The sequence below is a fragment of the Lycorma delicatula genome, chromosome 10 (genome assembly GCF_047948215.1).
Source record: "Lycorma delicatula isolate Av1 chromosome 10, ASM4794821v1, whole genome shotgun sequence".
Taxonomy (NCBI): domain Eukaryota; kingdom Metazoa; phylum Arthropoda; class Insecta; order Hemiptera; family Fulgoridae; genus Lycorma; species Lycorma delicatula.
This window is the reverse complement of record NC_134464.1, coordinates 110,972,565-111,116,743: the sequence shown is the minus strand read 5'-3', so window position 1 is coordinate 111,116,743 and position 144,179 is coordinate 110,972,565. Positions and strand designations below refer to the sequence as shown.

The following is a 144,179-nucleotide window of genomic DNA, read 5'->3' as shown; positions in this document are numbered from 1 at the left end:
ACTGCGATGACGTGGATATGGTGAAGTGCGCCTTCTTTGTGTGCTCCAGAGGGAGGCAGGAGATACCGCGTGGCGATTGAACACGCCGGAGGGGAGTATGCGGTTGATGTTCTCTCCCGGTGAGGGACTGACTGCATGTGCTTGGTATTTTATGAGGGTGATACAGCAGAAACTAATGGAAGAGGACCATGAGAAGGACAAATCGGGGGGGGGGGGCCTCGGCATTATCGTTACCAATGGCTCCCGCGGGACGCGTTCCTTTTGTCTGAGGCCGGAATAGCTTTAGTGTAAATTCTGAGCTGTATATATTATTAATTGTAAACATTGAGTGTAAATCGTGTCTGAATTTGTTATGTAAATATTGGTGTGTATGAGAAGTGTGCCTATGACATGGGTGGTGCTGATGTTATGCCTTTATGTCAATTTCAGCACCACCCTGCGTGAGGGAGTGGGTTTTTAGTGGGTCTCACCGCATAGGCGGTGAACCCCACACACCTAGTATGTGCAGGCTGCTGGGCGTTTGGTTCAGGCAAATTTTCCCACTTCCTACGAAAACAAAAAAAAAAAAAGATCAACATAGCAAGCTCACTAAAACGTAAGAAAAATTGAGCTGCATATTTGACATTTTTACCCTAATATTGTAATAGTTATCTTGTATGTTTTGGGATGACACAGATTGTTCGTGGTTGCCTTGCATGCAGAAGGTTTAAGGTTCGAAACCGGGTGTACTTTTACATAACACCTCCTCGGAACTATCTTTGATCTTTATTCTATTGTTAATTTATAATTAGCTAGACACCCTGTTCTAATAATTAACATTTATAACAAGCTATAGTTATACTCTTTTTACGACTAACTTTGCAGCTGCCTATGGGTCCCGACTTAACATAGGTATAAAAATATCCAGCAAGATATAATTTTTACAAAATCAGCTCAAACTTTTTTTCTTGCACGTCAGATATACCTTTATATATGTGGCAGCTATTAATGTTATCATAAAACATAAAAGGATAGTTGTTCAAAGCAATAAGTTAACGAACTCATCTCTGTTGTTACAATGTCCAGTCGTAGGAGGGGCATAAAGTTTATGTTACCTACAAGGATTGCCATAAAGTTACATTTTTATATAACATTCTGTTCGGACAACCAGATATTTTTTTCATCAAACGTCAACAGTTTCGATGTAATTGTCTCAAAAACTCAACAATAAAAGCCACGTATAAGTTTAATTTTACCTTTCAAAAAATTAAAGGATTTTTCGAAAGATTTTAGATAATTCTTAAAAAAATAAATTTTATTAAATAATTTTCTAAAACGTGCAGCAAAAATATTTCGAAAAATAGTTAACAAATAAATTGAAATGTTTCATTTTTATTAATTTCTGTCCTTAAGACACATATACAAATATGTGTGTGTACGTGTGCGCGCGCGTTGTTGTTGTCGTCTGAAAGCTCATTAGTAAACAGTAATAATTAGGTAATTAGATAAAATGTTAATAATTAATACGAAATAAATGTAGCAGACACAATCTAAGAAGTGCAAGAATGACCTTGGCATGTGTAACATTATGTGTGAGGGAGGACCTGAATTACAGAGTACGGGGGAAGCGTTCATGGGGATATTTAAGGGGGAATAGAGTCTATGTCAGTTAGATAGTGGGGGAGGAGTGGTGGGAGGAGGGCTGTGCTGTGCTGTAGTTTAAAAATAAACTTTTACTGCTGCCAGAAAACACACACATACATATGCATTAAATAACATACTGATAGTCGGTACTGTGTTCATATACATTTTTCTTTTTTTTTTATTTATCTTTCTTCTTATACTTGTTTTTATTTATTTATTTTTTTTTATTACGGAATTACGCTGTAACGCAAGCAACCAGAGTAGTTAATAAAAATTTTTGTACATCTAATTTTGGTATTAACAAAAATACCGAAGTACGTACATTCTACAGCCATAAGTTTATAAACAAAATTCGGTTTTCAGTCAAAACGAATTCAACTCAACCGTAGTATTGGATTTACTCTCATCATCGAATATCATTCACTCATGGTGACATCATTATAATGATATCATAGATCTTTTGTGTTGTTGCCAATCAGATCCATATTGACGACTAATTTTAATTAAGTTCATATGTTTTGTGTGTTTTTATACGTTGCTTAAGAAATATACTTTGATCTAATTTACATAATTATTCTCTGAGCAATTGTTTGGTGTATTTAAACATCCTATGGACAGGAAATAAAGAGTTCTTAGATGTATTTATTAGCAGAACTCCGTACAGGTAACACAAATACGAGTACTAAGTATGGAATCCACCATAAGTCTCCCAAAACATAAACGTGGATTCACTTGGCATCTCGTGAAATTTCATAGAATACTAACAGGGAAGAAGGAATGGACGATAAGGGAAAGAAATAAGATAATGAAAAAAGAAAGATAACTCACATGGGAACTGCAGCACTAAATAAACAACCCCACAGATGTTAATTCTCTTTGCAGGCATGACTATACCGTCTATGATTCGTAAAGAAATCGGTATATCTTTAACCAGGATGGCATGTATACTTTATTGATAAAAAAATCTTTCCTTAAATATCTAAACCATATGCTACAATTAATTCCTTTTCCTTTAGTTATCAGATTCTATTTAAATTCCAAGGGGAACTTAATGTTCTGAAGTACATACGATTTCTTAAAACTACACTTTTTGGTATTGTTTTATATAAAGATTTTTGAGAAAATTTATTTTTGATGATGCCATATTTATAACAATTCCTTACCAAATAATATAAAAGTAATAATAATAATTCAATTTTTTTAAATATAAAAGTAAAAATTTGATGTGGACACGACTTCCTTGTACGCCTATTAAATTACATATACACAATTTTTGCTGCACTTCCTTTAAACTTATTTCATTTGAAAGTGAGATACATCCTCCAATTCTTTAATAAACTGGACAGTTACACAATTGCATTGTGGTGGACACCACACCGCATCGTATTTATTGTTGTGTCCGTATCAGCATTTTATATTAGTTTATATATTAATTTTGTTTCACGTCGCTCAAGTAGTAGTTACGTGATGTAAGTGAGAACGTTTTGGATCCGTAACTATGCACATATCGGTTCGAATCTGACTTCATATACATAGATTTTTTTTAAATTTAAATATATCAATTTATTAATAATTAACCTCTGTAAACAATTTTTGAATTTAAATGAAAAGTACGTAGAATTTTTTTTCACTAATAATTTTTCATTTTTTTTCAATCAGAGGTTAATAACTATTAATAAATCAATATATTTAAATTAAAAAAGAGTTACAAAAAAAAGGAAATGAAGTCGGATTCAAACCGATGTCCCTTTCTCTTGTAAGATCCAAATAATTCATTATTTAAAAATTTATTTGGCTACTGCGGAACTAATGGAAATAAGTACAACTTATGATATATCTTTGAAAAGCTATTAATGAGAGCTTATTGCTTCATAGAAGAAGACATCTAAAATCCAATTTTTTTTTATTTTGGACTTTTTTGGACACTTTTAGTTCAGTCGATTGCATTCAAAAGAGGAGGTGCACAACTATGTTACAGCAATCTTAAGTCCAAAATTTCAACATTCTACGTCTAGTCGTTTTTTAGATATGCAAGATACATACGTAAATACTACAGACGTCACGCCAAAATGAGTCAAACAGAATTCAGGGATGATGAAAATAGATATTTACGTTGAATCTAAAAACCGAAATTTTTTTCGATTACAATACTTCCTTTACTTCGTACAAGGAAATAAAAATGAAGCACTAAAACTAAATAATAAAACCGACTTCTTAAAATTGTATTAAAATGTAAAAAATAATAATTTTTAAAAATTTCAAATTGTAAAAAATGCTGGTGTCATTTGACACTACCGTTCATGCAATGTATATGCTGGTGTCAGATAAATTTAAATTTAAGACTTTTAAATTTAGTGTTTTTCTCCTTTATAAAGTAGAAAAATACATTATTTTTTAGATATGCAATTTTTAATTCGATTTTGCTATTTGAACTGTAAAGTTATTCTTTGCTCTTTTAATTAATTTTTTAATTTAAAATAAGGATTGATAGAAAAAAATGTGAAATATGAAAAAAACCTCTCACAAGAAACAGAAAGCGAGGTGGGTAGTAGTAGTAGTAATAGGTATTATCTTATTATATACATAATAATCTTCATTAAATTATAAATACGTTCATGTGGTAATTCAAATTCATTACTATTGTTATAAAAATACATATATATATATACTAGAAGATACAGTTTTATCTTCTATAACTATTATCTGTACCTGCAAAGAGCTACTTGACCTGACTGACTGATTCATCAACGCCCAGCAAAAACTGCTGAAGATAAATTGATGAAAATTTGTATACATATTCTTCTTATGATATAATTGCACACTAAGAAAGGAGTTTTTGTAATTCCAAATTAAACGGTTAAAATGGACTAACAAAAAAATTTATTTTTTATTTTTTTAATTCTCGGTAAAACATGAAGATATCAAAGTGATTTTTGGTGTGAGTAATCTTCAACTAAATATATAAAAATTGATTTTCAGTTTTTGTGAAATTCCGAGGTTAAAATGGATTTTGATTTTTTTTTTTAAATCGGCCATTTTTGTTTTTAATTTATCAGTAAAATATGATGATATCAATTTGATCTTTTCTGTGTGTAATTTTCATGTAAATAACAAAAAAAAGCAATTCTAGATTTTTCGAAATTCGAACTTAAAAAAGGTAAAGAGAGATAAAAGAAACTTGAACAATGATTGTAAATGTAACTTGTGTGGTTGCAGTGATTGCAAATGATTGTAAATGTATGTGATGATTGCATTTCCGACTATAGTATACGAGATATTCACTAAAATTAGACTTGCGAATACTCTTCAGATAAATATCTAAACACCATTTTTGTTTTTTTTTTAATTTAGATTTTTTAAGGGATGTGTGACGGTGTACGGCGCAGCGGATCAAACAGAACAGCCACTGTTACTGTATGTGTAACGCGACTGACTGCACCTGTCTCCGGTTACTTGACTTAAAACAAGAAATAAAAGTAATTAAGAAATTTAACAAAAAAAATGAGAAACGAAATGCGGTTACATCCTAGTAGTATCTATCGGGTAACGCTAAGAACCGGGAAAATACAATTTTAACCGTACGAAGTACGGGTAACCAGTTGTAACTAATATCTTTAAGATGGAGGCCGACTGTTTTGAAACCCACATTCTTAGATTACCCAAAGTTTCGGGTCCTGTACTGAACAAGCTGTTAATTTGAAGAAATTACAATACACTGATATTTTTTTATAAATTGAACATGCTTTAATTTTTATTTATTATTATTTTTCTCACAAGCATGATTTTCATCAAAATAGGTTGATCCAAGGGACAGAAGCCCCTGGCTAGATGCGAAAGGCTCACTTCACTCGCCCTGACCTGCTAAATGTCCGCTGTTCGCGACGGGAAACGCAAGTAACCATACAGCGCGAGCGAAGCCGCGATGGTGGGTGTTAACATTCATAATTTTAAATAGATAATTTTTCTATTAAAAGAAGTATTGTGGGTGAAGCCGTGACGGGGAACGCGAGTATCTTATATATAAATCCGAAAGTTTGTCTGTTTGCAACGACTCATGCGATAACCAACCGACCGATTGCTTTCAAATTTTCTGGATAAGTTTGTGTTACCTCAGGGAAGATTTTAAGCCATAGTTTGAGGCTCTAGCTCCCTTAGGGGTAAAAATATTAAAGATATTCATTAAGGAAACAAATATTAATTCTTTTACATCGTTATATTTGTGTCACCAAGGCAGCAGAAATATAATGAAGTAAAATGACTTTTATGACTTTCTTTTGTCTTTAATGAATATCTGTAAAATATTTTATATTTTGACAACCATGAAAGTAACGAATTCTGCTAGGGTGCAGGAAGCTCCACTTCCTGGTTAGGCTGTCGGGCGAGCGAAGCGAGCCCTGACCGGCTAGTATATATATATATATTTTTTTTTCACACTTTCTATTAATAAATTATACATCCATAAATGTACGAGTATGTTTTATTTTTACAGTTAGACGTGATTGGAACTTTCTCCTGCCTCATGTTATGTCATAATAGTTTGATTTCTGCTTAATTATTGCTTAATATAAGTTTGAATCAAACTGTTATCAGGAGGTTTTAATTTTTGTTAAACTAGCAAGATTATAAAACTTATAAAACGGATTCCTTTCTATGTACGAACATATTTAAAAGCGTTCTATTAGGACGGCGTAGAATAATCTATTTCAGTAGAAGTTTATTGTGCGTATCATATTTTATACATATTTATGCATATTTCTTTGACTGTATTGTCTGTTCATTACTTACACGTATGCTTACACGCGCGCACAGAGATATGAATCACACACACACACACACACACACACACACACAGAGAGAGAGAGAGAGAGAGAGAGAGAGAGAAAACACATGTTCACACACTCATATAAATAAATAAATATGTATATATATAAAACTGTATTTTATAAATGTATATATTTTAATATGTAAGCTGTAATACTACAGATCGGTTATTCAGTATATTATAAATACTAAAGCTGTCCAATTTGGCATGTAGCCCACCAACAGCACATGGCTTGTAAAAGATTTTTTTTTTTTTTAATAAATATATAAGAATTTTTAAATCTCACTTCAGTGTATGGTTTTTCCCTCACTTGGTAAAAAATTACTATTTTTAGAATTTTTTTATTAAAATAACTGTATTTGTTAATTAGATAATTCTGGTTATATAGGTACTTAAGCTTTCAGCTTATTTTCTTTATATTTTTGTAATTTTTCTTTTTTCTTTTCCAAGAATAATATGGTAGAATTAATTTCTGATAACCTTAGTTAATTAATATGTATATATATACACAATTTTCTGATACTTTTACCGAAAAGGGTCAGTAAAAGCTTGAAAAGCTTGGTCGGTAAAAGGTTGAAGATAATTGAATTAATTTTAGAACTGTAAAACTTTAGAAATAATTCCTATTGTTTTAAAGGAATCTTTAATAAACCTTTGTCGAAATTTTTATGAACTTTATACGGACTGAAAGGAGTAAAATATGCGCTGTTCTTATAATCACTTATCTTTACAAAAACTTTCCTTTTTTTGCTACATCCTAGTATTTTTCTTTATTTCTTTTTCATTTTGGGTTATCGATTTGCAAATTATGAGATCTCTGACTTTTCAATACGAAGAATAAATAGGATGCATTTTATTAAATTGCAGTACTATTCTGAAATATATATTTTTTTTTTAAATAATAAATAAATAAGGGAATCGACTACAATATATTTTGTTATTTGTACTTATTCTAACGTTGGCCTGTTTCAACTCCTTCAGCTGACATTAAATTTACTTGTTTATGTTCATGTATTTATGTTCTGTGTATACTCGAATAAAAATATAAACAAAATTTAACGAAATTTCTGTTTCAAGTAGATTCCTGTTTTGTGTAGGGCGTTGTTATTTGGAAAGCTAAACACTAAGAATTTTTCATTTGATCCAGCTGAAAAAGAACAATATAGAATAAATAGTTAAAATCTTCAAATATAAAATACTTAAAATAAACTTATATTTAAAAGAAACATTATTGTCATTATTGACAAAAAATAATCGACATTCACTTTTTACAAACCATAAAATAGAATTATTTTCGTTGTATATATTAATTTATTTTCCTGTTTAGCCTCCGGGAATCGTCATCAAGTATTACTTCAGAGGATGAATGAGGATAATATGTATGAGTATTAGTGAAGTGTAGTCTTATACGGTCTAAGGTCGACCATTTTTGAGATACATAAATAATTTATATATTAATTTGGCCTATAAAGCCTGCACTTCCGTTGATTAAAAGTAATAATTTTAAAAGTACAATATTGTTTAGAATTAAAAAAAATAATATTATTCAATATAGAAACCTCAATATAAATACGGTACTAAATATCAATATATGATACTACGTTTATCATCTTTATTGTTTAATATTACTTTTCCATCTAGATAGCGCTACAGCAGAGTTATAGCTCTAGAAGAGAAGTTATTGTAATCGGTACAATTCGGTCATATGCGGTTTTCAATGGAACTTGACGTTTTGACACTTAAGGAACCCAAAAAACCGGATGGAAATTTTCTTCTATCCGTGTACCTCCACGTGTACTCCATTCCATTTTCCTCCATGTATATTCGTTCGGTGTTGGTCTCTAAATCAGCTTATATATCCAGAACTACTGGACCAATCTTGACCAAACTTGGTCAAGATTGGTCCATAGACTGGCGAATGCCAATAGGAGTATTCTCGCTCACGACTTAATTAGTCGTGTTGTTGCAGACAAGCACGTAGACCTCCTTGTGGTCACCGAACCCAATAAATATGAAGCTGCCAAACTTGGATGGACTGTTGATATGTCGGGAGATGTTGCCATTATGGACGTAAGTCATAGTATACAATGGAATTTCAAGTTTAGAGGTAGTGGCGTGGTGTCTGTTGAGACCGAAACAACTCTATTCGTGGGTGTGTACATTTCGCCCAACATTGCGATCGCGGACTTTACTAACTTCATCGACACTTTACAAGGTGTGATTACCAATTCAACCAAGAGGATCGTAATGCTGGGTGATTTTAACAGCCAAATGGTGGCGGCTGGCAGTCGACACACTAACAGGAGGGGATAGATCCTTGCCGATCTCCTAAAAACTGCCGGCTGCATCTGCATTAATGACGATACGCCCACGTACGTAGCGAGAGGTCATCGGTCGGTGCTTGACCTCACCATCCTGGACTGTAGGTGGAGGAGGAATCAGTACCGGTGGATGGTTCTCTCAGAAGATATAGCGAGCGATCACCGCGCCTCTATCTTGGATCTGAAAGACGTAGATTTCAGGCGTGAAGTGCACTCCCCCCCACCGAGATTCTCATCAGTACAAATAGAGCAAATCGTCAGCTGGACTGCAAGTAGACTGTCTGATAGACATCAACAATCACCTGAGGCTTTATCTAATATAATAAAGCAGGAAATGGACAGAATGGCAGCTAACAATACAAGGAGACGCTCCGTATATTGGTGGACTGCTGAAATTGAAGCAATGAGACAAGAGTTCCAGTCCCTTAGGAGAAGGGAACAACGTATTCTTAGAAATAACAGAGAAGGGTACCAGGAAATAGCCAATAGATACCTCGAGGCAAGAAGAACGCTCAATAAGGCTATTAAGAGACGTAAAAAGGATTGCTGGATCAGGCTCTGCGAAGAGCTTGACAGCAATCCCTGGAGCCAGGCATATCGTATTGTGACCAAAACGTTCGAGAGACGTATGCCTATCCTCAATAAGACCCGTGTTGCAAGGGAGGTAGCCAGGTTGTTCCCGCATACAGTGCCTGATATCGTGAGATCCACACCTTGCGACAATAGAAGATTCACCATGGAAGAGCTACAACTTGCGGCGAGGAGCTTGGCAACCAAAAAGAGCCCTGGCCCGGACAAGATTCCCGCGGCAGTGATCAAGGGGCTGGTTCAGAAGGCTCCCTGGGAGATGCTCGAGATTGCCAGCCACGGCATGGAGAACGGAGACTTCCCCGACTGCTGGAAGGAGGCCAGAGTGGTATTCCTACCTAAAGGCACCTCTTCGGAGGAAGATATAACCTATAGATCCCTGAGCCTCCTTAACATGATGGGGAAGCAAGTAGAAAAGATGCTGGCTGGCCGCATCATCAAAGAACTAGAAGAGGGAGCCGGAATCAGTCCTAACCAGTACGGGTTTATGCGGGGGCGATCCACCGTGCAGGCTATCTGCCGAATTTCGGGATGGGCCGAAGAGGTGAAGAGAGGCACTTGGCGAACCAGGAGAATTCCACTGATGCTGTCACTAGACATAAAAAACGCGTTCGGGGCTATCGGTTGGGGTCACATTAATGACGCAATTGCGGCTAGGGGCCTCAGGCCGTACCTACGTAGGCAAATTGAATGTTACCTATCCAACAGAGGATGTCTGGTAGAAGCACAGGAAGAAACAGTACATTTTCAAATGCACGGTGGAGTTCCGCAGGGCTCTGTTCTGGGGCCGTTGTTGTGGCTGGTGATTATAGATGAACTCCTTCAGAAGGAGTTTCCTGTCGGCGTCCAGGTCCTGGCTTATGCAGATGACCTTGCAGCCCTTGTAGAGGGAAGGACGGTCTTGGAGGTGCGGGAGAGGGTGTATGCGGCCATCGACATTATACAGGAATGGTTGAGGTCCAGGGGTCTGCAACTGTCTACGGAAAAATGCCGGTGTATTGCCTTTACGGGTAGAAGAGTGCTAGAACCGTTCAATATTTCCATCAACGGTCATGCTATAGAAGAAGCGAATAACATCAAGTACTTAAGAGTTATCCTCCAGAAAAATGGTAGATACACCGACCACATAGTCAATGTATGCAACAAGGCAGAAAAGATGATAAAAAGCCTAAACATCATTATGTCATCGCAGAATGCCCCTCGGGCCTCAAAGCGCCGTTTACTGGCGACCACCGTCGTGTCTTCGCTTATGTATGCCGTTCCGGCCTGGTGGCGCTCTATCGCCATCAGGCGCAACAAAGAGAGACTGGCGAGGACGCACAGGTGTGTGCTCCTAGGTGTTGTGTCCGCATACAGGACAGTGTCCTATGCCGCCCTGTGCGTGTTATCGGGTACATCTCCTATTGACCTAATCGCAAAAAAGAGGGTGGAGAGGGCACAAGGCAAGCCAGTAAAAGAGGTCAGGGATGCTGTTTATAATATCTGACAGGAAACATGGTCGCAGGAAGCTGTGGGTCGATGGACGAGAACCCTCATCCCCAACATCAAGCCATGGTTGTCGAGAAGATTTGGTGAGGTTGATCATCACCTATCGCAGTTTTTTACAGGAAATGGTTCCTTCAATAACTACCTGCACAAAATAGGCAAGAGAGAAGAGCCAATTTGCAACTACTGCAACGAGATAGATGATGCTGAGCACACCTTTTTTGAGTGCAATAGGTGGGACACACTTAGACATAGTAAGGCACTCACAGATATAACTCCAGAGACAACAATAGACTACATGCTAAGAAGCGAGTCAAACTGGAACAATTTTGCTAGCTTTGTTAGACAAGTTGTTGTACAGAAATTCTCCGATGAGAGAAGACAAGGTGTTGGCTAGAATAGGAGACTGGGTGGACAGCCTTGCTGGTGAGGTCCAGCATGCTGCGGTGTGTTGGCACTGATGAGCCACCAAGGACTCCACGGGTAACAGTCAAGTAATAGCACACTGAATACTAAAGGGACCCGGCGCCGCGTCGCGGCGAACTGGGTCTGGCGTGGTGTCCAAAAGGGCAATATTAATAAAGAACTCTCAAAAAGAGCTAACCGGTAGGCCGACCTGCCATGCCGGTATATAGCCGGTAGGTGGAGAGGCCTATTTGAGTTTAAAGACACTCCCCTGGGCGGCGTAATACCAAGTCGGTCCGGCCCAGGGGAGCTGAGAGAGAAGAAAAAAAAGGTTAAAGAGTCGTACACGGACTTGAATACTAGATCGTGGATACCGGTGTTCTTTGGTGGTTGGGTTTCAATTAACCACACATCTCAGGTATGGTTGAACTGAGAATGTACAAGACTACACTTCATTCACACTCATACATATCATCCTCATTCATCCTCTGAAGTATTATCTAAACGGTAGTTGCCGGAGGCTAAACAGGAAAAAAAAAAGGTTAAGAGTCGGCCTAAAACAGTAGAACAGTGTGAGCTAAGACTTTCTGGAATAGCAGAATATATATTTAAGTTTTATATACATTTTCTGACTAATTATATTGATTTTTTCCCCAAGTGCTTTGAGTTCAAAATTACATCAAAGAATTATAACAACCGAATATTTAATTACAAAAAAAATTTAGTGATGATAATAATGTAAAACATGAAAGATATCCTTAAATCATCAATGTGAACAGTGAAATTTATCGTTAAATAAAACTTTCCATTTAAAGTATCAAGTAACTTGAAAGATTACCATTAGAGAAACATCCTGTAAAACAAAAATACAAATTTCATGAAATCGATCAATTTTATAAAGAGTAAGGTTTAAACACTCAAAAGAAAAACTCATGACAATTTTGAAAATTTAGATATCAAAAATCTTTTAAACATCGAGTTAATTAAAAGGATTACGAGAGGTGTCAAATGTAACGCACAATCACTCATAACTAGCAAATGAAAACAGAAAATTAAATGAATGAAAATAGTATGAAAGTATACTTTATTTTCTTCAGAAACTTACCATTTACCATTACGAAAGTATACTTTATTTTCTTCGGAAACTTACCATTTACCATTACAGTTGTACATTTCTCCCAACGGTGAACTAGTTTTCTCATTCTGTCAATGAAGAATACTGGTGGTCTTTTTTTACACCACAACCTGACTGCTTCCTTCAGTTCATTATCCGTGGTGAAATGAATACCCTTAATATCCCTGTTTAATTGTGAAAAGTGAAAATCGCAGGACATCAAATTTGGTCAGTATAGAAGGTGAGAAATGCGTTAAAATTTCCAAATCACAAGAATCTCGGCGGATGCACGTATGCACGTATGTGCGTAGTCGAACATAACGTGTTGCAGAATTATTGGCTCGGTGAATTTTTGAATACGATATATACGTCGCCTAAGGTGTTTTAGCATGTGTTTTAGAAGCACCAAAAGAAGATGTGTCTCATCAATTTTAGAAACCGGTCGACTACGGCAAAGTTCTTCCTTAGTATTCGCTTTGCCAGCTTCTTTTGCAGTTTTATTGTTCACCTACTCGCAGTACTTCGATTAACGGTTTTATCACCAAATACCTTTTAGACAACGAAAAATGACACTAGTGTTCACTTTTTCCTCTGTTAAAAATTTAATCACTTCACATAGTAGAGATGCTCATTCCATCAAAATGGTGATTGACAGAAAATGGGAAGGCGTGGATCAATGAATTTTGGAATTTTAGTAGTAGGGGAATGCAATAATAACATGTCGCTTTGTACAAATCCACCATTACGATCCAGTATAAATTACATTTCAGCTGCCCCTTGAAATGATAAAAAATGGTTTTCTTTAGGTTTTTTAAAGATGCATTTCAGTATTGAAATAAAATTATTTAAGTAAAAAAAAAAAAAATATATATATAATAAGATAATTTGTGAATTTTTACTATTATTATAAAACAAGTTATTACACTTCAAACTCATCAGAAAATATACAAAGTATCTAACAGGTACAGAACAATTAGATGAGGTCGTGAAGGCGGGAAAGAGAGAAACATTTCTCTTTCCCGCCTTCTTTCATTCTTTTGAAAGACTTGCTCATGCCTCCCGAGTATATGGTGAGTTGTTGTGTGTACTTTTATCTAACGATTTCATATTTAGGACGATAACAATTCCTACTTAATTCTTACCTAATTTAAACTCAATAAAATTAAAAACATTTTAAAAAATCAAGTTTTGAAAAATAGCTACGTTTTAAAAAAAAAAAATTTGATATTAAATACAGAATATTTAGTTGAAAAGTTAATATGAAATATTAAGGTATTTATGAGAACATCGGAAATATAACGTAATAGTTGTGTAAATAAATTTTAATATATTATATTTTTGTGGTAGGATTTTCTATTTGTTATTTCTAAATATATAATTAACAAACAAAAAAGAGAAGAAAAGAAAGAAGTAATGTGTGACAGAATCGGAACAGTAAAAAACAAATCTAGGCTACATATAATTTAAGATTGTTTTAGTTAAAAACTAAATTAGAACAAGATATTAAAAATAAAATAATAAAACAAACATATATTATTTTGTATTTAGGGTAATATGAAATACAAAATATTCTTAATTTATTTTTAAATTAGAAAGAATTTCACCTAATTACAATTTATTAATAAACGAATCGATTATCGAATCCTTTTTTTGTTAATTTTAAATTTGTTATTGAATTATTTTTTTCATTGATAGATTTTTCAGTATATGATTTTCGTTCGTCTGACATTCTATTAATTTTAAAATAGTGCTTTGGCGGAGTGGGATTTGTTCATTAAATCCTTACACTGGCGCTAACATACTATTAGATAACACAACACTGCGTAAATAACTCATTAATCAGTATGTTACTGTACAATTTTATTTTTGTAATATTTGATGCTAATTTTATAGTTCATGTGGGAAAAGCATAGTATAATTTGTATGTGGAAATTATATATATATATATAAAGGATTAAAGATATTAAAATAAAAAAGGATATAATACGAGTATATTGTTGCCGAATGGCTTCGACGGCACGTGGCACTTAATAATCAGCCCTGAGAAGGGCTGTTGTTATCGTCGATTGACTTCAACGGCTCCTTGTAACTAATAACCTTGTGGTAGCCCTGAAAAGGGCCGTTTTTTGCGTTAGCTCTGAGAAGAACTGTTGGGTCCGGAAGCTGGTCTTCGGTGAAGTCGGGGAGCTGCAGAAATCAGACCGGGCTTCCCCTCAGCGGCAGTTGGGTCCCCACTACAACATGCAGTGGTAGCCCCCCAGTGGTGGTCTCTTCTCTTTATCAATTTAGAGGTAACTGAAAAAAAAAAAATTTTTTGCTGTAGTTTATTACCTAAGAGGAACATGACCTCTTAGGTAATGGCCTTCCAATAGAATTAGCATGAGAGAGCGACTTCATGAAAACATTCCATGTTAAACTAAGTTCTCATTGAAATACGTTCTGGCTGCTAAGTCCTCCCACGGCCTTACACTGCATCCGGGAAAACGTGTTCGGGAAACCTTTTATTCCATGTAACAGAAGGGACCAAGTCATCCTAACTCGGCTGAAGATTGGACACACTACTCTTACCCAAGCCCATCTATTTGGCTCTCCTCAGCAGAACTGTGAGACATGCAATGTAAAGTGGTCCGTACACCATTTGCTCATAGATTGCTCAATCTTCGAAACTATTCGATAAAAATTAAGCCTGGGTTTAGATGTGAAGTCTTTACTACACCGGAATGAATACACAAAAAGACTCTTACGGTTTGTTTCTGATAGTAGGATGAAGAACGTAATTTAGCGGTTTTGCCTAGTTTGTGTAATTTAGTTTGTCTTACAGGACATTAAAGCTGCAGTTACTAAATCTCCTCATAAATTTTTGCGGAGACTAAAATTCGGGAAAAGAACGTTTCACTCGGTTCAGCTCACACTGCAACGAGGAGAATGTTTAAATGTTATCCGTTTCCAATGCACGGTTCCCATTAGCTGGCTAATACTGATTATGCTAAAAGGGTTCACCACTGACAATGGTTCAAAAACTTAGATCCAACACTGGTATTTTAGATCAAGAGTTTTTCAGTTTAAGGGTGGTTTCACCTTGGTATATATGTTAATAATAAGAACTAACGGATCTGTGGTACTGAAAACCCGCACATTTTATTTGAAGCTCACCTACACCCACAATAAATAGACGTACGGTGCGCAGTTTAAGGTGCCGAATAATAAGACCCCGTTTTTTTTTTTTAAAAACTACGGATGTGGCCGTCTACCAAGAAATTATCCGACAGTTCATAGCCTTACTACAAGAAAATGAGCGTGACCCTGGTTGCAAAAAGACAGCGCTACTTGTCATATATTTCGCTCTATTATGGAGATTCTACAGAATTTTTTTCGGTGGAAGAATCACTTGTAAAGGATTGCGGCCGACAAGATCCCCTGATCTGACTAGTCCAGATTTCTCTCTGTGCGGGTTACTTAAAAGGAATTGTATGTAGGATCAACCCACAGACCCTGCAGGAATTGAAGATTAACATTACCAATGCCATCCAGAAAATAGATAAGGTACAGTTAACTTCCCAGGAATGTGATCAAACGTGTTGGCAAATGCATAGAAGTAGATGGACATCACTTTCAACACCTTCTGTAAATTATTATATAAGTGTTTGCTAATCAACTATAATTGGTAGTCTAAACTAAGTGAGCAGATCTTCTAATCTAAGTGATGTGATGGGATATCTACAAGTTGAACACAATGTAGTGTTAAGTTTTGTCATTACGAGGGAGCGGTAAAATATTAAACTCTATATAAATGCTGGGAAACTACAAAAACATAGTTTCCAGTTTTTATAAAATGAGGTAATATCTTTGTAATGAAGCCTTATTTTTATATAATTTTTATTTTTGTATTTCGATATTCATCTTGAGATTTAGTTTTTTTAATTATTTTACTCCATTATGAATTAAAACTTGTTTCGTTTAATCATTATTCTGTTTAAAATTCTAGAGCAGTAATCTATAAATAAGAATGTCTAGGATCGTTGAAAACAAAATTAAAATAAAAAGCAGATTTGTTTGGACTAATGTTATTGTATGTAATACAGATGCTTTGCCATTTTTTTCTCTATTGCTTATATAATAGTATTTTTGCAATAGCAACATCTTCTTCAAGTCAGCTCAATTTCAAACAATTAGAAGTTGTAAACATGTAATTCACAATCGATTTATTTATACTAGTCGTGTTATAACTTTGTTAAATTTGAAGCTTAATAAATCGATTTATATTAATAATAGTGATAAATAATTCAGGGTGGTCTTGTTCAATTACATTTTTTTTTAAATTAAACAAACCTGTCGTCTTCAGACTACTTTAATTCCAAATTCGAATTTTGAATTTGTTACTAGAACAAAACTTACTTTTTACTTTTTTTTTACCTCCGGGATCACCGTTAGGTATTGCTTCAGAGGATGAGGTGAATGATTTGTAGCGTGTGAAAATGCCATGCCTGACCAGAATTCAAACCCGGGACCTCCGGATGAAAGATCAAGACACTACCTTTCGCGCCACAGAGGCCAACAAGTGTTATTAGAACATGTAATGTGCAAAAAATTATACCGTAGTATCTTCCCGAATAACAATTTTTTCAATGAATTTCCAGTTATCGCCAACTTTTTCAGGCAAATAGCTATTTTAGTCAGGAATAGTTTTCAAAATTAATAAGAAAGAATTGTATTCATATTGAAACACTGAATTATAGAATGCGGTATGAAGTACAACCATTGTTACGTTGCGAATGAAATTATATATTTATATATGAGAAAATATTTCACCTAATACAAGTGGATGTACGCAACTTTTTCAAGGAAATGACAACCAATGCCTTGCTTTATAACAATCATACAGTCTATATACAAAATCATTTAATATTGATAGGGTTTTAGTGGCTCAAATCAAAACATTAGAAACATTTTGAGAAATTATGTTGGTAGCACTGAAAGCATCTACAAGAAAAATTTGTGTAACTATATTAATCATTATAATCAATCTCTTTACTCTTGCTGAGATGTGTTTCTTTTTTTACTATATTTTCTCTTCAAGACAAAGTATAATGAGTTTTCTGGCAGTCAATTTTTGTTTCAACATGCATTTTGACGTACATATATTAGAAAAATTCCGTATGAAAGCAATATCCAGTACTGGTTCAAAGAAATAGGACGTGTTCTCAAATAAAATTTTCCGAGAAAGTCTATATCAGAAGAAATCAGAAATCCTAATAAATCCATGATTCGTCAAAGCCGGAAGTTACAAATTCTAAAAAATGGATCATAAAGTTCTACATAAAATATTGCACTTGTATGCATACAAAAAATTCAGTTACGTCAAGTAATAAAACCATTTGATACAGAAAAAGTACGATCCTTAACAAAGTTACAAGAAATAACTGGAATGTGTTATTAAATTTTCTATGTTAAAAATGTTAAATATTATCAATGTAACATTGTAGTAGCTTGAGATGAAATGGGCTATCAGAAAATAAGATTATAAACGGCAAAAAAAATTATTAAAGCTATAATAAATACAAATTATATTAATAAGAAAGAAAAGAATTAAAGATAAGCGAAAAAGCAAAAGTGAAGTCTGAAGTGCAACCTCAGAGATGAAACATATGTTGTTTGGATCAGTAACCTAATGGAAAGCACTACGAGTTCTAAAAATGACTATGCAGCAGAATAAAGTCTTTTAACTGCAAAAAAAAAAAATAAGAATCAAATATTTTTTCAAGAAAATAAACGGAAATTTACTGATATAAGTTGAATTAATTTACCTTTAATATTGTAACAAGACCATTATAACGTACCTGAACAATGGATTCTTGCCAATTAAGAAGAAAGTAGTAGAAAATATAATAATGGGAGGAATCCTAAAAGAAACCTTATAGTAAAGCAAAAAGGTCGTTTAACAATCGTCCTTTGTAATACTTCCCGCTGACACACCTAAACAGATATTGTTCAGTGAAAAGGGGTTACCGGACCAAAGTAGGAATCTCATGGGAAAATGTGAGGGCATTCTCACGTTTCGAGTTGGATCCGGTCCTGCAGGTAAAGAGGAGGACACACCGGGGAAGACCAATTTGCACTCGGTCTGCGAGCGAATCTAAGCGGGATGTTAAGATGAGACTTCTGCAAAAGAGTTCTAAGTGAGGAGTTCGATGCGATTAAGGTAAGATCATAAGTAATTCTAGTGTGGACAGTAGATGAAAACAAGAAATGGTTCGGTGAGTACTAAATTTCATTCGTAAATTGTTAGGGTAGTTTTATGCAACTACTATCAGTGCTGTTTCAACCATCAGCGTGCGTAAATCGAGTTTTTTTCATCCTCCGTGATCAAACGCGTTTTTTTTTTCGGTGGAAAATATATTTTCAGACCATAAAGCCAACTTCCCAGTTTCAAAGTGGCTTCAAGAGGCAGCAAAAATTCTGTAGATTCTGTTTTTTACATTTGTGAGTTAATGGTGGAAAGGCAAGAAAGAAATATAACAAGTTTTGTTCGACAGGTGTACCTCGCGTATTTCGGAGTGAAAATAGGAGATCAAGACAAAACTTGGGTACCCCACGTGTGTTGAAGAACTTAGACGGTGGTCAAAGGGTTAACAAGAAGCGTTCAGATTTGGAGTTCCAACGGTGTGGTAAGAGCCACGAAATCACACCAACGATTGTTACTTTTGTTTGACTGGTTTTCACGGTTTCAGTTTGAAGAATAAAAAAAGAATCGTCTATCCAAATATTCCATCCGCTTTATGCCCGGTTCTTCATAGTCCAGATCATTGTCGATTCCATCAGAAAACGTACCTGAAATAGACGGTTCCGCAAGTGATTAAATGAAGATAACATCGAGAAGTAAGAACTCAGAGATAACTGTGCACCAGAGATTTATTCACAGCCTGAACTAAACGATTTGGTTCAATACTGTCATCTGACCAAAGAAAATTCAGCATCGAGCTTACAGCTGGCACCTCATTTTCCTGGTTCAGATACAGAGAAAAGAATTTTCTTCCATATTTTTCGAAAAAAGGAGAATTAGTCTTTTGCAGTGATATACGGAGACTTTTGACTGGATTTAAAATTCCATACGAAAGTATCGGTTGGAGATTGTTCATAGACTCGTCCAAAAGAAGCGTCAAAGTTGCCCTTCTTCACAATGGCAATACGTATCCGTCAATACCTGTCGAACATTCTGTTCATTTAAAAGAGGGTTACGATAATTTGGAATTCGTTCTTGATAAAATTAATTACTACAATCGTAAGTGGATTACGTGCGGCGATCTCAAAATAATATCGATACTCCTAGGACAGCAAGGAGGATAAACAAAAGTTTTCTTGTTTTTTGTGTGAATGGGATAGTAGAGACAGAGAAATCACTGGATAAGGAAAGACAAGGGTAGGTGAAGAGTAGTTTCCAAAGGCATGTCGTACCTCATAAAAATTAATTAAATATAAGTAAAAATAAATTAATTTAAAAATACACTATAATAGACATTAGCCTATTTTATGGCAATTTTCATTAGAAATTAAGAGGTCAATGACCCTCCACGTCCTCCTCTTCAGACCACTCAGCTGTTTAGCGATAAAAATGCATATTATAAGCCGAAAAAGTGACTATTTGTATTAATTTGTTATAAAGAAAAAACGTTTTGTATCTATTTTATTGTATCATATATTCGCAATTTTTCAACTTTTTACAAATTTTGGAATTTGCGATTTGCGAAAAATCCTGACGTAATGGAAAAAAAGTAAAGGTTATTTTAGGATTTAGCGCTATAAAATATATAAGAATCAATTAACAAAAACTAAAAAACACAACCATCACAGGCTTGTGTTGTTAATGCAGGTTATGCAATAGGATAGAAATACCGTGTTTAAGTTTGGGATAGTAATAATGAATGAGGCCATTGCCATTTATCTATAAAAGACTATATTACAAAAAATGCACTAAAAATACAAAGTTCGTTTGTATACAAGTGGAAATAGTTACGAAATAGTTATTTTATCTTACAAAATGTATGTAATAATATTCCAAATTCAAAACTAAAAATATTAAACATATAAAAGAAATGTTTATTTATATTTAGTTTATCTAAACCCGGTTCTATTTTCGTAAAAAAAAAAAAATAATAATTTAACAAATAACAGTGTTTTAAGAAAAACATGGAATTCATGATTAGTCCTTTCTCCTCGTTTTAAATATTTGCTTAGTTATATGTTTCAAAAACAATGTATTAATTAATTTAAATAGCTGCAGTAAAATATTCGCGTGTATTTAATTCGTTTAAAAAAAAAATAAATAAAAAAATACGTAATTGATAAACAATGTAATATGTTGATAGTAATGATTAAACGATGACGATGATAATAATAACAACAAATAATTTAAATAATTATTTTTTGATAGCCGTTAAAACTGTTTTTAATTTTATTATCGACCTTACCTTGATCTATTTTAAACTTATGTGACACAGCTCACTATTCTCTCTTTTGTTGAACACCCCCTATTGTTGCAATAAAAAAAAAAAAGTAAATAGATGCTTTAATAATACTCTGTTCAGTCAGATGATGACACCTACATAAGTCCGTATAGTTCACATTATACCAAAATGTTTATGAAAATTTCATCTCCCTGAAACAAAATAATAATAATAGAAAGAGAAAAAAGCACGAGAGGTAGTGGAAAAGTGTATCGTTAACACACGAAAGAGATAGAAATATTTAATAATGTTCTTTCATGTGGATTCATAAGTACTTATGTTTATGTGCGAGCGTGTTAATGACGTTAATTTAATTTTATGAATCATTTATGCATAAATACCTACGCATTTATTCATATCTACTTCTAGATGAGTGACAAATCTACAAGGCATTTCATGTTTGTACTAAATTTATTGTAAAAAGTATATTTATACAACATTTGTTATAAATATAATTAATACTCACATGTATATATATATATATATATATATATATATATATGTATTGTGTGTGTGTGTGTGTGTGTGTGTGTGTGTGTGTGTGTGTGTGTGCGCGCGCGCGCGCGCACGAGAGGGTTTATATTCATGAGTGAGAGTTTATGTGTTCTATGACATAAATTTTCGGAGAAAATAAAATACATGCATAAATAAATAATTCAATGTTTTTTTCTGTATAAATTCGTATATATATATATTTTGACCGTTTTATATTATATATATATATATATATATATAAAACGGTCAAAATTTCAACCTTTCTGAGAGTTTTTCGACCACTGCGGACATTGACCAAGTTATTAATATGTAAGATCCAAAAAAAGAATTTATATAAAATTATTTAAATCTAATCGGCTTCCTAGCCATGAAAAATGAATCTTTATACAAGTATTTTTCTTCCAGTATCCAACTTGAGAAGACAGATATAGAATAACAGTTTATGATATAAAATAAATACTTTATTTAGATAATTTAGAGAGGAATATCTGAACCTCTCCCGATAAAGACCGGATTGAGACAACGTGATGGACTTTCCCCACTGGTATTCAATATTATACTGGACTTCATAATTAAAATTTGGCAAAAGGAAAATCCCGTTAAAAAAATAATAGGAACAGATAAAAATTCAATAAAGACTAATATATTAGGATTTGCTGATGATTTGGCCTTACTAGCACTAAATATGGAAGAGGTTAAAAATAAATCACCAGCCTAGAAAAAATTCCCAAAGGATTGACCTGAAAATTTCTTATGAAAAGACAAAAATAATGGATTTCCTCTGTATAAGCAAAATCAAAGTTATCATTTTAAATCATTCACTGCAGATTGAAGAAAAAACAAACATGGCAAAACAGAATAACTAAAATTAAAAGGAGCACGAAGTCTAACTTGGCAAATATACAATCAAAATGTCTCAATAAAATCCAAAATTTATCATTGTAACACAGTAGTTCTACCGGTGGCGCTTTTTGCTTGTGAGACTATCTTTCAGATTAAGAATGGAAGTAAAACGGACCAATTACTTAAAACAGAAAGCCGAATTATCAGAACTTGTTTAAATAAAAGTTATCAAAAGGATAGATTCTGGCGAATTGCCACAAATTAAACAATCTGCAAAAAAGTTTCAGTACAATGAAAAAACGAAGGATTTTCCATTTTTTCCACGTATTAAGAATGCCTGAGAACCGAATTCTAAAACAACTGGTCACAAGGAATATTAACAAAAAACCTGTGGAAAATATGTTGGAAGAATCCAAAGAGATCTTCAGGAAATTGGCTTGAGGGTTGAGGACGCCTGTGATAAAATGAAAATTAAACTACGCACTTCAAAACAATAGATTCAACGTTAAAAAATTAGAAAGGCATAACAAAGTGGAGGTTACAGACGAGTTTAGGAGGCAACGATCCGATAGAATGAAGAAATAATGGAAAAATCGAAAGGCCGGACTAATACTGAAATTTAAGAGGAACTGAAATATGGATGACTAAAATGGTCCAATGTGTCCTCAAAAAAAAAAAAAATAAATAAATAAAAACGAAAAATAATTTAAAGTTTCGAAATAAGGAAATTATTTGATATTTTAAGGAATGCAATTTTATCTAAAATAATTGGACTTCATTAATTAATTAATTAACGACGAATTTTTAATTATTTATTTATAATTTTTAAAAAAAACTCATTTTTCATTCCATATCACAGTTATAGAAAAATAATGGGAAAACCGGCTTTTAAATTTTATTTTATTTTATGATTGAAACCTAAACTTAATTCACCAATTTCAATAATTTTTTATTTATTCATTTTTCTATTCATTTGTTAATCCATCATATGCTCGAGTCTTAAGCGTGAGAATATAATACCGGGTGAATAAAAAAAGACTTCACAGCTTTAAAAGAACATAAAAATTTGTTTATAAAACTTATAGATTTGGTTGAGTTCTCATTTCATAGAAAAACATATCAAGTTGTCACTCGACATTCACTTTGGATCGATATGACTTCCATTTTTAATGCGACATACATCCCTCATGAAGTCGATTTCATTCCAGATTGTAGCCAGCAAGTCCAGGTGTTACTTCTGCACCTGCGGTGATAATTCGAAGTCTTAATTCAACAAGATTATCGGGCATGAACGCGATATTTAATGAAACCTCACAAAAAAAAAATCTAGCGGGCTCAAGTGAAGGGAGCAAGGTGGACATGCATGACTGGACATTCACATGCAATCCACCGACTTGGGAATCGATTATCAAGAAAATCTAGGACTTCTAGACGGTAGTGAGATGTTTCCCCATCTTCCTGATAGTAATGGCATCCATCTTGGTTATCATCATCTAACTGTGGAATTAGAAAATTTAGAATCATGTCCAGCTAAACGATACCATTTACGGTTGCCTCCTGGAAGAAGAACGAGCCATACAGTCTTTGTTTCCTTAGGGCGCATTGACCTTACGGCTGTCACAAATGTGCTGCAAGGTTTCATTAGCTACCACTGATGTGAAAAGTTAACTCATCACTAAAAATTACATTTCATGAGTGACGAACACGGAGAAAGATTCCATCAGGATATTTCTATAATGGAACAAAGATATCAGGGCCGTTGGAAAGAATCGATGCTTGCGAATTGCTGAGGTCTATGTTAGGGATGCTCCGGAACTCACAAGAGGAAAGCCAAAAGACAACGATCTCATGAAGCCACCACGTGAATCTCTTCAGATCCAATTAACTGCCAGGTATTCTTCCATCAATTAAGAACTCTTAGAATGTAACTGTCATTAAAAAAATGTCAGATGGTCTTTCTATGTTTTTGTTATATGTAATTAAAATGTATCGTTTTCTCTTAATCCGTTAAAATAAAATACTTCCACCTATTTTATATCACAGAAACTGGAGCTAATAAATATTTTTCTTTGTCATATTTGTTTTTCTCAACCCAAAATTAGTAAGATTTGACTCGTGAAATGAAGAAAACATTCAAAAAAACGTTTTTGGTTGGGCAGTGTTTATTTTTTATAAATTTTTATTTAAAAGGCAGTTTTAACCAATACTAATGTGATATCCGTGACTAATTAGAGATTAGACTTTTATATATATAGTGTACACATATTCGTACACAAGCACATTACTACATATTATGCAGGCTGATTGATTGCTCTTTATTTACCCCAAGGTTCTAAGTAAGTAATCTATGCCAAAATTTAAAATACATAGCGTATATAAAAATAAACTCCCTATGCTATACTTATACAGTGGTACTTAACTAGTAGTTGTAATAAGAGTTTTCGTTCGTTTAATTCTGAATTTTAATTGGCTCACTCAATAATAGAGGCTAAATAGTAAATAAAATTGTAAGTATATCTATTATGGTATTTTGGATAACGTTAATTTTTTTTTTAAATTTGGAGTAAGGTTGTAATTTCATAAATTTCATTTTGATTTATTTTAATAATAGTTCGGCAAATTCATGTAAAAGAAAAATGTATTATTTAATCATGTTTATCACTTACCGGTTGTTTATTTTTTTTTAATTTAAAGGTCCAGGTTGCTACTCCATGACATGTGTCATTTGTTACGAAAACATCCGATTTCAAGGTCAATGGTTTAGTTTTTAAAAAGTTTTTTTTATTTGAATGACTTATATATTAAAATTCAGTTCTACAATTTTAAACATCTTAAATATGTTTTTCATTCATTTATTTATTAATTTTTTTTAATTCGTTCTGAAGAAGTAAAGATCTGCGAAAGTTCTGAACAGAGATAAAAAAAGAAAAATAAAAAAATTTATTTTTAAATTTATTTTTTAATACAACCAGAACAATGTCGCAATTTTTTTAAAGTGTTATTGATTTCTACGGTCATTATTACTATCTATCTACCAGAAAATTACCAAAAATACTCATTAAGATAGCATGAAATGTTCATTAACTTCGATATCTATTCTATGGTAACCAGTTTATTAAACGTTTGACATGGAGTTAAAATTTATCCATATTTCACATTTTCCAAGTACCAGGATTCTACTCTAAACTCACCGGGTTGTTCTAGTGGTGAACTCGTCATTGCAAATCAGCTGATTTCGAAGTCGAGAGTTCTAGGTTCTAATTCTTGTAAAGGCAGTAAATTTTATACGGATTTGAATAATAGATCGTAGATACCGGTGTCCTTTGGTGGATTTTTTTTTTTGTATGCATCATTTCTTATCCCTCCTCTGGAGCTGGACACACAACTAAGCCTTAACACAGCTCCAGGGGGCGCTTTCGCCTCAAACTGTCTCGTCGAGAACTAATGTTCCCCTCAAGCAGCCGGAATTCGGTCTTTTGGTGATATGCCATGCCTATAATGAGGAGACCCCAAAGGGTTCTCCAACCGGGAGAACCCATTGAGAGCTTATCAACGATATACCATAAGTGGTACTTATTTTCATTGGTTCCAGAGTTATAACCAAATGAAATTTTAATTAATGAAATATTTGGATCTTATAAGGGGAAGGGCACATCGGTTCGAATCAGACTTCATCTCCTTTTTTTTAACTTTTTTTTTTTTAATTTAAATATACTGATTTATTAATAATTATTAACCTCTGAGTGTAAAAAAATTGTTACGATAAATAATAATTCAATAATACCAATAAAAAAAAATATGAAAAAATATCAGAAGTTATTAATGAAATAGAATTTTATGTACTTTACATTTTAGAAGAATGTGTATATGCAGTTTAATAGGCGTACAAAGAAGTCATGTATTGTCCGCATCAGATTTTTTATTTATGTTGAAAGACTAAAATTATGTTAAAAAGTTGGAACCAGCCTAATCTTGATTTTTTATAATGAGTTACTTTATCGACCTATTTCCTAATCGTGTCATATCTATAACAAAGTTTTTAAAAAATCCCTGTTTTAAATTCAGTTTGTAAAGAGAATTTTGTTTTAATATTTTCTGTAAAAGTTAATCGCATTATCAATTTTAGCTAGAATTGTTTATATACTCCAATTTTAATGTAATAAAATAAATACAAGATTTATAATTATTTTTTAAGTTGGTCTTAAGATTATATAAAAATTTTTATTACTTATTCATTAAGATTCATTCAGGTATTGTTATGACAAATAAACCTATAGTAAAAGCTAATATAGTAAAAGCTCTTCAATGGCGTTTTACGTGAAAATTAATGGAAACGAAACGAATTTACGGTTTTACATATTTTTCACTGATGACAATTCGTAATAATTTTAAAGGTCAAACTGTTACAGTCGTAATTGTGAATATTTATTAAAGGATAAGGAATAAATTTCGCTCATTAAGGTAATTTATATGTATTCATATTACTCTAACGAAATTTGTTACATCTTTTTGTTGAAAAATATAAATTTAGAGTAATAGATACAATTAATGTATCTATTATTTTACTAGAATTATCTGGAAATTTAATCTGCTTTCGGATTCAACCGAAACAGACTCTTTTTTTGAAGTTGTGAGCAAAGAAACCTTATCAAGGGACTCCCATGTAATCCAATAATGTTGTTCTTATTATTGTCTGACTATTTAAAAGAGATTAGTTTTATTCAAGAATAAATATAATTGAAGTTGGGAACAGTTCTTGATTTTTATTACTCCAGAACGGTGTACTCTCTAATTCTTTTAAAGCGTGACAATTAGATATTAAGTCTACTTTTTCCATTTTATCATTTTATCGCCAAACTAGCTAAAATAGAAAAACTTAGTACAGTTCAAAAGGATTGAACAAGTATTACCCTTATTAAGATATTTGAAATATATCACTTCAAATTAATTATGAATTCAGTCGTACATTTTCACTTATGACGAAGATTCTCTCATAATTTCCAACACACATCCAAAACATGGGCTTAGTTGTACGCTCTATTTCAGTCCAGGATTGGATATAATTACAAATTTGAAGATAAATTTATCCATTCTTCAAGCACAATTAAAATAATTAGATTACTGAAATATGTTAAGTAGGTATCAGAATTATACAAAAGAAATCATATTCTCTGCTTAGTAAAAGCAGTGAATGAAATGCATCTTTTAACAATAGAAGCAGTGTACAATAAATTGTTGCGTTTTCAGTATTTGTTCCAGTCTTTCTTACAAAAGTGATACTTGTAAAACACCTAAAATACGACTCATAGATTTTCCTGAAAGTAATGATGTCTACCATACAATCAGCCTTGATTTTGAAAAGAGAGACAGTCTCACTTTCAGCAATGCATATTATGTGCTTGTGGCGTATAATTTGTTTCTGCTCAGTTAAAATGATAATGGAAAACCACTTCACTTTTCATTTTTTCTTCTAAGTTTGGCACATTGTGCTTAATATTATTAAAAAAAAAACTACTTAATTTTCCGAAATGATTTATGGAATAAAAAATTTAATTTTTCCTGATTATAAATTTATTTAAATCGTTGCTATCTACTTCAGCTACTTACAGCGTAACCGTACTTACAAACACCATTTTCTCGAAATTAAAATTTGAAAATAAATAGCTGTCGTTATTAATGATGTTAAAAGATAAATGTTCATAAAATAAATAATGATTATTTAGTCACCCAGTTCAAGAATTTTTTTTATCCATGTCATTAATCATTTTTTAAACAACAGACAGACATCTAGTAAACTCACAAACTATCGCTTGTTTTAATTGTACGTATAAATACCTACATTTTGTCAATGGAATTTGATCGTTTAGCTTCACTCAACGCAATTTTTTTCAGGATTGGTTAGTTTGTATCTAGATAAGAATAGATCTGAATATTTACCATATATGTCATCTCTTTTCATCCTAGAGTATTTAAAATACTGATTATTTTGATCTGATATATTTATAAAATGTAGAAAAAAATTATTTTGCTATAAAAAGTATTAAAGAAAATTCAGAATAAACGATTGTTAAATTTACCACTGTTTTGTTTACTAATTTTCAGGAAAAATCAAGTACTAACAAATTAGGATTATTATCCTAAGGGTATTCAAAATAAGTTTTATTTCCTACATGATTATTTTTTTTTAGTTTTCCTTTTTTCGGGTTGTTTATTCTAATTTTATTATTCATAATCAAATTTATCATATTTTAATTTAGATAATTAGTTATAATTATATTTATGTATAAATATTAAATATATATGATATATGAAAAGTGGTATGTGAAGTGGCGCTCCTAGCGGACGTTTATCAGTCGGTCCATATAAGGAGCCACGGCTCGTGTTGCCAGTTCTGTGACGTAACACGCAAATTCTCTAACAGCGCAGTCCCTCTGTGCGTCGGTTCGGCCCACGGCCTTGCCTCACTTCACCGCACGATAATACCCCAGGACCCCCTGTATGCCCCTACCACATTAAATTTTTACAACAGCTTCTTCATTTCTCTGCTTACAAGTACGCGTCTGTGTGAACTGGATTATTTATTTATGTATTAGTGATTTTTTATGGTATTTATATATATTTGTTTTCGACTACTAATGTACGCACGGATGTTTTTACTGCTACATCAGTTTTCCACCTCCATAACTTCTTTTTTCTCCATTCAGATTTGCACTGACACTGCACTACTTAAAATATATACGTAAACACATACGTACACTCACAAACCACATAAATATATGTACATATAAACACAAAAATTGGAATTTAAATTTTACTTTTCTTGACTAAATAAATAACGTATATCTGACCTTCATTCAGATTTCTGTGTGAATTGAAAAATGACACATTTCAAACAAGAAATTCTTGCTTAGATGAACTTTATGTTTTTATCTTTTATTATTTTTAAAAGGTAAAAACTTGTTATAATAATAAGAACTTTGTTTTTTAAATTAAAATATTTCATGTATTTATTACGTACGTTATTTATCTCTGTGTGTATAATTTAAATTCTTTGTTCCCATTTAAATAACTTTAAAATCCTTGTATTTGCATTCTTTTATAAAAATAAAAACTGTTAAATTTTGTTACTAAAATTATTAAAATATTCGGTACTTATGTATTAACGCCACCGCAGCTACAGGTTTATTTAAAAACAAAGTAGTCAATCGGATTTCGGTGGAAAATGGACCGAAACAGAATATAAATGGTTATTTATATTTATTTATTTTATAAATATAATTTAACCAAACTTAACCTACGCTCGCTTCGCTCGCCATCCTTGACTAATTAATACTGTAATTTTTTGAGTATTTATTTAATAAATTCAGTAATTACAATTGTTTATTATTTAAATAATGAAATTGCATTAAATTCAGTAATTACAATTGTTTATTATTTAAATAATCAGATTGCAATAATTACTGAATTTATTAAATAAATACTCAAAAAATTACGATGTTAATTAGTCAAGGTTAGCGAGCGAAGCCAGCGTAGGTTAAGTTTGGTTAAATTATATTTATAAAATAAATACTTATTTATTTATGTTAAACTCTATATCGGCCCATTTTCCACCGAAATCCGATTGACTACTTTGTTTTTAAATAAACCTGTAGCTGCGGTGGCGTTAATACGTAAGTACCAAATATTCTTTTTTATTCGTTAGCGTAAAATTTTAAGAAATCTTTGTTACAAAATCTTACTGGTTTTCATATTTTTTTATTTTTTATTTGTTTTGTAGTCCTATTATCGTTTTAATATATATAATATAACCACATTGTACAATTTTAAATCTTTCTCTCCTAATAGACCGATCGAAAAAACTCATTTAGAGGGAAAAAAATTGTTACTTGAACTTTTACAAGTTTAAATGGTAAAGGGGCTTATAATAAACATTAAAATAATAAATGCGTGAGCGGGGATAGTGGAGGGTTGATTTAGGGAGTGTAAAAGGGGTGAAAAATGATATTATTGCGATTTCCGGCGAAAATTGATGTCAAAAAAATTTGTGGTTATTTAAGACACAGAAAGGTATACTTTCACCAAGTTTCGTCAAAATTAAATTATTTTTGCGGAAATTAAAAATAAAAAACGAAAAAAAATTTTCGCATTTTTCTCGGAAATTTTGAGGTTATGTTAAAAAGTGACCTCTACAAAAGTGTAGATTTTTGTATGATCTACAACTTTTGTAATAAAAAATTTTTTTTTCAACCCTCCACCATCTCCGGTCACGCATTTTTTTTTTTACGTTTATTATAAGCCTCTTTACCATTTCCATTTATAAAGGTTCAGGTAACATTTTTTTTTTTTAAGTGAAATTTTGTTGGACTATAAAAAAAAATCTTATAAAATAAAAAATATGTTACAACAACAAAATAAAAAAAGAAAATCCTCATTATTTAAATTCTACAAAGAAAAAGCAATTATTATCAAAGTTGCTATTTTAAAACAGAACTCACCCGTACGTAATGGAATTTTTTAAGTAAATTTCAACCAATTAATATGCTTCAATGATTTTTTTATATTAAAATAATTTTATAGACATAATTTTTGTTTAATTAATAGAGTCCGAGAATGCAAATTAATCGAATTATTTAAACTCGCGTATTAAAGGTAGCTTTAGACTATAGTTTTAATCGTTGATAAATTACTCTTTAAACTGATATTCTCTTTTAGTTTTTAATATCTTTTTTAATACTCTTAAATACCATCAAGCATTTTTTAATTTATTTTTACATAGATTACTTTATAAACTACTACTTCTTTGCAATGATAATTTTTTTTTTTTAAATTCATGATATTGACAATAAATAAATCAGTCAATGGAAAGAGTATAAAAACCAAATCTGTAGCCTCGAGTTGATATTCTTCTTAATTATTTATTTTATTGATATCTTTTTAATTATAACAAAAAAAAATCCTTGTGCAGTTCGGCGCAAGAACTTCGACTTCGATTCCGATGCCCTCACTATTTCGTTGTCAAACACGCACTGATTTTCAGAGTACAACACATTACATGCGTTTGATTAACGAGTAGACCTTAAACACACAAGCACAAAGTTTCAATTACCACTGTGTGACTCTAATGCATAAGCGCGTATGAAAAATACACCTCTACACGGTCAACGTAACCTCAATTGAGGTTATATTTTCTTTTGTTGAACTTAAATTGAGTGTAACTCAAGAATGATTCCCCAATCTTCATCAAATTTCCACATGCACAACTTTACATAGACAACTGTAGTATATCTAAATTTAAATGAGATTGATGTTATAATTTTGGAGAGTTTTGACCCCCAAAATTTTATACGTGAATGATATTTTCGTAATCCTAATACCTCGAAACGTAAAGAGTTTTCAGTTTCACCCCCCAATCACAGTGAAATTAATACCGTACTTTTCTTCCAAAAGTGATAAAAACTATCGATTATTAAGTAAAACTAGTTAATATGCAAGAAAAATCTAATTTTTCCGTTTTGTTCTTCATTTTCTCCATAGACCTCCATAGCGGGATATAAGCACTTTTCTCGTTCATACAGAAATTTTTGGGTTCCATTCCCATCCATCTTGGCATTTTTCATACGATATAAATATTTCATGTTTTCTCATATAACTTGAGCTTATATGATAAATTTATCACGTATCAAAAACAAAAAAAAAATTATAAAATAATTTCTAGCCTACAATACACCTAAAATTGAATAGAGAAAAGTGGAATTTGTTGATCAAATTTACTTAAAGTTGTTTTTATTCAAATTATTACTATTTTTTTCTCTTCGTATATCAGAAGGGTACGTACAAGAATAAAAGTGCACAAGGAGATTATAAAATATTCATTAGTTATTATAGGACGGAGCTACAAATAGTAGCACCTTACCTGAGCCAATCTATCGTATGTACGTAGAACAAGCTGGCCGATAGAATTCTCTTAAATTAATCTTATCATATTATACGATCTAGAATAATAAATAAATAATTATAACATTTTAAATTTACCGTTTATTAACTAAATTATGTGAATACAATAATTATAAAAAAATATGTATCACAGCATCGTATGTTTTTGAGTTTCTTAACTAAAATTAAAATTAATAAATTGGGTAAAATTAATTCATTCAATAATCAGATTAGTTAAAGTTAATTAATAAATTAAGTTAAAAAGAGCAGTTAAGGGATAAAAAGAAATTTTAATTAAAAAAAAAATTGATTAGTAGAAAAAAATAGATAACAAAAAAAATATATTAAAAGTGATGGATGAGCGTAGAAAGTATAAAAATTTATAAATGAAGGTAGAAAACTGTATTATGGGTTCTTTAATAATAGAAATCAGTATAAGGTGAAAAAATGAGAATGTTTTGATCCTTAAATACCGGGTGTACAAAAACGAATATTGGGGTTTTAACTTTTATTAATAAAAATATCAATCTTTATCTAAAAATATTTTTTGATAAGGTGTTCAATGTAAGTGATAAGGCAAGAATCAAATAGCCAATAAGACAGTTTTAATTGCGCCAAAGATCGTAGAATGATTCCCTATCTTTCCGCTTGACAGCGCCACTACCAAATATTGCGACTCCTGAATGTAAATCATTCTGCGTTTTGCAGTTTGCAAATATGACACTGTAATTACAATTCGATGTGCGTTCCGTAAAATATTTAATTGTAATCCTCCGAGTCACAGTAACATTCGTCGATGGTATAATCAGCTTGAAACGTCTAGATAGATGCCTGTCTAAAGGGGAGGGTACGAGACGACCGACGATTCTAAAGGAAATGTTGATGTCAGGTAGTCTTTCCAAAGTAATCTTAAAAATTTGTTAGGAAGGCCGACTGCGAACTAGCAATGCCAGTAGCGGCAATGTGGAATGTTTTAAGGAATCGCCTACAGAGCTCCATTATGTTTACAGCTGTTACAGACTTTGAATCATAACGACTACGCTTTACGTAGTGACTTCACAATGGAAATGTTACAGCTTGAAAACGATGACTTTTTTTATCGTATTGTGTTTAGTGGTGAGTCAACATTTCAGTGCAAAAGTTATCACATATAATGTCAGTATCTGGATGTCAGAAAATCCCAATGAACTTCTACAATGTAAAATGGAATCTCCAAAATTAAATGTTTTCTATGCGATATCCCGACAGCAAGTTTACTTGACGTTCTTTTTCGCCGAAGCAAGCATAACAGGGGTATTATTTGGATATCCTGCTTACATGGCTGTTTCCTCAACTACAAGACGAACCAGAAGATTTTATTTGACAACAATATGACGCGCCTCCTCACTTGCATATCTCTGTACGGGATTAGGTAGGATGACGTTTTCCCCGAACGCTGGATTGGTCGGTATGGACCTGAACACAGAGCTTGTTTGCGGTGGTCTGCAAGGTCACCCGATCTAACCCTATGAGGGATTTTCCTTTGGGGTTTAATAAAGGATCTTGTATGCGCCTCTGCTTTTATTTATCTACCTAATTTGAGTCACAGGATTTAAACGGCTGTCGCGTCCATTATTCCAGATATGCTGATTAAAGTATGGATGAACTATCGGCTCAACTATGTGTTCCACGTAAGGAAAGGCATTAACATTCAACAATTGTAGGGACAAAATTTAAAAGTTACTTTATTATTTTATTTTAATTCATTATTATAAATAAAATTTAAGAGATATTAAATAGTTTAAAACCCCGATATTGTATTTTATACACGCTGTATAGTGAATAAGAGAAAAATATTGTTACTTTGAAGATAGGATACCAAAAAATTGAGCATAATATGTGGTATAGAATAGTAGGAAATTATTCATTAGAAAATTAGATCAAAATCGGAAGTGAATGGAAAACCATTGTTGTTAGGCAAGCAGTAAAGAATAGCAGATTACAGGATTTTATTATGGTGGGAGTATACAAAGGGGGGAATATCAAATAAGGCTTCAGAGCAGAAAAATGAAATTGATAACGATATTAGAAGAGGCTCTGCTTTAAGGTCAGGATTTGATAGATCTCTTAAAGAATTAAAAAGAAATAAGGTACTAGGGGTTGATGTCTCATTCAGGAGAAGCAGATCGAAATGAAAAAGATTTTGAGACGAACATAATATGTCCTAATCATTTTATAAAGAAACGAACTAGGTCGATGGGTCAAATATTAAGGCACTTTTTTCTTCTTTTTTTTAGCCTCCGAGACCACCGTTAGGTATTACTTCGGAGAATGAGATGAAATGGCAATTTTTTAGCTTGTAAAAATACCATGTCTAACCGGGATTCGAACCCGGGACCTCCGGATCAAAGGACGAAACGCTATCACTTGAGCTAAGGAGGCCGGCTAATATTAAGATACCTGGGTTTAATTAATCTGATAGAGAGATGTGTAGAGAGGGTAATAACTATAGAGGAGACAAACATTGGTATTTCTAAAATAAATACATAAGTACTTTGGATAGAGTAAATATATAATCAGATAAAATATTACCACAGAGCAGAAAGGAATGGAAAATAACATCAAACCAATCAAATGACTTATAATTTAAAAAAATAAATAAAAATTTGAAAACTTATAAAAGTGTATAAGATTTGAAGACTATAACACTTTGATTTCTGCTTTCACTAAAATGAGTACGATCATAATTAACGCATTTAATTCTGTGTCAATCCGTAGATTATAGCACGATTTATTCCAGAAAATGGCATAGTTTTCCTCAAGAATAATGAAAAGCATCCCATGCCAGGAAAAATCCCATTACCAATATGCCAAATTTACCAAAATACAGGTGATATTCATCGCTACAAGTGATTCCTTTACTGTAATCAGTACAGGATGTGGTTGTATAGTGAATAGGAAGAAACTTCTCATAGAAGGAAACTCCAACAGGTGTCTCTTACATCTCAGTTGCTTTAAATGTTTTACAATCATAAAAAAAACTGGGACGGTAGAGTAAAGTCAAAAAGTAGTAGCTTATATCATTTCCATATCGTTCCAATTTAATATTAAGTTTATTTGGCTAATGAAAAATTATAATTGAACAAGAAGTTGTTAAAAATCCTTATATTAATTGAAAGAAAACATTATCATGGATGAACTGCTGATAAGTCTTATTTTCTTCCCTCTTTTTAAAGTTCTATATTTTTTCACTAGGATTTTAAAAATTAAAATTTAATGTACTCGGTTAGGATGATGCATGTACCCAAATTTTAGGTAGATTTCATAAGAAAGTTACTGTAATGGGTAACATGTTTCGACTTCCGGAAAATTTCGACATATCTTCACGTTTCACATCCCCCAGACACCAAAACCAGTTCATAAGTCTATATATACATTTATATATATATATTTCACATTCTTGTAGACACGATAACTGCCGTAATTTTGCACCAATCACTTTCAAATTGATACACAAAATATAACGACCCAAAATCTCGGTCGAGTTTGTTAACGGGCAAAATCGGTTCATGGAGGTGGAAATGGAGGGCTTTTTTAAAAAAAAAACAGAATGTCGCTATAACTTTTTTTTAAGTAAAAAATCGAATCCGTTCAGTTTCTACTATTCTTTGGATAAGGACCTAAAACTTACCTAAGTAATGTTTTTTGGTATCACCGACGATTGGCTCAGGAGGTGGAAAAAATGGAATATCGAAGACAAAAAATCATATTACCCTTAATAGGCACAGTACCTAATTGGTTTAAAGTGGTCGTTAGAACTCTAAACATTACCTAAAACTTTTGTCGGAAACAATTTTTGATATGGCAAGGGATGACCAAAATGTTGCTGGAATTGTAAGAAGATGGGGGATTGTCGTGTGCTAAACACGTGAAACTTTTTTTCACATGCAACCATTGTCGTATTGAGTAAATTTGAAGTTTTTCTTAATTTTAAGGTGGAAATCTTTTTTATCCCCTACTTAGCACGGGTGAAATCTACCTCCGCCTTCCGACGTGCCGAACGGGGTGTTTTTAATATTCATGAATCAATCCATACCAGTTTTTTCAAACGATTTTACAAAGTAAAGACGTAAATCCTAATTTTCTAGATTGATTCTTCAGTGCCATTATGATTGCTTCCTTACTGGTTACTCCAGGAAAAGGATTTATTGGAATGAGTTTTTATTTTGTTTTTTTTTTAAATAGTATTTTTCCGCTTTTTTCCTTTTATTTCTTCTTTTCCCTTTTCACTTTTTGTAGTCCTTTCTTGACTGAAGATCATTAAATATATCAAACGTTTTATTTTTTTAATTTTCTTTTATTATTTTTATCTGGATCTACCTTTTTAAATGTTTAATTTTTCAGCTCTTTTGAACGACAGTAAATCTCTTCGAAGAAAATATTCAAGGACAATAGTTAGTTCTCTTCACAAAATATTTTTAAGGACCGTTAGACAAAAGGATAAATCATAGTAGGAAAGTTTTTTATTATGTTTTACTGGTAAAATAACCACTTTTATAATGATCTCTTCTGCAAAACACTATCTGTTTGTTTTTATTAGATGATGATACAACTAAAAATGAAAAAATATGTCACTAATGCATTTAAAATAAAGTTAGAATAATAAAAGCTGATTAAATTGCTATTATATTTTTATTTTTTTAAAGAAAAAAAAGAAAAATATTTATTTTACACAAATATTTGTAACACCTTCTTTTCATTGTATGAGAAGAAGGTGTTAGTAGTGGATACGATAGAATTTTAAATTATTTATTTTTAAATTGTTTTAAATTACCAACCTTCCTCGGTCTCACCAAATCAGTAAAAATATCAAACGTATTAAAGTTTATTATATTATTAATGATTTTTACCTACTTTTCTTTAACTTAAAATGGTTCAACCGTGTCATCAAATATTAATCAAACTCATTTCCCGACGTCATTCAGTGGTGAAATTTTACACAGCGACATAAATCGGGGGATAATATAATATTTTACTATAGTTAATTTCTATATTTTATTTATAGAATATTTATATCTAAGATACAAGGGGAATATTTTGAGAAAAAAATCTGAATCGATACGATGTATCGATCCGATTGATTTTTACTATCGATTCAGTATGAGTAGACAGGTGGATGTTGAAGCGGATTTTAATATAACTAGTATAAATTTATGTACGCTAATCATTTGATTTAATGGTAAATAACTGATATAATTTATAATAATGGAAACTAATTATCCAGGTTATAACATAGAATAAAACTTGATATAAACATTTTTTGGTTGTTGAAGAATTAAAAAACTTAAAGTAAAAAAATTAAAGAAAGTGAAACGCTTTCTAAATGTTACAATTAATATTTATATAATTAAAATTTAATTGTAACGAGACTAATTTCATATAATTATGACTAAAAAGAAGAAAATTAAAAAGAATTAACATTTTAAAAATATGCTTTTCTTCAAAAAAAAAAAAAGAATAAATAAATAAAAACAATCCATACTGAAAAGTAAAAAATTTTGTTTTCAAGAAAATTACTTTTAAAAAATGTTCTACTTATGCATGGCTAAAAAAAAAGCGGGAACGCGCTCTAATTATAAAGTTGTGTATGAGAGCGCCCCACACTTTTATTTTTAGTCATGCATAAATTAAATTTTTTTTAAAGTAATTTTCTTGAAAACAAAATTGTTTTACTTTGTAGTTCGAATTGTTTTTTGTTTCTATATTTTTTTTTTTTTTGAAGAAAAGAACGTTTTAAATTTGTTTATGTATTCTAAGATAGTTTTTTAAATAGTATTTCAGGTAATCTATATTATTCTAATAAATTTGTTAGGAGTCATAACTGCCACAATATTTAGAAGCTATTAAAGTACAGATGTTCCAAAATTAGCTGACATTTTAATTTTTTAATAAAACACATTTTTTATTTGATTATTGATAATTTTTTTTGCTTTATTAGAAATTAGTGACATGGAGGTTATGTGTGATACAGAACATTTCACAAATAAGCGCCCCGGCCTTGGGGCTACACATGTTCACTCTTTTGGCAAAATTCTCCAAAACATGTTTATATAATTACTGGGAAATGTCGACAATGTGTCGAATTTCTTCTTTGAGGTCGTCAATTTTTTGTGGTTTGTTGATGTTCACTTTATCCTTAAAACAATCCCGAAGATAAAAGTCCAACGGTGTCAAGTTACATGATCTTAACGGCTAATTTACATCACCTCGCTACGAGATAATACAACCGTTAAATTTTTCTAGCAATAACTGCATAGTTTCATCGGTAGTTTATTGAAAGCACATGTTGCGTACAACTATATCATTAATTTTAGGTTATTAGAAGTTTGAAATTTTTAGGCCGTAAAAACTTTGAAATCATCTCACAGTATCGAATTCTGTTGACGGTAACGGCATTTTCATTTTCATTTTTGAAGACGTAAGCAATAAAAGGATTGATTGCACCAATCAATCCTCCAGCCCAAAATTCGTACCTAACCGTGACTCGTCGAGCATATATACGAAGTTCTTCAATTTTTTTGAATTTTTTTTATTAGAGATCTTTCAATAATTTCCTGTATAATAAAACGGTTTACTAGTTTTTTTTATAACATAATCTAGTAAAATTTTAAAAAAAATTTATTTTAATAGAAGTATGTATAAACTGAAATCCACAACTTAATTTTCAATTCAAATACAACATCGTACTTGAAAAATCTTGAAAAAATTGTCCAAATTCGATAATTTTTTTTAGTGACAAAGCCGGTAAGAAGAAAATACGCCTCATTGCTAAAGATGATTTTCTTTTTCGAAAACTCGTCATCAACTTGTTGATTTTCAAAAACCCAATTTTCTATGCGAAATTAAAGTGTGTATTTTTTCATAATTTAAAATTTAATTTTTACCGATAAGAGCATATAATAATCTCTACTCTGAGGTATTCTCAGCATATAAAAAAACGATGGCAAATTTAAAATATCACTTCATTTTGGGACATCCTTACATCACAGTTCAAAAAAAAAAGCTGGGCAAATACCACAAATTAATGTTTTAAAATAATACAGCAAATAAAATGCATCAAATCAAAAGCAAATTTATTCAAGTATATAAATAACAATGGTTTTCTTGTGAGTATTTTCCTTAATAGCTTATATATAGCTTTTGTAGTTTTTTTGTTTGTTCTTTTTTTACCGTAAGACGTGCATCAAAGGTTAAAATTTGCGTCAGTAAAGTAGTTAAATCTCTATAAAAAAATCTATTTTTTAAAAGAAAATAATAAAATTAAATTAAATACGTCATAAAATCCCATTCATTTCCCCCCTTTTTCTAAACCTAGAGAAGGAATTTGATAAGATTTTTATACCTGTTTATCCATCCATTGCCGGACTACTAGAAGATGCCAAAAACGTGATGTCGATAAACAATAACCATTATTTACTCATCACACCTAATGTTATTAGACACGTTCTAATAATGCAACTTAATTTTTTTTATATAATACTAAATCTGATAAATTATTTAATAAATAAATAAAAATTATAAAAAATTAAATTCCAACTAAATTTTTTAATACTCATATTATTATTTATTATAGAAGCTGAATTGTGCATTTAAGGACTTTGTACTTTAAAATATTTAACATTGCATAAAATAGAAAACATATCTATTTATATTTTTAATATTTTTATTTTAAATTTAGTTTCTGTAAAACAAAATATTTTAAAGAAAAATACATATGACGAATGGGGATTTGTTTAGTGACGTTGTTACTGAAATATCATAGCGTATCTAACCAGTAAATTACAACGCGAGTGGTTACTGTATTAAAATACACACAACAACGCCTACTAAAATAAAATGTAAATATCCGTTGTGACGTAGGCTTATTTATTCTTGTTACATTCGTAATTTACTTGAAAATTTCAATGGAGTTTAATTATAATCCTATTTTTCTTAACCTATTCATAGAAAATTAATACGCATTATATTATTTCATAATATACTTATTTTTATTGATTTTATTTTTTTTAACTTCTAGTAAACGTTTTTTGGTTTATGAAAAAAAATAAATATTAGTTATTCATTTATCTAAATTATTAGAAGTGTTTCAATAATTTAGCCTGTATAAATAAAACTGATTATTGGTTTTTTTTAAAATACATAATCTAGTAAACCTTTATTAAAAAAATGATTTAAAGAATATATACAAACTGATATCCATAACGTAATTGTAATTGTTTGTTTTTCTTAAAAATAACCTCTCTTGACCAATCTATTGAAAGAAAGATGTTTTAATTTTTTTAAATATAAGTTATCGGTTCAGTCCGTTTTGTTATTTTTGTCTGCTCATAATATAAGAATTGTTCGAGAGACTGGAAAAAAATTAATTTTTTAGGAGTTGTGAGGGGAGTTCCGAAAATTTTGAACTTTGAACACGCTGTACCTATTTATATCAAGTTGTTGTTTACCCCAATTCCATCTGAATCAATAATTTGTTATATAGTTGTGCAAATTATCCATTTTTAACCAGTGAAAAGTAATTAAATAAAATTAATTATATAAAAAAAATTCCCTAAAAAAACTTAAATATTATTTTTATACTCTTTTTAAAAGTATGAATACTCTAAAATGATTTTTTTTTTTTAACAAAGAAATTTAATCGGAATAAAATTGATAAGAACATCCTACAGGCTTTTCAACCGCATGTAAGGTACACAAAAGGAAGACCGTAGTAAGTCATATTTCGTTCTCAAAGCCCTGATTGCGAACTGTAATGATAGTAACCGTTAGTCTTAGAACGATACCAACACAACTGTCTACAGGGATTGATAAACCAAGTGGGATGCATCCACGAAAGGGAGATAGACCCATCGTTTGATACGCACGTTGATCCATGAGCCGGGAGGAAGTTTGGCGAACTGGGATTCTGGTTGGCATAATTTCTAATCGGCCATGGGATCTTTCGTTCATACCTGTGTGGACGAAGAAGAGCTGAAGATCCCTTCTGCCCCTACTGTCGGGAGTTAGACACGCCGGAACACGTGGTATTCCGGTGCCCGCGGTGGGACGAGGAACGCAGCGACTGTACTGCCGTAACTGGGCATCTCGAGGTGGGGACCATGTTACGCAGTTCGGTGGACGTCGACACTGTGACGGGTTTTGTGTCGGAAATACTGCAAATGAAATATCGAGAAGCGAGGTGGTGAGGGACAGATCCGTATACAGTTGCCGTTCGCCCGTGCTTGCACCGAGTCCCGGCAGGGCTGTCCCTTCGGGGTTATCACCGTTAGAGCCGAAGCACAAAAGACCGAGTCCCGGTTGCTGGGTGATGGAGGCCAGTAACGACGTAGCCGGGCCTGGCGTTCCCCTCATTTGGTGGCTAGAGGCAACGGTACCTCCCGGAACCGTGTTCATGCTTAATTGGGGGTCTGGTCCCAGGCGGTAGGGATAAAAAAAAGGGACACGTCACCTAATTAACGTTGAGTGCAACCATCTATATCCTCCGAACCAACCGGGTTGGTCTAGTGGTGAACGCGTTATCGCAAATCAGCTGATTTGGAAGTCGAGAGTTCCAGCGTTCAAGTCCTAGTAAAGGCAGTTACTTTTATACGGATTTGAATACTAGATCGCGGATACCGGTATTCTTTGGTGGTTGGGTTTCAATTAACCACATATCTCAAAAATAATCGATCTGAAATTGTACAAGACTACACTTCATTTACACTCATACGTATCATCCTCTGACGTAATACCTGACGGTGATTCCCGGAGGCTAAACAGGAAAAGGATCAACATCCGCCGATGACATTAAATTAATTCTCCCTATCACAAATAAAAATTCACATGTATTCAGTAATCTCGTTCGAGGAACGTGTAAATCAACTCTCCTACTATTCAGTGGATCTTCGCAAAGATCAACAAATTTTTGACGGAGATAGATTCTGTTTGAATCTAATCGTAGTTTAGGCGAGGTCTACCTTTAACTGGTGTGATTGACCGGGTCCTGCCGACTCAATACATCGTATAACACCTGACTTGCAACAAGCCAGTAGACCTGATCTAACCTAGAATCACGAAATAATGAGAGCAGAGCAGAATCCACCTTGGATTTAAGTGTACAATCTTCTAACTTGAACGATAAGCTTTTTTCCACTACCCTTAGGAGACCAAACCACAATCGACTGATACTATGGACATTTTATTTTTATTTCTATGGCACTAAGAGCTAACAAATTGTAGTATCAAAAATTCTGGTCGGTGTTTTCACGACCGGATTAAGTTCTGATTGTATATTGCAGCGGTATTTTACTCCAATTTACTCTCCTGCTCTGGATTGGTAGATACTGGGCTGGCCTGACGAACCAAGTAACTGAGTTTATTGGTGTATTATTATCTAAAAAACACAATAAGGAAAATAAATTTTATTAAAATGAAATTTTTAAAATTTATTACCTAATAAAAAAGTAACTGAAACATACAAATAAAATAAATAAGGAGGAATAGGAGTTCTTAAATACATAAACAGTTGATTATTCATTTTAAATTTAACATCTCTTTTGATAGTTGTTAGTTATTGGGAGAGACTATTCTGCTCAATTCTAGTCATCAAATTACTATAATTATTATTAAAACAAATACCCAAGATTTTCATAGAATCAGCAGACTCCTATCTTCCACAGGTCAAGTGTATTAAATATTATTATGGATAAATTTTTTTTTTATCAGGCATTTTAAAAATAAAAAAGATGAACTATGAAACTCGTAACACACCCTATTTTATACACCGGTCTCATAATAAATATGGCTGTCGTACGTTGTCAAATATTGTCCCAAAGATTTTCTCAGATTTGTCACAGGGTACATAAAATTTCATTTCTATGAAGAAGTTGAAGGATGATAATTTTAATTTTTATTCAAGTAATTAATTAGTTTAAAGTAATATGAAGGAGAACAGAATATTAATGTTTACGAGGATAATGAGGTTTTTTGTTTGTTTTATTTATGTTAATTAATTGTAGGTTATGAGTTTTGTTTTTACGTTTTATTTTTCAATGTAATTATTTCTGTTTTTTGTTTTAACTCTGTATTTACTATTTATATGGAAACCCCTGTCAAACTGTTGTGTCAGTTTAGACGATCATCACTGAATGAAATAAATAAATAAAAAGAACATCACCATGATCTCTTTTGTTAATCTATATTTTGACAGGTTTCAACTGAACGTCTTCTATATTTTTCACGACAAAAGGAACATCTTCCTTTATTTCCTTATAGCTTCTTCCTTTCTTAATGTCTGTAAAAAAAAAGTCCAAATCCTTCTTCAAAGTTAGCCTGTATAAGGGGTGCACCCGAAAATATTTACATGAATTCGTCTTAAGACTGAGTAATTTTCTGCCAACTGATGTCGGTGGTTTTTTACGTTTCGTGAAAGTGCAAGACTTTCACGAAACGTAATTAACCCAGGCCGTACGTGCCTGACGATTTCTTTCGCTATCTAATACTCTAACTCGTTAAGTTCATATGAATAGTATCCTTCTATAATATTTTTATTCTTATCTACTCTCCTGTGCAGAGGCGGATTTACAAATAAATCCGCCTCTGCACCTATAGGCTGAACGATTGGCCGGTGCTGCCGCCTTGCGGCCCATTAACGTCTTCGAAAATTTGCTACCGTAGGCTATAGCCTAATTAGCCAATTTAGAATTCCACCACTGCTCTTGTGCCCGTTTCCTGGATTTCTGATTTTATTTATTTATTTCGTGCATATCGCGACATTCTAAAAAAAAAAACAAAACGTACAGTTTACAAAACTCTATATAAATCTCACAAAAAGTTAAGTTTTTTTTTGTTTTTTAATATCTCCAAGTGTTTTTCAATCGTTTGAAAGTAACTTTATTGCAATCTGACAACGCATTCGTTTACAATGTTTTCAATGCAAAAGTTTTGAGTTTGATTAAATCCAAATTTAATTAAGACACGTTCGGATTCTTTGGTGCTTCAAGAGCTTGAGGATCAGTGCTAAAGAAGTGGGAGGTAAAAAACCGATTTTGTATGTCTTACGTAATTTTCTTTAAAACAATGTACAATTTTTTTATTTATTAAACTTTAATCTTCATTTTTAGATTTGTGATTATTAGCTTATAATGATTTCGTATGTTGAAATTCCATCTCTACCTTTATGCCAGTTCATAAGCTGTATTCACATAAAAACCATGTTGATTTTTTTTTCCATGTCGTTCTATCTTATCTATTATATATATATATATATATATTTTTTTTTTTTTAAATTTATTTTAAATTTAACTGTATTGATGTTTATTTGATTTATTAAGGTATTTATATATTCCTAAACTGAATTTTACTTGTCTAAAATACAATCTAAGCTTTATTTTAAATTATCAACAACCCAAAACTCTCTGATTTTTTTAATTTATTGATACGACCAAACGTTTGCTAATATTTTTTGTATGAAAAAAAAAGTGTGTGACACACATTTTAATAAATTTTGTTTTGGGTTTTTGATAATTTAAAATTAAGCTTAGATTGTATTTTAGACAAAAAAAAATCAGTTTAGGAATATATAAATACCTTAATAAATCAAATAAACATTAAAGTTAAAACACTTTTTTTTCTTTCACCTATTTCAAGGACAATACTGATGCCAAATTTAACCTTTTTTATTCGAAAGATGCATTTTTTGGCGCAGAGATTTGACATATGATAACAATTATTCTTTGATGGTTGTACAAAAAAAAACTTTAAGACGCTGACATATAAATCACTAGTCTACATCAGTAGTTGTAACAGTTATAACAATAAAAGAATGGAAAGGTTTTGTCGAGAACTCATTCTGTAAAGATTCTATTTTGCTTCTGAGAAGATTATTTTTGTGTTTTTTTAAATCGAAAACATTTTCATTTTTATCAATGTAATATTTTTTTTTTTTTAATTTCTTTAACAACTGAAATTATTTAACCTCAAAATTTTGTACATGAATATAAAATGGTGAAATTTACTGTTAATTCTGACGAGAAAAGTATAGTTACGGTGCTTTAAAATTTTGTACCTTTTAAAAATGAAGATGTAGTTTTAAAATGAAATGTAAAGGTCATTCATGTTCCAAATTAAGACAGCTTGATAGTATGTTTAGTTACAGCGTTACTATTACTAGCGTATGTTACTATAACGAGTACTTAGCAAATGTCACTGCACTACTATGAATACTGGACTTTCTACTTTTTATTGACAATAAATTACGGAAATAGCTGTTCCTTGCTATTATAAAAATCTGAAATTTCAGTATTATTTCGTATTACATAAAATTTATTTTAAAAAAGAGTTTGAACAAAGGATTTTTTATAAATAAACTTATAAATTATTGAAACCCATTACACGAAAAATTACAATGGGCTCTCGAAAACGTTTTTTTGAATTTTTTTTATTAAAATACAAAATTCGGAGAAAAATTTCTTCCGAATGATAATCCTCCATCTCACTCCAACTTATATACGAGACGAGTTAACCGCAAGACCAGTCCGATGGGCATATATATCTATATATATTATTATTATTTCTTGACATACCGTTGATTTCACCTTCTGATGTATCTAGTGCTATAAACAACCTTAACGTTAAATCAGCGATCGGCTTGGATCGGATTCCTGCGTTCGTTATTAAGAGTTTGAATGAGATTATTTTCCTATCCTGGCTTCCCTGTTTAATTAGAGCTTATCGTCCTCTTCTTTTCCTTTCTTATGGAAGCACGCAGTTGCTACTCCCGTACCTAAGCCTGTGTTCCTTCTCTCAATAATTTTAGACCTATTTCTGTCCTCGGTACTTTTTTCAAAATCTTCGAGAGGATTGTGTTTGAACATGTTTATAACCATATTCTTCGGATATTATCGTCATTTCAACATGGTTTTAAAATAAAGGTCGCTTACCAGCTTCCAATTTGGCCTCATTTTTACAGGATTCTGTTAATGCAGTTGAACGTAGGAGTCATGTAGATGTGATTTGATTTTTCCAAAGCTTTTGACAAGATGCTTCATCACTTGTTATCGAAGACCAAAAACGGCTTCAGCGATCTTGCTTGGCTGTCCTCTTATCTTTATAACAGACGTTTCTGGCGGACAGATATTTGAGGAATCATTCTTGGCTGTATCTGGAGTGCCTCAGGCTCTATTTTGGGTCCTCTCCTCATTGTTATTTTTATAGATGATATCAAGGATCATCTGACATGTCAGTTTCACATGTTTGCAGATTACATCAAGAGGGTCCACGGTCCACGATCAAAGACGGAGATTTTTCGAAAACTAATCCTTTCATGATTGCTCGTGGCATTACGGAATCTGCTGCAGGACAGGTAAAAGAGACACGGAAAACTGCATTTGGACGTTTTGTAGAAACTGTCAACGACGTTCAATCTTTGCGATTATTAAAAGCTTAGAAGATCGGAGTAATGGACATTGAGGTATCTTCCCATGGTAGTTTAACTCTTCAAAGGGCGTTATAGTGTGCAGCGATTTGTTAAACTGCACTGAAGAGGAGATTGCAGATGAGCATGCGCCGGAACGGAGAAGTTCAACCTTGTGCATCACATGTGTTAACTTTCAATAAACCAAATTCTGGAGATGATTAAAGCTGGTTTTCACAGGTTGGATGTGCGTCCGTTTATCACGATACCTTTGTGTTGCTTTGGGTGTCAAAGATTCGGACATGCGGCAGGAAGCAAATATGTGGTGAACCATTACACCCAGATGACCCGTGCAAGGATCCTCCTGATTGTGTCAACTGTCATGGACACCATTCTGCAAGGTCTAGGAATTGTCCTATTTATAAAAAGGAAGTAGCTATCCAAGAGATTAAGACAACACAGAAAGTCAGTTACTTTGACGTAAGGAAAATTGTGCTTGGCAGAACGCCAAAGACAGCTTCATACAAGTAAGCTGCGGCTGCTTTTGCAGCTTCTATAAAGTAATGTGCTGTCAGAATTGACACCAGCTTTAGTTAAGATTCTCGGACGTATCATCAAGGATAAAATGAAGACTCGACCATCAAGAGGAAACAGTCTGAAGCTATTGAAGAAAAAAGTAGAAAGATCTATTGAAAACAACTACGTAAAGCCCAAAATTGAGCCTACAATTAAAGCAGTAACTGAGAGGAAGATTGAACCAGCTTAAGTAAAAGTGCAGGAGGTAAAAATCCCCACCGACGGATCTGCAAAATCAGAAGTGATGACTCTGGAAAAGGAAGGCTTTAAAAAACCAGCAGTGGAGCCTCCGAAATCACAGAGACCTTTATCGGAGAGGGCGAGACAATAGACCGTCCCACATATTCTAGCGGTGAGCACATCCAGTCTGGACTGCGATGTACTTTTGAGTGCGCCAGCGGAGCCCGTGTCATCCGACGCCGGCAACAGAAGATCCTCTGAGACTTACGGCGGAGGAACTGAAGACGGGGAAGATGGAGAAAAAAAATGGCTAGATCCCTTTAAAGGGTTGGACCCTTTAAACTCTTGTCATTGTGTGTTTGACAGTATATTTTTATATTAGTGTTTTCTAATATTTTGTAATGATAATTTTCACGGTTTGTACTACATGTAAATTTGATTGTCTGACAACGTTGGTAAGAAATAGTTTTGTTTTTAAGTGGCAAAGACCATTTAAACCCTTGCCATTTTTGTGTTACATTTGGGGTTTTAATCCCATGACAAGTCTGTTAATTAGATGATCTTTATTGACAAGTTTATTGACTATGTCGCTTGTATTTTTTTTACCTGGAGGAAATAGTATGTTTTTCTTTTTTTTTGTTGTGGAAGGGGTTAATGACCATAGTAGTAGATGCCCCAAAGCTTCAAAAAATAATAATAATTGAAATTGTAACTTAATTATTAAGATAATTAATTTCAATTTCTCAAATTAAAAACAAAATTAATTAATAATAGGATAAACACAACACTTAAATCTAGAGCATATAAATTCCGCATACACATTAATCTTTTTTACTTGTATTTATTTTTTATAATTTCATAACAAAGTATCTTATAGAAAAACTTAATAGCTTAAATATATATAATGTTTATCATATAATAATTAAGATTGGTCATGGTTAAACATGGTTAGCTGAAAAGTGGTAGGGGGAAGATTGTTGGGACGCTTCTATAAGTTATTAGAGGGATAAGGGTGGGAGTAATGTGGGAGAAGAGTGGAGTGTGACGTGTATGGTTGTTAAGCTCGTATTGGTTGGACTAAACACAGTGGTGTTAGGACTGGGGCTGCGAAAACACTTCGACGACAAGGTACGTGTTGGGACGCTTCTGCATATATTTATATATACTAATCGTTTTTTAATTTAATTATTTAAAAAAATTAAAAATCTAAGTGTTACAATTTTTTTTATAAGGTAGATAAAAATATTTAAAAAATAAATATGTTGTGAAATAATATTTCTGTTAAATTATTGTTAAAAGCTGTATATTTTTGTATTTATTAATCAGTTGTTTTTATATGTGATAGGGAAATTAAGTTTTCTATTATCCAATTCCAGATATCTGATTATATCAGTGAATAGTGTGATAAATAAAAAATAAAAGATTATTTTATTTTAACGACTTCGCTAAAATATTTAATTCTTATCATTAAATTAATTAATTTTTTGCCATTAAAAAAGTTAATATAGAAATTGAATTATATAAAAGTAATTTTTTAAATGGCGTGTTTATAGGTATAACTATGTAGAAGAGAAATTATTATTTTTTATTATCTGTAAATTATGTTTAAGTTTTAAATGTACAAATATAATAAGTTTACTTTAATTAAGCTGTCATCGGATCTCATATAAATCCTTAGAAACTCTAATGAAGGGTATTAAGTATAGATTTATAAAATAATGGCCAATTCCTTTCTCTTGTAGAAGAATAAACAACCTAATAACAATTGTTCAACTACCAGAAAAATGTACCAACGAAAACTGATTTAGCATGAAAATTATGAATTTGAAGTAGTGGCACTGCTTGAAGAGGTCTAGTTAATAATTCTTGGATAAGTTAAGTTCCGGTATTAATTTACCATTTCCTTTAAGGCACTGTCTGTAATAATCATCAGCCAAAAATTTCAATGGTATGTAATTATCGAGCCAAATAGAAACTGTATCCGATGTTATTTAACTGTGATGATCTATAGAAGCTGTTCCAAACAAGGGTTTAACCGTTGGCATTAATTCATACTTAACGTTCTTGTATCATCAAGATATTTCTTTTTTTTTTAATTATAATTTTATTAATTTCTTATTAAAACATGTATCTTTGAAATCGTAGTTGCGTGGATATATTATATTAAATTCTCAAAAAATATATATATTTTTTTTTTGGGGAGGGGGGTAATCATCATCATTGTGGTTTAATAAAAATCCAAAAATAAAATTTATATTGTTTAATTATAATATTAATTATATGTGAAAATTGCTCATCAGCTATTTTACAATTATGCTGAATGAAGATTAAAATGCAAATTAATACATAATTATTTATTATTTCTCTTGGAATAATTTTTAATTTTATTTATTTTTCTCGTTGGAAATGGGTAAAATTTTCTCAGGATTGATGGCCCGAGTAAAAAAAAAAAAAAATATTCTATTGGTTAATATTTACGGAAAAACTTGTATGAAAGTGGTCAATTGACATATATTTAGACATAAATATAAAGTAACCTATAATTAAAATAACAATTAGGGCGCTTTCGGCATTACGACATCATCTTTAGAATAATATATAAAACAGTTTCTTTATAATGTTTGATAACTTGATGAAAATTAATTGATACAGTTAACTATTAATAAATAAACGTAAGTTATTTTTTTGTTGTGCTGATGTAATGCTCAAAGAGAACATATTATATTTTTTTATAAATTTTATTTCATTTTATTAATTTTGATATTATGCAATATTTAAAGCATACAGATTTACATTCAAAAGATTATCTTTAATGGTGATAAAGATAATAAAAAAGGAGACCAAAGTCAGAATCGATCCCAATAATTTTATTATATCGATCGGTAATTTTAGCAGTTCAGTTATTTATTTTATATTATAAACCAAGAAAAATCATTAAATAAATATGAAAATTCGATTTTTTTCTACATTAACGAACTATATATTTTTTTAAACTAATTTTTTACATATTTTAATACTTTTATCGGTATACACGTTAAAACAAAATTGCTAATTTCAACTATCATAGTGTGTCTGAGTTCTCACTTAATTATTTTAAAATAAGAATAAAATCATTTATTTTTAAAAATAAAATTATTAAATTAAATCGCTAAATAAAGGGGATCGAAAGGTTACACCCCTTTTAAAAAAAAAATTGTTTTTAATCGTTTTACTAATTCGTGCTGCTAATTTTAAATCTTCCTTCTTTTGCTGTTGTTATTCGTGATAAAGTTTTTAAATATTTTATCTTCATCGATTTTTTTTATCATATTTCACAATTTCATGAAAATTATTAATTTAAAAACTACTTATTTTGTATAAATAATAATAACAAATTATACTTGTTTTTGTACGTGTTAGTTTTTTATATGATGAAAATTTAATATTGCTACATTTTATTTATATAATTTTTTTTTACGTCTTGAATACAGTAACCCTTAAGTTTCCATACAAAGGAAAAATGGTGTATCAGGAAAAAATAAAAAAACATAAATCATTTCAATGAACGTATCATCAAAGCCATTATTTCACTTGTGTTTTTCCTGATACATGTCCTTCATAAAAAATGTTTATTTTTTCTACGTATGGAAACGTATGGGGTTATGTGTTCTTCAGCAGTAGTCACGTATCGAAATGTGTTATCAAAACAGTAGTAGTTATATAAAGCATATTATTTAAATGAAAATGATTTACATAAAAAAAATCTTTATTTTTCTACGCTTGGTAACTTAAGGAACAGCTTGTATTAATATAACTTCCTTTTTTTAATAATAATAATAATAATAATAGTAATAATAATGATAATTTTTTTTTGTAATCAAGTTTCGTATCTAATATCCATATGAGTTGTAATCTTATAATATATATTTTCCAAAAAAAAAAGTAATATATATCAGCTTACTTTTTTAATGTGGCCAATTGTAAACCATTAGAAATTACTTACTACTTCATTCTTTTTCTTTTGATGTTTCATTGTCTTCCAAAATTTGATCCTTTTTTTCTGTTCAGGATGGTCCTGATTTATTTTGGGGTTTTCTCTTGGAATTCTTTAATATTTATCACTCTCTCTCTCTCTCTCTCTCTCTATATATATATATATATATATATATATATATATATATATATATATATATTATATCAAATCTTTAACCTCCAATATTCATTTTGTTATTGTCTTTTTCTTGTTGAAATGTCAAAAATTTTTCTTTATATAAACGAAAAAATTTTTGTTTATTATTATTAATGAATTTTTTTTTTAATTAAAATTAAAACTAATGAGATATATATTTTTTTCTAAAACTAATTATTAATCTATAATAAGAAATTAAAATAAATATACATTGCTTTTAACTATAAAGGATATATTAATTTGTTTGCTTAATTATGTATCCCAATCTTTTTTTTTGTTATCCCAATACTTTTACAATTTTTTTTTTCAGAATTAAATGATAGGGATTTGGCGGGATTTTTATAGCCTGATGTTAACCTAGTGATGAATGCCAACAGTAGATGTAATTAAACTGTTACCGTGGACAATATTTCTAAACAAATATCTTCAAAATTCTTAAAATAAATATTATTAAAAAAAATTAATAAATTTGAAATAAAAAATAAAAATTATTATTTTTTTAATTTTATTAAAAAAGAAATGTATTTACAAATTACATTTTTCTATTAAAGCAGTTTAAATCGTGAAGGATATAATGTAATTTTATTCAGGGAGTAACTAGGAACATTTGGCCTATATATTGACTATTGCATCTTGGGTAATCATTTCTAGTGCCAAAGGACATTACAATTGGAATAGGTTACATTATACTTAGGTAAGGATTTATCACTAACGAAATCACTACGTTGTTTCTAAAAGTGAATACTAGGAGCGCTACCTGTATAAATGATTATTTTAAAACTACAAATAAATTAACAAATGCATCTTTTTTATTTTTATAATTATGCTATATTTATGTACTTAATAAATTCAGTATAAATATTTTTATTATATAAAATGATTTGGTTGCCTTTTTTTTTTTATTATTTAAAATTAAAAATATTTTCCTGACAGACGATTTCATTTCACAACCAACTACATACAAAGACGTAGTAAAGACAAATTGTTACTGATTTTTGTTGACCCGTTAACAATAAAAGCAAATATCTATACGAACCTGGGTGGTCTGAAATATTTTTTTATGTTTATTTAAAGACATCAACTGCTAACGTCAGCAATAAAAAAAAAAGTCAACAGTAACTTATACAATTATCCAACCAAATATAAATTACACTCACCGTTACTTAACTTCGAGTCAACCAATGACAACCAATTTATTAAATGGGGGTTTCGATCCTTAATATTCATTTCCTCTTTACATTTATCCATTTATTTTGTAGCATTCTACGGCATAAAAATTATAGAACTACTACGTTGTAAATAAATGTAGTCTTTCCTTGGACCTATATAGGATATTACTTGTTAAGTTTTACTCACATTGGATATGTTACAGCCATATTCTAATCTAAATCTCTAAATTAGAGGTAAAATGCTTTAATATAAGAAAAAATATAATTTATTATTTTGTATCATTTCCATCAATTAAAAAATTTTTAATACAGTTCCAATACCAGTATTACTGGTGTAAACAAATTTTTTAAGTAAAATTATCTCGTGAGTTGTAGACGGTTATTCACAAATTGCGTAATCCAACTTTACACCCGTTCATCCTTATTTGTAATGAATCATAATGCTTTTTACGACTCCCTATAAAATTACAAGATGATATAAATATCCAACTATAAAAAATTTTAAATCCAAATTAAAAATTTCTAAATTATTATATCAAATATTATGACAATCTTTATTATTCTCTTAAAATAAAATATTAATTATTTTTTTTATAATTACTTTGACAACATATTAAAACTGAATTAGTAAAAGACCAACAAAAAAATTAATTAGAAAATAATCCATTTTTTTTTTTTAAGATAGAGAAATACTTATATTTTATTTATGATAATTAGCTATTACTTAAACTTTTACAGATAACTTATGATATCCTCTCTGATTCCGTCCTCCGTACATGAAAAGAAGATACTAACGTCCTAAGCGGATCAATTGAAATAAAAGAAGATAAAAGACAAATAATTTGTATTTAATATTATAATTATCTCAATAATGAGATTCATAGTCTCTTTTGAGATTAACAAAAAGAGATTCTTAAACAAATTTGTCATCTCTAAATTTTCAACTTCCTATGTTATATCGTAAATTCGATGATAACCTATAAATATTAAAATAGACTATAAAAATATTTAAAACACAGATTTAGAATGATAAAAAATTCTTTCAACATCCTTGAATTTATTGGTATTATGAATTAACGTTTACTACTAAATACAATGAACATTATACTAACCTAATTATGAATATATTATAGAAGCCAATATTTATTTTTTAGACTGATATATAAATCTTTTGATAAATCCAATCAACACTTTTTTTTTAATTATATTTAAAAAAGAAAAAAAAATTAGTATATGTTGAATGGAAAATTCTATTATTTTTTTTTTATTCAATATAAAATTCTGTTAGTCAGATTACATTGTATATATATTAACTGGGAGCCAAAAAGCGAAGTAGATCCCCTGTAGTGCAAATAAAGCAACAGAAAAAGAGAGATTAAAGTACAGTGTTGGCAAGCAAAGCATTTATTCTGTGATGAAATTTCTAATAATAGAATTACATAAGATATATTTATTTATTATGAAATAAATTATTTTATAATTTTAAATATATTTTTAACATACTGTTATAGACATTTTTAATAACACAAATAGAAAAAGAGAACAAAAAAAATATATATATATAGAGAGAGAGAGAGAGTGATAGTGAAGAGTGGGTGATAGGTGGAAGGGCAGACTGACAGTCTATATAATTGTTTGTGTTTATTTATCGTTAAAATCTAAGGAACCGTTGATCCAATCAAAATTTTCTTTTACTAACTTATTTTTTGAATTTTGATAAAGATTTTTGGTTTATAAATTTATTTAGGTAGCTCTATATTCAGCCAAGCAATTTGATTTCAACTTAGAATTATTTTGATTCGTTGAATAAAATATTTTAAGAAATCATCATATTGTACAGTTTTATAATAATTCAAAATGCATTTTACTATTTCATTAAATAAAACTGGATTATCCTTTTTAAAGATATTAGAGATTTAATTAAAAATTTTATTAATATTTTTTTAGTATAGATGAATAATATAATTTCTTATATAATTCATTTATATAATATATTAATAGACGAACGAGTATATATAAAATTACACAAAAAAACTTTAAAAAAATAATAAAAAAACAAATCTTTTGGCCTCCCCGCTCAAATGAGTTTTAAATTAATATATTATATTTATTTTTAGTCAATTAAAGATTTTTATAAGTGAAAAACACAAACCCCACCTCCCACTTCTATTTTATTAATTTTTTTTTATTATACCAACATAATACAAATTATAGCAACAAAAAATTATTAAAATCGTTTTTGATATTAAATAATTTTATTATAAAAAACTGAAATATAGTTGGTTAGAAGTTTTTTTTATATTTTTTCTACTCTATTAAAACGTACAAAACTTTTATTAAGTTTTTTTACAGTAAATCTTTAAGCGTATACTTAATTTATGTTTTATTTATTTATTTTTTTATACGTTTCTTTGATTTTAAATTAAGATGTGACAGTTATTACATAATTGTTTATTTTTATTAAATTTTATTAAAAAGATATTTATTAATTTCAAATTATTAAAATTGCTAGGTCGAAAGAAATTAAACAAAACTTGGAAAAGAAGGAAGTAAAATTTGTAACTTGGCATTATTATTCTTACGTGACAGAACTTCGAGAAATTTAAAGGAATGAGGTAATTTAAAGGGACACCGTTGGACTTTTTTCTTTGAAATAGAAAATAAGTATGAAAAATGTGCGGGATAGAGAAGGATAAAGTTAACATCAATAAACCACAAACAATAGAAGATCTCAAAGAAGAAATTCTACACAACACTGCCGACATTTCCCAGCAGTTATGTCAACATGTTTTGGAAAATTTTGTCAAAAGCGTGAACATGTGCAGCCAAGGTCGGGGCGCTAATTTGTAAGATGTTTTGTATCATACATAACATCCATGTCACTCCTTTCTAATAAAGAAAAAAAGCTTCTAACTTTATAATAAAGCAAAGGGACAATCAGATTTTTGTTTGATGCAGTAAATATGATTAGTATAATGTGATATTTAGTTAATTAAAAATTTCGACATTTCCAAATTTTTATATTTCAAATCTGCAACATTGACAACATTTGAAGAAATCGTATATATATTCACAGTAAAATCGTATTTGTGTTCACAGTTCAATAAAGGTGTCTCAAAATTTTGAATTGATGTTTTAAATTTCCCACAATTTTTTCCTGGTAAAACCGAAGTAGAGATTTTTATATGCTGTTATCAGTAAAAATTGAGGTTAAACTGTGGAAATGTACATATTTGAACATTCTGTAGAAATTGTAAAAATAACAGTATAACGAGTTGATAACAATTTTTCGAGAAAAAATTATCTTTAGCTTTGAGGCACAATTTCTTCTTACCGGTTTTGTCAATAAACAAAATTTACGAATTTGGAGTTAAAAAATTAAAAAAAAACTGAAGAACTTATTATATGCATCCTGGACGGGTTACGGTTTGATGCGGATTTCGGGCTGGAGAATTAATTTGACCTTAATTCTTCGAAAATGAAAATGGAGATACCGTTACAATCAATGAAATTCGATATCGTGAGATGATTTCAAACTTTTTAAAATCTAAAATTAATGTTACGGATGTTGAAGACATGTGGTTTCAACAAAACAGTTCAGTATACCACATTGCCAACGAAACCATGCAGTTATTACAAGAAAAATCTATCGCTGCGAGGTCGTGTTACCTCTCAGCGAGGTGATGTGAATTGGCCGCCAAGATCATGTAACTTGACACCGTTGAACGTTTTTCTTTGGAATTATCTTAAGGATAAAGTATACATCAATGAACCACCAACAATTGAGGATCTCAAAGAAGAATTTCGACACAACATTACCGACATTTCCCAGCAATTATGTAAACATATTTTGGAGAATTTTGTCAAAAGAGTGAAGATGTGCGGCCAAAGCCGGGGCACTGATTTATCACATGTTTTGTACCACACAACCTCCTCCATGTCACTACTTTTTAATAAAACAAAAATGTTATCAATTATCTAAAAGAAAATGTGTTTTATTAAAAAATAAAATGTTAGCCCATTTTGTGATTTGTTTATAACAGAAATTTAATTTACAAGAAAGAGATCTTATTTTTTGCTTCAATTTATATTTTTAATAATTATTTAACGATCTTCCGGTTAATTTATTTAAAATTAAATTAAAAGATATTTTACAAAAACAATATTACTTTGTTAATGAATAATAAATTAAATAAATAATAAACTTAAAAAACTTAAAAATATATTATAAATAACGTTTTATAAATTAGATAAACTTAAATGTTTTGATTGCCTTTTTTAACGTGTACTTAAATACAGTTATTTTTAATTAATGTAATTATATCTTTCTTTTTAAATATAGTAATTTTGTTTATTTATCTGCACATATCTTCTTTGACATTACTTCATAAAGTATTTTAATTTCATATTATACTATTATGGATTATAACACTTATATTTTTATTTATAATTTTTTACTTTGTAATATTATTCTAACCAAGATTTTTCCTCGGTTTCCCTTATTTTTTCCAGGCAATTACTGGTACAGTTCCTTTTTTTATCCATTCATAGCAATCGTAACATTCCTGAAATAATCTATATAATGTATAATTACGTTATGATCTGAATGCATTATTTATTATTACGATATAAATATTAAAGAGTAGAGCTTCCCATAAAGAGTATGTGCTCTATTTGGAGAATTTCTTAAATTGTAGTTTTAAAAAACATTTAAATAATTTGATAAACATTTTTATATATTTTTTTTTTACATATAATACTATATTTTTCAACTCTTTTATCATATTTTAAAAGTATTTATTAAAAAAAAAAGTCATCACTTTTTTTCAATTTAATCGCATCACAAAATATGTTATTGTTTTCGAAATACGGTTTAAAAGATTAGAGGATTTACATTTTGGATATACTTAAGTTCTTACTAAATTAGTCCATTTACAAAAAAATGTATAAAAATTTATCAAAAAAAAATTACTACAAAATAATTAAATGATGAAAACCAAATATGTTAGGAAACAATATTTTATGTTAATTATTTACAACTCTACGTATTATAAACATCTACAAGAATAAAATTATAATATAACATAAAAACAAAAAAAAAAGATTTTTACCCGGTTCCGCGCAAGAAGAACGACTTTTAGTTATTTTATTTTTTTGTAATATTTTTGTATAATTTTTATGCACTAAAAATAAACAAAACATAAACTAAATGCGAAAACAAAAAGATGTATAATTTTGTTTTATTTTATATTAAAATATATTTTCTATTTATAAGAAAATTAAATTATTCTAACCGTAATTTCATGAAATAATTAAAAATAAAGTCTACATATAACTACCCTACATAAAAGTATCAAATTTAAATTCAATCACCATTGTTACTGCATAAACGCGTATGAAAAATACAGCAATACAAAGTAAACCTAACCTCAAATTGAGGATATTATGTCTACTGTCGTCCTTAAATTGAACGTAACTCAAGAACGACTCAACCAATCTTCATCAAATTTTCATATGCACAACTTCAGATAAAATACTGTAACATATCTAAGTTTCAATAAAATTGATGTAGCAGTTTTAGAAAATTTTGAGCCACAGATTTTATACATAGGCATACATATATATATATATATATATATATATATATTCATTTTAAGTGAATAGTATTTTCCTACGCCTCATACCTCAAAACGTAAAGAAAATTTACGTTTAAATTACAACCCCCAATCCCTCGTGTGATCGTAATTTTCTTCAAAAAGTCGATAAAACGGCATATATTCGTCCCTTAATACTACTGACATTTAATGGAAAAAAGTTTATAAGATTATTTAACAGAATCCATAATTTGAAAAAAATTGTTTACTTTTTAAAAATAAATCTCCAGATTTTTTCTCTTTTAAAATATTTATAATTTGTTGAAGCATTGTTGTTACTTAAGAAGAAAGATTTTTTAGGATTTTTACTGTAATGTTTTTAAAATTAAAATGTAAAAATATTTGTATAAGATTTGAAGATGATATTTATAATAATTATATTTTAAACACATCTACATAATAAACATACCTAGTGCTATAATGGCTTAGTAAAACCAATTTTGAAGTCTCATCGCTTATTCTACTAGTTTACAAAAGCGTACGTGTGCAGTTCTCAAAACATTTACAAGTAATTCTATAGCGTCATATGATATATATTAGTATCCAAAAAGGTGTAAGAATAATGAAGCTTGAGAGTTTATGAAGTGTGTTGCATTTTAATAAACTCAACATAAACAAATTTTATCAACGCTTTTTAAGTAATTCTTGCTTGAAATATTACAAAATTAATATTAATCTTAAAATATAAAAAATTTTATAAACAATTTTTCTTTTGTTTTTAAGAAAATAGCTAAAAATAATTAAAAATACCATTTTATCAAAACTTAGATTTTTTAATATCTAGAATTTCAAATCGATGATTTATATAAATAGTCTTTTTTTTTTTGAAAATCAAAAAGTAGAATATACCACTAAAAATTATTTTTCAAATTAATACCTATGTAAATATAAACATTTTAAGATGAAAGTTAATCCCCTGTTTTAATTGAAAAATATTTTTTGGTAATAAAAAATAAAGACTGACAACAAAGTTGTTATACTTTCCTGGTATTGGTTATTTATTCTTATACAGTAAAAAAAAAATAATTATACATGAAAAACTTCTGAAAATTCAATAAAATCGATATTTTTTAATTTTGATCAGCTCCCCCACCATGAGTATTGCCATCAAAATATTTTTTTGGGGCCACTTGCATTACTTCTACGCTTAGGAAGACATTAAAAAAAACCGGTTCAGAAATATACAACAAATAAAAAGATAGCTTTTTCTAGATTTTCGAGAAGAGAGACAATTTGAGAAGAATTTTTTTTTAAATGGTAAGATACATGTGCGCATACACTGAATTTAATATAAAGTGAGGTTATGTTTGCAAAATTTTGAGGTAATTGAACCCAAAAACCTATTTAGCACACTTCTTGGAGATAATGACCTCTAACGTTTATCAATAAATTGCTCCATATATATCTGTTTAAAATTTCATCTAAATTGGTTTATCCAGTCAGAAGTTATTAAGCTTCAAACACGCCAACATACCGTACGTACAAGCATTATCCCCTTACTCATTTTTGTTTTATCTTAAGGTCCCTGATGTCATGAAAATAACAATTTCTTATTTTAAATTTACTACCTTTTCGCCAATAACTATTTCATTTTGTTTAAAACATAAACAATGATTTATTAACCAATCGTTATTGTGAAAAGTTGGCTCTCATAATGAAAAAAATATTTCCTATACTACTTACCCTGTAGCAGTGGTCATTTTCTTTCAAACTCAAGCTAATAATTCCTAAGCAGCACCAATAATTAAATATCTACAATCCCAGTACGGTTGTACAAATGTAGAATTTTAAAACTATCTTAAAATAAATATCTTTTTTTGGGGAGGTTTGAACCTTGACCCTCCAGTATCACTCAACTGATTGGTGGTGGTGATAGCTCATATGAATAGATTATTATTTAGCTGACTTTATATTTTATATATTTTTAAGAACAATCTGTTATTTTGTTTATATTATAAATAAATAACAGCATAACTGTTTATTATTATTATTTTTATATCAGGGGATCAGCCTGAGATAAAAAAAAAAATGTAATTTGAGAATAAAACAAAAATAAATCAGTGGAATGTTTTAGTATTACAGACTATAAGATGTTCAAATGATTTGTTGGCTTGTTAGCTTAATTTAACTCAGTTAAAGTGGACTAGTTTTAATTTAGATCACAGTCAGGCATTATAGAAAATATACTACTGGGTTTCCCAGCCTTTTAACTTGTTCTTTTTTCACAGTGAAACACTTCTAATGAATTACAGATTTAAAAAATAATAAATTAATTAATTAAACATTGCATATTATTTATTATACAATAATCATAAAGTTAAAACAAGTGAAGGTATTAGTTGATAAAAAAGTTTATGATTTTTAAATATTCTATTACTAAAATAAGTTATTTTTATAACTTAATGCCAATTTAACTGAACTTTCTCGACTATTTATCTTTTTATTTTGTAAATTTTATAATATAAAAACACTGATGTCATGCTCAACATATTAGCCGCTTTTTATGCTTGTACTGGGTTCAATTAAAATAAAAGTTAGTTAAAAAATGAAAAAGCAGGTTAATTGAGGTCCATACACTTTTTGAATTAAATATTTTATGTAGAAATTACTATATGATATTAATATCTCACGAAAAAGAATGTTTTTCATCATGAGAGCCAACTTTCAGCTAATGAAGATCAGCCAATACATCATTGTTTATGTTTTAAAAAAGAATGTCAAAATGAAATAATTAATTGCAAAAAGCAAAACAAATTGGGAAATTTTAAAATAAGGAATTTTTACTTTCCTGGTGTCATCACTTTAGAGCTAAGTTGCAAGAAGTGGTAATCAGTCAAAAAAGTAAGGATTTTTTTTTTCAATTTTGACATTTCATGACCCAGGAATCCTAATAACATTAATATTAATTAATCAGCAATTGTGAAGAATTTGAAATGAGAATTAATGTAAATAAAAATAAAGTTAAAGAATTAGCAAGGTAAAGTTAAATTAGTATTGAATGGAGAAGTAATAGAACAGATGAAGTCATTTAGGTACCTAGACAGTTTAATAAAATGGGATGAAAGCTGTATGGAAGAAATAAAAAGCAGAATTTCCATGGAAAAAGGAACATTTGAGAAAGTGAAAAGATTACAATTTGCAAAGAAAGTACCAGTAGCATTGAAAAACAAATTTGCCAAATGCTTCTGTGTGGAACATAGTTTTGTACAGTTGTAAGAAATGAGCAATAAAAAGGAAAGAAGATAAATATTCGGAAAGTTCTGTGATGTGTTTATGGAGAAGAGCAGAGAAAATAAGATTGAATGACAAAATGAGAAAAAAGGATGTAATACGAAGAATAGAAGAGGAAAGGAAGATTTGGAAAACAGTAAAAAAAAGGAAGCATCAAGAATAGGACATATTTTGAGAAGAGACTGTATACAGCTTAGGATACTTGAAGGAAAAATGAAAGGATAACTAGGAAAGGGCAGAAGAAAGATAGGAATGAAAATGGACATAAGAAAGGAAAGAAGTTATTGGAAAATGAAACGAGAAATTCAGAGTTCAAGAGAATTGGAAAAAACTGTCCAGCTGAAACCTGTCGCAAAACTGATCCATCAACAAGAAGAATATAATAATATATACATATATTTTTCTTTTTATAAGGGCATTGACTTCTATGGTCATTAGCCCTCAGTACATTCCTTAAAATTTAGTTTAAATCACCAACAAGTTTGACAGATGTAAGGGTGTAAAAGGATCTTTCATTTTAATTAAAAAACTCAAAAATAACAAAACATGAAACATTTAAACACACTTATAACAGAAAAGTAATAACACTTTAAGTGTGTGAAGAGCCCTGACATTTAAATAAGACGCAAAAATAAACACATTAGAATGGAAATCTTGACAATATCAGATGACTAAATCAAATTCATATTCATTCAAAAAACTACTTCATATAGAGAATTCTTAAATAAAAGAGATGTACTGACTTACAGATTTATTAATAGTCCGTTGGCATGTAGATAAGCAATTATCTTTTATTCTTTACCATTTTCCAAATCAGCAGCAATATTATTTATTAGATGGTACCTCTTACTGAGGTTCTCATAATATATAGTACACAATTCCAAGTAGATGCTTGAGAGTAAGCTGTTTATTACACACACCACACATTGGTCTTCTTTCTCCGGTTAACAAATATAAATTTCTTTTTCATGTGAGACCAATTCTGAGTTTGGTCAACACCACTTGTTCTCGGCGAGTCAGTTTCAAGTTGCTCTTCCAATTATATGGAGAAGTTTTAAAAGCATTTAATTTCATAATTAGCTCCCTCCATTCATTATTCCATGTATTTCTTATAGTGTTGGTTAGGTAATTTCTAACATCTGCCTTTCAAACCAGAATTATATCCATATAATACAAACTGTTGCAATTCTGGCAGCTTTCAATTCCTAGGATACCAGCATGCCCTGAGTCCATACAAATACACATCGCAGTCTTTCTTGATTTAAAACAAACAGAATGGACAGGATGTTTAGAACAAGGACGTCCTTAATGTTCTTGTTACACATAGCAGTTAATGTTCTTAATGAATGGCAATATATTACTATTATTATTTATTAATAATAATAATAATAATAATTAAACAGGAAAAATGATAGCTTTTTCTTTCACTCAACATGGTTTATTTTCTAGCGACTTAATTTTAATTAGTTCTTGTTATTTTCCTTAGTATTTTGTTTTATTACTTCATTGATTTCATCATAATTTATTACATCATGATTTTGAATATCATGTTGATGACTCGACTTATCCCTTATATAAAAATTTAAATTTTGATCTACATGTATTAACAGTTCACACATATAAACAATACAGGGCAGCACTAACAATTTATAATTTTTATAAAGTGGCGTACATAATGCATTAAAATCTGATTTAGACATTATTCTGACAATTTTTTTCTATATTTTAAGTATGTTTTGGATGAGAAGAGATATGTTCCATAGAATAATTACAAATTTTACTAAGAATAAAAATATCCTATATATATTACCACTTTTATTTCAAAATTTGTCTCCTTAGTTAAACAGCTCAATTTAAAAAAAACACTGCTAATTCTCTTGGGTAGCTTATGTATGTGTTCCTTCCAATGCAACTTTTCCTCAAATTTTTATTCCCCAATGTAACAACCCCAACAATTTCACCAATTTCTCTGATGCAACCATCTCACCATCCATATTTAAAACTAGATCGTTATTATTTCTAGAATTAGATGTAAATTGTATTAGCCCTGTTTTAGATTAATTGAACATTAAATTATTATATTTAAACCAGTGTTCCAATTCTACAATCATTTCCTCTCCTGAATTTTTTAGGTCTTATTTGGAGTTCTCTTTTATAGCAGCTGAATTATCATCAATATAACAATTTCACTTTGGAGTTAAAAGAAAGATCATTCAAATAAATAATAAAAAAAAAGAGGCCCTAAAATCGAAGTTGTGGAACCCGAAATATTAATTTTGCCTACTCTGAATAACATTGACCTAAATGATCTGTAAAGATCAACCAAATACTTCACCTGTTAATCTACATACATTATCAATTCATCATTTAATTCAGTTGGAATATTAAAAAAAAATGTTTAATCTTCTAGGTTTATTTTTAATTTTTTAATTGCATAGGTCCTACTATCATTATTTAACAAATTAAATGAAGAAAAAATTGTTCATCTGATACCAGTCTACCAGTTTTTAATCAAACTTAAAATTTTTTTAGTATAAAATTCAATAATTATTAAAGTATAAAAACAGCCCGGTTGATATGGGATTTAAAAAATGATATTTTCATCCAATTTATTGAACTACAATGGTGCGCATAATTTTTATAAACATAGGTAACTATGAAGTTTTTATATTTTGACCGGAATTAGCAATGAATTCTAACTAACAGTAGTTTGACAGGAGAGGTGTGGATGATCAAACACTTCCAATCCAGTTAAACCCTTACTTCAATTTAGCTTCAGATGACCTATTTAACTGTTCCATTTATTGAGTAGTTATTTTCCACTAAACTAACAAATGCAAACGATAACCTCGTGATTTCAACATAAAATCTGATGATTTCGCAAAATTTAAAATATCTCATTCTGTAGCATTCTTAGAAATTAATAGATATGAATCAACAGTCTGTGTCATGTTAAATAAATACAATTTGTTAGATCTTTTAAAATAAATTATGGTTCCCATTTTGCTACAGTTTGATTTTTTACTATTTTTTTTAATATACAGAATTACAGATGGATTTTGAGAAAAAGAGACATAATAAAATATTCATAAATCATTCATATTTTATTATTTTAATTTTAGTAACAAAAAGTTAAATGAAATAAATGAGCTTGTTATATCTTTAAAATTTTCATAAATATTATAATCGTACAAAATATTTTAACATTATAGTCGATTTTTAGTCCCGAATTAATTACGTATAAAACTGATTATTCCATTTTACCGTATGAGTCAAAGTGAAAATCTTTCCTCTTTTTATGAATCTTATTCAATGAATTTTATATTTACAGGATAATTACAACACATAAAAATTACCATATATATATATATATATATATATATATATATATAATTAAACAAACTCCCATATATATGTAGTATGTTCCTCGAAGTGGTATATGCTTTTGATTTGGTATCACTCACCCATTCCTCCACCGCTAATTTTTAAACTTTACAGATGTTTTAATGAAGGTTTGACGAATGTTCTATGAAAATGTTAACCTTCTAGGATTTATAGAAACAGAATGACGGTTTCCAAATGAAAACATTAATTTCAGATAATCCTCATTTTTTATTCATTATAAAATAGTTGCTAAAAATGATTATGTGTAGTTAAACAGCCGTTCAAATTGAATAAAACAAGTTAATAATTAAACCAACCGGGTTGGTTTAGTGGTGAACACGTCTTCCCAAATCAGCTGATTTGGAAGTCGAGAGTTCCAGCGTTCAAGTCCTAGTAAAGATAGTTATTTTTATACGGATTTGAATATTAGATCGAGGATACCGGTGTTCTTTGGTGGTGGTTGGGTTTCAATTAACCACACATCTCAGGAATGGTTGAAGTGAGACTGTACAAGACTTTACACTTCATTTACACTCATACATATCATCCTTATTCATCCTCTGAAGTATTATCTAAACGGTAGTTACCGGAGGCTAAACAGGAAAAAAAAGGTTAAGAGTCGGCCTAAAACAGTAGAACTTAGTGTGAGCTAAGACTTTCTGGAATAGCAGAATATATATTTAAGTTTTATATGCATTTTCTGACTAATTATATTAGTCTGTGTGGTGCACAGTCATGCGGCAACTGCTGCATGACTGTGCACCACATTCTCGTGGACTACATATGTTATGCGGCTTTGCGTTCTCAGTTTAATCTACCTAGAAACATCCGTGATATCTTTTTTTTTTTTTTTTTTCTTCTTTTTTTCTTCCCCTACTCTCCCCGACCGGATATCCATTTAAGTATACTCAGTCGGGGAGAGTGTCCTTTTACTCTAAGGGAGCGTCCCCCGCCCACCGGTTGTACACCCGGCACGGCAGGTTAGCTCCCCCGGTCTCGGATCTTTAATTTTATTTTATTCGCCTGCCTCTAATCCCCCGCCTTGGAGACGGGGTATGGCTCAGCAGGGAACCGGGTCTCGGTCATTATGCCTTTGCCTCTAATCAGCGGTACCGTCCTCACTAAGCGCCGAGGCACCCGCAGGAGCGGCACCGCCAACCGGGACTCGGTCTTTTATTTGTCCCACACTCCCCAGGAGTTCCTCCCCTTCTCAGGAACCCGCACACCACGGCGTACCACCACGGCGCACACCACGGAGGGACTGTCCTCCCTACCCTAATTTCACAAACCCCTTCTTCTGTCCTCTTCTTCCTTGGTGCGTAAGATTTCCCCGGCAAACCTACGGAACCAATCCCAGTTATCGTCACTATAGACCATCCAATTTAAGAGGTTTTCAGGTGTAAGTCCGTTGTCCGAAATTTCTCTTCTATTTGGAGCCCATCTTGGGCATACAAACAGTGTGTTCCGCATCAACAGTCTCTGGGCAGTACACACATTGTGGGGTAGGTCTTTTTCCAATTCTAAACAGATAATGGCCGAACGAGCCATGCCCCGTCAACAGTTGTGTCGTATAAAAATCTACATTACCTATTCTATTGCTAGTCCACGTATTTATGTTGGGGATTAGTCGCCTGATCCAATCCCCAACTCTAGAGTGTGTCCATGTATCCTGCCACTCTTGATCAATTAGCCGTTCAACCTCATCTTTGGACATACCCCTATATCTAAATGTTCTTCCTTTAATTTGTAAATCAATGGGTATAACCTTCGTTAATATACACAACGCATCGTATGACACTGTTCTGTATCCCGCGGCTACACGCAGTAAAGCAAGCCTGTGTACTCTTTTTAATTTTGTTTTGTTTCTCTGAATATTCATTGTATCTCCCCATATCGGGGCCGCATATAAAATTGCTGACGTGGTAGCCGCAGTTATCAGTCTCCTTATTACCATTTTCGGTGTACCATGGTTCTGGAAAAGAGTCCTCAATTCCTTAATCAGAGGAGTGACCTTCTTACAAATCATCTCTACGTGTTTGCTAAATCTTAGGCTTTTATCCAAAAGAACCCCTAAATACTTTGCTTCTTTGACCTCCTTAATTCTCTCTCCTTTAATGTTTATATTGAGGTTTCTAATAGGTCTTCTACCTGAAAACACCAAACAACAGGATTTGTTAGGGGATATCTGTAGCATGCTTCCTACCAGCCATTCATCAATTATTCGTAACGCCTGATTTGCTTAATCCTCTAGGTTATTAACTTCTCTGTCTTCCACTAGGATAGCAATATCATCAGCATATCCAACAACAAAAACCCCCTCGGGATAATCCAATCTAAAAGTTTTGTCATAAAAAATATTCCACAGTATAGGCCCAAGGACTGATCCTTGTGGAACTCCTCCAAATATCTCAAATGTGGATTTTCCTTCTAACGTTTTAACCTCAATGAATCTATGGTAAAGGTATTGATTAATCTGGTTGACTAGATAATCACTTATATTCATGGCTTGTAATGCTGCGATAATGGCTTTCCAATGAACAGATCCAAAAGCATTTTTTATATCCAACATTATAAGTGGGATTTTCCTAGTTCTCCACGTGCCGTTTCTACTATTTAATGCCCAGGTCTTAACTTAGTCGATCGCGTTTATCGTAGACCGGCCTTTTCTAAAACCATATTGCTCCTCATGTAAACAATCTTTTTCCTCGATTTCTTCTCTGAGTCGGGTTTCTAGTAGTCTTTCGACTACCTTACCCATGTTATTTATTAGTGTGATTGGTCTGTATCCTACATGTTCTTGATTTGGTCCTATTTTAGGAATGAAAACAGTTCTGGCTTCTTTCCAACTATTGGGGAAGTTACGGTTTTGTAAGCCATAACTTGCAACATCCACTAATTCCCAGGGTATGATCCTGGCAAGGTCTTTAATGATGGTGGCAGGTATGCCATCCGGTCCTGGACTTTTTTTATTTTTTAATTTCATGATGGCTTCCAAAACCTCCTTTTGAGTGAACCTGCCAGCCTGACACTCAATTACCTCTCTATTGAGATCTTCTATTCTGGGAAATAGCAATTTAACCTGTCGTGCCGACATTTCAGCACTCAATGTCGGCACGTATCTTCCCAGGCGTTTGGTCACTATCCTAAATGCCTTTCCCCAGGGATCTACGTTAAGCTCTTCACACAACTCCAGCCATTTCTTTTTTTTAGCTTGTTTGATAAGGAAGTTGAGTATTTTCCTAGCTTGTCTGTATTGCTCTATTGCAAGACGACCTTCTTCTTCCGTTCTATTTCTAGCGCGTAATCTCTGAGCTACTCTTTTGTATCGTTGCATGATTCTTCTCTGCTCTTCTATCTCTGCAGACCACTAATAAACCGGGTGATATTTATTGTTACTCGGCGGTATTTTAGCTATCTCCTCTTTAATTATATCCTGGAACGCCTCAGGAGTTATTTGTGGACAATTTTTGATTCTGTTTGCTGCGTTGTTGGTAACGGGGTGAATCTGTTGTTCTGTCATTCTACTGAAGATGTTTAACTGTCTTCTGCTTCTTCCTCATTCATCCTAAGAAGTATTATCTGAACGGTAGTTACCGGAGGCTAAATAGGAAAAAGAAAAAAGTTAATAATTAGTCATACTCATGACTAATTACCTAACTGTTTTTAATCGATTGCCTCCTGGAAGAAGAACGGGCCGTACCGTCTTTGTTTGCTTAGGGCACAAAAAGCCTTGACTTTACGGCTATCACAAATGTGCTGCAAAGTTTCATGAGGGTTTTCGCTACCTCATACTCAGTAGTTATGGGTGTTCACCTTGCAACTGATGTGAAACGTTAACTCATCATTAAGAATTACATTATACAAAAATGTATCGCTTTCTGTAAATCTATCCATCATTTTCACACAAAACTGCAGCCGAGCAACTTCGTCATTAACTGTAATATGTTGAACCACGGTTAATTTCCATGACTTCAAGTGGAATCGTTTACGTAATACGTCCCTAACAGTCGTTTGTGGAGTGTCAGTCTCACATGACGTACGTCGAGTGCAAATCCTTCTCCGAGTTGTTCTACAGCAGCTTCAAGGACACGTGGGCGTCCAAGTGATTTTGTGTTTAACAGAATTACCTATCTTAACGAAGTTTTGGTGCCAAGAGGAAATTATATGCCTAATAGGAGGCTTCCTATCGTACTCATACGAAAATTACATTGAACTGCACAGTTACTTACAACAAATCGTGAAACCAAAACACAGAGCGATCACATTCCGCACAAGTAAATGTATCCATTTTTAACAACACTGGTGATAGCGCTGGTGGCCGAATTCGGTACTAATGGACTATATGAGTCGTAACTGATTTGTTTTTCAATAAAATGAGATCTTAACCGAATCTTTAAATTATATTAAAAAAATTTTAATCGCTTTTAAAGTTGTTAAGTCCTTTTTGAATCATCCAATATAATATTTAGTTTCAAAACAAAGACATTTTAAGTTCTTTATGATAACATCGTGGTTTAATAAACTGTAATTTTTTTTATAAAAACAAATATTTCTTATTGGTAGCAGAACATGTATTCAAAATCATCTTTAAATTGATTCTTAAGCTATCCTAAATTTAATGACATATCTATACATACAAAAGTAATGTAGAAAGTAGTAGTAGGAAGTAGGAGAAAATCGGTTAAAATAAATTAAATAGTCCATAAATAATTGCCTATGTTTTAACAGAAACTGGATTTTGGACGACTTTACATTTGCGTTCTCTACATTACATTTACTTACAGTTAAAAAAATAAAATAAAAAAATAAAAACTTTTAACAAAAACCACGCCAAAACTTTTAATCGTTCACATAACGAGAACCAGGTAAAAAATATATCATGTAGCCAGAAGGGTCAAAGCGCGGAACCGTGCAGGTCCAGAGAGGTAGCCCTCTTGCTGAGGATATCTTGGCCTGGTCACATGCAAGAGTAACTAGGTCGGGGCACTCTGATGACGCGTGAAGGACCCTCGAGGTTTGAGGGATGGGCGCGTGAGTGTCGGGGAATATGCATGGGGGCATACTCGGACCCCGACTATGAGTAGGTACGGGGAGGGTAGCCCTCCTGAGGAGAGCCATCACGGCATCCAGAAGCGGAGATCGTGTTGCTTCAGTGAACCAGGAGGATCCCGTTGGGAAAGTCCAATGGATGGACAATGCTGAAGGTTAGTTGTTAGACATCGCCGCGTTACATAAGGTCAACCGAGGCAACGTCTTCTAGGCGGTTACCGGTTGGCCTTGTGTGGTTAAAAAATGGTAAAAAATATTATATAAAATGAATATATGTGTAAAATGGTTACAGTATTTCGAATATTTTTGTGACTGATTAAAAACATCATGAGTAATGAAGCTCTTATACAGCTATGAATTTATTTTGACTAATGCTTGTAAATCAGAATGGTGGAGATGAATATTAAATTCTTTCCAGTCGAATTTCATTTAAATAATGAACTATACATTTATTAACATATAATTTTGATTAGAAAAGGAGCTGATAACTACCCCATAACAGAGATCCAGAAAAGTCTCTGAAAGTGTAAACGGTTTTTTTTATTGTAATATCAAAGAACTACTTAAAATCTTGTGTTTTAGAAGTTTGATTTTTATATATTTTCACCGTAAATTCAAAATAAATAAATTTATAACTTTAATTTATAATTTTTCATTTATTTTTTCTTAATACTTGCTCTTTACTATAAAGTATAAAATATTTAAATAATTTTGGATTAATATTTTTAAATAAATTATTGTTTTTAATAATTCAATTTTTATTTAATGTATAACTTATTTGTTAAATTAATAGCCTTGTGCTATTTTTTCTTAAAATACATTCACGCATGCGCGCATATATAAAAAAAAAAATTCCAATGCGATGATTGAGGTTCTGTTGATATGCAGACCTTTAGTGGTTTCTTATTCAAACGCGCTTTCTCGCACGCACTTTTTACATATACAAAGTGCTTCTATTTTTAATCGCAGCTGTTCGTGTTGTCTAATATTATACATCTGCGTTGTGTGATTTGTGTTGTGTGGCAGGGATATTTTGTTAACTTGAACTGGGGTAAGAAGAAATGTCTGGTCGAATGATCCGTTCCAACGTAACCCCTGTAATTCTTTGATGTATTTTAGTGCGATCTGGTTGTGTCATACTAAAATAACAACCAATGCTTGATTTATAGCGGATATTTTTTTTTTATTGAGCTTTTATTTGTATATTAAAAACAGTAAAAATTTATTTTATTTTTTCAAGACAGAGAAAATTGATGTCCATTTTAACATAAAAAATTATAAAATTTACCATATTTTAATATTATCATCTAGAAATTTTTAAAGGAAAAACACGAAAAATCGTATATAATTTTTTGTTTAATCTATAAAGATCCGATTACAAATCATAAAAAGTATGTTAGTAATATGGTTACTAAAAATATTAAATAATCTAAAAGTAAAAGAATTTTAAAAATATTATGTGTTTCTATTGCAGAGAACACCAGTGTATGTAATTTTTTTTTTTAGGTAAATAGTCCTGCAAAATTCAAGGTTATCACTGAAAAGGTGGAGGAAGTTACTCTTATTTAACAAATAACTTTTTACTCCCGCCTTCTCTACGGAACAGTGCCAACTTCAAATTTTTGATCTCTTCCGGTATGAAGAACCTGTGCTCTTACCGGAATGATTCACATTTCATTTTGAATATATTAATTAGTAAAAATTAAAAATTAATCTTTTTTATTACTTTCCTGGTCAAGCAGGTGAATTATACAATTCAATTTTGAAAAAACTTTTCGATTTTTTGAGTAAAATGTTTTTTTTTTTTTTAAATACGGAAGGAGTATTGGATTATTTTATTGACTTTATTGTTTAACAAAGTACGTTTTGAACATTAAAAATCTGAAATCGCAAAAAAATGTACTTTTCATTTTTAAAGCTCCCATACTTGTTTTTCATTGTGGTTTCTTTTAGTGTCGTCTAATTATGCATATAAATTAATCGAGATTTCGCCTAATTAAGGTCATATTTTTCTAAGGCACATTTATTAATAATTAAAAAATAACAATAGGCAACTTGTCATCAAAATAGGCTGTATTTGAAAATCCTTACCTAACGATTGATATTTTGTTCATGCGTTAGGGGTGATGAGGGAAGCTTAACTCCAGATTTTTAACATCTCCCCTCCCATAAATTTTTGAAAAACTCGAAATACTCAAAAAGCTTTTGAAATGCGTTTTTCTCTGAATCTATGCATTTTAGAGAAAAGTTTTTCAAGCAAAAAATATAGAGGACATTTTCCTCTACAATTAATGTATTTAAAGTTATGCCGTATAATTTGAAATTGAAATACTAGGTGGCGCTGAAGATGTAAAAAATGTTGTAAACGACTAGACCGGTTTCGAACACGTGCCCAATTCACAACATTTTCACATTTTCATAAGCTACAGCTCCAAAACGGTAAGTCGTACAAGAAAATTGTTTAAATAAAAGTTGTAATTTTTTTGTTAGATTAACTACTTTTCCAAATACAATACAGACAAAAAACAATTATTTCCGGTGAAAAAACCGAAAAAACACGTTTTTTACAACTTCAGCGCCACCTAATATTTCAATTTCAAATTATACGGCATAACTTTAAAGACATTAATTGTAGAGGAGAATGTCCTCTACATTTTTTGTTTGTAAAACTTTTCTCTAAAATGCATAGATTCAGAGAAAAACGTATTTCAAAAACTTTTTGAGTTTTTCAAAATTCTATGGGAAGGGGGATGTTAAAAATCTGGAGTTAAGCTTCCCTCATTACCCCTAGGTAAGGATTTTCAAATAAAAATACAAATTGACTGTACTAATATTTGCAAAAAAAGGTTTTTACAAGATCTCTCCTCCTCCCCAAAAAAAGTTCATAACTTTGAACCTTTGTTGTGATCGCTATTATTGTTTTTCATTGTGGTTTCTTCTATTGTCGTCTAATTATACATATAAATTAATCTTTACTAAACTTCTTTCTTTATAGCCTCCGGGAATCACTGTCAGGTATTACTTCTGAGGATATGTATAAGTGTAACGTGAAGTGTAGTCTCATACAGTCTCAGGTAGACTATCACAGTGAATTCATTAAAGTTCAATGATCATTCACTGTGAATATTTCACAGTGAAATCATTCGGTAAAATGAATTTTTAATAAAATAATCCGTAAGTGGTGATAATAATTTTAAAAAAGCTGACAACACAGTTGTAGGTTTTTCCCGTCACACGGCTATTTATAAATTAAATATAATTAATATGTTAATGACATATTGAAAAGATCCCACTTTATAATTACAAGATAATATTATTGACTTTGAGGTTAAACCACAAATTTCAAATCTGCTTTTACTAAAAAAAATTTTTAATTTCAACAACTTTAAAATCGTTTTCAGCGCTCTTGAAAATGCATAAATTGATACCTCACAAACTAGGTTTGTTACTTTTTGCCCGAACCCTAAATTAGGAGTCAAAATTCAATTTTATAAAAAATCTTGTTTTAAAAGAAATCTTAATTACAATAAAAAAGAAAAATGTTAAAAATACATGAGTTTTGATCGAGTCCTGCCGCTCGGTGATGCATCTTAGTAAAGATTTCGAAGTTGAGAGTTCCAACGTTCAAATTCTAGTAAAAGCAACTGCTTTTACGTGGATTTGAATTCTATATCGTGGATACCGGTGTTCTTTGGTGGTTGGGTTTCAATTAACCACACATCTCAGAAATGGTCGACCTGAGACTGTACAAGACTACACTTATATGCATACATATCATTCTCATTCATCCTCTGAAGAAATACCTTACGGTGATTCCCGGAGGCTATAGAGGAAAGAAATAAATTTAGTAAAGATTAATTTATATGTATAATTAGACGACAATAGAAGAAACCACAATGAAAAAAATCATCATAGCGATCACAACAAAGGTTCAAAGTAAAAAAAATTTTTTTGGGGTGGGGTGAGATCTTGTAAAAACCTTTTTTTTGCAAACATTGTTATTTTGTAATTGCTAACAAATGTGCCTAAAAAATATATGACCTTCATTATGCGAAATCTCGAGATACTTAGGATGAACTTGCTCTACAGCTTCACCCTTTTAAGTTGAAAATTTAATGAAATCAATGCCCCATATATAGAAATAATCTGACCAAGTTTGGTCAAAATCGGTCCAGTAGTTATGAAGATCAGAACTACTGATTTAGAGGCCAACACCAAACATCCGGAATATTTCCATCCCATTTTTTTGGGTTCCATAGCTGTCAAAACGTCAAGATCCGGGAAAAACCGCTTATACTCAAATTGGACCAATTACAACACTTTCCCTTCTAAAGATATAGGTCTGCTAGATAGAGCTATCTAGATGGGAAAGTAAGAAACATTTTTAAATTGTTCTAAAAATACAAAGATATAGTCATAATCTAAATAAAAATGTTATAATTTTTTAGAAAGAGGTTGAACATTTTTTTCCTGTAATTTTTTCTCAAGAAATAATAAAGAATAAGGACTGTCAAAAAATAAAATTTTTACATTTGAAATACAATGGGCAATTTGCGAGATTGATTTAAATTTAAAATAAATTTTTTTTTTTTAAGTTTTAAAATTATTTTTTTGCTTAAAAAGATATTTTTGTTACCACAGATCATTGGAGTGGGATAGGCAAAAGGTTTTTATAGTGGTTTGAAAGCCTATCATTAGAAAATATAGATGCAAAAACCCCCATTAATTCCTTTTCTGATGCAAAACGCAACTAAAAACAACTATATATATGATTCATTAAAAATGGCTAGTTGTTTTGATTCGTAGCAAAACAAGCATTAAAAATGTATTAATTTGTTTACCTTGCAGAGTGATCAAAATATGGATAAAAATAAATTATTTTAACAATTTGCTTTGGACTCAGAACGCCAAAAATCATGCTTGATCGAAAAGTGAAACTTAAATATTTGTTCGCGTATTAATATTTTCTCTATTTAAACTATTTTTTTTATTTAAATATTAAAAATTAAAAGTTTGGCACAATTCTGTAATGATAACTTTATCTTTTTGGGTAATTTTATAAAATTTCCAAAAGTTGAATGGATATACACTCTAAAATGTTTGGTTTTAAATCGAGGGTGTCAATTCATAAATTTTGTAACTTTTCTAATGAAAATTTTTCAGGAAAATCGAAAAATAAATATTAAAAAAAAGTAAATATTGAAAAATGTTTAGATTTTAAAGTTCATATCACATATTGTAGCTCTTCTGACGTAACTTTATTCAGAATTTAAAAAAAAAAAAAGATTAAACTGCCTCGTTTCAGGCATTAATATGAAAAACTAAACACTTGTAAGATTGTATTGCTTTATTTTTCACTTAAAAATAATAATAATAATAATTCCTATTATTATTATTATTATTAAAATGCCATCCCTGATCGCTATTCGAACTCGAGACCTCCGAATGAAATGCCGAGACACCACCACTCCGCCACGGAGATCGGTGGAATTTTTTTTTTTATTATTATTAAATTTTGTTTAATAATAATATTATGGTTAAATAATATGCTATTTATAATTATTATAATTTTTTTTCTAAATAATAAATATTTTGATATTAAAATATTTCTGTTAATAGTTGTATTATAACGACTTTCTTAAAATATTAAATACTAGCTTCCTGTCGCAGCTTCACTCGCTTCCCGCCGCGGTCAATTTTTTTCCTAATCAACTAACTGGAGCCGTCGCGCATACAGTGGCAGTGGCTATATTGGTTAACCCGCCGCTGAACAGCGACGCAACCCTTAAAAAATCGAGATTAAAAAAAAATCGAAAACGATTTTTAGATAGATATTCATCTGAAGAATATTTGCAAGCCCAGATCTATTCAATATCTAGTTTAATATAGTCGGAAATGGGGAAAATTTGCAATCTTTGTTCAAAATTTCGTTCAAGTTCGAATTTCGAAATATCTAGAAATTGGTTTTTAGATATTCACATGACGATTACGCACACCGAAAAAGAAAATAGTCAGGTTTCGAAAAAAAATTCAAAAATCTAGAAATTACTTTTTTAGATATTTTTTCATGGAGATTACACACAACAAAAAAATATATCTTCATTTTTACTGAGAAATTAAAATATAATACATTTCATTGTTACTCCATTTTAACCATTTAAACTCGTAATTTCAAAAAATCCTTTCTTAATGTGCACATACACCGTAAGAAGAACGTGTATACAAATTTTCATCAATCTGTCAGTAGTATATATATTTCAGTAGTATATATATATATATATACTACTGCGGGCTATATATATATATATATACTACCGCGTCTGATGTGCTAGTATGTGAGTACACATACTAGCACATCAGACGATGCTTCGCGCCCTCGCTATGTGACTTTTGTTTTCCTGTCGCGGTCAGGAAGTCGGTCCCGGTCTAGCCGGGGGCTCTACTCCCTGAACCTTCCTGTGTTCATTAAACTCATGGTTGAGAGAATAGTAATAATAAATAAAAATTAATACCTGTTCAGTTTATAAAATTAATTTCTTCACAGCAACATTTTTGTCAGTACAAGCCTTAACTTTGAGTGATCTAAGAATGTGGGTTTCAAAACAGCTGGCCCATCATCTTAAAAATATTAATTACTGGTTACCCATCCGAAGTAAGACAGATGCAGGCAAACGTGTTGTACATACAATAACATAGGCTATATTGGTTGAGCCACCGCGCCGTAAACCGATGCGCCCTTAAAAAATCGAAATTAAAAAAAAACCAAAAATGGTTTTTAGATATTTATCTGAAGAGTATTTGCAAACCCCAATCTAATGAATACTTCATTTAGTGTAATCGGAAATGGGGAGAATTCGCAATCATTGTTCGAATATTCTACCTTTCTTCACCCCTTTCAAGGTTGAATTACGAAGATTCTAGAAATTGGTTTTAGATATTTACATGAAAATTACACACACCAAAGATCAAGTTGATGTCTTCATTTGTTACCGAAGAATTAAAAAATAAAAAACCGAGTTTCAAAAGAAATTCAAAATTTATTTTAACCCTTTAAACCCGAAGTTTCAAAAATCTAGAGAATGGTTTTTTAGATATTTATATAAAGATCAAATTTTAAAGACCAAAAATCAAGTTGATATCTTCATTTGTTACTGAGTAATAAAAAAAATATTTAATTTCATTGTTATTCGATTTTAATCCTTTAAACTTGTAATTTCAAAAATCCTTTCTTAGTGTGCACTTACATCGTAAAAAGAACGTGTATACAAATTTTCATAAATTGATCGTTTTACCATTTTTAATAATTTTTACCAGCTATTTTGTAATGAATAAAAAGTATGGTTTATCTGAAATTGAAGTTTTAATTTAAAAGCCGCCATTTTGTTTCTATAAATCCCAGAAGGTTTAAAATTTTCACAGCACATTTTCCAAACGTTCGTTAAAAGGGCTATAAAGTTTCGATAGAATCGGTAGCGGAATGGACGAGCGATACTAAATCAAAAACGTACACCTCTTCATGGGACGCACGGTATATATTTTATATAACTGCTTTTCATTCTTCTTTAACTTTTTACCTTCCAATATTTTTTCTTTTTAGTAAGATGCGTTCTTGGTTTTTCCAGATGTTTGTAAAAAAAAATTATTTTAAATAAAATATAATTAAGTATATTATTAACATAGTTGTATGTTAATTGATTGAAAACATAATATTCTTTGTAACAACGTAAATATTACAAAAATTTTAGCAAAACCTCTTCTTGGTCTGGTCATAGAATTTACTTTATTGTTGATTTTATACCTTTAAAAATTATTTTAAATAAAGTATAATTAAGTATATTTTTAACATAGTTATATGTTAAATCATCCGGAAGGTCCCGGGTTCGAATCCCGATCAGGCAAAGTATTTTTCATACGCTACATAAATACCCGTACCATATTCCCACGCATAAACTTTGAACTTATGCGGTGAATTAATCATCAACAAAAATAAAGCGTCATAAACCATTCGGTTTTGTAGGCGATCTGACGTCATAAATCACTCCCGAAAACGACTTAGCTCTTCTCAGAATAACAATATATGTGGGGGAAACTTAAGGTTTATCCAGAAAATATTATGCAAAGAAAAAATCCTTAGTTTTATTTCAACAGTTTTGTTTTGAGGATTCCGAACAGCGGTCAAGAAATATTACTATACTAGTTTTGATACAGTGCGTTTAAATGGTAAATATTTATAATTTCTATATTTTTATGTTATTTTTATTTTTATTTGATTTTGTCTTAAATATAAGACAAATTTTAGATCAGTCGTTTTTCTTTCACCGTTTAACATCAACTAATCCTAAAATATTACTGTTAACTGAACCTATCAAATTAAATGATAAATCTGTAAGATATTAACTTCACCAAAAATTCTGGTGGTTATTTTTTATTTTGTATATTTATAATTCTTTAAACCGATTTTTATCAAAAGAAAATAATCAATTTACATTTTTTTTATAAAAATAAATAAATAAAAATATATACATGAATTTACAATAAGATTTATCTATAATCATTACGCATAATTAATAATGTCTAAATATTTTATTTCCACGAGATGATTCAGTTTTTGAGTGATATCCAAAATGTTTAAATTTAAAACTAAAATAAAACTCTTGTCTAATATATTTTTTTCTTTTTAAGACAAAACAAAAAAAAACAAAACACTTTACAGGGTTTGTGCCAAAAAGTATTTCTTTTTAATACTAGTATCTTTTTTAAACGTATTGTATGTGCGTATGAACATAAATAAAAAATGCTTTATACGGTATACATTATAAAGTACGTCATGGTAATCTTAAAACATCTGTAAAAAGAAAGAATGAAAAGATAAACATTGTAACTGTTTTAAATTGAAACAGACGCATACCAAGATTTACTAAGAATTTGATTCGCATCATTTACTGAAATCATGGTTTACTGGCTAACATCACATACCACGTGTTACAAAGATAAAACGGTATTCTTTAATATAAAATCTTTCTTACGTTAATGTATAATTAAAATATAATATCGTCTTACGCAATGGCCTTGACTTTGCGTAATTACTTTTTATTACTATTATTTCTAATGTAATTACAGCACTTAAAATATTTTCAAGGTATTATTCAATACTATTTGATCTGTTTTATCTGTTTACTTTTTTCTTACAGTTATACTTAATTTTAATTAAGATTCTATCGGTACGGTATATAATTAAAAAAGATTAAATAAAAAGTAGAGGTACTAAATTTGACTAAGGCTACTTCTTTATTTGTATATTTATAAATCTCTAATTCCAGAACGACTAACTTGATTTTTATAAAATAGATAATCAAAAGATTCATTTCATTATAACTATTCTTTAATTTAGTTCCGATTTAAATTTTTCACTAAAGTTCGAAATTTTGATAAGCAATACATTTTTTTTACGTTTTAGATAATTTTTTAAAGCCGATTTTAATGTTATTATTTAAAAATTTATTTAATTTCTGTTTAAAATTATTAAACGTATAAAAATCGATATTATGGAATAAACCCACATTTTATAAAAATGCGAGATAAAAAATACTTAGAAACGATGGAAAGAGACTACTACCAATTGTGAGATAAGGTTTTTTTGAAATTCAGGAATGTGTATGACTTTTTTAAAATGTATATTCATATAAATTTAAATTAACGCCAGATTTTTTTTTATACTTTTAAGGCCGCAAAGGACCACTTTAGTCAGAATAATTCAAGTCTTTTTTGCCTAACTTTTGGCCTTTAAGTTCTTAACTTTTACTTTCTCCCAATATTTAGTCATTCTTAAAGATCTTGCTTTACGATCCTCTTCTGAATTAACCCTTTTTGTATAATTAAAAGTTCTTACTTTAAAGTTGGTATTCGGATCTTTAATAACAAATTTTAATTTTTCGGATTTATTAAGTAAATCTTCGTAAGTCAAATTTAATTCTTGCATGTCTTCTTTAATTTCTTTGATCCATAATGGTGGAGTTTTTAAAGACCAAAATCGATCGATAATTCTCTTAGTAATCCTATCCTGCGGTAATCTTAACAAGTGTGCACAGAAAGAAATTCGCTTCTTTTTCATAGTATCAATTAAGGATTCCAAGTTTTCATACAGAAATTTATTAGGCAATAATAACGTATGAAAAAGGCAATAACGCCAGATTTATATATTACTTTCTTTCAGTTTTGTATGAATATCAGAATGACATGAGACTTTCATTTAGCTAAAACAATGCATCATTAAGCAGTGATGTCAAAATTTATAATTATATTATTTTTAACAAAAAGTTTAATTTTTTTTAAAAGTTATTTAGAAGATTCTTAGTTCGAAACCAGTAGAGTATTTTTACAAAATTAAAAAAAAAATTTCGAAATTGGTAGTTTTAGAATAAAAGAAGGCTAGTATTAATATACATAGGCCTCGAATTAAAAATATCCACATAATTGATTAAACTTACTTAAGTGATTAAAAACATAATATTTTCTGTAACAACGTACATATTAGGAAAATTTAAACAAAACCTCTTCTTGGTCTATTCATAAAATTTACTTTATTATTAATTTTATACCTTTAAAAATTATTTTAAATAAAATATAATTAAGTATATTTTTAACATAGCTGTATGTTAAATCATCCGGAAGGTCCCGGTTCGAATCTCGATCAGGCAAGGTATTTTTCATACGCTACATAAATATCCGTTCCATTTTCCCACGCGTAAACTTTGAACTTATGCGATGAATTAATCATCAAAAAAAATAAAGCGTCATAAATCAAACGGTTGTAGGTGACCTGACGTCATAAATCACTCCCGAAAATTGACTTAGCTGTTCACAGAATAACAAATATTATACCAGTTTTACTTGGGAAAGTATACAGTTAATCTTGAAAATGGCTGAGTCGTTTACAAGAATGTTTTCTGACTCGTATCAGGTCGCCCACGACCATTTATGGTTGCTATATAGCTTAACATATAACATACGTTGAAAATTGCTTAATGAATTCTGTTTTGTAATATATTTTCAGTAAAATGATATGTTCGTATATTTAATAATACATATATATATATATATATATATATATATATATATATTTATTATATTGGTTTACATTTCTTTCTACTAGCTGGTAGTAATTTTAAACTATTTAAAGCATTCTTAACTAAAAGCTATAAATTTTACACTAGTGATCAGGGGACTGAGAAGCAACGTTTAAACCACCTTTTTCTTTATTTTAGATTTAAGAGGAAGAGGGTACCATATTCATTTTCTTTACTGTATGAAGAGGAAGAGGGTTTATGTTTGTTCGGGATAAACAAAAAAACTACTCGATCAATTGCAACAAAATTTTTACCCGTGTTTCTTGACATAACTGAAAAGGTTTTTAGATATATTTCATCTCGAAAAAATATATATATGTATTATGTAGTAGTGGAGATTTGCCGGTTGAAGTACAAACTTTAACGAATTAAATTAATGAACTGTGAACTGTAAGTCTATATCACTGAGTAAGCTGGATTTGAACTGAATTATTCGTATCAATCGAATGAATAACACAAAAATAATAGAATTAAATTTACTTTAAATAAATTTAAAAAATGTCTGTTTAACAATAATGTGTTTCCGTGGGGATTGCGTGTGAGGCTAGAGTGGTATGCGACACTTCATGGGAAGCTAGACAAATCATTACCAATAACAAACGGGTTTCCCCTGGAGCGCTGTTTTGGAAGGTGCAATGGGGTGCTCTTATAATATCTTTGCAAACAATCGTCCGATTTTCAAAATTCAAATGAGGTATTTGTTAGTAGGTTGAAGCTTAACTTTTGCATGCATCATGTACACACTCGATCTAACAGATCACGGTTATTGGGAAATGTATATATATATATATAAAATGTTTGTTTGTTTGTTATCGCATCACGCGAAGACCAACCGGCCGATTACTTTCAAGTTTGCAGGATACATTCATGTTATCCCAGGGAAGGTTTTAAGCCATCGACCGAGTCCCTAGCTCCTTTGAAGGTTAAGATAATAAAAATATTCATTATTTTTTCGCCACCAAGGAGGGTGAAGTTGTGACTTAAATATTCATAGAGCACAAAATAGATTAATCCTTTTACTTCATTATTATATTTCTGCCACTATGAAAAAGAAACAAGTTCTGAATTTTTCGTCGTCAAAGGTGTGTGTACTTTAGTTACTATTATTATATGTTTTGTAATTTAATTTCTTTTTCAGGTTTCCATAAAACCTGAATACTATAATTATTATCTATCAGTATTATTCTTACAACCATGAGGATAACGAACAGCTCGGGGGTCCATGGGAGTGGGGATCTCTGTGTAGATAGGAATGGCAATCGAAGCTAGCTCCGCTGGTGTCCAGGACGCCAGTCCCCCTGGAAAATTGGGAATGGCGAGCGAAGCGAGCTCTACGGCCATGGGATAGGCCCCTTGGCCTTCCTCAGGGAATGACTTCGGGATTCGCCTGGGCTGATCTGAGCCCCAGTCTCGGGTTTATTAAATTTAGCTGAGTTCACTAAGGTAACTAGGATTAAATTTCGTTGTTGCGATCAACATATTTGGTGGTATGTTGTATTTATTTTGCCTCGAATTACGAGACATTCACGAAATTGGCTCATAATAAGTAAAATAGGTGCGGGGTTTGCGCTTCCGCGAGCTCGATTAGCTAGTTCAGAGGGATACGATGTAGGACATTCAAGATGTCCGGACGAGGCCTACAGCGAAGGCAATAAGCTGAGTTATTAAATCACTGATTCAAATATCTACAGAGACATTTGCATCAGTGGTATCCCATCGAGGCCAGGATTATTACTATGAAATATAAATAGTCAGAGGACGATAGACGACTCCCGTTAAAGCCCAACAGGGCAAGGAACGTGGAGGGGTTGTGGGGACCGGAACGTCATTAGGCGGGTGTCTTCCCCTACGAGGTTGGGATGACCTGAGCCCCGAGGGTCCAAATTCTAGCTAGATGGACCGACTAGTTACTTATAAAAGTGAATAAATGTATTTTCATTTCGGCTGAATCTATGTTGTATTTAACACTATATATACTTATAAATCACTATTCAAAGTAAATTAAGAATGCTGGTGTGTCAGTAAAAGCAAGATGAAACGAATGTTTTCACAGATATAAACTACGAAAAAATTATTTTTCCTTCTTTTTGTTTCCATAGGATTTCAAAAAATAATCTGTTTAACAAATATAATTCATATTTAAGAGATTTTATTTTTTTCATTTCTATTTTCTGTTACATAATGAAGGAATATTTCTCCTTAATCTGTTTCTCTCTCAACCTCATCACATTATCTAATGAAAAACGGCAGATTTTACCATTTTATATTCAAAAATACTACACATTACATATTAATTAATTTTTAATGAGGTAATATAATTTTCTTCATTTAAAATTAAAGGAATATCATTTCTTCTTGTTTGGTTTGGTTTGATTTGTTTTTAATTATCATTAAAAATTTAATGAATCATTATTAAATTTCATAGTCATTTTTTTAATGGCAATTTTCCAAATGTTTTAAACAAACTAGCTTAAGGTTAAGAGATAGATCGAGCACACACGCTGTATGATTCATAGTAAAAATATTTAGGCATCATTTTATTTATTCAAATCAAAACGGATGTCATTTATTTTATAATTTCTTTTAAAAAAAATTAATGAAAATAATATATTAAGTGTAATATTTATTTCAGTTTATATTTTATTTTTAAAGGAAACTTATGAGATATTACTGTTTTCTTTAATCACCTTATATCTTTGATGATGAGTTTGAAGTTTATTATAAATTTACCTTTCGTAATAATGATAAAAAATTGTAGATAATTTTATTTTATTTTCTCCATTCTTTAATTTTATTGAATTATAACATTTTATTTGATTAATAAATATTTTCTTTTAAAAAATTAGAAATAAAAATACAGAAAACCATCCTTTTTCATTTTTTAACCTACAAGTGTGAAACGCGCAAAGAAATGTATTATATCTTCACCTATATAACTTCCTAACTTTTCCCCAATTTCTTTACCCAATCATTTTTCATTTTTATTACCCAATTTTGGACAAAGTGGCTTCCGGATTCAGCCATTTCAGAAGTAATAGCTATTTCAATCAGCTATAACGGAAGGTATTTCCTACGTTTTATTTTCACCCGATTTTCTGCATCATGTAGCATCTTACAATCACCATTACCTCAAATAATTTTGTTTTTACGCGTAGACTTACGTATTTTAGGTAGATTTCATAAGAAAGCTACCTATTATAATGGGTACCATGATTCGACGTCCAGAAAATTTCTACATATCTTCGCGTTTTACATCTCCCAGACCCCAAAACCACCATCAGTTCAAAAGTTTACAGTTTATATATATTTATTTATTTATTTCACTTTCTTGTGGACACAGTAACTGCCGTAATTTTGCGCCAGTCACTTTCAAATTGATACATAAAATATAACAACCCAAATTCTCGGTCGAGTTCGTTCGGAATGGAAATACAGGGACTTTTTCGAAAAAACAAAATATCGGTATAACTTTCTGATAAAGTAAAATATCAAATTCGTTTTAAATTCCTACAATTCTTTGGATAAGAGCCTAAAACTTATCCAAGTACATTCTTTTGATATCACCTAACAGGCCCAGGCCTGCTTATTAGGCTATTAACAAATAGCAACTTATCTATATATCGGCAAGTACTGCTGATAATTCATAAGAAATGCTGAACAAGGAAATGAGAAGAAAGCAAGTGAACTGAATTTCAGGGGAATATGTTTAACAAGTGACAAAAACTGCTAAATAGCATATGATTAATTTGGAAAGTTATGTAGAGTAGAATGTGAAATAAAAAAATCCCTTTTAGCATGAAGGTCTACACACACATGTATGTAGAAAGGTTTAGGGGGGACCTCAATGCTGAGTAACTGTATGAGACTGAACCCAGTAAGAACATGTATACAATGTTAATGACAGCACAATTGGATTAACATAAATAAATTTAATATCTGCTTTCACAAAGAATTATAAACGAAATCGTAATTATATTTTTACCATAAACAAACAAAAATAATGATATTGTTTTGTTATTTACAAATAAATATAGTATACTGATCCTTAATTAATTTATTACGAGGATGAAAGTCATTCTTATGTTTTTAGAACTTGACTGTCAGTAGAAATATCATTAACGCTGTTTTATGTGGTAGAAAAATGCTCCCTGTGCTAAAAATCTATGTTTTTTAAAATTGATAATTTTTGGAAATACCATATCCTGTTAAAGAACTCTGCATAATTAAAATAAATAATACTATTAGTTATATTTTGTTAATAATGCAGAAGGCAAATCCAGTCACTAAATATCATTGGAAATAAATGTGATTGAATAACAAAGAATTAAAATAATTTTTGTAATTTTTTTAATGGTGACATTATTAAATACTCCCATTACTATTTTTTAATTTCCCCCCCCCCTATTTTATAGATAGTTTAATCATAATATTAATTAATTATTTTTGATGGGATTAATTTTTTTAAATGTTAGCTGGATTTAATAATACTGTGTTTGATTGATAAAAAATTCATTATTGACAACATTTTATTAAATTATTATAAAAATTAATATACTTACTAATGAATACCTACTAACTAGAATATAAATCAGGGTATATTCAATTTTTAATCAATATTTATTCAAACTATAATGATGTATATACAAATTTTCATAAAAAAAATATTAATATAAAAAACATTTAAAAAAATCTTTTCTTATATTTTTTCAGACAGAGACATCTGGATTAGAGTTTTGAAAGAAGAAGGTTAATTTTTAATTACCAAAATGTTGTTAAAAAATCATCTCGATATGATAGGCCGTAACGAACCAATCCAAAGGAAGGCGAGATTCTGGCAATCATATGTCAGAGCCCTTAAAGGTAAAGTGGTTTTTATATTATTTGATGTTTTCATATATTAAAAAATTAACTGTTATTTTTATGAATTCATTTAATAAATTATAGGTTCTTAGGTTATTTTTAAGTTTTCTAAGATACTAATGTTAATTGGTTATTTTTAAATTGATTGTAGATAAATTGTTTAGATTTTAAGAAATCTTTAAATGTTATTTATTTAAATTATTTTTTTTAACAATACAATATTGAAAATATAATTTAGAGTGTTATTCACCCAAATATTACAATTACAGTAGACATAACCAAAAGGTATAATGTTTATAAAACAAATTAAATCATAATTTTTATAAAGTTATAATGATATAATGTTTGTAAATACTACTGAGCAAACACTCCTGCTGAGTAGAGTTAGTATATATGTTATGGTAAATTTGGCCAGTTAATATGTATAATCACCTGCAATATTGGAGAATTTAATAAGTATATAGTAATTTATTGCTTGAAAGTTGGATGATCGGAATACCTGAGAAGAAAAGATTAGAAGCTTTTGAAATGCGGTGCTATAGGAGAATGTTAAAAATCAGATGGGTGGATAAAGTGACAAATGAAGAGGTGTTGTGGGAAATGGGTGAAGAAAGAAGCATTTGGAAAAATATAGTTAAAAGAAGAGACAGACTTATAAGCCATATATTAAGGCATCCTGGAATAGTTGCTTTAATATTGGTGAGACAGGTAGAAGGGAAAAATTGTGTAGGCAGGCCACGTTTGGAATATGTAAAACAAATTGTTAGGGATGTAGGATGTAGAGGGTATACTGAAATGAAACGACTAGCACTAGATAGGGAATCTTGGAGAGCTGCATCAAACCAGTCAAATGACTGAAGACAAAAAAAAAATTAAATATACTGGTGATTTTACATATTCTCCAGCACTTGTTGGTGTATTTGATAAATAAGACAGAGAAAACATGTCAAATGAGCAATGGCAACTAGTCGCTTTTATAATCTATAATATATTGTCATTTATATTAGTACAGTGCTGTTGGGCTGAACAAGAACAAGCACTGAGTCTGCATTCTTAAGTTAAGTTAAATCAAGTTATCTTATAATAATAAATAATATTAAAGTTAGATTTTTATTTTATATTTTGTTGGCATCTAATTTTAATTAATCAATATTACTAGGAAGTATTGGAGATTATTCACAATATCCAGTATACTTGATAAATTAATTATACTCTCCAATATTATTAGGAATTATAGATAGTAACCAGTAATTACATATACTTCCCAATTCATCATATTGCCCATAATATACATACAACCTTTCTTATAATATATAAATAACAGGAACACAAAACATTCAGATCCCAAATAAGTCACTACGCAAATAATAGAAATAATTATAAATTTGCAGATAAAATATTTAGATCATAAATATTCCATATTATAATTTTTCAAGTAAAAAATAACCATTTTACAATATTATGATATTATTACTTGAAATAAACCAAAATACAAAACAATAACTTTACGTTTCTCCTTCAATGCGAGGCTTTATCAGGTGCAACTAAACTTACTAATATACTTAATAATAAGTAATATTACTTTCATAATATTGTAAAATGGTTGTTTTTACCTGAAGAATTATAATATGGAATATTTATGATCTAAATATTTTATCTGCAGTTTATATTTATTTCTATTATTTGCTTAATGACTTATTTGTACCTGAATATATATATATATATATTGTATACATAAGGCATTTTTTCTGTAGAAAAAGATCAATTAGTCTGTTGTTTTATGACTGTGGTTTATACTTTATAACTCAGTATTTTTTAGCATGTAAACTATCTGAGATACAAACGAACTAATCAGTGTTACTTCCTCTCAGAATAATGATATTTTGTGTACAGCGAATCACTTTGATGAATTGCGTGAAGGTATTGCTTTTAGGGTTCACTGTTACCATATTTTGTAGAGGTTGGCACTCTCATATGAACAGTATGTTCAATGACAAAAGTAATGAATGGGAAACTATTTCATTGCTCAATTTCCTTAATAACCCTGCAATGAGATTGATATTTTCTAAGAATGGCTGTGCCATTTCCAAGAGTGATTTATATGGTACCCAACCCACACATATACATCACAAACAAAATGGAAGTTAAATTTAGTAACGACAAAATCTATTGCCAAGAGATTTTTAATTTACACTACATTAAATTTGATAATCTGAAATCAAAATTTTTATTCTGTAATTAATTTCTTTTTGATGGTATTTTTTTTTTTTATATTAAATCATATATTCCTAGCTTTCATACAAATTTCTTTGTATTTTAATAATTTCTTACTCATTTATGACTATTTTATAAAATGTAAAAAAATCAATTTTCCCTAGTTTTTATTTATGAATTTAAAAAAAATTTAAGAACTCTATATAACGCCTTATTTATGTAAATTATTAAATATTTGTATGAGAATGATAGCTAGAAATTTTCAAATGATTTTTCTGAAGCTGAACGTAACATCACTTTTAAATCAAATAATAAGATTACTATTATAATTTATTAAGCATCCTGGAATACATATGCTGAAAACTGAACAAAAATTTAGCACACCTATTTTAATTTGTGATTGATTCATATTATTTCAAATGTTTCCATCTATTAAAGTATTGTTTTGTATACTGAAAGCCTGTAAGCACTTGCATTCCCTATTTTCATAAAGTGAATGCAGTTGTAGATCAAGTTAGAATGGATCTAGGTCAAGAATGGTAGCCAGTGTTACCAAGAATTCCAAGTTTTGCAAAGCTGCTTGTTAGTGTTAAAAAGGAACTGGTTCAGTCAAGCCTTGTACTATCTATCTTATATAGAAAGGCAGTGAGTGCAATCCCCTATTTTCATAAAGTGAATGCAGTTGTAGATCAAGTTAGAATGGATCTAGGTCAAGAATGGTAGCCAGTGTTACCAAGAATTCCAAGTTTTGCAAAGCTGCTTGTTAGTGTTAAAAAGGAACTGGTTCAGTCAAGCCTTGTACTATCTATCTTATATAGAAAGGCAGTGAGTGCAATCCTCTGCTCTACTCCAATAATTCTGTTTTTAAGTAAAATACAACCCCCCTATTTGTATAAATGCTCTGTTATCTTTGAACAGTATAATAATATACTGATGAATAAAATGAAATCTTTGTTTAGTGATTTTTCTCTTATCCAAGATAAAAGTTTACGTAATTTGAGTACGTTATTAATTCTTATCTTATTATAGTCACGCATAATAAAAATGTTTCAGCAACAGTTTTCCTTTACTTTCAATAATATTGTACTCCCATCAGGAGAATATACGTTACTTTAAGTAAAAAATAATTTGTCTTTCTAAAAAACTATATCCGATTTTTGGATTTTTTTAAATTTATATATCTGATTTATTGACAATATTTCACATTTACAAACAGTTTAATTCAAACTGGTAAATTATTTGATTCATTTAATATTACAATTTTCCCACATTATACAAAAACAACCTATTTAACTTATCCTGCTATGAACAAAATGAACTGGTTTTATCATTCTTGTAGTTGTAGAATGGGTAAAAATAATGGGTGAATGTCAGTTTGAAGACTTAATTTTTTTTTTTTTGGTACTTTATTTTTTTTGTTTTTTTATTTATTTTTTTATCTTTTTAAATTTTTTGCAATTTTTTTGGCAATATTCCAAATGTGCAATCAAAACTGTCAATAAGATAAATTGTGTAATCAAAACTGTAAGATATTAAATATTGCTATAATGTATTGAAATAAAATTTGAATTGCTTCTTTATTAACATTTAATAAAAAAATAACATTTTTTGAATTAAAAAAAAAATTGAGAAATTCATTTTTTTATTATGGTGTTATAAAAGTTTATTTGAGAAAATTTAATTTACAAATTACACATTCCAATCTTTGTGCCGTGTTGAAATGTTCATGTTGTGAGTTTTTATTTGTGAGTGTGAAGCAAGGGTTTTTGTTCTTAATTTTCTTGTTTAATTTTATCTTATTTGTGGTGTCTTCTGGTCTAAGCCCAATTTTCTTCAGATCCTCTCTTATTTGTCTGATACATCTGCATACAGTCTTGGTGTTATCCTTTTTCTCTTTATTATTATTATTATTATTTTTTTTTAATGTATTTATTTGTTAATATATTTTGTATTTAGTTATTGTTAACTGTAACTCTCTCTGTAATAATTTTTAATTTAATAATTTTCAGGCACTGATGATATGAGGGCACCAGAGAAATCTCATTATTCTCGATACCCATCAACAAAGGGTATTTTCCGCCCAATACTTTCATCTGATTTTCCGACATGGCCTTCAATCAAGTCGATATATGACGACCCAATCCATCCGAGCGACAGGATTGCTGTACCTGGATACCGATACTTACCAATTAGCCGAGAGATTTATGGAATATCCCCAAGGAATATCTACCCACATCATTACACTAGCGCCGAACGCTTCCCTCCACATGGTATGTACTGATCTGAAAAACAAATCGAAATAATTACCCCAAAAATAAAGAAATGAAAAGATGGACATAATATTATATACCTCAAACATAGTATTTATGGATTAAATGTAATAATAGTATGCTGTAAAACGTTTTATGGGAACAATCTAGTGGCATATTTATACATCAACTGTACTGAAAGAGATTATTATAAAATACATTTGCCCACCGATTAACAAAAAATATTTTTCTAAATCTGGGGAAAGTAGATGCAATTGAGAGAATGGGATATGTTTGCCAAGAGACACAATTTTTTTTTAACTCAAATCAAATTCACTGCTAGATTTGTTCTCTTACACTGAATATTTTTGAAATACATGTAAACTGTGATTAATAACATTTTCAAAACTAAAAGAAATATAAATAGAAAAGATTTTTAAAAATAAGTTAATTATTTTCAAATAAATATAATGGGGTGAAATAAAAGTACATTTAAAATAAAACGCATTTAAAATATTATTTTAAACTTTAAATAACAGAAAATAATCATTCATATTAACACAAATATTTCCATCAGATCTGACAAATGAAGCTAAGTACATGAACAGAATGTCTATGATAACCAATCAATTTTAATTGACTGCTACTGGAATCATTTAAGTATAATGCTTTAAAAAAAATTTTCCTTAAATCCATAAAAAACCTTGGGGAAAATGAATGTATAAACATAACAAACATTTCAATACCATAGATACAGAAATAAGCCACCGCAGAATGAAAAGATAATAAAATATTTATTCAAGTATATTATTATGGTACAGTTTTTTCTAATCGTATTTTTGTTGTATAGTCTTTTTTTAATTATGTATTAAATTCATTTTTGTAGTAATGATTTTATTAATATATAAATATGTGTTATTAATTTATTAAATATTTACTTATCTGTTATGTATATTATTGTTTAATATATAATAATAAGATATATTTTCATTAACAGTTAATTATTTTTAATTCTTATATTATTAATTTATTATACCATATCTTCTAATATGATGAATAATTTAAATAGGGCAGTTTTTTTATTATTTTAATTAATTTGTTATCTATTTTCTCTAAACATATACGGTATATATATATTATATTTAAATATATTTGCTGTTTCTTTGGCAAACATCTATTATAATTATATTTATTATTTATTTATTTATTTATTACTATTGTTTTTTATTGTATAATAAACAAATTAAACTGTTTATATATTTTTTGTGTCAGTCATTAACAACTAACATTTTTTTACATAAGAGAACACATTTATTTAAAAATTTTTTGATAAATTTCAGTTTAATTTTAGTTAAGATCAGTGAAAATTGATTATTTAAATGTATATTGCATGATGAAGCATTTATTGTTTTTGTAAGATTTTTTTTTCTAATGCAGTTGATAATTGATAAGTAATGTTCACTTCTAAAGAAAACAAATGATTCCTTAATTTGAAAGATTTAATCTTAAATTTAGTTAAAAAGCAATGGGTAATTAACTGTAACATCACAATCATAAGAGATCTATTTTGCATTTACCTTTACCTAATTCAGTAGATCCTCTATTAGTTTGATGTAGCTGTATGAATTCTGAATATCTTCTACAAAAAAATTGGAAAAATTAGAAGAAACATATGTAGCTAATAACTGTTTAAGATCAGATCTTATAGGTATATGAAAAGAATATAAAGTAAAATATAGAAGTAGTTGAAAATAAACTATCAGAATTTTCAATAATAATTTGTAATAATTCTCTAATTTGAAGTAATAATTTGAAATTATTAGCTAAAGCAATCACTATAGCATTCAGTAACAACTCCAGCTTTATTTTTAATATATCAATTAGCTACCGTCAGTGATTAAAAGGAGTCAAGAAACACATTATATAGATATTACAATTCTGATATAACCCCATGCTAATATAAATATATTATAGGAAAATATTTTCATAGATATTTATATTCAGTTAGTCAAAATTTTGATTCAGTGTAATTTAAAAATAAATAAATCCAATTTTGTAGGCTTTAAAAGTAAATATAACAAACAATAGAATAATATTAAAAAGTCATAATAATAATAATAGTATAAGATAATATTACTGTATTAGATAATAATACTACAAATCAAGCCATCACCAGTAGTTATAATCATAAAAAATTGATCACTTCTCTCAAAATGATTGTAGATTAATTTGCCAAAAAAATAGGTTCAAGCATTGCTGGGGTTTTGAAACCTAATACACTTAATCATAAGTTGATAAAATAATTCATCACAGATTGATAAACTCTCACACATATCATTCATTACTACTTTGGGGTTATCATTTAAATGTAATTAAAAAAAAGCCTATTCTATAAAAAGTTCAAAAGTGTCATTCTGATTAAATTCACAGACTCCTTTCTTTACAAAAAATTTCCATTATAGGTCTGTACTTATAACTAATTTCAAGTTATAAGTCTTAACTGATTCTTCTTTTTTTAATAAATTTCTTATGGAATTGGCCTTTTCTCACAAATTTATTTTATGAGGATGTATATTCACTTCTAATTGGAAAAATCATACCAGTACTTTTGTTATTCCTCATGATACAATTAGATAAATATGTTTAAATAATGAACTTTAAAATTAATAAGGATCTGCATAATACCAAAGCTAAATTGTTGAGAGGTCAAAATTTAATTTTCGTGATGCAACCTTTCTAGATTCCTAACCTAAAATGATTAGGAAATTCACTAACCTAACCTAAAAAGATTAGAATTTTTTGTTCTTTTTTAAGGTAATGTTATATTTATCATTTTAGATCATCAGTTTTGTTTTAAAGATTCACCACCATTTTTATTTTTAACACTTAATGGAACATACATGTTAGGTTTTATTTTTATTTTTTATTCTCTTATGAACAAATAGATTTATTTTTGTTTTAATAGAATCTTTTTTAATCTGTTGTATAAATGTGTTTTATTAATTTTTATATTGCATTTAAAATTACTTTAATTAATAAAGTATTGATATGTTGCATATTATCCATTTATACATTGGTCTTCCATTAAATTGTCAACTATTCTTCTTGTAATTTTTATTGTCACTGATCTTTTAAATTTATATTTCATATTTTTTTTACTGTTATGAGAAAACTAAAGCAAACCATTTTCTTATCATCTATTATTAAAGTATTTATTCAAAATTTCAAAAATTGCATCATTTAAGTAACAAATATATATAGTATATTATACATTTTTTATTTTTTTATCCTGATTGCTGCTTATATGCTGTGCAATGTATATAGCCTTATATAATATAAGCTAAGCTACAAGTTATATTTTTTAGACTTAAATTTTGTTTTATTTAAAGTTATGCCAATTTTATGCAAAATAATATTTCTGAAAGAATGAATACACAATATGATAAATGTAGCATAATTGGTAGAGTTGAGCATTATGAATTAAGTAGAATATTTCTTTGTACATTCAACTAATTTACTGGCTATTATATTCATTTTTTTTAAATTTATATTGATATGAAACATAGACAAAAATTAAACATTTATATTTTGATTGGGAGATGGATATCTTTATTAAGAATTGTAATTATAATCACAAGTTAATACTTAAATATTCTGAGAAAATTATAATAGCATGATATGCATGGATACTTACCTATAAACTGCATTATATAACTAGTGTATCTGTAGGACCAGCTGACTCTTGAGTGCATGGTAAGTTGTAGATGGAAGAAAATTTAGGGTATGAAGGCAAAATTATTTTTTTTGTATTTGTACTCGTTGTTTCCAATACATTATTCATGGAATTATTGTTTTCTTTTTCATTTATTTCTGCAAGCATATATAAAATAAGGAAATATATTACAGGAATACATTTTACAGAGTTTTCAGTACTCTTTGAGGTAATAAATATTAACTGATAATAACCAAAAATGTATATATGCATTAGAAAGGATTAGGGGACTTGTCTTTACATCATTAGCACCTCAGCTTTAAGTTGAGCTTTTTTTAATAACTAAGATAAAGAATGAAAATAAACCAATAGGCAAAGCTACCTCCCACAATCCAGTCCAATTTAAAAGGATGTAGTAACTCAGGATAAAGTACTCTTAACTCTAAATATTTTCACCAGTTTAGCATGGCACAGAGAACATCACAAAACTACAAAAAAAAAATGAAACAATTCTTCCAGCAGGAAAGGAGTAAAGGATAGGTTATGGAAAAAGGTGCATAACACAGAGATGATCTACCCTTAGGAGTGTTTCAAGATCACTTTCAAGTAGTTGGATTCATTTCCCCACAACTTGTATATCTCTCTGGAGCCTTACACTCATATTATTTCCAGTTGTTAATGACAGAATTGGTTAGAAATTTTTCTTTAAGCTTTTATGCTTAAAAAAGCATATTGAATTAATTATTGTTTTGTTTTTTTGTTGTTTTTTTTAAACAGTAATACCAAAACAATTTCTAAATTTACATGACCCATCATCTAACTAGAACAAATGTCTAGTTACATGCTGTCATATAATTTTAAATACAACAATGATATCTGTCAGTACTAGACCAAGCTGTATTTTAATTTATTCTCTATACATTTGATGGATGTATTAAGTGAATAAGTTTTTAAAACCAATTTTTCAATATATACCCTTTGATAAATATATCCTTTTTGCAATGTAGAAAATTTCATACTTTCAGTTGATTATTTTATAAAAAAAAAATTATTTCATGTTGAGTGAATTTTTGGTACATTTTTTCTTGTTCCAAATTTATTCATGAATTTTTAGATTTATAACCTTTAAATGTTAAAACTACTATTTTATACTGGACTAACAGTAAGGAAAGGAGCAACCTTTTTATATCATTTGCAGGAATATCGCTAAAAATTTGAAGGATAAAAATCTTCTGTTCCTTTAAACCTTATATTTCCTATTTATTGGAAGTATAAAATACCAATAAACACTTTGCTTTCATTTACATTAAAAACAAATAATGATTGATTGAAAGCTATCTAAATCAGTATTACTGTAATTTTGTAGTGAGCTGGTAAAGGAAAACAGAATAATTTTTTTTTTAACTAGTATGATCAACATAATGATTCTTTATATATACTACTCACTTTACCAATTACCATTTAATTATTGCTATAATTTGGATGAGATGGCTACATCACTTATGTAATCAAGGTTTGTGGCAGGAATTAGGAATAAAATGCTACCATGCAAGAAGAATTTAAGCAACATACATGCTAATAAAATAAGTACAAGAATATTTATCCAAGAATATTTTTTGCTAAAACCATTAATTAAAATATGTTAGAAGATTTATGTGGTACTTTTACCAGTCTAATTACCATTGATTTTTTTTTTTAGTAATGTATGCCTCTTAAGGTTCAAGGAACTCTCCATATTCCATTAATCTTGGTAAAGGATGTCTTACTAATTTTATGTAACAGCTGATATTAGCATTAGATTTGAAAAACTAATATCCAAATTACTATCTTTTATAATATTTATTTAAGACAAATCTCTTCAGGGCTCTTATTTATTACTACATTCCAGAAAAAAACTTTAATTTTTAAAATTGCCGAACATGTAATTTAGTAAAATCTTGAAGTATTAATTTTTAATTCTGGAGAAAATGTTATTAAAGAATGGAATTATTATTTTTTCAAATTCAAACTGTATCAGTTCTTTTGTGACTGATTATAGTATTTATAATATTAATTACTTGAAAATTTCCCCTAATCATATTATAAAAGTAATTTTGTAATACATAAAATATTTAATTCCTCGTAAAGTAAGAAAGATTAGCATACATATCAGTATTTTAAATTTATCAGCATTTTGAAAAATGTAAGCTCAACTTCATGCATTTCATTTATGAAGTATCAAAAAAATTAAAGAATAATTTGTATGTGTGTCAAGAATGATGTTAAACGTACATTAATTATAGCATTTTGTATGATTGTGAACTAATTAATCATGTTCTAATTTATTACATTTCACTGATCTTGAAATAAATAAACTGAATATAAAAGCTAAGCAAGCCATCCTCAGCATTTGATATCATACATTAGTCATATTATTAATATAGAATAATACTAAAAACAAAAAATCATTATCATTTTTGTTTTTTTTTTTAATGTATTATTTATGTAGGTATAAAATTCATTATTATTATTATTATTATTATTATTTTTATGCTGTGTTTTATTTCATATTGTTATGTTTATTTTTTATTTATACATGATAAATTTTTTTGCAATTTGTACATAGTGTGTGCTTATAAGCTGCTTTTATTTTAATTTGCTAATTATTTTATGTAATTTGTATTAATTAGTTGTCTTCAAATAATTTTTAATTGTCATATTTTTTTGTATTCAATTAATAATAATAATAATAATAATAATAATAATAATTAGCATCATTTTTCATTTATATGAACAGTTAAGCACACCTCTATTTTTTTTTCTAATTTAATTTTGTTCTATTTGATTATTAATTGCTACTCATTTTGTTTTGTTACGTTTTGTTTAGAACTGTTTTTGTCATCACAATTAATCGTTGACATGTTTTAATATTAATTTTTTTTTTAAATCTATTTACATATGTTACATATACATGCTATGGAATGGCTGGCTTATGTAATTTTTTAATATAATGTGTTTTCTATCCTATTAACATTTCCTATATTTCATTCCTTTTACATAATTATTTATTATAAATAATATTTATAAGCTGTACATTAGGGGGTTGACAATCTTGTAAGAGAATTGTGTATATGTAATGGGAAAAACCTTGTAAACATGTTACATAAAAAATTTGAATTAAAGAAATTTTTTTAATTTGAAATCTCTCAGATCACTTGCAAAAGTGATCTAAAAAGTGATCTAAGTGACAAAAGTGAGTCACTTAGTGAGTCTTTTTAACAAGTGCCCGTACTATTTAAATATATTGCAATAGAGTTATTTTACTACGTTCATGCTATCAATTCATGAAAATATTGTGATATAAACAAATTTCAAAATATTTATTTTTTAATGAAACATGTAAAATATAGAAGATATGAAAATTAATTATAACTATGACTTGTAACTAAATAAAAAAATACAACTTTCATAAAGGATGTGATCTTTCATTTACAAAATATACTGTTGGCACTCTCTACTAACTTAGTATCTACTAGAAAGAGTACCTGGCTACAAAATAATATCAGATCTAGCCTACCTAAATCTATAAAGAGAACTGGGAGAAAAGGGTGTGAATGAAAAGAAAATAATTACTCTGAATGAAAAATTACAAAAATCTTTAGTCTTCTCTTTTATCTTTTTGACTTTGTGCCACTAAAATTTTTCCACTTATTACATATGCCACATGTATAAAAGATTGTCATCCTCCATTATAAATAGTAATTAAATATTATATTTTATATACTATTTAATACTTGCATAAATTAACATTATGTTATATCATATCATACATCATAAAATTATCCTTGAACTGTAATTTGTTTGTAGGTAATACCAGGTTCATTAGTTCAATGTCATAAATTCAATTTTAAAACAAAAGTAGAAGATTTAAACATTTCATGTGTGTATGTGAATGCAAATATATCTGTATATGTATGTCTATGTTTGTATGTACTTCCGGACAAAGCTAACTGACAATTCAGCTGTTCAGAAAATTAAACTTTGATACTTCAACTTGATGCCATTAGTGTAACTTCTTTACATGACAATTTTCTCATGATAAATAATGATGAATAATAATGATTGCTATGGAATTTTCATGGTTTTTATATCTTTCAATATAAATTAGTTGTCTCTAATTTACTTATTTATGATGTGATATTTTTTCAAAAATACCATACATTAATTATTTGAAAAATAATTTTATTTGTTCTCTTTTAATGATAGAAACTTTATTACCATAATTATTTTAAAATGATTTTATTAAATATAAATGTACATAAAATGAATATTTTGTTTATGTTTTATGAATTTTCAAGTTTTAGAATTTATTTCTGAGTGATTTAAGTAAAATAAAAAATTAGCATATAATATATTTTCTTAATATATTTTAAATTATAAAAATTTTAATTTTAGTAACTTTGGTAATCAGTATTACACAGTGATGATTATAACAACCTAATCATATATATCTCGGTAAAATCAACTGTATCACTTTACATGCTCCCTGTCTCTAGTACAATAAGACCCACCCACCGGGTTGGTCTAGTGGTTAACGTGTCTTCCCAAATCAGCTGATTTGGAAGTCGAGAATTACAGCGTTCAAGTCCTAGTAAAGCCTGTTATTTTTACACGGATTTGAATACTAGATCGTGGATACCGGTGTTCTTTGGTAGTTGGTTCAATTAAACACATCTCAGGACTGGTCGAACTGAGAATGTACAAGACTATACTTCATTTACACTCATACATATCATCCTCATTCATCTTCTGAAGAATTATCTAAACGTTAGTTACCGGAGGATAAACAGGAAAAAGAAAGAATGTACAATAAGACCCAGCTTCCACACTGAAAAAACAGTCAGCTTTGTCAAGGAATGTATGTAAAAAAATTTATATCAGATGAAAGCAAGTTTAATTGTTCAAACTGTTATACTTTTATTCTGTGATTGATGCTTTTACAGTAAACTGTATTAAGTTTCACCTTCGGTAATGAAGGTCCAGCATAATTGAAAAATAAGCTTTACTCATTAAAATTGAAGGATTTGTTAAAAATGAATTGACTATAATCAAAATAATTAAATTTGTTTTCAAACATCATTTTATCACAAAATTTTATAACACAGAATGAGTAATGTGGTAATAAATTCAAACCAGACAGTAATCTACTTTGCCATTCTAGACTGTGATTATCTGATAATGTTATTTTTGAATTTTTTAAAAGATATTTTATGCACCACTTGTTTCAAACTGATATTTCTTCATAACTCCTTCATTTACCAACTTCATATTTACCATTTGGAGATAACAATATAAACTTAACAAGCAATCTCTTACCAATTCCTCTGTAATTGAAATAATGATATTACTTATTCATAGCTGATAAATATTGCTTCGTTCAAAATATACAACTATTAAAATAAAAATCGCTCATCATACTGACATAGGTATGAAAGTATCAAAAATTACAAATGAGACTATAACTTTGTTCTAAATTGTTTAGTGTCACAATATATTCATATTCTTTTAAACACAGAACTAAAAAAAATCAAATAATCAACAGATTCTGAGAAGTATACTAAGAAAAAGGACAAGGAAATATTTATAAGAAATTTTGGTATAACTGGAAAAAAAATTAGAAAAAACTTTTAATGAACAAATAATATTTGTATGGACATTCATTGAGCAATATCATAAACTGTAATTAAATTTTAAAATTATAAATGATTCATTTTCAAATTAATGAACTCTTCTTCCATAGAAATTTTGGAATTAATTTTGATTTTTAGCATCTGGAATTTTCTTCAGTGGAATTTCTGGTGGCAGTATTGTTTAACAAAACTTTGAAAGGGTTTGGTAGAATAGTCCCATTAATTTACTTTAAATTTTAAATAATGTGGATCAATTTGAGGATTAAAATTAAAAAGAGAAAAGAATAATTAACTGGTGAAAGAAAAATTAAAAACTGGTTAATATTACAGGAATTTTTAAGCAAGAATATTACTAATTCACTATACTTCCAAACGTCATGGAAGTAACACAATGTAAAATTGAGAATAATAAAAATTAATTTCAATTTATATATATATATATATATGAAAATAAACTAAAAATTTTAGGCTAACAAACAAATAAACTAATTGTTTATTTTCTATTTTAAATCTCCAATTTAAAAGAAAAAGCGATGTGCTGATGTTGTCTTATATAAAAAATAAAGTTATATTATTGTTATTGTTATACAAATTCTAATAAACATTACTAGAACAATGATATAAGTGGAAATAATATTAACTGGAAATTAACTGGAAATAATATTTTATTAAAATTTATTATAACTTCTGTTATTTTATGCAATTATGTGGTAAAAATATTTTGTTTATTCCAGTACCATAATCCTCTACTATAACCAAATAACATGACTAATTAGTCTGTTAAAAATGAATAACAAATCTAGTTTTATTTAAACAAATAAATTAAAAAGTTAACATCAGTTATGAGTTTATTAATAAACACATAGTTTTTGAAATGATAATGGATTTACCAATTTTTAGTCTTTACTTGTTGAAAAAGTATAGATTTATTTTAACTAAAGCCTGTTTTTATAAAATTTTTGTTTTGAATAATTATGTAGTATTCAGTTAATGCTTATAAATATTCATTGTATACTGCATCTTTATCAATAAATTAACTTTAAAGCATGTAATCAAGATAACTGTGATTATTAAAGTATTGACACTATTTATTTTGAGGATCAGTTAGTGCATCTTTCTGCTTACAACATTATTTTTATGTTTGTTTATATAACTACATAATAGTTTAACAGAAACTTTTCCAAAATAATTAATATCAAAGTATATATATTTCACCAGTGGCTCTTAAAGACAGATTTACAGAGTAAGGCCTATTTTATTTAATATGGTAATTTAATTGTACAGAATCATAGAATAAGAAGAAGAAAAATATTTCCATATATCCATTAACTATTGAACAATTTTTGAGGTTTTAATTTGCCAACAAACAGAAATATTTAAATTTAATTCCCTACTTTTACTTGTTTCAACATGTGTCTTTTAAAGATTAATTTACATCATAAAGTAATATGTTTCTTGCACCAAAATCACCACTTCTGGTGAATTGGTACTATGTTACAAGGCTATTTTTTCCATTAGTAACCTTAATTCACAGATTTATTTTTGAAATAATACTGTCTCATTAACTGAAAGTAAATGAAAATAACCATTTACTAGGTGTGTAGAAAACAGTGCAATTAATGTAAAAAATTCTACAATTTTACTTAACTTAAGCTTACATACATGTACTTCAGCTTAACTTATTAATTAACAGTATATCAATCTCCACTGACTGACTAATGCAGCATCTGATTGACAACATTATAGAAAACATGCTCAGTGATGGTGATAACCCCTGACCATTCAGTGGATTTAAATTTCTTATGTTATATCAAACAGAAAGGAAATCTTAACCTAGCTAATTATTTTACAGTTGTTATTTAAGGAACAGAATATGAGAAGACTATATCTTGCTGGAATGATTATTTGCTCAACGTTTTCTTCTTATCTCTCTTAAATATGGCTGGAAAAACAAGATCATAACCATTTGAATCACTTTTATTCTGATTATATTTTTTGAAAAAAGTGTTTTATTACTCAATTGATTTAATCTAAACACAAAACTTTAATTTATTTACTTTGACCTTCAGAATTCTATGATTTTAATAATCAACATTCCTACTTAATAATATTACTAACCAGTTATTATGTCAATAAGTAATATAATTTAACTATCTTTGCCATTCATTAATTTTTTGGCCCCCTCCTAACACTCATTCTTTAAAACAAATTTTTTTCTAAACGTTAATTTAGAACAAACTTTGTTATTTGTAGCAATACTTTATCCAAATTGCAAACATTTTTAATAATGCTTTTGTGTAATTATTTAGACAATTCTGTTTTTTGGAACTGGCAGTCTATGTCAGTACAATGCTTCTAATCAGATGATTAGATAAGTAGAATTCCTTGCATATTATCAAATTATCACACTTTACCAGATTGCCTTCATCAACATCACTTTTGAATTTATTAATTTAATGATGAATAATCAGTAATTAAAGATTTACAAAAGTTTCATTTTTATTTATTTTCTGCAGAAATCTCTGTAGCAATTAAATTTTTAGGATATAAATTAAGGGACAGAATTAGACATTTTTTATAGTTTTTGACCTGAATAATCGAATAAAATAGATCCCAGACCCGTATATCTGCAGTAGCTTTTGAGAAATATGGGGTGAAAACCAATAAATTGGGTAAAACTAGTGTTTTTAATATTTGACGTACAATAACTTTGATGGATAATAAACACAAACTTTTAAATAAAACTTGTAGAGAATTTAATTCTGAACAAAATGGTGTAAGATAAGTTGAAAAAACAAAGAAAATGTAGAAAAAATTGAATTTTATTTAGAAACAGTATATTACTACATTTGTCAACAAATCCATATTCTTTTTGGTGATGTGAAACATTTGTTGTTAAATGATGTTAAAAAATTAAAATCATATAAAAATTGTAAAATATAAATAAAAAATATAAATTATTTAGATAATTTTTTTTGTTAATGACAGAAATACAATAAATTATTATAGAAATTATTTCAAAGTTGGCAATAAAATAACAACAGCTGATCAACAATGTGCAATACTGTATTAGCATTTAAATCGTTCTGTAAAGTACATTAAGTATCTCGTGAACTGTGACTGTGCTGTCGTTAGCGAAGGGTTTCTGTGAATTTTAGTCTGAACATGATCGGTTTCCTATTAAAGTAATATCGTATTTATATCCAACAGAGAAATACGGTGATTCGGGTATTCATTTTGGCTGTGTGTAATAGTAATGCTACGGCCGATTCAGTAGAATATGAAGTACTTTTACCAAAAAGCAGGATTCCAGATGACAAAAAAATTACCGCAACTTTTCGCAATCTTCGGGAAACAGGTTCACTATTACTTGTACCAGCCACGACGCTGTCATGAAGATGAAATTATTAACAATGCAGTTCACGACGTCTTTAAGCGGATCGGAGTTTCGCATTTGATGTAAAAAGCAAGTACAAAGCAATTTTCAACACTGATTTATTTCAATGTATGGTGTAGCCTTTACAATCAGTTGTTTGGACCTTCATATTATGTACCTAAGAAATCACTAATTCTGACCCTTAATTAACATGCTAAAAATTTCAGTTCGATCCCACTTAGCTGAAATCCGGTAGCTGAAATCCGAGCGAAATATTCGTAACTTGCAAAAAATGTATTTTAGGACATATGTTTATTTGAATTTTTTCAATTATTATTGCAAGTAGAATAGGATATGAACGTCCCCCGAAGAACTTCATTTTATATATGACCAAAGCAAGATTCCAGCTCAAATAAAAATCGCATTTTAAAATAATAATCCATTTTTAACTTGTATTTTTTGTTATTCTATATTATAAGGCAATTCTCATTATTATGACTTAGAAAATGGTTAACATTTTGCACATTTTAGAACAATAACCTCAAGAATTGTTCTATGTAATATCAAATTTTCCTTTTAAGTGTAAAACATATGTCGGTAAAATCATTTATTCATATCAAGCTAATGTTTTGAACTCATAACAATTAAGTTATAATTACAAAACTATTGAACATAACAATTTTCATATCAAGATGTATGAATTAGATTTATCATGATTATCATCAGTGTAGAAATTTAAAATGAAATGCCTGGATAATTACTGAAGTTAATCAGGACAGCCAGTATGAAGGTAAGTGAAGAAAGTGACAGTTGTTAATATACTTAATTGAGATTATGATCAAGATAGCATTATTTAAACAGAAAAACACTTTCACTGGTGAATTTAATGGGTTAAAAATGCTGAAGAAAATGAAGCTTTTCAACTAAATACTACTTTACTAATTTCCATGTGTATATTCAATTGAATTAGTTTTAATTATGTTGCAAATATTTGTATTTTAATAAAAAAAATTACTAATGATAGAAATAATGAACATTTAATGAAAAAACCACAAATAATTAATTAAAAATAAATTTAAAAACAGCTAACACCAATAATTTGTTATTACTACTGATATAATGTTCAGAATTCATATCTTTGATGTTAAATTAATTCACATAAAATAAATGAGCTCTGGTTTTTCCAGAGTTTTTCTTATGTTCTTTATAGATAGATATAATCTAGTAATTCAGTTTAAAAACATAATAGGACTCATTTCCACTGCATAACATCTATATAATTTTATCAATTAATTATAATTTAAAAAACATATATTTTACTTAATTAAAAAAAACATTCTGCAATTATAAATATCAATGTTGGTTCTAGTTCTTCCTGCTTCAAATTTGATGTTTGAAAGGAAGAACTTGATTGAAATAAATGTATATCATAAATACCTTATAGTTGGAACAATATCCTTAATTAGAATGCTTTAGCCTGAACAGACAGGACTGGATTTAGTTGCTGAACAAGGCTGGCTGTAAATACCGAGTGCATAGCAGTACAGATTGTTTAGTAAAAAAAAACAACCAACATCTTTTGCAGTCATATATATAGATTTTCTCTTTTGCTTATGCAATACAAAGAATTAAAAATGTAATACTTAAAGATTGCCTCACAAAGGTAACATGTTAGGAGTATGCAATGAAGAATATATATAAATCATTAATAAGCCTTACAAACAAAAAATTATGCACACTCTACAGTAATTTATATGTAGCATGACCTCATGTGTTTAAAAACCATTCCTTTTCATTGTAATTAATACTGTTGCGTGTTGGCAACTCAATCAGGATATTGAGAGATTGACATTTGAAAATGTTTATGTAATTACAATTTATTGGTTTAAAAAACATTAAAGCAAGACAAATCAATAATAATGACAATAGTAATAATAATATTTATTATTGTAATAACAATAATAAATAAACAAATAATGATCGTGGTAATCACAACCACAACAATAATCAGATTAATAATGATGACAACAGCAAACAATAATAATAAATGTCTAAATAGAAATCAAAACCACAACAATAATAATAATAAATTCAATAATAGTAGTAATAAACAGTGGTTACATACAAAACAGAATTTAAAGTAATTGTCAGGATTTATTCACAGGTAGATAAATAGAATGGAAAAGCAGAATTCAGTCTCATTAACAAAAGATATCATGACTGCTAGTCTTAACACTTTTAAACCCCAGTCTTGTATTAACAATAGTGCAATAGATAAGACAAGTATGAAGTTCTTTCACTGCAAATGCCTTTGTTTTTCCCCAAAAAAGTACTCTAACAGTTTATGAATGAAATTTAGTACATTATTTCTTTCACTTCCAGTTTTACAGTAACTCACCAAACTATTTCTTGTTTTCGTGTACTGGAATTATTTGTGACGTCACCTTAATCACGTTGAGAACTTAATTCACTAGAAATTCGCTTCTTCACTGACCTCCTCACAGGCTGACATCTCACAGAACTCACATTCTGCAGACTGACATCATAACATCTCGCTTAGACTGATTCATAGAACTCATCTCAACTGGTCTTCCCTGGAGTATTTATATTCCTATCTTCTTTACCTGCCAGACCAGACCCCAGTTGAGGGTGAGAACAGTCGACCGAGCCCTTTCTTTCTCATGCATTCCTAACCTGGGTCTGGTAACTCTTCATATGAAAGAACATCTGTTTATTGTGTGCCAGCGGGCAGAATTACAAAAGACGGTTGTTAAATGTACCTGTTACCCTTATTAAAAGGGTTCCTTTTAGTTTTCCGGATTCCTCCCATTATTATATTTTCTACTACTTTCTTCCTAATTGGTAGGAATCCCTTACTCAGGTCCGCTATATTGGTCTTGTCACAATACCTTTACAAAGTTCATAATATTAAAGAGGTGTTGCTGATTAACTCCTTAGGTCCTATGAAAAAAAATTTTTAGTATCTTAAAAAGAGTTGTTTATTTAATAAACAATTAATTATAATTATAAAATAATAATAAATAAACAATTAATAATTTGTAATAAAAAATTCATTAATATATTATACATAAAAATATGCATTAAAATATAAAAATTATACATACACAAATGTAAGATCTAAACTAAAGATAGGTTTTGGCATAAAAATTCATAAACCAAATTCAGATTTTTATGTAAAGAAAAAATATTAAGAGGTACTTGTGGACTTTTGTTTTTAAGAGAATAATTTACAGTGTAGATTATACTTTCCGAAACACCTAACAATTCCCTACTTTTTTCTATCATGTGGAATTTAATTTTTTAATAAAGGGAATAATAATCTCTGTCAAAAAAATTATGATTCATGTTTATATTAAAACCAATATTTTTTATTGATTCTTTGGATTAAAACCTAGCTTATTTTTTAATAAACATAATTCAATCGGCAAAGAATGGAATTTAATAGTTAATGAAACAACTACAGTAAATTTGTGATTAATTAAGGTATGACAATAATTGCAGTAGTTCTGATAAAGTAATTGTTAAATAATAAAACTACAAGTCAGGATATTAAAAAGCGTATAAAGTATGTATGATTATCTGTTTTATAAAATTATATATTATTAAAAAGAAAGTAGTTGTTATACGTAATGTTCATTTTAAGAAATAAAGTAAGAAAACAACAATAATAATGACAGTATATTAAGTACCTCAGGCCTGCAGTATTATTTTACATTTATGTTATTAGTGTGAGTATACACAGTCATTTTACATTTGTCACATGTTAATTGCAACTTTTTAATAACTTTCAAAAATATATCTGCCAGTAAGTTTATTTTTTCTGAGAGATGTGGGAGTGATATCATGTCATAGTTAATATTCATAGATTGCTACTCTAGGTTAATAACCAGTTTTTATTTTGTGAAAGTTATTGTTTGCTTGTTAATCTACACATAATTATAAAATCATAATCAAATTCTGTTATGTTTATCGATTTTAAAAATAACACAAAAAGAAGAATTTATGAAATAAATTTTGTAAGAGAAGTAATTCTACATCAATGATAATACTAACAAATTGCTGTTGTTTTCCGCCTTCTGGTGTTGCTGTTATTGTGACAATTTAATACTGCTATTAATCATCAGAATAGGAGATTTAACCACAATGGTATGTATTGATACATGTAAATATTGTATATAGCTTTTACTAATGCATAAATTATTTGAGATTATCAAATAAAAATTTATATGTAACCTCCTCTGTAAAATTATCTATTTTTCTTTTATGCTTTTTCATTTGCAAATTTATAAATATGTTTGTTTGATGATACAAGAATTTCAATATTATTTCATAATGAATAGCAATAATACATTTTTATAAAGTTATAATATAATAACAGAGTAAAAGTATTTCTGTCACCTATAAAATGACCTTTGAATTTTTGTATTTCTTGATAACTTGACTCTTGCCTCCAAAAGTATTAAATCTTATTTACCAAATTTTTTACATATTGTATTTGTATTTGTATGTATTTGTGTGTGTGTGTGTGTCACTATCTACTTGGCTTTAAAACTCAGGACAGTTACAATTTCTATGCTGTTACCATTCACATTATGCTGCCGCTGCAGTGTAAGTAGTAATTTTATTATGTACAAATAAAACCAGTGTAGTACAAATCTATTATAAAAAGAAATCAGTGTATAAAAAGAAATATGTGGATTGCAATGGCTGTAAAAAATTAAAATCTCTTAACTTATAATTGTGGAATTAGTGTGATAGTTTATTTATTTTTAGTGTGATAGTTTATTTATTATGGAGCTTTATCTCAATGTATTTTTAAACCAATCATATGAAGAATTAGGAGTGAAGAAATTGAGTGATAAATTTCAAAGAGGGTTGAAATTTTAAAAAAATGTCATATATTGTTATTTTTACCCATGACGGAATGGTGATGGTATATGCATTTGGGGTAAAAGGGTGTGTGTGTGTGTGTGTGTGTGTGTGTGTGTGTGTGTGTGTATATATATATATATATATATATATGTGTGTGTATGTTCAAATTAATTAATAAAATCTTTATGAACTTTGTAAAAATTGTTAAGGCTGTAGATAAAATAGTTTGTATTTGTTTGATTTAGTAGTTAAAACAAATTAAAACAGATACTTTTGAAAGAGTGTAAATAAGTTCTTTAATAAATAAACTGATACAATGAAAACATAGAAGTATGAAGTTATGTTAATAATATTTAAGAAGAGAGAAAGAAAAATGTACTACAGTCTAAATTAATTTTATATTCAGCCAAAACAAATTATATTTATTTAATGTTAAAAATATTTATTGATATTTTAATCTTTCTTTGAATAATAGAAATAAAAGACTACCCTCATCAATCAAGACATAAAATAAGGAAAATAATGAAATTAACATGTTTTTTTATCAATCTATTGATATAATAGAGTGGATTTTACAACATTTGACTGACTAGGTTACTTTTACTAACCTATTATTTATTATTTTTCAAATAAAGTGAAACTGAAAAACTGATTAAGATCTGTGTTAAATGAGAAAATTATCTGAATCGGTATATGAAAAATTAAAATCTGATATAAATTTAATATTAAGGCAATACCCTTTCAAATGTTTTTATTCTGAATTATAAGAATTCAAAAATAGAAAATGGGTGAATGTTACTTGAAGGTTATTTTTAGTTAATCATGCTTATTACATTTCTCCCACACTTATTTTCATAGGTCATTAATCCCATCAAAATCTGTTTAGTGGTAAGTTATGTTTATGCTAATATTAGATAAATGTTTAACATACATTTTGTTATGCTGACAAAATATCAAAAAGTAATAGTTTCTGATATTTTCATAATCTTTTCTTTAAATATTATTTTTTTATTCTGCTACTAGAAAAATTTTAATAATGTTAATAGTTCTAAAAAAAACTTAATTTTACACTCATTTTTTTATGATCAACTGCAATGTAAATTTTTTTCTTAGTCTGTTTTTTCTCTTTGTAATTAAAAACAAAAAAAGGAGGTTCTTGATTCAATTCATGTGATTTTTTTTAATCTATCTTAACCAAATGGATTGATTTTGAGGATCTTATTTTTTAATTTGTTTAAAAATTCTACCAGAAAGATTGTGGTACTCTAGTAATTTTTACCAGATAATTTACATGAAATTTAATTTGTACAAAAAATTACATTTTAGGAAGACAATTTGTAGGTATTTTACTTTTCTTTATCAAGAACTTTTTATACATGAACAGTTAACAATTATACATATTGTATATTCCAGACAGCCATCTCCAGAGAAAGCTAATCTTCAACAGCATTCTCTCTTCATGATTTTCAGCATTCCTTTTCTTACTTTTATAAAACGAGCAGGTTCCTAGACCTTACTTCTTTTTTTTTGCTGACATGGTTTTTTACAAGCAACATTTCTATAGATCTAATCACTACAATATCAAACAAAAATCACATCAATTTATATAAATATACTCTATTTTCTGTTAAGAGCTTGTGTCTGAACATGTAGCTTCCCTTGATGACACGTACCTCACAGCTCAGTAAGGCTGATATTCTCAGTGAATTGGTATGTTGTACAATAATTGTAGCACAGTAATAGTGTTTTCTTCAAAGGAGTGTTCTTTGAGATTATTCTTTGGTGAATTTTGTTATAAACCTGGCAGTCAATATGTTTGCAAGGATTTATTTCAAGTCAGTGATTCTAAATGTAAAAAATTATTGTTAGAATTCTAGTTTAGAGTATCTGAAAATTTGAAATTATTGATCAATATCATAAAAATTATTATCTCAGAAATACAATCATATTTTTGGAAAAGCTATAATTATCCATAACAAATTTATAAAAAATGAATTAGAAATGATTTAATAGAAATCATTTTTTATTATAAAACCTAAAACTGCTCCTGTTGACTTGATCCTAGATAAATCATTGCGCCCTACATTAATAGAAAAAATATTTGCCATAGAAGATAAAACAAGTGAAATTGTTGTACATTTCATCCTAAAGAAGTGGTTAAAAAAATGGATTAACTGCTGTAGGCACTGTTTGTGAATCTTTGCATTTATCTCCAGCTTCTAAAGTAATAAAATAAAATAAGACAGCATCAACCAGCCTTAAAAAGAAAACAGAAAAAGTTGCTGCAGCAATAAAAGGAAAATTAGAATTATCTTTTAATGAAAATATAAACATATATAAAAATGAGTAAAATGAAACTACTTCAAATATATTATCAGTTAAATAAGAAAATTTGGAAGAAACGTGTGTGATTGGTACCAAAAAAAAAGAAGAAAAACCAATACATTAGTCTTCTTGGTTTAAACCGGACATTTTTGATGAATTCAATATAATAAAATTTTCAGCAAGATTAATTAAAAAATTAATGATAACACATGGCATATTTCCAGTATGCCAAAGGAGAGGAAAAACTTCCTTATTTGTTCTCCTTAACAAAAAGAGGCAGTAGTAAATTAAGTTAAACAGTTATAAATGATGTAATTTAATTTTATCAGAATGATTGAAATAGTAGATGTCCTGGTAAAAAACACTGTTTTATCAGTAGGTGGTAAAGTATATAATTAAAATAGACCATTTAGATCACAGTACTGTCACTTTTCAGTTTTCAAAACCACCTGGATGAAGAAGTGAAAAATATGGCTCGCTGAAATAAGAATATAATTTATTTTTGTGATTGTGCAAGTAACCTGTATAAAAATACAAAAACTAAGTCAATGCTTGCAACCACTTCAGTGACTGATGTTGAAGCTGTAAGGGACTTTTTTGTTTCATTTGGGGGAAAAATGTCTGTGGTGATATTTGTGGCACGCAAAGAGAGCTGTAACTAAGGCAGTCCTGCACCCACCATTCAGTAGCCAAATAATAACAACAGAAGGGGTTTACAAATTTTGCTGTGACAATATCTCAGTAATAACTTTTCTTTATCTCTCAACAGAAGATGTACAAGCAAACAGCTTAAGAAAGGAGAAAAAATTTGATATATGTAAAAAAATGCCACAATTGTATTGGCCAATTCACCTACACAAAATGGCTGCTCAAAAAAATATGAAACATTCTAAAAATGAAATAACTTTTGTTTTCAGCTCCCTAATTATGGTAAGTCTCTGTGATAAATAATAAATAAATTTTATCAGCAACTACTATCAGGTGATCTGAAATGGAATGAACCACTAGATTGAGACATTATCCTTTCTTCCCCCAAGTGTAAAACACAGAATGTAGTGTTGTTCTAGGGGTTTCATCCTACATATCTCACACCATTTGTAATAGTAATTCTCTAATTACATTACTTATTTCTTATATAACTGCAATTATATCTGAAAGTAGAAACACAGAAATAGAAAGATAATAATAAATATAAAATTCCAGGGACCAAATTCATATTTAGTAACCCATAAATACTAGTTACACAAATAATGTTGTAACACTATAAAGTGTATTTTCACTGCATACTGATTCCATTTATTAATTTGTAATTACCATAATAATTGATACATCTTAAATAAAAAGGTATTACCTTACATCTGTGTACTAGTTTACCAGTACAAGTTCCATTCCATTTTCTATATTTTTCAAACATGAGTTATTCTTAAAAAGAAAGGTCATCCCTATTTAAATATAATTATTGACAAATCATTGTATTTAATAAGTATCAGCCTTTGAACGTAAAGCAGAACTATCACAAATATTTAATTCTTCTCAAATATTTAAGTGTAGTCTTGTAACTCATTTGCTTAGATGATGATAATGTATGAACATTTTTCCCACGTTCAGAACATTTGCAGAAATCTTGTCCAGAATGGTGTTTAGCTTTATCATTATGTTTTATGTAATTACCTCTTTTCTTTTAAATTGTAACTTTCTTAAGTGGTATTTCCTCTTTGAGAAAAAATAACTAGAAATCACAGGAAGCTATTTCTAGAGAAGTGCTTAGTCAGAGGACTCGCATGTTTTCAGGATACTAGGTGCAAGGAATGGATTGATAGGTTATATTAATACTTGTAGCAGTGCAATTTCCAGAGGTCTAGTTGTTGGAACACAAATTCAGTGGAGAATTTGTTAATAGTATTTATTCACTGTTTAATGTTTTGTAATTGTAACTTTATTATGTGCAACTCTATGGTAATGAAAAATTCTGGTTGGTGACATTGATATATTTAATATTTGGCGACATTTAATATTTTGTATCTGACATATTTTTTCTGCTTGGAAAGTGCCAAAATTTCTTCATCAACTACAGTTACTCTTCTGTTGGATTAAGTTTTAAAAAATAAATAAAAAGCGCAGTAACAAAACATTTCAGAAAATCAGAAATTGTTAGTTTCATATTTGAACTATTAGAAAACAAAATTTCTTGAGACAAAGTTAAAGGAAAATCTAAATATTAAGCCTGAGCACACAGTTCTTATTTTTTAATGTTTAGCTGCAGTTTTATGCAATTTTACTTGTGCCAAACAGTAATTTATAATAACCAGTTAGAAATAGAGTGGAAAAATTACTAATGCCAAATGTCTGGTACCCACGCACATAAACATTTTGAACCTCATTAAAAGGTGATATAGCCAGTTTTGGATACACAGATGTGAATAGATTAACAGACAGTATCTGTTCTCTTTTATATCACTGTTTTTATGTTTTTGTCAGATATTGTAATTAAATAAGATGTAAACTTAATTGTTTTATTCATAATGAAGTTTTTATTTCATTTAAATAAATAAGTTACAATTTTTATTTAAAATTCTTTTGCATTTTTCTTTAATTTAAAAATAAAGCTGAAGATTTTAATTTTGTAATCAAATGTTTAAAAATAAAACAAAAAACTGCATCATATGAAATAAACAGTTTTGGTCTTTGACGTCATAAAGAACCATGCATCTGGCCCAGTACGAAAATAATGTATTAGATAAAATTGGCTTTTATTCAACTCCTTACTGAAATATCTAAACAAATTGCAGAAATTATAAATAATTGTTTAACTTTTAATGAACAAGTGTCTGTTTTTTTTTTTCAAATCATTATAAATGTCCATACATAATTTTGTAATGTCTCTCTCTCTCTCTCTCTCTCTCTCTCTCTCTCTCTCTCTCTCTCTCTCTCTCTCTCTCTCTCTCTCTCTCTCTCTCTCTCTCTCTCTCTCTCTCTCTCTCTCTCTCTCTCTTCTCTTTCTCTTTCTCATCTCTATCTCCCGTCTCTCTAGATCTATCTTATGAAAGGTTTCAATATGTTCTACAGTTCTCTTGGTCCTGAGCATCATCCTTCCTTTCTCCTCTTGGGATAGTGCCCACTCGGAGTGCCAGTGGGACTAAGAATACCGCAAAGGTCTTAAATGTGGTGGTTTCCCCTTGCCTTTTGCATCCTATGCCGTTGAACTTTTGGTTTCATCTGCCTTGAGAAATGGTTTCCCATTCAAGGGCAAGAGGGTGCCCTGTCTTCTATCGCTCCTCCAACGTCCATAAAGGCTGTTGACATTAGTATAAAGGCATCTCCTTATCTGTAATGTACAAGTATAATAATTTAATTTTTAAAAACATGTTATTTTGTTTTATTTGCTACTAGAATTGTCATATTACAGTTTAGGTTTTTTAATATGTGCTTAATATTTTAAAAACTTAATTTTAGCTTCATGAAATGTAAATTTATAAAAAAAAATTAACCATTTTCTTTCTGTTGTAAAGAAAGATTTGTTCAATTTTTAATGTTTTTAAGGTTATATTATCTCTTATTTTCCAAACTGGTAAATTGGTTTTGTACCAACTCCAAAAAAAGAAGGGTAAATTCTCACTTTGAACTACATGTGTTATTTTTTTTAAAGAATGTTTACACTGTACCTTTTACCAGTTCTATTGATTTTGATGAGTCTTTTTTTATTGTAAAGGAAGCTTACTGTTATATTCCCATAGCAAGTTTTTTCTAGGATAATGTAAGTGGAAAATTTAAAATTTTTTAATTTAATTTCAAAAGTAAAAGTTTTATTTTAATTAATTTAAAATGATTTCAAAAAATAAAGTTTAAAGAATTGTTAAGGACTTACTGCATTTTTTGAAGTTAATATTGTTGTTGTTTGTTTGGATTAATTATTGTATTGTGATTCTTTTATGATTTTAGCTTTTTATCACTGAAATTTAAATTACCTAAAACAAAAATTAGTTTGATCATTTTTAAGAAGAATTTAGTTTTTGTTTCTATTCCAATAATTAATATCATCAAAAACAGTTGCTGATTTTTGTTAAGGTTGGATGTTAAATTCCAAATTATTTTTCTTCCCTTTAAACTGACTTGCAACATCAACTAATTAAAATTAATTTAGCTAATAATATAGTTAAATTAACAGACAGTTAAATTTGCTAGTAACTTTACCAATAATTCACTTACAAACATTTAAGTAACATCAGATGGGATTAATAAATAATCCACTGGGTTGGTGTAGTGGTGAACTCATCATTGTAAATCAGCTGATTTTGAAGTATGTAGTTCTAAGGATCAAATACTAGTAAATGCATGATTAATAAAGGCAGAATACAGATTTGATCACTAGATCATGGATACCAGCGTTCTTTGATGGTTGGGTTTCAATTAACCACACATCTCATGAATGGTCAACCTGAAACTGTACAAGACCTCACTTCATTTACACTCATACATATCATCCTCAATCTGTGAAGTAATACCTTACGGTGGTCCCAGAGGCTAAACAGAAAAAGAAAAAGGTGTGATTAATAAAAAAATGTGCTCATTTATTTACATCATGTTCCACTGGCATTCATTCATTCCAAGTGTCACGAATGGCTTTCACTTTTAAAACACCACTGAATTTTTATTTCCATTTAACTTCATATTCTCATAGTATTTCATATATATTTCTTTATATATATATATATATATATATAAATGAGTGATACTAATTATGAGCAATATTGTGCAATCAAATTTTGTGTTAAATTCGGTGAGAATGCTATTAAAACTTTTTAAAATTTGAGAAAGGCGTATAGAGATGACACTCTGTCATGAGCCCAAGTTTTTAGGTGGTTTAAAATATTTTCATGTGGCTGGGAATCAGTTGCAGACAGTCCACACTCTGGAAGACCGTTAACATCAAAAGTGACAGTAATGATATGGACAGTAAGCGTTGGTATGACCGGCGATTAAGTGTCAGAATGATTGTAAAACAACTGAATTTGAGCCATACCACAGTCCATCAAATTTTGGTGTAAACGAACTGAACATGAAAAATAGTTTGTGCAAAATTGGCCCCAAAAAAACTTGCTGTTGAACAGAAAAACAACAGGGTGGAAGTGTGCCATGATCTAGGGCAAATTGAAACTGAACCTGATTTTCTAAAAAATGTTTTTACTGTTGATGAATGTTGGTTATTTGAGTACGACCCAGAAACAAAACACTAGAACAAGGAGTGGCACATTTCAAACTCACCACATCCCAAAAAAGCAGAAATGTGCAAATCAAAACTATGCTAATTTGTTTCTTTGATAGTAATGGCATTGTCCATAAGGAGCTTTTGCCTACAGATGGACTGTAAATCAATATGTTTACCGAGAAATTCTTGAAAGACTGCGGAAAAAATTTGCTCGTGTGAGACCAGCCGTCAAAGACAACTGGTTGCTGCATCATAACAATGATGGACCTTGTCACACTGCACTCTCAATCAATGAGTTTTTGGCAAAGAAAAACATTCCTGTAATTCCTCAACCACCTTATTCACTTGACTTTAGTCCCTGCAATTTTTTTCCTGTTCCCGACTTTAAACACTTTAAAGGACACTATTTTGGAACAGTAGAATAATAAAAAAAAATGTAACCAACCATCTGAAGGATATTCCGGTTTCTGAGTTCCAATACTGCTATGAAAAGAGTCCATCTATAATTGGATTGTAAATAAAACATTTTTCTGAACCAGTCTCATTATTTTATTTACAGAACTCATACATTAATCTCAGTATTTCTAAATCTAAAAAATTAATTATTTTTTGTCTTCAGTCATTTGACTGGTTTGATGCAGCTCTCCAAGGTTCCCTATCTAGGGTCAGTTGTTTCATTTCGGTATACCCCCTACATCCTGCATCCCTAACAATTTGTTTTACATATTCCAATCGTGGCCTGCCTACACAATTTTTCCCTTCTACCTGTCCCTCCAATATTAAAGCGACTATTCCAGGATGACTTAATGTGTGGCCTATAAGTCTGTCTCTTCTTTTAACTATATCTTTCCAAATGCTTCTTTCTTCATTGATGTGCCACAATACCTCTTCATTTGTCACTTTATCCACCCATCTAATTTTTTAAATTCTTCTACAGCACACATTTCAAAAGCTTCTAATCTTTTCTTCTTAAGTACTCTGATCTTCCAAATTTCACTTCCATATAAAGCTACGCTCCAAACATATACTTTCAAAAATGTTTTCCTGATGTTAAAATTTTTTTTTTTTAAAGCAGCTTATATTTCTGACTGTAAGGTAATTTCTTCTGTGTTATTCGACATTTTATATCTCTCCTGCTTCAGCCATATTTAGTAATTCTACTTCCCAAAAAACAAAATTCTTCTACCTTCGTAATCTTTTCTCTTCCTTTTTTTATATTCAGTCAGTGGTCCATCTACATTATTTCTACTACATTTCATTACTTTCATTTTGTTCTTGTTTCTTTTCATGTAGTAGTTTTGCACAGAACTACATCCATGCCATTCATTGTTTCTTCTAAATCTTTTTTACTCCCAGCAAGAATTACTATATCATCAACAAATGTAGCATCTTTATCTTTTCACCTTGCACTGTTACTTCGAATCTAAATTGTTCTTTAACAACTAGTTCTATGTAAAGATTAAAAAGTAATGAGGATATGGAACATCCTTGTCAAACTCCCTTTTTTATTTATTATGGCTTCTTCCTTATGTTTCTCAACTATTACTGTTGCAGTTTGGTTCCTGTAAATGTTAGCAATTGGTACTTCTATCTCTATACGTGAACCCTAAATTTTTTAACATTTTATTCCAGTCTACACTATCAAATGCCTTTTCTAAGTCTATAAATGCTATGTATGTTGGTTTATTTTTCTTTAATCTTCCTTTTACTATCAATCTGAGCACTAAAATTGCTTCCCTTGTCCCTATACTTTTGCTGAAACCAAACTGGTCTTTCCCTAACACTTCTTCCACACTCCTCTCAATTCTTCTGTACAGAATTCTAATTAAGACTTTTGATACACGAGTAGTTAAGCTAATTGTTCTGTAATTGTTGCCCTTGCTTTCTTTGGTATCATGACAATAAAATTCTTTTTGCAGTCTGACGGAACTTCCCCTTTTTCATAAATATTACACATCATTTATATAATCCATCTATCTCTTCCTCACCTGCTCTGTGCAGTAATTCTGCAGGTATCCCATCTATTCCAGGAGTCTTTCTTTTCATCCTCTTCAACTTCCTCTTCTTCTTCTATAACACCAGTTTCTAATTCATTTCCTCCATATAACTCTTATAAATTCTAATCTAATATATTCTAATATATTCCACCCACCTATCGATCTTTTCTTTTGTATTATAAATTGGTGTACCATATTTATTTAACACATTATTAGATTTTAATTTATGTACCATAAAATTTTCCTTAACTTTCCTGTATGTTCCACCTGTTTTACCAATGATCATTTCTCTTTCCACTTCTGAACACTTTTCAATAATTCAATCTTCTTTCACTAATCTGTACTTCCTGTTTATAATATTTCATAATTGTCGAGTTCCTTTTACCTTCTTCATCACTAATATTCTTATACTTTCCACATTCATCCATCAGCTGCAATATATCCTCTGATATCCAAGGTTCCCTACCAGTTCTCTTTGTTCCAGTTAAGTTTACTTCTGCTGATTTAAGAATTTCCTTTTTAGCATTCTCCCGTTCTTCTTCTACATTTTCTACCTTATCACTTTTACTTAGACCTCTTGCGATGTTCTCCTCATAAATCTTCATTACCTTCTCTTCCCCAAGCTTCTCTAAATTCCACTGATTCATCTGACACCTTTTCTCCAGGTTTTTAAACCCCAATCTATATTTCATTATCACTAGATTATGGTTGCTATCAATGTCTACTCCAGGATATGCTTTGCAGTCAACAAGTTGATTTCTAAATCTTTGTTTAACCATGATATAATCTATCAGATACCTTGCAGTATCATTAGGCTTTTTCCATGTGTATATTCTTCTATTATGATTTTTAAACTGGGTTTTGGCAGTTACTAAATTATACTTCATGAAAAACTCAATAAGTCAATCCCTTCTTTCACTCCTTTTGCCCAGCCCTTATTCATACACAATATTTCCTTCCTTGCCTTTTCAGATGCTTGCATTCCAGTCTCCAACTATTATTAAATTTTCAACCTCTTTTATGTGTTTAATTGCTTCATCAATTTCTTTGTATACACACTCTACCTCATCATCATCATGGACACTTGTGGGCATATAGACGATGTTAACAATTGTTGTCAGCTTAGGTTTTGATTTTACTCTTATTACAATGATTCTATCACTAAAATTTTTGAAATACTTTACTCTCTTCTTGTTGTTCATTATGAAACCTACTCCTGCCTGTCCCTTATTTGACGCTGAATTAATTATTCTAAAATCACCTGACCAGAAGTTGTTTTCTTCTTCCCACAGAACCTTGATAATTCCTACTACATCTAGATTTAACCTATCCGTTTCCCTCTTTAAATTTTCTAACCTTTTTTATGCTTCTAACATTCCACGCTCTGACTCATAGAATGTTATTTTTTAATTTTCGTGTCCCCGCCCAGAGAACTGAACAGGGGACTAGTTTACCTTCGGAATATTTTACCAAGGAAGGTGCCTCCATCTTTGTTACATGAAAATGCAGAGAGCTACATTTTCTTGGAAAAAAATTTCCATTGCTTTCAGTTGTGCAGTACTGAGAAGATTGAGTGATGTTGATATGGCCGTTTAAGTCCTCCTGACCTATGCCCTTAACAACTACTGAAAGAACTGCTGCCCTCGTTCAGGAATCATTCCTTAGTCTTGCTCTCAACAGATATCTCTCCGATACGGTTGTACCTTCGGTCTTTTGTATCACTGAGCACTCAAGCCCCCTCACCATCAACAAGGTCTCATGATTCATAGAAAGAGAAAATTAATTATAAAAAAGCAAAATGTTTTACCAAGAATTAAGCAGTGGTTAATTTAAGTAGTAATTTAAACAGTGATTAATTTTCATAATCTTGGTAGTTTCTGTGTTCCTTTATAAAATATGAGGGAACAAGTATTTTTTCCCGTATAAGTAAAATGCCCATTTTTGTGGGTGGGAAGTGAGGGGAAGATGGGTAAATACTTTCTGAAGAGGACTTTGAGATTTCCTGTGTGAAGTTAATTATATTGCAGTCCCGTTGGATAAATTATCATTTTTCAACACTGACATATTATTTTACATTTTTTTTTTTTACATACAAATTAATTGCACTTTATTTCACAGTAAATACAATTACACTTCATACAATTAAGCAATTTTATCTAAAGGGACAAATAAATAAAATAATCAAAATAATTACTTTAGATGTCTTAATATAAATAAAGATTGGCACAGCACAGGGTGCAATAAATTTTCATTGCCCAATAAATTACTGATTTTAATCTGACTTGCTGTGTATTAAGTAAAACTGTAACTTAAATATAAATTTATGAAAACTCTTGTATTGCTGATTTTATGCTTCTTTTTATTGTATTGTTTTTTTTTGTTGTTTTTTTTTTAATTTTTTACTCCTAGAGTATATAAATCCCATAAATCAATGAAAAAGAACATTTTTATTCATAAAAAATAAACTTATTGTATAATGTTTCGTTACAATACTATTTTTTATTTATTACTTGCAATGATTAGAAAATTTTAAAAGCATAACACATTCTTTACAACTCTCTTTTATTACTTTATTTCTTGAGGAATAAACTAAAAAATTAAATCTAACTTACCATAGTTTCAATAAACGTTAAACCTTAGATTTTTCTAACTAGTTATAATAATTAATTGCTGATTTCTACATTTGATAATGATATAGAAAAAATTATTGATTCATCCAAGGAATGTGAATCACTTTTTGGAAAAAAAAAGTTTTTCAGAAATTTTGTAACTGCAATACTTATAAAATTTTATATACTATTATTTCTTACCACATCTATTTAAAAGAAATTTTCATCTCTTTTAAAAGAAACTTTTAGTGTATATTATTTTATATATCTATAATATTTTTATGTTTACCATTATAATATAATATTGAAAGTAATAAAAAAAAACTTTGAATTCAATAATTAAACATGAGGCAGTGTTTTTATAAAACTTCATAAAAAAACTTTGCTCCATGTAACTAATTACATTTTTTTAAACATTCTTGTCAATAGATTCATTAAATATTTTTTTAATTTATGGATTAAGTTTTAAATCTGATGTAATATAACCATTGACAACATTAAAAGCTTAGTGAGCTTCATAATGTGGAAGATAGCAAATATAACAGAATCTGAAGCTATATTTTAACTGTAGTAATACCCTAACAGCATCAGATATGCTTAACTGATACATTTTTTCTGTGCATAGACAGCTGTAACTATAACCCTCTCACATTCATTTATTATGGAAAGGAAATAAGAAATTGTTTATGGTACATTTTTCATTGTTTTGCTATTTTTAGTGTCTAATTTACTTGTATAGGACTGTACAAGTCTGTCCAATATTTCAACAGTTATATGTATTAAAATACATATCATTTACTGGATGAGGACTGTGTAAGTCTGTACAATATTTCAATAATTACGTACATAAATATACATTTTTAGTGAATTAAAAGAGCATAAGCTTTGAGTGAAAGCTTTTTGAATGGTTGGTCTTAGTTAATAATTTGGCCATGAACTTTTACACCTATTATTGAATACTGTATAGGTTCTGCAGTCTCTGCCAAAAGTTTTATTAACAGTACAAGAGTATCAGTATAAATTATTTGGGTGCTTGAGAGTATGAATCTAAAATTAGTTAAATGTTAGTTTAAATTGATTGCATTTATATAATAAGTGAAAAAAATTCTTTTCTATAAAAATGTATCTTCTTTATCAAACTGGTCCCAAGGAGTGTTAAATTTTCATATTTTATTACATTTATTTACTTTTTTGATTCATCTATTTTTCTTTACTGTTAAGCAGGTCCTTAATATCTATTCCATCTTATGAACTTCAGAAGATCTTTTATTAATTCAGTTGCTTTCATTCCATCTTTCACCTATCTTTCTTTCATTAAAATTGATAAAAATTGCTATCTATGTTACATAAGTATGTTGACTGCTTTATGTATTTTTATATAAGAAAATATCATATAGATCACTTTCTTGTATAGATAATTGAATAAATCAATATTTTATTCTGATGGTGTATAATAATACTTTATATAGATCACATTTCCTAATAAGATAAATTATAAATACAAAGATGTAATTTATAAAATAAAAATTAGATGTGATTTAAGTCCTTATTAATTATTTAACATATTAACTCATAAAATAGTCGTTAGATAAATGCCTTAAATACATGAATATATTAAATATAAATACAAAATAATTTTCAGTTCAGAAGTAATTATTGCATTAATTTTAGTACATACTTTTGTATATATTGTATGAGAGCAAACAGTTCATGGTGTTTTAAGTTTTTTAATTAGTATTATTTAGAAATTAATGAAGATATAAATATTCATAAAGATATTTTAAAATCTATGTAGGTATTTATTTTTTTAATATTATAATTTTGACTGAAAAAAATATATATTCATAAAAAAATTAGATGAATTAAATTTAGCTTTTCTAAAATAATTTTACTTTTACTTCTAAAGAACATATAGCTATAGTTTTTTCATAATCAGTCAAGACCTTCCTTCCACATAACTCTTTATTTTGTTACAATGTATTTTTGAAGTCATTTAGATTTGTTTTATACTGATAGTTGTGTATTTTGCTGTTATTATAACCATTTTCACCATTACATAACAAATGCCAGGGCTATATTAAAAGTATGAAAGAATTACAAGTATTTTTTTTAAACTAAAACTTTATACATTAGTCTCTACTTATTGTCAACATTATTATATTTATTATAGTGTTGCAATATATTCTGCTCTTTTAATACTTCTTTGTCTCTACTACAGTTTATCACTTGCAAACACTTAACACTGAAAAATTTCTTGCATATTTGAACAAATGGAAGTTGCTCCAAGCTAATTCCAAATTGTATGAAGAATGACAAAAAATCTATGAATCTTTCCAGCAATCATATCATAGCTGCTGAAACATCTTATCATACAGCAAGCTGTTCAACAATCTTTATCAGCTGCCTGTTCAACAATTTTGGAGAAATAGTTACTAGCACAGATCAATTTTGAAATATTTCTCAGTTAGCTTGTACAATAATCAAACTATATTACAGTTTAAAGTCGATAACAGAACCAGACTTTATTCCAAAAGTTATTTGTAATGATCAAGATTCACCTGGAATGCAATTTATGTTGTTCATTCTACTTTTTTGAAATTTTTCTAGTGTGAATATTTAACACTATTTACATATATTTCTTTCATGCATTACATTGACATTGTATGTAGCAACCAGCATTTTTATAAATTTCACCCAGTATCATGTTTTTAAAGTAAAAAATACATATAATTTCCCTGAATCCTCACGGTCATTGGTAACATCCCTTTTTATATTCATTTAAAAACATTATACGTGCTTGTAAAAGAGTACATGAAGAATTGGCTAGAGGAAACAAAAAACTATCAACTTTGCATTTCATAGGTGTGCTGGCCTTCAAATTTTTAATTTCTGAATGTTCAGTACTTTCAACAATATAGCCCTTATACCTTAATTTACTCTGTTATATTTTTGTTTATTTATTTGCTTGTTTTGTTGTAACTTATGTGTTTTATGAGCATGTTCTATTGTACGTACTTGTGCGGTATTATTATTATAAAGAGTGTTTACTTATTTAAAAGAAAATTTAAATAATATTAAAAATTTTACCTTTTTTTTTACTTAACCTCATAGAAGTAGTATACCCTTGCCACAGGTTTTTTCTGAACTTTACGCCAACAGAGAAAACTTTGAATCAGTTTGAACAATTTTTTCCCTTCATTATTTTTAGATTTGAACATACATAATGATTTTTTATTAGGTAATTATACAAAATTTTTGATATGATGAAGTCATGCAATAAGGCAAATGAAATAGAACCTTCCGTTTAGTTTTTTAGCTATTAGTTGAACAGTATACAGACAAGTATTTTTTATGTTGATACTATTTTCTGAAAACAATGTTTTTTTTTTTTATGTAGGATTAGATTTTATCCACATTCTTAAGTATATCACTATAGTATATTCCTGACTATCAGCTGTTGATCACTTTTAGATTTTCCTTCAAAAATGTCATAGAATGTGACCTTTTAATGCAGAAAGGAAAGTGGAACTGCACTTTGCTGTTCCAGTAACATAATTGCTGAAACTGATACCTACATTTTCATGAAGTAAATATAATAATAGAGTTTGAAATATAATATTTGCTTTTTTCTGAGTTAAGGACAGTATAATTGTATATTTAAAAAAAAAATTGTCACTTAATGTAAGAGTTGTTTTTTGTTTTGTTTTAGTAAAACAAAAGATTAGTACTTACTAATCTTACAGAGCTAATACTTATTAGCTCTGTAAGTATTGGCTCTGTGTATTTACTTCTGATTGTTACAAAATATATGGAATTTATTAGAATGAATACATTATAAGAATGTTATTTAATTTACAATAGTATAACAAGATACACCATACTATACCAAAGCAACATCAAACAGTGTTAACTGTTCTTAGTATATTTAAGCAAAATATGTTATAAATTAAGCTAAACAAAACTCACATTTTCTTAATCTTAATATCACATATGTTAACCAACAAAAATGCAGTTTCAAAATATATTGACAATCAATAGAAACAGGCTTATGTTTTTTTCATTTTGTCTCAAAACACTCAAAATCTTATAATGTCTCTTTAAAATACATGATTTGTGGACTAATTTAACACATCGCATCACTGGAAATCACATAAAATTTACAATTATAAAACTGTTGGTTTATAGATTGATATAGCAATACTTCATTGACTCATTCCCATATATAATAAACAAAAGTAACACCTAAAACAATGATAATGTATTATCATTGATAACATAATAAATATTATCAAATATAACCATATGTTATTAATATTATATACATATTATTTTTATTATCAATTATTGTATATATTATAACACTATTATACATATTATCAAATATAATATATAAGGAACATTAGTACAGATATATTATCAAAGATAACATAAACAAAATATGTAAATTAATATACTTAAACAAATATTCAGAGAAAGTAAATTAAAAAGCTGGTTGCAGTTTATTTTTAATCAAAATACAAAAAAAAAAAAAACATTATACCCATAAAACACTTGCTAGAAAAGATAATACTCCAGGAATATATAAATTAACTGAACTACATAAAGTTTTTTATTGAATAGACTATAGCTTATTACAGAATGTAATGAATATAAATGCTGCTTAGTACCATTGACAACATCTGCCAACAATCGAATCAGAACAAATCACAAATATACCCACATTACGATAAATATACATGTACACAAAAAACATGTCTTAATACATGTAAACATTATGTAATATGTAACATATTATTTATTGACATATGTAAACATGTCAAATAATTGGACAGATATAATTCAAAACTAATATACTTTTCAAATGCATCAAAGTATTTTCTTAGGTTAAAAAACCTAAGAAATAATCTAGTAATAACTTCAGCTGAAACCATGGTTCAGACAACAGTGTTAGTGTCACCAAAAAACATTAGTACAAGAACAATTAAAGTCAATAAAAAATATTATTTAAGTTTAAAAATCGCTTTGTAATAAAAATGTTAATGATTTGTTAACTTTTAGTTGTCATTTTTACAATTTCTAATTATACTTTAATCTAGGAACGTACTACTTGGCCAAATACAAGAAATGTTTTATTTTCAATTCACTTGTAATCTGGGAAAGTGCTTGGTCAAATACTAAAAATATTTTATTTTTAATTTTTGTTATTCATTTATCAAAATAATATATAGTATTATTAAAATAATTTGGTGATTTTAAGATAACTAGTTTACATTGTAATAAATTGAAAACAACATATTTTATATATATTAGTAGGTACAATAAATAGTAAAAATGCATATTTTCAGGAACAAGGTATGGGAGAGTTTTAGATGTTCTTTGTATTTTCACACTATTTCAATTACTCTTTATCTTTTATTAACTAATGAATTTTAACATTAGCTTGCAATACTAAGATATTTTATCATGTCATCACCATACTTCTAAATTTTTTTATATTATGTAAACTTGTACCTCATGTAGATTTTACTTATGTAATTTTTCCAAGTTTTAATCTTTCTTGTATTTTTAATTTGAATGTGCTTACTGTAATTAATTTTAGTGTAATTTATTTTTATCTAAATTGTAAAAATAATTATTCTTATTTTTGTTGTTTTTTTTTTTTTATTTCTATTTTAGATCCCCTGAAAGCGTTGAGGGACCAGGAGCTCCATGATGCTCGTATTGCATCAATCGAAGCATTATTTCCACCAGAATACAGACACCCATGGATGTATCGCCCTAAAACACCAGCACCAAAAACGAAATTAACTCCACGAGCTTATACACCAACACCAAAATCACCTAGTGAGAAAGTTGCTCAGTTTTTCAACTACGCCGGTAAGTGATGGGTTTTTTATTACATTTTTTCTTATATATTAATAATCTTTATATTATTGCTATATTTCTCTATAGACATAGATATTTCATTAATAGAAATAGAAGAAACCAAATATTTATACTTTACTATCACATTATTTGTAATATAGATACCATGATGTGGAGTGGATGATAAACTATTCAAAGTGTCCTAGATTAGTGTCTGTAGATCGGTTAGTTCATTTAATTGAACTACTCATTGTAGGTAAATTTTTTCTAATTAAAATATCAGCATGAATTTTATAAGAATAAAAATACTAGGCAAATTGAAATGTAAAATATTTTGAGTACATCAACTTGAAGTAATTACATCACTTGAAGTATTTTATCTACTCAAGTGATGACCTAATATAGTTAAAAAATCATTAGCAAATGTAATTTTGTAGTAATCATGTTGTTTTAAGATGTAACAATTAATAAATTAGAATTTCTTTTAAAAAAACATTATTACCTTGTTGATGAAGCTTAAAATAATGCTAATAAGATAATTGTGAGTTTTACATACTTTAATGCCTTCAGAATTCTTATTTTATTTTGTACAGATTTTGTTTATTATATGTGTAAAGTTATATCACTATTATTTCACAACATATTCTATTTTTATTTCCAAATTCACTTTTTTATTAACAATTTTATCCTTTGCAATGCTGCAGTTTTTCCTGTTACCTGTGACTTCTCATGACAAATGCTGGAGTTTCAACTGATTATTATTCATGAATATTATATGTACCATTCCAATATGATCAGTGTAATGTATAATTATAGATATAAGATGCCATAACCAAGAAGGTTGTAGGCAACTTGACATGAAATAGTATCTGTCCCTGAAAATGGCATTCTCAAAAACATCAAGTATACAAAACCATACTTATTAAGGAAAGTGAGGAATGAAGAGGTTTCTCATTGTCCATATACTTTTGCTAATTAGCATGCTATGCTCATTAAAATGCACATGATATTCAGTACTATAAGGAACACTTTTATTCTGGATAAAGGATTGATTTTATAATAATGAACATCATTAATCTATAGAAAATATTTCTGTCTACTGCCACTTGTACCTTATAATTATGATCTGATAATCTGAGACTATTTATTAAATTTATTTATAACCTATTGTTTCTCTTGAGTTCAATGTTTAGTAATTTTGTGTACATATTATTTCTATTGTAATCTAAATTGAAAATATATCATTTTATAAATTTATGTTAAATTAATTGTAATCTTTTTTATTTACAGGTCAACCAATTTACACACGTGGTGGTTATACAAGACGACCACTGACTCAATTATTAGAGCCAAGTGTACTCATGCCGAAATCGATGATAACTCGTGACCCATGGTGGCACGAGTACCCTGAACTGAGACCGTTCAGTGCTTTAACTAATTGGGCTAATTCACCATTTTATTTAAGAGATAGCTATTTATCACCTATTAAGAGAACATTCTTATGGGCTGATCATCCAAGAAGACCATTCGGTGAGAGAATAAATTGGCCATACCTCTATTAAAATATATATTTATATGTATATTTTGTATATATGTGTACATATGCATATTATACATAAATAACAAACAAACATTCTCTGTAAAAAACACATTTACAAAATTAATAAAAAAAAAAAAAAAAACATTACTAAAAGTATATTAATTTTCCTGATGTTTATCCACTCATTTCATATATAACAGAACACCAATAATTGCAACAGATTGGGAGAAAATAGAATTTTCTTTGTCCCATTTTTAGTCCTTTAAAAAAAAATATATAAATAAATAATAATTGCCATATTTTTAATGTTATTGTCATTTATTATGGGGGTAAGTCCTATGACAGATGGCTCTTACAGAGCTAATACTACTCAAATTTCAGAAGAAAAGTCTCATAGACATTGTTTAATGTTTATGTTGGTTTTAGGTTACTTTAGTATCTATGTTAATATTACAAGATACTTGTTATTGATGTATAATACACAGCCTTCTAAGTTTGTTTACCCTCTAGTTTGTAACCTTAGCCCTGGAATAGTTTCTAATTCTGTTTCATAAAGGCAAGAGCCTTGAGGAGGGAAAGAATATATTAATTTCTTATTTTGGTCGGTTACAACTGTTTTCAGGTATATGCTTTGTAAAAATCCATTTGCCTTACATATTAATAGTTTAGAAAACGTTAAAATTCCTTTATAAATCTTCAAATTTCTCCCAGCTTTATAGATTTGTGCAATCTTAACATCACTAGTATTCTTCTGCAGTATCCTTTTGCTCATCCCCATGATTTTCACTTACTTTTTAACAATATCCTTTCACAAAATGTAACTTAAGTTGTTTGTACAGTTAAGTTCATTAAACTTGCTCCATTTTTAACTCTCCTAAATATTACCTTTTCTTTTCAGAATCTTTCAGTTTTAATCTTTTGCATCTTCTTCAGGCTCAATCATTATCTCTTTTCCTCATCATCTACATCTGACACTTGTAGTTACACATCTTTTATAAAAAACTTTATCGGTTGATCAGTTTAGCTACATTATACTTACATAAGAACCATATTGTAATTTATGACATTATCTGCTTTAATGCCCTTCTCTATTACTTTCTGTTCTGTGCTATTCACTTTATTTCAACATATTTCTTACATCCTACATCTTTAATTACTTGCTTTATATATTCTAGCTTTTATCCTGCCCAATTTTTATCTTCTCTATACTTCCTTCTATTATTAAACATTAATTTTTAACATTCTTTCACATTACTTTATTTCAAAAGTTTTTATTATTTTTCTTTATGGCTTTCCTATTATCTGTTTTTGCAAACATATAACAACAATACAATCAATATTATCAAACGCTTCACATTTATCAAACAGTTCAGTATACATTTGCTGTTAAAATTATGTTAACCTTAAAATTGTAAAAAGCTTATAGTTCACATCAAGAAAGTAATGAACTCCTTGTATAATACCAGCATGATAAATATGAAGAAAAGATTAAACAAATTGATGGATTTGTTTATTACTTGCATAACTCAATTTAATTGTATTGTATTGACAAAGCTACAAGAGTATGAATGACATGTGCCACTTTCTTACTACACATGGAATTGATTGTACCTGTTAGGTACAATCAGTTAGATGAGTGTAGGTGTTGAAATCTTACAATTACAGAAAAGGTACATTCACAAATGATATGAGTTAACAGTCATGTACTAATGTTCTCAGTACTGATTTTAAATTATTCCTCTGAAAAATTTCCAGCGGGTTTTTTTTTTGAAGTAGCTTAGTTTACTATAGTCATAATCAATAATTATGCTGTTGTCATTTATTATTGATTATGAATGCACCTAATGTTAAATATGGTAATCTGCAGGAACTATTTATTAAACATCATTTGGCTACTGGCATTTTATATTTTTTTAACCCAAATGTGTGCTGTAATAAATAGATTTTCTTACAGAAACTAAAGAACCTCTAGAGTCCAACCTAAACTGAAACTGTTAAGTTGGATTTCACTTGACTTTGGAAATGTAAATATTAATTATGATACCATTGATATTGCTTACTGTAAATTGTATCATATTAAGTGCCATAAATGCAATGGTTGTTTACATTTTATATGATAAATTACTGTAATTTAATAATTAAGAATTTTATTTATGATACAGCTAGTATATATTTATATTGCATATTTAGATTTATAAGCTATCATCATAAAATTTTTTTCTGAATTTGGAATCTGTAAGAGATATCTTAGATCAAGTAGATAATAAAATAAAATACTCATTTTAAAAAATGTTCAGTGTTACATTATTATTTTTATTTTGTTCTTATACGATTTTATGTTCTTTTTTATGAGAAAAAGAGGTTTTTACAATAATAAAGTAAATCTATAACTTTATATAAATAATAAATTTTATTTATAACAGTGGATGTATGTAAGTAATTTTTAATTTAGTAAAATTATTGGTACTATATAATTTTGAATTTAAGATGCATGTTAATTTCAAAAAACAATTTTAGAAAACTGTATAAATTTAGATGAGAATCGTAATTTTATTTGATAATGAAGTTTTAACTGTTTACTGATAAGTAATTTTTGAAAAGACAATAAACCAATTTGATTAAAAAAAATATAATTAAAGTTCAGTGAACTGTACAGTAGGATACTGATACAGGTAGTGTCTTAAAACTAAATAAAACCAAGACTGATCAATTTTACATTAACAGTTTTCCAAAATTTATAATTTTTTTTTTAATAAGTATTTTCTACATGTGTTTTCTAAGCTTTCCAAACTTTATTCACTCTATGACTTTACCATTATTGAAATTGTGCATTGGCGAAATTTATTGCTTTTTAATTTTGCTTATTTTTATGTAAAAGTAAACCATGTTGTAACTGTCCACCTCTGCAGTTGTACAACTGCAATTGTATAATTGATTATTATAATTGGATCACAATTGTTATTTATCAATTGCAATTTAATTTTTTTTAATATGTGGTGATGAAAAAGTTTACATTCACATCAGTCACAACTGAAGCATTTTTTGAAGTGGTTTTTACTAATCAGTATGCAGAAGGTGTGGATTTTTTTATTACTGGCAATGATACAACACTACTTGGTTCAATTTTTTTGTAATAATTAGCACTTGATAAGTATCTCCTTTAGGGTTTATTATGTAATTAAGCAGTTTTCTGAAAATACAGTCATTTCATCTGCTTTACCAATCTTCCCCAGAATAGTTTTTAATAAATTAACACAAATGATAGCCTATTTACTGAGAATTGTTTTGTAATCTGCAGGTTTTTAAATTTATTATTGTGATTCTTAATGACTAATATTCTTCTTTTTTTTGTAAAATGTTCATACCAACCAGATTTGTTGTCAAATTAAATTTTCTGTCTTGTTAAAAAACCTAACTTTTAACATTCAAACTTGCGTCATTGTAACATCATCTTGTAATTCTTTCAAATAAAATAAAACAAAACAATTCCCATCTATTGTATAGAATTGTTCTTTCTTTTAGCTCAACAATATTTCATCTTTTTTTTTTTTTTTACAAAAAATTATTTAGTTTCCATATTTTAAAAACAATCATCATTTGTTTCACTCTTCCCATAGATTTTATAAACTAACAGTTCCTAACTTGTTACCGTTATGTTTTTCTTTAAATAAGTCGTAAAAAAAAATCTAAGCACATACAACTAAGAATCCGTAGAATTAGGCAGAGACATGGTATCAGATCAGTAAAGTCTATTGGTAAATACAAGTGTATGAGAAATAAATATATATTAAGTCTACAGTAATATGTATAACCAGTACAACTGTGATAACTGTAAGTTTGTTGCTTTCTGAAGAAATTTTTTTAAAGGTGTTTTTCTTTTTTAAAGAATTTTTTAAAGGTGGTTGAAAATTACATAAAATTTGACATACCCTGATTTTGTTAAATCATGTAAAAAGTGCTTCTTAAATTCAAAGTAATGTAGTATATTAGAGCTTCAAAGAAAAAAACTTAAAAATTTTGAGGGATGTTTGAATAGTAAAGATCTGAAAATACTTTTAAGCTTTTTATTTTCAGATTGAGTTATTGTATCTTTACTACTGTCACCCTAGATTTCAATGAATTTGATGTGCCTGGGAACATTTTTTTTTATTATCCTCATGTTCTGTAATGTTCAGAAACAAGTGATGATATAATATTTCTCTCTATCTTTGGTACAAGGTGTGCTCTGTGAAAGATTTGCTAAATTTTCTCACATAAAGGTCTTCAACAACGTCTGTAATATGTAAGCTGAGTGCAGACAGTTGTGATTATTCATTTGACAAAATCAACATTCTATTTGTTTTGTTATTCAAAGCTATTTTTTCAAGGTCTCATAGTTGAGCATCATGTTTATGGTGTCTCATTGAGGCCTTAGGAATCAAATGATTAAATGTATTTCATGCTTGGCAGACTATTATAAACATATTTACAATGTTTGCCCTGATGCAGATGTGGCAGCTATATCAACAATTTAAAAACAATTACCATTACATTTTTATTAGGTCTGTATCTTTAGTTTTAACTACATCCCTCTTTTCTCTTTTTCTCTATACAAAAAGAATAAATACTTTTTTCTGAATGTCCCTTGTATTTTTTTAATAGATTCAACTTTAACATTCTCATTTGAGTAATTTTGCAGTATCAGAAAGTGAATTGCTACTGGGTAATACATAACTGAAGGTATGAAAAGCATGAGATTATAGTTTGACCCAGATTGAGACTTGTAATATGATACATAGTAATGTGATAATTGTTCCATTGTTTTGTGAAATGTTGTTCTACAGTAGATTTATGAAGAGTTTTCTAGAAAAAGTAGAAGGTTATTAGAAAATACTAGTAGATGCATAAGATCTAGAGCATTTAGTCGTAGAAAGCATGCCAGTAAACTGTAATAACCTGATGTGTTGTGTTTTAAAGTAGCTATGTAATATTATTTAGATAAAACTAAATGTGAAATTAATTTTTTTTAAGATTCATATTATTCCTCTGTACTGTTAAATTATATTTAATTCTAAACTAAACCACCTAGTACAGAATATTGAGATAAGACAAACACATTTAAGATCTATAAGATATGTCTTATCCCAATATTCCATACTAGGTGGTTCATTTAATAGAATTTAAATGTAAAAGTAAATTTCTATGAGACTGTTGTCACTGTAGGTGGGTTAGGATTTTAAATCATCCTGCAATAGTTCTCTCTCTGTGTGTGTATATTTATATATATATACACACACACACACATGATAGAGTAATAAAACCGACTCTGGCTGAGAGTTTTCTTCATCTACACACAATTTTCAGTCTTGTAGTCTTTATTTCTTATTATAACTTACATCAATGAATATAAAAATAGTCTTGGTTTTTTTAATTATTGTTATTTCAGTAATAACAATCGTTAATTCAAAAAATAGACGAAATTAGTTTTACAGAATGTAATAGAGAATGTAAAATAAGTATAGTCAGTGTAACAATAAAAAAATTTCTCTTAAGATTGAACAGATTGTTCGTAAACACTTTGATGGTTCATAACTTTGAAATTGAGAAAAAAGTTGTTAAAGTTATTAGGGGCGTATGAGATTGATAAGTGAAAATTAATGACCCATTAGATTATGAAACTCGGTATCTTATGGAAAATTAAGGCAAGTATGCCACTAAAGACATGATAAAGTGAAGTTTAAGAAGCTATGGACATATTACAGCTTCATGAGTTTGATGTGGAAAATAGAATTGGATGATTTTTGGGACTATGATAAACAGCAGTATAACCAAATAAAGCCATAAAAAAGAACAGGTCAGTTTATTTTAGTTGATAAAATATGAAGAGATCATTCTATTATGTTTGCTGTACTTATTTTACATTTAAATATAAAATCATAAAACTTTACTGCAATCAGGTTGAGAATTTTTTTATTTTATTCATTTAATTTTTTTTTATCAACTGTTAAAAAATAGTAAACCTTAATTTTTATTAGTTTTTAACTTTAATAGCTACTACGTCTCTCTTTCTTTCTTCTATAACAATTATTACTTTTTCTGGATATCCCCTTTATATTTTTTGAACTTTAACAATCTTAGTTGAGTAATTATGTAGTCTCAGAAAAAATGAATTGCCATTGCTGATATATGACAGGAGGTATGAAAACCAGGAGACCTATTGCGTGACCAGAAACTTATATTATGAACCATTGTAATATGAAAATTGTTCTGTTCTACAATATCTTTGAGAAGAGTTTTCTAGGAAAAGTATAAATGTGTATAAAAAATACTAGTAGATACATAAGATTTACAGTTTTTGTATACAGCATGTCATTCACAAAAAGAGCTTGCATTATATTCATATAATAATACTACTTAATTAATAATAATTCAAAATCAAGACTGAAGATGATTGAAAGAGCCCCTTTAATCAGTGAGTTCTGTTTTATTACCATATTTAGTGCTTCATTTTTTAGTATTGATATGCACATTAATATCATTAGTTATCTTAGACATTAGATGCTCTTTAGACATAATTTAGTAATTATTCTTGATCCTGAAATGTTTTAATATAATTTTTTCTTTCTTTCTACTTAGTTTGGTTTTAGCATGGATTAATTTATATTTTTGTAAATTTCTGTTGTGAATCAATAGTATTATTCATATTTGAGTGGTTTTTTCTGCCTAATTTTTCAATAACCGTTTTTGGTCAGATCGTTATTCAATTACCTTTGTTGTCAAATGTTTTTTTCTATATTAGTGTTTGAACACAAGCACAATTGTAACAGTTTCTCATCTCTTTTATATACCATAATTTTTTTTGGCTTATTTAATAACATTATCATCATCGTAATCGCAAAACTTTATCCCAGTCTAAAACATTGCCCTTGACATTGTTTTTCCCAAATCTCTATACAGATAAACAAATCACCTTAATTTAGATTTACTGTTGTTTCATTATTACTTTCTATTACTACTTGTATATTCACCACATAATTTATTTCAGACTTAATTTCAGTTTTTTTTCTCATTAGTTTTGTATTTAAAATTTTGAATTTGAATTTTTCTTGCCTGTATCTTCCATTCATCTTCTTGATTTGTATTTATATTTTATTAATGGATATAAAAAATTAATTATTTTTCCTTTAAATTTTGTTAAAGGAGTTAAAATAGGGAGGTGTTTGATCTCCGAATGACTAAAGAAACAAAGCAGTTATAGATTTTGAAGCAGTCAATGGAAAGAAACATGAAGTGTAAATGAATAAAGTTTCTACATTACTACAAAATTTTTATTTTATAAACAGTGTAGTTAAATTAAGTTTCATCTTGTTTTTATAAACTCATTCATACTTGATTTTTAACAGGTTTATAGTTTTAAAATTATGGGTTTTTTGCCTGTTCTAAATTGTACAGGTTAACAAATACATATTGCATTAAAATGTAATTCTTCCATTAAATACCCACGTTTTCATTTTTCTTTCCATTATTAGTATCTGATAATAAATTGTTTATGTTTATAAATTACGACAAAATATTTTAAATACAGTATTTAAATTTTAATCAATTGCTATACTATATCAGATCAAAATAAGTTTTGGATTAAATTATATGCTTGTTTTGGTACTTATTTAGAAGTTGAACTTTGTCCTAAAAATAGAAGCAGTTTTTTCATCTGTATTAGCAGTTGTTAGCTACAGTACTTTTTATAATACATAATGTGTACATATTTCATATATTTTTTTTTATTTGTCTAACTTCGTGAAATTTAATCTATTACTTCTCTTGAATCCCAAGTAAAATTAACATACATTTTGTGAGTCTTTGTGTTAAAAATCCTGTTACTGCACTGTGTGAATAGTCTATCTCTTTTTGATATGAGACAATTGATAGGGTTTTTTCTTGTATGTGTACAGGATTTTGGTCTGCTTAAACTCTGCTGTAAAATAGTACATTTTCAGTTCTCAGATGAAAGTGTGTTACTGATTCTTTTCTTTCTCTTGTGTCCATCCAAAGTATCAGATACAATTTACCAAGTTTTATCTTTTGAACAGTCCTAGGCTTGTTTTATTTCACAAGGTGATACCTATTTTTTTTTTTGTCTTCAGTCATTTGACGGGTTTGATGCAGCTCTCCAAGATTCCCTATCTAGTGCTAGTCGTTTCATTTCAGTATACCCTCTACATCCTACATCCCTAACAATTTGTTTTGGTGATACCTAAAGGTTTCTGAAATATTACACTAAATACAGAGTGGCCCAAAATAAACTGAACCCAAAGCATAATTATACAAGTAAGGTGACAACAGTAAGATGATATTATACAAGTAAATGTAGGATAAAAGCCTACTTATGTGGATTCCTCCATCTCTACAGGTACTGCTGGAAATGTTGACTGCCATGGTCCAGGCACAATTTGGCCTGATGAATCACATTCGATGCAACTTGGTGTAACTTTTCCTGTTGGATGTTGATGATGATCTTTCATATATTCTGTTGCAGTATGTCAAGTGTTCATGGATTATTCTGATAAACTTTGCCCTTCAGCTTGTCCAGCAAATAAAAATTATAACCAGATAGATCAGCCGACCGTGGAGGCCATAGATTCTTTGAGACAGTCTTGTCAGTGTAAAAATGATGTATCCTACTTCCACAAAAGCTTATGCTTTGTGTGCTATCATGCTGTCCTGCTAGTTATATGCAAAATGTTGTTCGTCGAAAAGGGCTGGAAGAATTGGCAATATAACTCATAGAGTTCACTCTCTCTGAAGAAAATGGGTCCAATGAATCTCATCCTCAACACAGTACACCACACTCCAATCTTTAGATCATGCAGTAGTTCTATAAATTTTTACTTCGAGCAGTAGCTCAAATATTTGTCTTGGGTTTTTGACAGACCAATATTGCAAATTTTGTGAATTATTGTAGCCACTCAGGTGGAACCATCCATTACTTCATAATGAATGAAGTAATGGATTGAGTAAACCACTTTTGATCTACTACAGTAGCCATGTGCAATATCGTACACGTTTATCATGGTCTGTAGGCTTTAATCTTGTATGGCTTAAGGTTCAGATCCTTTAGAATACGCTGGTGGGTTGTCTACTGGTGCCTTAGTCCTTTTCACAAATTAGTATTGATGGTTCTTATCAAGCACAGATCCAGTTCGCTCAAACTTCTTTATAAGCTTGTGTATTGATGACTTGACGGACGGATCACTGCTGAAATCTGCATCAAATTTTTCTTGCATTCCTTTGATCAATCTGCTCTATGTGTAATATTCCTTGATAGTGAATAATCTGGCATCCTTCATCAGCGGCATATTCACATAGGTGCATTGTTGGTTGGCTTTATCTCGACTGTGTTTCTTCATAGCTACAGGTCATGCTCCTTCCTCCTGCACTTTTCCCTCTCAGCGTTCAAGATCAATGTGCATCACAGCTCGCTGCTTAGCATGAAATATTATTGCTTGTTGTGTCATTGAATACACTAACACTTTTCGGTTCTTCTCTCCCATGTCTGGTTTGATTTATCTTGGGCTACCCAGCGCAATTTCATCATATCTGGATCTTATTCGCCTTTAACATCTTGAAAGTAATTTCCTTAGGAGTTCAGACAATAATCTTAGCATTTCTGCAATGTGATCCTGCGATCCTGCAAATTCCTGTGATCCTGAACATGATTGAATCATCTTAATCATGTCAAATCTTCATCCCTTTCCACTTTATTTTGCACCCGAGAAAGAGAAGGAAGCCGCACAGCAATCGACCTTAACAGCAGTTCTTCTCTTGTTCAGTTTTTGAAATAAAATCTGCTGGCATATGTCAGCAGATTCTGTATATATAATAATTCTGTTATAGATATCGTTACTTCTATAATCACATTCTGAACAACAATGGCATTTTCTTGTTTAATACCAGTAGATTTGATCTCGAATGTTCGTCATCATTATCAACAGTTGTTTGGTCATTTTTTAAATATTTAAACCAATCCTATATTTGTATCTAGTCTAAATTTTCATTAAAGATTGTTTGCATTAATATTTTGTTTTTGTGGCCGTTTAATAAAGTTTAAAAACAGAACTTGATACAAATATGCTGCTCTTTCAGATTGTTCATTCATAATCACAACCACAAATTTCAATTACAAAATTATGGTTGAAAATATGTATACTTGTGTCAGAAATCAAATCTGAGATAAGGTGATCTAGGAGGAAGAAGCTGTTATGTCAGACATTTCACTTGTTGACATTGAGTTAACCATGAAATGATAGAAGAAAAAATTCCAAACCTTTACCAGAAATTGAATCCAGAATTAGCTGACTTAAAAGCATGGATGGTTGTTTGTATTTATTGAAAAAATAAGCATAATTTTCTTGTATCTTCCTTGTTTTTTACTTGTTATTTCAAGCTCACTTTTTACTTGCATGTAGATAATAGTAAGTGTACTTGCTTGTTTAAGTAGTCCAGTTTGATCTATTGAATATTTTTATATAGTTTAATTACTGATATCAAATTTATATTTTCTTTGTAAATATTCCTCTTGAGTTTATATCATTTTGAATATTCATCCTACTAAATAGAGGCTGTGAATAACCTTTCTCTTACTTCACAACAAAAAAGGATGCATTAATTACTTTTATTTGTTGGTTGTAGACTATAGTTCTGTTTTCCTTCAGACTGCAATACATCTAAGGTGATAGACTACTAGAGTTTTGTTTTCTGTAAATATTAATTTTCATTACAAAGCTAGTCCCTGTATTGAACAGAGAAAATGAGTCATAGAAGTGATTATTATGTACATTTTGGTGGGCTTCAATTCTGATATGCAACAATATATTTAGTTGTGTGAAGAAGAAATTTTAACCCAACTTTAATTATTATTTTCATCTCTGTAAATGACAAAGGATACCTGAGTCTCATCAAGTGATAAGCTAAATTTTATTATGAAATTTTAAATGAGAAAATATATTATACAAAAAATGAAGAGATAATTAAGCTGCCTAATAGCAGGCTGTAAGTGTAATTAAGTAAATGCCTTTATATTTTTAAGTCTTAAACCAAATAATTCTAAAGCAGCACATACCAATAAAAATATACAATAGCAGCTCAAGAACTCAGATTCGCACATAACTAAAAGAATTTGAAAATTAACTTTATTTGAATCCAATTCTGCAGTATCATAAAAGCTTGCTGATTAATGCAAGCTTTTTACCAATAATTGGGTTTTTAGCCAATTATCTAATATCAGGCTGCCTGTCATTGCAAGAAATATCCACATAATGATTTATGTATGATGCAAATTATTATGTTATCGAAATAATTATTTTTATAATTATTATTTCATAATACTTTAGAACAGCATAATATATTTAATGAAAAAATTGAATAACTACAAAAGTATATCATTTTTATCAGTACCATATAAAATACTACCTAAAGCACTATTAAACAGAATTCAAGCCAACTGAAAAAGAACTAGGTGAATATAAAGGTGGATTTTTACCAAGAAGAAGCTATGTTGAACAGATTTTTAACCTAAAATCAGTTTTACAAAATTGATAACAATTTTCGTAAATTAAAAAAAAAATATATGATTCAATGCACAGTGTGACTCCCTATTCAAAATATTAGAAGAATTTAAGGTTGATAATAAAACATTACATTATTTAAGAAATCTTGACAGAAACAGTTTCAAAAGTTAAATTTTTAGGGGAAATATCAAAATGTTTCAAAATTAAAATAGCTGTAAGACAGGGAGATAGTTTATTACCAACACTTTTAAACTGCAACTTAGAAAAGGTGGAGGAAAGAACTTCAAAATTTAAGAATAAATAAAAATATCAAAATGAGAACAAAATTTAAATTACTGAATATGAACATATTTACCTTTGCAGATCACTTGGTTATCCAAGCTAAAGATTCAAATGAAACGAAAATTAAAATAAAAAATTAGAATCCACAAATAAAATCGGGCCTCAAATTTCTTATAAAAAAATAAACTGGTTCTCAAACAGCAAAAATAAAACTTAATCAAAATTTCGAAGAAACAAATAAAAGAATCCGAAAGTTTAAATATCTAGGGGAAATAATAACACAAATGTCTTAGAAAAAAACAGAGTTGAAAACTAGAGTACACAAGATGGAAATAGCATATCATTTAACAAAGAATGTATATCAAAGAAATTCCTTTCCAAAAATACAAAAGTTGAAACATTAGAAGAGTAGTAATATTTCAAAAAGCACTGTATGGAACAGAGAATTTACAAAAATGTTCAGAAAAAGAAATCAGCAAAATAGAAAAAGAACTATAAGAAAAATATACTGTTCAAAATATAAAAACAATGTTTAAATTAAGAAAAACAGAGGAAATTTATAAAGATTATAAGCAGACAGACTTTCAGTAAAAGGAGTTGAATCTGAATTTACAAAAGACCAGAAGAAAAAGGAACATCATAAATGGAGATAAGATGAAAAGATAAAGAGTTTTTGGAAAAAGGAACAAGTCTGAGCTATGTAAACGTGATTCTTAGAAGTCGGATTGAAGGAAGAGAAACTTATTTGGTATAATTTTTTTTTAGTTTAAAATTTATGTTAATTGCTAATTTAGTTGATAAAATTGCTCAGTAATATAATATCTTATTGTAATTTTTATTGTAGTAGAATGATTTACTACTTTTATAATGTTAATTATCTCTGGATTTGGAAAGTAGGGGCAACTGAATTGTTAAGTCCATTGTGAAAAGAACATCACCAATTAATGTAAATTCAGCTGACATTATTGCAGAGAAGTTTTGATAATGCTGTCTGATAGCAGCATTATGAAACTTCTCTTTGGCTGGCTCCAATATTAGATACTTTCTTTCAGTAAGGACTTTTATTTTCATCCAAATAAATAATTTACTACTTTTATTATGGATGTAATAAAATCTCATCTTTGAACCTTCTCTTAATAAAAAGTATTCTTACAAAAGCACGTAATTTATCTTCTAAACTTAAAATAAATACCTTCCAAAATTCACATGCACAAATAATTTTCTCCAAGTACCTTTTATTTACTTGGAATTTATTTACTCAGATCAAGTTGAAAAATATCTATATTTTTATAATAGTTAATTATAATTTAATTAATTTGTATCAATTAACATTTCACTTATTATTTTTTTAATTAATTTAATAAAAAAAATTTTTAAATATATATTTTCTGTTACAGCTGCCAACCCGTTCTGGTGGTTATAAATAAAGTTAAACCAAAATAAAAAAGAATCCCTATCAGCATCATCATTGTCATCATCTTCATATTTATCATTGTGAAAATTACTGCCATATTCATAATCAAATTTTGTCATTTTATTAAATTATAAATACAAAATAATTATAAAAATAAAAAAAATAATATTTATCTACTATTCGTTTATTATATTTGGTTTATGGTAAACTAAATTTAATTCATTATTACCTATCATCCATATTTATTTATTTCATTGTATCATATTTATCATCATTGTCATCATATAATCATAGTTTTATTATTTAAAAAAAAAAAATAATAAAATAATTAATTGTTGAATCTATCTTTAATTAGAATGACTTGAATTGGAGAATCATATTAGTAAAAAATGAATTACTTTTTATTTTTTCTTAATATCTTCATGTTGGAGTTCTTCAGTTTTAGTCAAATAATACATAATTATTATAATGTAATAAGGTATGTGCCTATTACAGAATGTTCAAGGAAAACTGCAATATTTAATGTGAATATAGTTGACTTAGATTTAGATTATATTAAGAATAAGAGGCTTAGCATTATTCTATTGCTGAACATGTATATGCTAGCTGATAATAGGAGACAGAGTTTCCTAATAAGTTCATAGAGGGAGAAATGCTACAAATAAATATCAGCTACTACACCTCCACCTTACAGATGAAATCAGTGTGATGGCTGACCAGATTCCCATTATGTTTAACAAGGAAAAAGGAATCAAAGAAAACGAAATATGTGATGATAGTTTGACTACACATTAGGTCATAGTGTAAGCCTTTGGGAGATAAGCTGTAGTTTACAGTCTTACTGTATTCATTAACACATGTAAGTCATATCATGTGCAACAGCTTGTATTTTGTACTATATTCAATTGCACGCTAGTAATTAAGAAAGAAAATGAAAAGTGTTGTAAAATGATCATTTTATATCTTTTTTTCCTGATGTTACATGTAAATATGCATGAAACACAGTCTGTTGCACATTATTCTGAAATAATAATCCAGCTTGATTTGTACTTATAAATCAAGGTAAATCAAGTAGTTGCATAATAATAATAATAGGCAGGTAATTACTGATTAGGAAAAGGTTTATATTTTCTACAATGTGTAAAATGTAGCACTTATTACCCTATCTGATGGTTGTATATTGGAAATGTTATATTTTAAACTTTGAAGTGGTAAAAAGATTTCAAAAATAGCTATTTTGATGTTATGTATTATAAACTTGGAGTAGACTAGGAGCAGTTCTTTAGTTTCAATCAAAAGGGAATAGAATTGTAAGACATTTTAAATCAAATTCCCTTTAATCAGTACTCATTCATCTGTTGATATATACAGTAATTCTTTTTTTTAATTTTTGTGCAAATGAATTCTTCAGTTGAATTAATTCTATTTAAAGGTACACTTTATTATCAATATGTCATTTAAAAGATATTAGATATTTATTTATTTAAAATCAAATTTAAATATAAAAATATTTTTATAATGATGAGAGTCTTTATTTTTATAAAGTGAAGTTTATTTAAAAAATTAATTCATATTAAATGTATATTAATTTTTGAATTGTTTATGTAATAAGAAAATTTTTTTTTTTATCAATTTGTTTATGTAAATTCCATTTTATGTGTAAAATAATATATATTTAAAAAAAATAAATGATGACAATTTAATTAATTATTTTAGAAAAAGTAATATTTATTTTTATGATTAATCCCCATTCTTATCTACATTTTTCCAAGAATTTTCCTTTGTCCACATACATTTTATTTTACTGAAATTGTCATTTTTTTTTTTTAAATTTCAGCTCATGGTAAATGATTTTATTTTAGACCAAAGGCACTGTCGTATAATTAAGCATAATACTTGATGAAACATTACAACATTATATTTATATTCAACTATTTTCATTGGAATTTATTGTCATTCTCATCAATTGCAATATTGTGTTGGTGTGAGTAGCTCATATTGTATCAGGAGAGTTAGCTTCCTATGTTGAAGTTGGACAGTTCAAAGACTGGCCACACCAGTTTTATTTTAACACTGTCAGCTTCCCAGTACTGTATCATTGCCATTTTTCTTTTGTTCTGGGTTCTAATTAATAAAATATCTTTGTCAAGTAAACCAGGGATATAATAAGTTACATGAACAAAGGATGCAGCTTCCTGCAGTTCTCTGATTCCAATTTGAAGACCACTTGACTAATCTATTAATCAGTTAGGCAGTTGCAATAAACTAAAAAATAAAAACGAATGAATGAAGTAAGAGTCTGTTTTTTATACATATATATATATATTATCGTGTGTTTCACAGCTCAATCAGGATATTGAGAGGATGACAATTTAGAATGTTAATATAATTAGTTTATTGGTTTAAAATGTTCATAATTACAACCAGATAAATTAATAATAACAATGCTGATATATACAAAAATTATGATAATAATAACAATAATAAGTGACAGTAGCAAAACAATTAATGAACACAAATATTAATATAGTAATTACAACCACAATAATAATCATGATAATAGTAGTAAACAATAATAATATAACATGTCAATAACAACAAATCAAACAATTAATACATGAGAAAATCGAAACAGTAAGCAATCACATAAACAAAGGATAACAATCGTGATATTACATCAAATAGTGGTAAATCTCAATAGGAAATAATAAATACAGATTACACATACGAGGTATGTGAGAAAAGTAATAAAACTGGTAATACTGCGAGCGAACTGGCAACACTGTGTCTACCGATCTGTGCTAGACTGGTTTGTTCATCCCTTCCACATGCTCAGTACGAGTTTCAATTCTGTTCAGCCAACACATTATTTTTGACAACACAATCAGTCAAGTTGTGTTTTTGTTGTGTGTTACGAAAGTGAAGCATTGGAATTTAGAGCAACGTTGTGCAATTAAGTATTGTGTTACACTTGGGGAATCTGCGAGTGCGACCTTTGAAAAGTTGAAACAGGCCTATGGGGGACATTGCTTATCAAGAGCACAAGTTTTCCGTTGGCATAAATCATCTTTGGAAAGCTGAGAACACATTGAAATCTAACGAAAATGTTGAGCGTGTGAGGGTTCTTGTGAAATCAGACCATCGTTTAACAATCAGGATGATAAGTGAACAGTTAAATTAGCTATTACATTATGTTGGCCAATCATAATCATGCAGTTTGCTTGTTCAATTTAAAACAACTGATATGATAATAGTAAAATTATTATATTAAAATTTACATTTGTGTGCTAGAATTAATAAATGTTGAAATAAAATTAATTATAA

At 29.1% G+C, this 144,179-nt stretch overlaps 1 protein-coding gene across 5 annotated transcripts; it reads left to right on the top strand.

The window, feature by feature from the left end:
- The first annotated feature begins 24,592 nt into the window (after positions 1–24,592).
- Positions 24,593–142,580, top strand: Mf (myofilin). Of its 5 annotated transcripts, XM_075376272.1 has the most exons (7): positions 48,287–48,445; positions 85,809–85,958; positions 90,182–90,442; positions 125,885–126,085; positions 127,364–127,603; positions 132,255–132,332; positions 140,839–142,580. In XM_075376272.1, exons 2-6 carry the CDS (start codon positions 85,865–85,867, stop codon positions 132,281–132,283), a joined length of 825 nt encoding a protein of 274 aa, XP_075232387.1. In that variant the 5' UTR covers positions 48,287–48,445; positions 85,809–85,864; the 3' UTR covers positions 132,284–132,332; positions 140,839–142,580. The 5 variants fall into 5 exon arrangements, with proteins under 5 accessions (XP_075232385.1, XP_075232387.1, XP_075232388.1 ...); XM_075376270.1 differs by lacking the exons at positions 48,287–48,445; positions 132,255–132,332; positions 140,839–142,580 and adding exons at positions 24,593–24,704; positions 134,793–139,610; XM_075376273.1 differs by lacking the exon at positions 132,255–132,332.
- Positions 142,581–144,179: the final 1,599 nt, after the last annotated feature.

What these genes read in the sequence shown, in the direction of transcription:
- Mf (XM_075376270.1), top strand. Translation starts at nt 85,865, where the DNA reads ATGTTGTTAAAAAATCATCTCGATATGATAGGCCGTAACGAACCAATC. An exon ending in TCAGTTTTTCAACTACGCCG is followed by an intron (nt 126,086 to 127,363) that starts GTAAGTGATGGG and finishes TTTTATTTACAG; the next exon opens with GTCAACCAATTTACACACGT. An exon ending in TCATCCAAGAAGACCATTCG is followed by an intron (nt 127,604 to 134,792) that starts GTGAGAGAATAA and finishes ATTTTGTTAAAG; the next exon opens with GAGTTAAAATAGGGAGGTGT.